This window comes from Sorghum bicolor, chromosome 6 (assembly GCF_000003195.3).
Source record: "Sorghum bicolor cultivar BTx623 chromosome 6, Sorghum_bicolor_NCBIv3, whole genome shotgun sequence".
Classification (NCBI taxonomy): Eukaryota; Viridiplantae; Streptophyta; class Magnoliopsida; order Poales; family Poaceae; genus Sorghum; species Sorghum bicolor.
The window spans coordinates 53,337,503-53,453,041 of NC_012875.2; the positions used below are offsets into that span (position 1 = coordinate 53,337,503).

General features: G+C 42.6%; 12 protein-coding genes and 1 non-coding gene across 18 annotated transcripts; 4 read left to right on the top strand and 9 right to left on the bottom strand.

The window, feature by feature from the left end:
* On the bottom strand, positions 4,840 to 9,792 carry LOC8057579 (protein LAZ1). Of its 2 annotated transcripts, XM_002448290.2 has the most exons (9): positions 9,586 to 9,792; positions 8,919 to 9,213; positions 8,748 to 8,804; positions 8,563 to 8,671; positions 7,678 to 7,862; positions 7,488 to 7,576; positions 6,164 to 6,425; positions 5,782 to 6,030; positions 4,840 to 5,550 (listed from the first exon to the last, which is right to left on the bottom strand). In XM_002448290.2, the coding sequence occupies exons 2-9, from the start codon at positions 9,069 to 9,071 to the stop codon at positions 5,233 to 5,235; spliced, it is 1,422 nt and encodes a 473-aa protein (XP_002448335.1). In that variant the 5' UTR covers positions 9,072 to 9,213; positions 9,586 to 9,792; the 3' UTR covers positions 4,840 to 5,232. The 2 variants fall into 2 exon arrangements, with proteins under 2 accessions (XP_002448335.1, XP_021319796.1); XM_021464121.1 differs by lacking the exon at positions 4,840 to 5,550 and having other exon boundaries at positions 5,831 to 6,035.
* LOC8057580 (cyclin-B2-1) lies at positions 11,387 to 15,219 on the bottom strand. The gene is made up of 11 exons (XM_002448291.2): positions 14,843 to 15,219; positions 14,655 to 14,739; positions 14,471 to 14,561; positions 14,323 to 14,382; positions 14,049 to 14,238; positions 13,824 to 13,952; positions 13,098 to 13,187; positions 12,798 to 13,019; positions 12,215 to 12,313; positions 11,924 to 12,102; positions 11,387 to 11,839 (listed from the first exon to the last, which is right to left on the bottom strand). The coding sequence occupies exons 2-11, from the start codon at positions 14,722 to 14,724 to the stop codon at positions 11,671 to 11,673; spliced, it is 1,299 nt and encodes a 432-aa protein (XP_002448336.1). The 5' UTR covers positions 14,725 to 14,739; positions 14,843 to 15,219; the 3' UTR covers positions 11,387 to 11,670.
* LOC8057581 (F-box/FBD/LRR-repeat protein At5g22660) lies at positions 22,936 to 26,700 on the top strand. Its single transcript, XM_002446893.2, has 6 exons — positions 22,936 to 23,271; positions 23,396 to 23,576; positions 23,763 to 24,096; positions 24,405 to 25,268; positions 25,361 to 25,513; positions 26,131 to 26,700. The coding sequence occupies exons 3-6, from the start codon at positions 24,001 to 24,003 to the stop codon at positions 26,500 to 26,502; spliced, it is 1,485 nt and encodes a 494-aa protein (XP_002446938.1). The 5' UTR covers positions 22,936 to 23,271; positions 23,396 to 23,576; positions 23,763 to 24,000; the 3' UTR covers positions 26,503 to 26,700.
* On the bottom strand, positions 29,346 to 49,513 carry LOC8056603 (Niemann-Pick C1 protein). Its single transcript, XM_021462915.1, has 39 exons — positions 49,313 to 49,513; positions 47,841 to 47,890; positions 47,565 to 47,664; positions 47,331 to 47,438; positions 46,490 to 46,606; positions 46,151 to 46,301; positions 45,685 to 45,932; positions 45,064 to 45,246; positions 44,737 to 44,813; positions 44,534 to 44,651; positions 43,536 to 43,619; positions 43,216 to 43,308; positions 43,037 to 43,138; positions 42,821 to 42,886; positions 42,449 to 42,544; positions 42,254 to 42,361; positions 41,176 to 41,289; positions 41,002 to 41,088; positions 40,194 to 40,322; positions 38,639 to 38,837; positions 38,420 to 38,560; positions 38,258 to 38,301; positions 38,059 to 38,142; positions 36,427 to 36,495; positions 36,277 to 36,353; positions 35,154 to 35,223; positions 34,789 to 34,938; positions 34,336 to 34,407; positions 34,002 to 34,146; positions 33,806 to 33,870; positions 33,647 to 33,712; positions 32,890 to 32,983; positions 31,892 to 31,928; positions 31,731 to 31,788; positions 30,968 to 31,078; positions 30,493 to 30,560; positions 30,156 to 30,222; positions 30,000 to 30,068; positions 29,346 to 29,909 (listed from the first exon to the last, which is right to left on the bottom strand). The coding sequence occupies exons 1-39, from the start codon at positions 49,376 to 49,378 to the stop codon at positions 29,820 to 29,822; spliced, it is 3,873 nt and encodes a 1,290-aa protein (XP_021318590.1). The 5' UTR covers positions 49,379 to 49,513; the 3' UTR covers positions 29,346 to 29,819.
* LOC8057582 (probable serine/threonine-protein kinase PIX13) lies at positions 61,578 to 64,991 on the bottom strand. The gene is made up of 6 exons (XM_021463170.1): positions 64,558 to 64,991; positions 63,874 to 64,319; positions 63,235 to 63,370; positions 62,786 to 62,928; positions 62,556 to 62,679; positions 61,578 to 62,454 (listed from the first exon to the last, which is right to left on the bottom strand). Exons 1-6 carry the CDS (start codon positions 64,634 to 64,636, stop codon positions 61,997 to 61,999), a joined length of 1,386 nt encoding a protein of 461 aa, XP_021318845.1. The 5' UTR covers positions 64,637 to 64,991; the 3' UTR covers positions 61,578 to 61,996.
* LOC8056604 (protein RKD5) lies at positions 69,427 to 74,200 on the bottom strand. The gene is made up of 5 exons (XM_002448294.2): positions 73,923 to 74,200; positions 73,545 to 73,836; positions 73,189 to 73,382; positions 69,933 to 70,156; positions 69,427 to 69,815 (listed from the first exon to the last, which is right to left on the bottom strand). Exons 1-5 carry the CDS (start codon positions 73,981 to 73,983, stop codon positions 69,573 to 69,575), a joined length of 1,014 nt encoding a protein of 337 aa, XP_002448339.1. The 5' UTR covers positions 73,984 to 74,200; the 3' UTR covers positions 69,427 to 69,572.
* On the top strand, positions 78,296 to 80,901 carry LOC8057584 (transport and Golgi organization 2 homolog). Its single transcript, XM_021462496.1, has 5 exons — positions 78,296 to 78,550; positions 78,657 to 78,852; positions 79,264 to 79,467; positions 80,261 to 80,455; positions 80,541 to 80,901. Exons 1-5 carry the CDS (start codon positions 78,468 to 78,470, stop codon positions 80,673 to 80,675), a joined length of 813 nt encoding a protein of 270 aa, XP_021318171.1. The 5' UTR covers positions 78,296 to 78,467; the 3' UTR covers positions 80,676 to 80,901.
* LOC110436389 (HMG1/2-like protein) lies at positions 82,926 to 85,668 on the top strand. Of its 2 annotated transcripts, none has more exons than XM_021463420.1 (7): positions 82,926 to 83,099; positions 83,206 to 83,280; positions 83,392 to 83,449; positions 83,548 to 83,592; positions 83,708 to 83,761; positions 85,185 to 85,280; positions 85,370 to 85,668. In XM_021463420.1, exons 1-7 carry the CDS (start codon positions 83,086 to 83,088, stop codon positions 85,382 to 85,384), a joined length of 357 nt encoding a protein of 118 aa, XP_021319095.1. In that variant the 5' UTR covers positions 82,926 to 83,085; the 3' UTR covers positions 85,385 to 85,668. The 2 variants fall into 2 exon arrangements, with proteins under 2 accessions (XP_021319095.1, XP_021319094.1); XM_021463419.1 differs by having other exon boundaries at positions 82,927 to 83,099; positions 85,182 to 85,280.
* On the bottom strand, positions 86,403 to 97,252 carry LOC8056605. Of its 3 annotated transcripts, XM_021463417.1 has the most exons (25): positions 97,114 to 97,252; positions 96,775 to 97,024; positions 93,930 to 94,063; positions 93,772 to 93,856; positions 93,613 to 93,666; positions 93,434 to 93,525; positions 93,241 to 93,344; positions 92,940 to 93,012; positions 92,402 to 92,783; positions 91,630 to 91,950; positions 91,364 to 91,552; positions 91,183 to 91,275; positions 91,048 to 91,105; positions 89,980 to 90,092; positions 89,034 to 89,280; positions 88,824 to 88,945; positions 88,618 to 88,742; positions 88,413 to 88,527; positions 88,226 to 88,281; positions 87,923 to 88,016; positions 87,666 to 87,849; positions 87,492 to 87,590; positions 87,240 to 87,364; positions 87,056 to 87,118; positions 86,403 to 86,736 (listed from the first exon to the last, which is right to left on the bottom strand). In XM_021463417.1, exons 2-25 carry the CDS (start codon positions 96,964 to 96,966, stop codon positions 86,632 to 86,634), a joined length of 3,225 nt encoding a protein of 1,074 aa, XP_021319092.1. In that variant the 5' UTR covers positions 96,967 to 97,024; positions 97,114 to 97,252; the 3' UTR covers positions 86,403 to 86,631. The 3 variants fall into 3 exon arrangements, with proteins under 3 accessions (XP_021319092.1, XP_021319093.1, XP_021319091.1); XM_021463418.1 differs by having other exon boundaries at positions 93,930 to 94,060; positions 96,775 to 97,163; XM_021463416.1 differs by having other exon boundaries at positions 96,775 to 97,163.
* On the top strand, positions 94,113 to 94,184 carry TRNAT-CGU. The gene has a single exon. It is a non-coding gene; the product is annotated as a tRNA-Thr (tRNA).
* On the bottom strand, positions 98,255 to 102,505 carry LOC8057585 (syntaxin-81). Of its 2 annotated transcripts, XR_002453766.1 has the most exons (8): positions 101,877 to 102,505; positions 101,676 to 101,759; positions 101,482 to 101,586; positions 100,596 to 100,745; positions 99,676 to 99,933; positions 99,446 to 99,577; positions 98,480 to 99,036; positions 98,255 to 98,389 (listed from the first exon to the last, which is right to left on the bottom strand). XR_002453766.1 is itself a non-coding variant. In XM_002448296.2 (7 exons), exons 1-7 carry the CDS (start codon positions 101,952 to 101,954, stop codon positions 98,890 to 98,892), a joined length of 954 nt encoding a protein of 317 aa, XP_002448341.2. In that variant the 5' UTR covers positions 101,955 to 102,505; the 3' UTR covers positions 98,255 to 98,889. The 2 variants fall into 2 exon arrangements, 1 of the variants encoding a protein (XP_002448341.2); XM_002448296.2 differs by having other exon boundaries at positions 98,255 to 99,036.
* Positions 104,426 to 105,978, bottom strand: LOC8057586 (amino acid transporter ANTL2). Its single transcript, XM_002448297.2, has one exon. The coding sequence runs from the start codon at positions 105,819 to 105,821 to the stop codon at positions 104,532 to 104,534; it is 1,290 nt and encodes a 429-aa protein (XP_002448342.1). The 5' UTR covers positions 105,822 to 105,978; the 3' UTR covers positions 104,426 to 104,531.
* LOC8057587 (amino acid transporter ANTL1) lies at positions 111,270 to 113,631 on the bottom strand. Its single transcript, XM_002448298.2, has one exon. It carries the CDS (start codon positions 113,378 to 113,380, stop codon positions 111,890 to 111,892), a length of 1,491 nt encoding a protein of 496 aa, XP_002448343.1. The 5' UTR covers positions 113,381 to 113,631; the 3' UTR covers positions 111,270 to 111,889.

The window sequence follows — 115,539 nt, forward strand, 5'->3', positions numbered from 1 at the left end:
TAAATGGCTAAAGTATAATTTGGAAACCATGACATATTAAATTGTCTTATAAAAGAGAATGGATTGAGTAGCTACGTAGTTATCAGTTGAAACTTGTTTAGATCCATTAGCTAATAAGTGGCAAGATTGATTGACTACCTATAATGTCTCTCCCCTCTCTCTATTACTCCTCTAAGCCTTGCCCATCTTTCTTTTATTTTCTTTCTCGCCTAGCCAAATCCACCTCTACAGCTATACCTCCCCTTCTCCATCTGCATAGGACATCGACCTCAAGCTCGGTGCAAGCCCGATGAAGATCCACAGTTGACGCCCTTCGTCCTCCGCTCGCACAGAGCAGCGAGCAAAAGAGATCGACCTTCATGCCCTCAACTACAACCAGACATATAACCAATGTAATATATTTGTGAGGGTTTGTTCTAGCTAGATGATTTTAACTGTTGGATTATGAGCTGTACATAAATGGTTATTGTATACGTACATAATTTGTGAGTTTGCATAGTCGGCGACGTGTAACGACCTAGTCGCCACTCAACTTTTTTTTTGGCACCAGAACAAAGGGGATATTTGGCAAGCGATATTTATAAAAAGGCATATCTGTGCACGTCCACATCGGCATTAACTCAAATAAGCGTAGGTGTGCCAAGGAGGAAAAAATAACCCTACTAGTACAGGTTGCTGCCTCTTTCTGAAACGCCACCGACTGCTCTCTGCTAGTAGAAAATTAGCTAGCAGTATCTCTTTTTTCCCCCTCAAATTAAAGAAAAGAAACAAAACACTTTTGTTTTCTTTTGGATATGAGTGGAAAACGCATCATTGTTTTGCCACTACTACACCGTACCACACAGCTGGTCTCCCAATAACAGAGAGAAATGGGCGAAGAATCAATCTGCCTCCACGGCAGCACGACCAAGGAACAAGCGTATCTTCGCTCAGCAGCCAAATCGGCCGACCACCAGGACCGTGTCAGTCAGGCATCCGGCGGTTACGTGCAACTGGGACAAAGTTGCCACGCAGAGCAGAGGCTGCCAGCCTGCAGGCTGCAGCAGTGCAACACCGATGCAGAACAGCACAAGCACAAGTCCCTGCTCCCATCGCCGCCATTTTCTAAAGACGCCCACGGCGACGGCGATCCCTCCCGCAGCTGACCGACACCTTGGCCGGTTATACTATGGAGTAGCTTTCAGATAGTTTAATCTTTGGGCGATAACTGCTTCCTGCACGTCTCTCCAGAAAACGAACCCACGCATGGCAATTGGCACTTTGGCAGTGCACCAGCGAACTCCATGTCCTCGACCAATCTGCCAAGCTCCATCCCGCTGACACCTAGCAGTGGCGCAAGCATCGTCACCTAATCGATCCAATAATCTAACCCTTGAACTTGAAGATATTATAGCAGTGTCACAAGCAGGGGGCCCAACACACAGGCACAACATGCTACAAGCAGTAAACAAGGCCAGAGAAAGCAGCATGGATATATAGTATATATGGTTAATAACTGACTAAACAAAGAAACGGGATCAGATGCTTTAGGCTAGCTAGCTAGCTAAGCCAACCCTGCATCGATCTTTATTAGTAGAACGTGACGGCCGGACTCGCCCCCCTTTGCATGCCTTTTTCTTTCATCGTGCCCACCATCGCTTTCGTTCATCCACCGGCTGTGTGGGCCAAACGCTGCCTACCGACTCCCATTTAGGCCTTGTTTACTTCCCGAAATGAAAATTTTCGTGACACTGTAGCACTTTCGTTTATTTGTGGTAATTATTGTCCAACCATAGACTAACTAGGCTCAAAAGATTCGTCTCGTCAATTTCGACCAAACTGTGCAATTAGTTTTTATTTTCATTTATATTTAATACTCTATGCATGTGTCTAAAGATTCGATGTGACGGGGAATTTTGAAAAATTTTGCGTTTCTGGGTGGAAGTAAACAAGGCCTTATATATCTTTTTTGGGGGACAAAAAATAAAATGACTGTCTGTCAGTGTATATATATTATTGGAGTAGTATTAGGAAAGCAATTAGGTGTGATCCGATCAAAGAGTCAGGTCAGGTCAGGCTCCGCCCCATAATAATTGAACCGGCTCCGATCGACTGGAAGCAAAGCTAGTACGTGTATTAGTCGCACCCCTTTAGTTGTTGGAGCAGATAAGAAGGGTCGAGAGCTAGCGTCGCAATCAGGCACGTACTGATGGCATCCCTGAAGAGCTGGATTTGCCGGTACCTAGCTATCAGTAAGCGCCGGGCCGGCTCCAATAATTCAGTACGTCCAGCACCGGGAGGGACAAGATGTTTCAGTTTATTTGTCAAATTTATCAGCTATTCAGTGGTATTTTTCTTACTGCGTGAGCTGCTTAATTGCGTGCTGCCGTGCTCTGCTACACTACCCATAATTCCCATTTGTCGCTTTGACAGTTTGGTGATTTGATCGCGGGAGGAGCGGGTGACCTGGGAGCACATGGCAAGACGAGAGAGGAGAGCTAGGGTCAGAAGGGATTTCAGACACTGATCGCGACGGGGTTAGTTTACGTCGGAGACGATTAGGAGCACATGCTGGGGCAGTCGCATGGGCCATTAGAAAAAGCCCTGTTGGGATCTGCGTTGGGTTTAGGGATCCACGGTTGCTGGTGCCTGGTGGAGCACTGGGGAGTGGGAGACTGCGCGCACAGTGTAAGTGTAACGGCCTGCCCGTCACTTTCACTGCGTGATGTGAAATTTTTTTGCATTTCGCTACCGTACCACTTTCGTTTGTTTGTGGCAAATATTGTCCAATCAAAAACTAAATAGAATCAAAAGATTCGTCTCGTGATTTACAGGCAAACTGTGTAACTAATTTTTGTTTTCGTCTATATTTAGTGCTTCATACATGTGCCGCAAGATTCGATGTGACGTGAAATCTTGAAAACTTTTTGGATTTTGATGCGAAAAGGCCTTGGGTTGGGATAGATGGCGCCAACAAACCGCAAGGTGGCCTTCTATGATTGTGTTTGGAAGGATCACGTACGTAGTCACGCACCATGCGTGGGAAACAGATGGCGAGTGCAGACGAAATCAGCTCTTGGTGGGTGGTGGTGAAGTGGTGGTGGCGGTCCGGTGTACCTGGAGCCTGCAGCCCCGGCCTGGTCGGTCCCTGGATGATTATAGTCCAAGGTCTCTACTGCTTTTTTTTCTCATAAAAAGGAAAAGAAAACAAAAAAGGTGGCGCAAAGAGCTGAGTCTTCTCTACATTTGAATCCACAGTGATTTTGTCTGGATCGATCCGGTTAGCGTCGCCCGGCGCGCGCCACCTGTTAGTGACAAAGTCACTGTAACTTCGTTCGTAGAGGAATCGAGATGTCGGCGCCAAGCAGTGTGGCAAACCACGGAATACACATCAGAAGGGTACAACGCATCTAAGCACGGTTACATATGCAGCTGAGACACATGACCGAACACAAGTGGGGAAAAAAAATACACAACCCACGAATGGCACGCATGATTTCACACAAACAATAATGCTAGTTGGGTACAGTGTCTTTAACAAAGCCCTGTGAGGTCAAACCTCCACAAATTGGGCCTTGTTTAGTCCCGAAAAGATTTCGGATTTTGGTACTGTAGCATTTTCGTTTGTTTGTGGTAAATATTGTCCAATCATAAACTAACTAGGCTCAAAAGATCAATCTCATAAATTACAGATAAACTGTGCTATTAGTTTTTATTTTCTTCTATATTTAGTACTTCATACATGTGCCAAAAGATTTGATGTGATAAGGAATCTTAAAAAGTTTTTGAATTTCGGGGTGAACTAAACAAGCCCTTGGTAGTTAAGAGCGTGTAAGTTGGCTAACGAAACTGATTGCTTTGCTGTCCGATCCGAGTACTACAGGGAGTACTAATAAACAACTTCAGATTCCCCGGAATGGAATCACTAGTGGCTCGCTCGTTCTTCGTCCCTACCTCGGTTAACACGACAGGTTTAGCTGACCCTGAAGAGTAGACAGCGAGCCAGCAGCGCAGATCATCAGATCGTGCGCCCATGGAGCATGGACAGGAGGGCCCGGAGCCGCACGCGCAGGCATGGAGTAGTAGACCACGCCAGTGTGGGACCTTGTGTCAGGGGGAGAGAATGTGGCGAGCAGCCGATTGGAGGGTGGAGGGGGGGGGGGGGGGGGGGGTCCCTCTCATCACGTCATCATCTTAGTTGGAGCAGGTCTCTGTGCTGGCTTTGGATGGCTGGTCCATTTGAGGGTCTGTCGAGCGTTCGATACGAGTTCAGAGTTCTATGCTTCTTGGATCCACTGAGCGACTGAGCAGTTTGAGGTTGGTTGATGCAATAATAACTTCCTCTGCATGAGTTCAAATTCTAGCTGCATACAATACACGTTTTGAAAAGTCATTCGTCATACAATACTTTTCGATACGCCTGCGACGACTGAAGACTGCGAGATGAACTTGTGTGGAATTGTAACCCTCTCTCCTTTCAACTTCAAAATAAGGCATTGTTTGGATGTAGTCGCATCAATCCACATGTATTGGGGTGGTTTAGATCCATTCCAACACATGTGGATTGAGGTGAATACGACAACATCCAAACAATGCCTAAAGGGTGTATACAAATTTTGATTTAGGCATTATCGGCCCATGCCATGAGCAGCAGTCAGACAGGCCCGTTACCGGTTAAAGTTTCTTTCTTTCTTTCCTTCCCTTCCTTCTTTTCTTTCTTTCTTTCTTTCTTTTTTTTGGCAGAAATTCACTTCTACACATGGAGGAAGACAGATATACACAACACATTATTCCTCGAGGAGAAAAAAAAATAATATCAGGGTCCTTCCCTCGAGAGATTATACGATTCTGGCACTTCAGTTATGCAGTGTATGAGTGTATCGTTATTCAGATCAATAATCCATGTGTGTAACAACACTATACAAATCTGTCCAAATGGACACAATTACGCAAGAACAGGCATTTGCATTTCCAAAGAATGAAAAAACTACTGTACTTCTAAATTTTTGCAATACCAAATATCAGCACGACTCTGACCACAAAAAAGAAAAAAAGAACAATCTATGCACAGAGGTCATCTATCATTATCAGCTACCTAAGTACCTATACAAAGACAGTCTGAACTTGCGAAGGCTCCAAAATGGCCAGGATCGCAGAAACAGTTGCCATCGAGTTTACCAGCAAATGAAAACCTACCAGTCTTTTTTTAACACGTCATATGGTTTGAATTTACCATCTCGCAAAGTAGAATCGTTAGCTTTTTACAGCCCAGCGGCGACCCCTGATCTCGTATCCATCAGAAGCTTGATCACCACCTCCCCAGCTGTCCACAGCAGCAGCTGTGCTCACAATTCTGCGATGTTTCTTGCCCTTTGTGACACCACTGTCACTTGAGCTTCCGCTTAACAATGGATCATCAATCCCACGAACAGGTCTCTCTGGTGTTGCTGCACTCACCCAGTTGTCATCCTGGCTTTTCTTACGCTTATCATTCTTTTTCATCAATTTATCAAAGCGCTTCTCCACTGGCCGCACTGCTTGGTTAACAGTGAACTTGAAATCCTTGATCACCTAAGTTAAAGGAGGGAAGAAAACAAGCCAAAACATGGAAATTATGCTCATAAACATATTCCGTAAACCCACACAACCCATATAAAGTAATAATAGAAGAGAACATATTTGACTGTCAAGGCAAGATTTATTCTACTGGTTCACATAATTCAAAGCCCAATCTATAATAACGTATAAAGACAGGAAATTTGTCAGTAATGCTCAGAAAGAAGATTTGGTCCCAGCACTCACATATTCTCCACTGCCAACAACAAAGTCCCGAACACTTTCTTTTATGTTTGTCACGCTTCTCTCATCTGGTTCGAATTGAGGAAGCTTCATTTTGGTAGGCCGGTTGCTTTCCTTAATTTCAAAAGGGTCCACAGGGTCAGATGATACGTAGTCCCCAAGTACAGAAATGTTTCCAGGTGACTGATTAGTTAAGAGTGCATAGGGCTTGGCTGGGAACACATAGAGGTGAACAACTGAAGCAATGCCCATCTGTCCTGGAGAAAGACATGGTGCTATCAGGTATATCTATAACTAGCCACATAAACATGAAAGAAATGGACTATTTTAAGCAAAGGCAAAGATAGATAACAAAAAGTTAAAAACACCCTGGAAGGATGAATACCTCTATGCAAATAATGAAATCTTGAATGCTTGATTTTAACTCCAAGCTCTGGGCTAAAGGACTTCTAAGAAGGCCCAAAGCATACATTATTGCAATCACCACACCTTGCCACCAAGTCAAGAATACAATAGATTTGAAAGAAAGAAACTTAGCCAGAGGCTTTATAGGTGCCAATTCGTCCTTAGTAGCTGTATACCATGCTACTAGACAGTACAGGGCCCAATATTGACTAAAGTTGAGAACTGCGGCAAAGTAAGGGTACCTGCATCACAAATATATGCGTTGCGGTATCAGAACAAGATGTAAAAATAGGAGATGAAATAACTGCTATCTCAACATTGGTTCATTCATATTCATCATAATGGAAAACAAGCAAAGAAGATGTGAATTTTTTCCCAATGAAAGCATGACATAGTACAGTGGAGAAACAACTCGGGCCCTCATTGTCCGCATCGGGCAGCACCCATATCCCCCTGCAAGCACTCCTCCCTCAACCCTATCTCTGCCTCTGCCACCACCAGAGCTGCCTGCCAAAGGCCTGGCGAGCAGTGAGGAGGGCGCGGCGAGGCCCTCTCAGCCCTCCCCCATGCCTTATCCCCTCCCTTCCCTTTCCTTCCTCCTCCCTCCTCTCTTTGCTCCTGTGGCATTTGATGGTTTGGCATCCGGTGCTACATCAGCGTCGGCCAGATCCACTTAGGGGACATCGATAGCCTGGAGGGCAGATCTGGTGTTCCCCAGCATCATTACCTTCTTGAAGGCTTCGCTAAGCTATTTGAGCTCTGTGGCTTGGTGCTTCCATCTGGTTTGATGCCTCCCTTCCTTGTTAGTTTTTGGTTTTGTGCAGACAGCTTTGAGTAGTTGCCCTGACATTTGGACCAGCATAGTTGTCCCAGCGTGCTTGGCGGTGAATTTGTGTAGAGATAGTTGTAAGTCGTGCTCAGTGATAATCTTCTAGGTTAGTTGTGGTGCCAAGCAATTGGATTGTCGGCTTTTGGTCTTTGGGCCGGAGATGTCAGGTGTGTACCCCTAGTTGTATGATTGGAGGACCAAAGTTGTGTGAGGATGAATTGTATACCCCTAGTTGTAAGATTTCTGGGCTCCGATTCCCTTATAAACTAGGCCAATTGTCTTCTTCTAATAATATTTGCAGCAAAGCAAATTCCTTTGCTGTATTTTGGAAAAAAAGGAGCAGGACGTGTATCAAGAGGATGGCGCTGCGATTCCATTCAACAAACATAGCTTGTGCATAAACAAAAAACAAAATAGCGAAGATGCAATTTTCAGATTTGAAGTCAAAGAACCAGAAAGAAAATGGTTGTCTTACCCACATCGTAAATTGAATTCTCCATCACAATAAACACCAAAAGGTTCTAGAAGAAGAGATAAGGTAGCTGTGAGGGTCTTTATAATCACCTGCAGGTGCAAAAAGAACATAACTAAGTCAAAAAGGACATAACTAAATCTTATTTTTGACTTCTCAGATAAAAAGAATTTGCAAGGGCTTGTGGAAATACATATTGGAAGATTCCAAATTTGATAATCAGGTAGAACCGTGTCCCCAATCTCCAGGGCTTCAATACAAAATTTACAGGAAAATGATGGTGTATGATTCCCTTCTCAGATGCATGATGCAGTAGAGGCTGCCCAGAACCAGAGCCACCTTCCCTCTTTAAAAAAGCTATAGTTTTATCTTCCCCACCTACATTTGACCAGACACAATAAACACACACAAAGGAGAGAACAAAATATGAAAACTGCAAGTGCACCAAACAATATATATCATGAAGTGTATCAGAAAGACAAAATGTAAGGGTTTGATTGTTTTAGCTGCAGATTGTGAAAAGCACCTAGTAGATTGTAGATTTTAAATGCTGGTGAAAACTAGATTGTAGATTGTTGTAATCAGGTATTGAAATCTATAAGCCTTGGATTGTACAATTACAATCTAGCAATTGCAAGCTGAAACAGTCTCTGGACCACAAAGAGAAATAATATAAATAGCCTGGCTGCCACTGAACAATATACAGTATCTACCAAGCTGTCACAAATATTTTTTACTCTGAAACAGTGCCTCCATTTTGCTAATGCTACAGTAGTCTTATGATGAACTACCTGATATTCTTAGCATTGGTGTGAAAGATATGATAACAAGATTGCATCAATCCCCTCCCCCCGGAAATACAACACATTGATGCGACTCTGGGATGCACGATGGGCAGGCCAGCAGAGATACATACAAGAAGGTAATTTAGGACAAAAAATATTGCACCGTTCAAAATGATGTGACATTCCTGTTCTTTCAAATAAAACACCATATGCAAAATACAGTGACAGCTAAGAAGTAAGACCACAACACTACATGTATTCTCAAGAAAGCAATGTCTATAGGCATAACTTACCTAAACATGCAGTAATATATCTTCCAAAGCAGTACATTGCAAGGGCTTCATAACCATCACGTAGGATGCCACAGTAAACACTTGTATTTGGATTTATCAAAGAAATATACTGTTCCAAAAGAAGAAGATCATTAGACATGTTGATGGAGTAATGTAGTACATACATAGTGTTTTAGAAGCCTTACCGACTCAATTGCATAGCAAGGGACCATGAGAATAACACCCAGTACAAATTTTTGTTCCTGTACAAGTAGAACAGAACCTAAAACAGTGAAAATTATGCTTTGCCATAGTTCTGATAAACAAAATTATGTAAAAACAAATGAAGGTAGGATGCAAAAGTAGAAACTAGAAACCTCTGGATTGTTGTATGCTGAGAGATGCTCAAATATCAGGTACATGGAGAGTGAAAGCGCAAGCAGCATGAAGAACCCAGCAACTAAAGTAGCCCACATGGGTGTGGAGTATTGTGCCATCAAGGGCACTAGGAGCCCAATATTGACCCTCATGGTGACAGACAACACTTCTTTGAACCGGTATGCTTTCAAAGTCCGTCAGCGTCATCCAGCATCACCTTCCTCACCGAAAGCTGGCACTTCAGTCCAAATTAACGGGATCAAACGTCCTGGATCCACACGCCCAGTCTATTATCTGCAATGAGCTCAAAAGTGTGAAATCCTGAACCTGTTAAATTCATCCCCACGGACTGGTCGACGATCCATGGATGAAGCACAAAACATCCAAACGCAAACAATCTAACTAGTCCCGTAGCGTTGATATGAACAGAATACAGTACAACTACATTGAAACCACCAACACGACCAACCCCACCAAAAAACCTAGGCAACGAAAAGGGGTTGCAACCGACCAAAATTAAACACGAAACCGCATCAGATCGCTCAATCTCCTCCGAGAAGAACCGGAAGGAACGCGCAGCTACGGGACGGGCAAGAGAACCTCCCGTGGGCATGGCCGCATGAAATTGAAGCAATTTTGAAAGGAATAGAGAAGCTCGAAGGGAACCTGAGCCGACGACTCGCCCAACCGGCTGCAGGAATATGGGTCAGAGAGGCTGCCCCGTGCCGATTCCCCTGTTGGATCGAGGTGATTCCAGCGTCGCCGCGCGTGATTTCCCGCGAGACGAACGGGGAGGTGGAGAAGGGGGAGCAAATCGCGAGCGCGAATCGTGACGGCGTCTCCTCTTCCCTTTCCACGCAACGTGACGCCAATTGGCTTTTGAGCTGGTGCCTGGCGGGGGGCCGCGTAGTTGGGGAACGGGGAGTCCGGGTCCGGGCCGAACTGACTCTGGAGTCTGGACAGGACAGCTTCATGGGCCGTAGCCCACATTTTGACAGTCAAAACTTTCCTCTTTTTCTCAAAAAAAAAAAAACTTTTCTCTACAAACTTTAAAGCCAAGGCCTTGTTTAGTTCACCCCGAAATCCAAAAACTTTTCAAAATTTTCCATCACATCAAATCTTGTGGCACATGCATGAAGCACTAAATATAGAAGAAAACAAAAACTACGAGACAAATTTTTTGAGCCTAGTTAGTTTATGATTGGACAATATTTGCCACAAACAAACGAAAATGCTACAGTACCAAAATTCGAAATCTTTTTGAAACTAAACAAGGCCCAACGTTGACAGCCAAAATATGATCATGAGAGTTTTTTTTTTGCGAGAAAATATGATCATGAGAGTCTTTATTTTGCGAGAAAATATGATCATGAGAGTTAAAGAACAACCACATGTACATAACAGTGATCAAATTTGAACTAAATTGGTCAGATTTGCAAAAAATGAAAATTACAGAAATAAACACCCTCAAGCTAGTTTCTCTAGAAATATGAACACTGTTTAAACCGGTTTTGGTAGTCCAAGGTCAAATGGAGATTTTCCTTCGGATACTCATCCAATCTCAAAACTTATAAATTATGTGTGTGTTTGCAACTGAGATAATTATTACCATCCTTTATTTATATGGCAAGATCATAGATATTGAGCCATCCATTTATTAGTGTTCTAGCAGCCTTGATTCTAGGGCACCCCGCGGTATTCCTCACAAGCTGATTTTCCTAGGAAGTGTCTGTAGATGTTTTGGGTAAAGAACAAGTGTCAAAGTCGATCTCGTCGTTTAGCTCTTGCTAGTGCGTTGATCGGATTTAGCGTCAACAACCAGACATAAGTTACTCTTTCCGTACTCAAAAAGGAAGTCGTTTTAGACAAGGTTTGAATTAAACATTGAAAATATAAATCATAAATAACTTTTAAGTTATTGAGTTTGAAAATATGAAAATTATATGAATATATTTGTCTTGAAAAATACTTTCATATCTATATCACTTTTTGTAAATATTTTATGAGAACAAGAAGTCAAAACGACTTTTTTTTAGTGTGGAGGGAGTATATCTCTTTCGTTAAAGTCATCAAGGCAAGTTTTTCTTTTTTAGTTAATTGATTTGTAAATACTTGACAAGAATTTTAAATCATAAAAAGCATCTCTAAACTTTTTAAAATTCCAAAAAAAGAATTAAATATAGATTGTGATATGAAAATTTTGAATAAAATATTTAGATTCACGAAAAACATCTTTGAAAACAAATGTATGTTATGTTTTAAAAACTTTGCATGACAAGACTCTCAAACCGAAGATAATGTCTGGCTGCGCGTCTGCGCCACATTTGAGTTCACATGGCACCACTCTACCAAGATCGGCGAGGGGCGGCATCAGTCACGTGCCTGCCCACGTTCAAATGTCAAATGAGAGAACAAGGTTCCACCAACAACATCGACACCATCAAGTGAACATCGAAATGGGAGAACATTTTGGACAAAAGCTATTGATCCATTTGATTCAGAAATTGTTTTCTTTACAAGGTTCCAACAGCATTCCTGAACAGGACAGTTCGTTATTAGCCGCAGTATAACTGCACGACCTGACCGACCGTCACTCCTCATTCAGGACATAGATAAAAAAAACAGTTAATCATAACTCTCCAAGGAAATTCGATGCACTTTTGGGCAACATCAACACGATGTTTTCTGCATCTTGTTCACGGAGTATGCTAAAAACTTTAAAAATCCACCTAGTTGAATAGGGCGATTCAACTAGATTGCACCTGAAGGAGGCGGTGTCCCTCCTGACTCCAGCAGGAACTGCGCAGGCAAGGTCTTGGCCGCGCACCCGAACTTGTAGGTACTGTATTTCCTGTGCACGCCAGTGAGCTTGCCGGTTCCAGCCTTCTGGTGAAAGTCTACCATCATCCTCGAGCACTCCCTGAGAGAACAGCAAAAGGCACACAGAAAGTCAGGATACAGATGCTTGTAAACGCAGTGAGGAAGTTATTTGAAATGGACTTACAGGAGTTGGTCGCTAGTGTATCTGCTATGTGACTCGCAAACCTTTGTCCAGTGCGGGCATCGATTGATAGCGCATTGTGCAGTATAAACCGCAGCAGCAGCCAGATGTGAAGGCTGATAATTCAGCATTTGATATTCTACCAAGCAGAGCTCCAGCATGAAAAATGACACTAGCTCAAGCTGCGAGATACAATAGTGGGCAGTGTCAGTCGTAAAACCAAAAGTTCACTACTACTGGTGTTTTGTTTATCCAAGTAGACAAAAAGAAGAACAGAGTTTAGTGATATTTCACCTGTTTATCTGCATCTGCAGCTTTAAGAAACCTCTTCATGAAGACATAAGGTGTTGGAACAGACATGTTGAATTGCAGCGTGTTCAGAATCAACTTTTCCTGTTCAATCAGAAGATTTTCAACTCTTAGCCAAAAATAACAAATAATCACTATAAAATAAAAGAAGACAGAATGCATGTAAGCAAAACATGGAGAAATCATCCGAAAGATTAATTGACATGGTGTCTGATGTAGAAAGGATAGAGTTGCATTTTTGCAGTAATAATCTTTGTCTGCTTTAAATAAATGTTATTTACTCACTAAGGTATTACATATGGATATCATCATGATCAGGTGTACACCATCTTCTAAAAAAAGAAGACTGTGCAAGGATTGGACCAACTCTGCCATGTTCCACTTATGTAGAAAGGATATAATTGCAATTTTGCAGTAAAAGATCCATGTCTGCTGTAAGGAAATGTTACTTATTTGCTGATGTAGCATATATGGATCCTAATCTATGATCATTGTACGTTTAGATAATGCAGTATAAAAGAACCAAGCATGAATTCAGTGTGAGTGCAAATTGTATTTAGTGGATTACCATTTCTAGAATTTGCCCTTTTGTGTAGGCACGGTCAGAAATGAGCACAAGGTCCTCAACAACTGGAACTGAGACCTCCTCATATTTGCAAGCAAGAAGCATAGCTGTGACTCCAACCAGTTGTAGCTTCTTCCTTGGAACCACTTCCTTATCCAAGAATCTATCTATTATGTTTACCGTAAGAAAGAGCGTCTCATCCATCAGGTCAAACTTGTAGTGAACCTGGCAAAAGGACCAGCAAAAATATTAAAACATGCAGTTTCAGATCAGAACAATTTGTGAGGTCCGTGCTTTTTGTACCTCAATCAGCCAGTCAATCAGAATTGCTCTCATCTTTGAGTTTATATCTTGTTGACTGGACATGTAATCAGGCCTTACACAACTCTTAGCCTGCATAAAGCACCACATTGGTAATACTGAAAAGATAATAAAAGCTGCAATAGAAATTCCAAGATAGTAGAAGCCTGCATAAGTCTTTGTCAATGTAAGGATACTGTCGGCAATAAGTTTCATTCTGATGACCATGGTTTGCTTCAAAAATACTGAAGGAACCAATTTTAGTAGTACAAAGACATTATGAACTGTTGTAGCTTTCACAGTTGTATAACAGATGAAGTGGTTCCAATAGTACAAGTAGTAGTGATGATTTTAGCGCAGCATAACTTTCCAATGTGTTGCACATGACAGCTAGCACAATAGTTACCTACTCCTGGCTGTGAGGTGGACCAATGTGCTATATCAGTAAACATACTGATATTTTTTTTACCTAGTTGCTTAAAGTGCATAATGATACTAATCAACGTTAGACATGCATTTCCACATTATACCATACTGGATTAAGATTCTTGTCTGAAGTAGAATGATCCTTACAGGCTCCCGGTCTAATTTAATCAGTTTCTCAAGGAACTTGTTCATTCTTATAAGGGCATCTGCGCATTGATGATATTCATCCAAAAGTTCAGAATTTATGATTTGAGATTATCTACCAAAAAGGAACAAGATAAGCATCATCTGACAATAAACCACCTCATTTTCTCTGTAGAACTTGTAAAGCTCTTCAACATATTCTGTTGCTGCAAGCGGGTTCCCCGAGTCTGCTCTGTCAATATCCATGAGCGGTTCATCTTGGTTCATCTCCTTGTTCTCTGTCTCTCCCTGCATCGCCAAACAAAACAGTAAGCCAGAGCCATGGCAAAGATGCCCAAAACCCATCCCTTTCTGAGCAAGAGCACAAATCAGAAGTGTGAATACCATGTCGATGTCACTATCACTATCGTCGACCAGCTCGTGGATTTCCACGTCGATATCAACGGTGCCATCACCGATTGATTCCTTCTGTTGATCAACTCCGGGTTCTGGATCAGTTAGGATCGGCTGACATTCAGTTAGGATCGGCTGACATTCAGGTTGCCCTTTGCTCGCCAAGGAGGCGGCGAATTTCCTGAACAACCAAAGCAATACCCAGATCAAATCAAAGCCTGCAAGAAACGTCAGAGGCGCAAGAACAGCTAGCACGCGTCCTAACCTTGTCATGGGCCGGCTGCTTGGCAGCAACGTTGTCTTCTTTTCGTCCCTTCTGCTCTTCCTGAAGAGAAGAAAGGAACGCCACGGTTAAACAAGATTTGGACCCCAAGAAGCACGAAAAAGACACGATCTTTGGGGCAGGAGATTACTGCAGCGTGGGCTTCTTGGCGACGGCGCAGGGGTACGGGGCAACCCCGACGAGGTTCTTGATCTCCGTGAGCGCGCGCCGGCTCCCCATCTCTGCACAAATCAGGAGATCAGAAACCATGTGCTCGCGACGCAGCAAACAACCCAAGAAGAGATCAGGCCGGGCCGTCCGCCGCCCGCACCCACCTCGGACGCCTGGCGCGGGCTTTCCCCCCGCCGCCGGCCTCCTGTTCTCATCAGCCGCCCTCGCCGCCATCGTCCCGAAGCCGACCTGCACACAGCACACGGCGGCGGCGGCGGCTCAGGATTCGATTCAAGAAACGCCCACCCGATCCCCGTGGAGAGAGCGCAGCGCAGCGATCCGTGAAGCGCACCCGCAGGAGAAGGAGGAGGAGGAGGAGGAGGAGGAGACGGATCGGCCGGCCTGTCGATCCAGCCGAGACGCCGCGGCGATGCCTTTCGGTCGCAGGAGCCCCGGAGCGACGCGGACCATACGAATGCGGGGGGAGGGGCGGCGGCGGCGTTAATAATACCACAACCAGAGCAACGGCTCTCTAGTCCTACTCTCTCTCTCTCTCTCTCTCTCCTCTCTGGCCGCCGCCTCCTTGGGATTCGAAGGAGGAGAGAGATAGAGAGGAAGGATTGGAAAGATTTTGGAGCGGGTTTTATTTTGTTTTTTGGATTTTGTTCTTGGAGGAGAAATCGGAAGAGAGCGTTTCCGCTGGCGTAAGAGGAAGGGGGGGCTGGGCTGCGTGAGAGGGAAGGGGGGAGAATTTGAAAGGGGGAAAAGCAGGCCAACGGCTAGTGGGCCGCTGGACCGGACAGCTCGAGAAGGGCCGGCCGTCTGCCCGTCTGTAACGGTCGCCTCCTCCCCGAACGGGCATGCACGGTGCACGTGTGTGTTTCAAACAGACGCGAGGCGGTGGCGCTCTGCGCGGCTACGCCGGTGCCGTCCGACTGACCGGTGGGCCGTGGTCCCAGTCGACCCCGCTCGCCGCTCCAGGGGTGCTCCTCTGACCTAGGTGCGATCGGACGGACGGGATCGTTGTGGTCCAGTGAGAAGCCGCGAGACAGGAGAAAGGAGAAGGAGATGATGGGCCTGCGCTGGGAGCCGCTTGGCAGAGACTAGCGAGGGCTCATCTACGCTGGGTAGTACATGTTCTAGTTGCATATACGAGAGAAAAGTTTGTTCTTAATTTTTTTTAAAGATTTCTCATCACCTTAGATCTTTATATGTATATATAAAGTATTAAATATAGATAAAAATAATTAATTATACAGTTTATATGTAATTTATAAAACGAATCTTTTAAATCTACTTAGTTTATAATTAAACAATAATTATTAAATATAAACAAAAGTGCTACAATAGCTTAAAAAAATTCCTAACTAAAACCTGATTCTACGGAGAAACTGCTGGACGCTACCAAAGGGAAACGGTCAAACGGTCCTAAGACTATCTCCAACAATCGTCACCCAAAATATAAGATCTATTTGTCCTTTGGGTAGCGCTACAGGTAAATTTCATACCTATTTTTAGTCTTCTCCAACAACAAGACCTAAAAGACAACGCTCTCTGCAAATGGGTCTCGAGGAGAGAGGATACCCAAATTTGGGTTATGCCTCCCCTGATACCCAAAATAAGTTTTCTGTATGGGTACTCTGTTGGAGGCTATAGGTACTGTGTTGGAAACCTATTTTGGGTTTGGGCTCGTAGAATCTAAGATCGCATGACTTTCAGATTTGTCATTAAATTATTTGGCAGGCATAGCGCATATACGATGTCACGCTGCTCCACTGTCACTGTCCTTTTTGCTTGCCGTTGCGTATGAAGCCTCTGGTTGATTTGAAACCTAGCTTAGACTGGCCACAACGTTAGCTTTTTGTGGTGCTGAAAGAAGAGAGGAGATTTGTGCATCGATTTTTACCATTGTGTCTACAAGTGTCAAGTTTGGATTTTTGCTGAGCAGTGGCATGTTGCTGCCTGAATGACTAAAATAATATATTCTAGGAGGATATTGGTCCTTATGATTAAAATATTATATTTTATATTTTACGAAGAAAAAGAATCATTTTGTGATCCAGGTCCACATATAGAGAGAAACATCAACGCCGATGCTGTAGAAACAGAGGAGTTGAGGCATCGGTGCCCAATCACAGAGTTAAAATTTTTTGAGCAACGTAAACGTTGTGGTTGGTCTTAGTGGCTGAGCTTAGACGTAAGAGAGCGGGTAAAAGGTCGAGATAGCGGATTAGAGGAGGTAAATAATTTTTTCTAAAACAAATCACGTGGGCTAAATGTGGAATTAAAATTAGGGAAAATTGGCTACCGGACATGCAAAGTGGTGACCATTGCAGATCTTGTTGCTGTTAAAATTTCATAGCCATTGGCCTTATGGTTTATAAATGGCAACTGTTTTGGTGGTGAGTGTTACATGAAAAAGTGTCTTACAGCAAATGCACGCCACTTTGCATGTCCGGTAGCCAATTGTCCCTTAAAATTATCGGTCTAGCTAAGACTATACCCCTGTATCTAAAATCTCTAGTACCTTGTAAAAGATTCTAAACAAAGCAAATAAAGTGCTTTCTTAGCAAGAACTCACCTAACTAATTCTAGATGCAAGGTCACACAAACCTATGCTAGTAGTACTTTACAAATCGAGAAAGCTCATATATAACCAGTAAGCAAAAGTACAAAGCTATTAAGCTCGCTAGCCAAGACAACTAATGCAGAGAGCGCAAAATACTTAGTTACACAAATTAAGGAATGTGACTAACAAGGTTACACAAACCAAATTAATCATTCAAGGGAACTACTTCTAACTATACAAGCAAGAAGGTAAATAGCAAACTACATAAGCTAACTAATTACAAGAGCAACTACACAAGCACAAGTATATGAATGTAAAATATAAGCTTGTGTTAGGGACTTACAAACCAACGGGAATAATGTTGACACGATGATTTTCTCCCGAGGTTCACTTAATTGTCACCAAGCTATGTTCCTGTTGAGACAAGCTCTAAGGTTGCCGTCGGTCCTCTTGCTAGTGGTGACCCGCAAGTCACTCTTCCACGTGAAGTACTTACCACAAGCTCTAGCACTTGACCCGCTTAGACTACTTGTCGCCCTTCACGTCTCGCTCTATTAGAGTTGCTTTTCGCAATCCCCGTAGGATAAGCATCGTACCTCTCACAATCTCTTCTTCGGAGCACCGTACAATCTCCTTGTATGTTATAAGCCACCGTCTAGGAGGTGACAACTACCAAGAGTAACAAGCACCACTGGGCACTGGCTTGCAACACAAACATCTAGTGCCACTCGTTGCAATCTTGTTTATTCTCAACAAATTTTATAAAACTTTGCATATTTTCCGTCACATCAAATCTTACGGCACATACGTGAAATATTAAATATAGATTAAAAAATATCTAATTATACAATTTGCCTGTAATTTGCGAGATGAATCTTTTAAACCTAATTAGTTCATAATTAGATAATATTTATCAAATACAAATAAAAGTGCTACAATATCATTTTAAAAAAAAATTGCAACTAAAACAAGGCCCTTGTACATGTCGACGATGCAGGTTGACAAATTTGTCACGCCTTTTCAGACGGGAAAAGGTAAAGGCAGGCGCGGCTGGCCTTTTTTCAATGGCTCGCAAAAACCTCATTTTAGTATTTCCTGTCGTGTGAAAATCGTATGTCCAGGACTTGGCATAAAAATCAATAACACATGAGAAATTGCAAAAAAATATACTATTGGAGGGTCGTTCCATTGTTTTGGCCAGAACTGTTTTGCTTCAAGGAGCAAGCCATTACGATCCTTCACTACTAGGGCCTGTGTTTCCCCTTACTAAACTAGTACAGTGCATGTGGTAACACGGTGGCATTTGAGAGATGCTTTTAAAAACAGCCAAACAAAGACACAAGAGATGAAGGGGCACATGTAATTAATAAGGAATTAAAAATAACCGATAAGGAATCAAACATGAGCAGATTATGTCATTTTTTTACTAAAGGATAGCCGACTGTTAAGGAATAGAGTACCAATGCATAACTGTGCATTTGTAGGGGATAAAAAAAAGTATCCATCACATCTACGGTGGAGAGATGCAGCTCTATTAAATAAATCCCATAGCCAAACCAAAATAGAATCAAAGCAATTCAAACATATGTAAACAAGTACTAATGAGGATTCCACGTACAGATTCTTTAAACAAGTAGTAATGAGGATTCCGGGTACAGATTCTTTGTTTGGTTTGACCAAAAGTCCAGGACTGTGAAGTATGATCAGTAACTCAGATATGCTTCCATCTTTGATTATGAAAACGTACGACACAAAACACTTTCTAAGGAAAAAACAGATCATGTGTTCCCCGCCAGGATGTTGTTCCGGCTGAAAATGCTATTAATTTCCTTGCTAGGAAGCTCACAATATAAGGACCAACAGGCAGCAACAACCGAAGTGCTGCAAAAATGCTAAATCATAATTAACCTAGGGGACTTAGAACTGATACATTGCTAATTGTGTGATTGCAAGACCATGGGAAATCATCGAGTGTCCTAGAAAGATTGTTATGAACAGAGAGAGGCTAAGAGTGCCGAGTTGATGAAGCCATAGCAAACAATCCTGTCTTCCTTGCCCTGAAGCAGACTGAAAGTGTAAGGAGATCTCTCACCCGATTTTTTTCTAGATTTTTTTTTATAAAATTGCACCATGTTGGAAGATTGAAACTTCTTAATGGCATTTTTGTTATAAAATTGCACCATGTCTCTGCAATAACCATATAGCAGTTTAATATGAATTTTTGAGTAGCCACAAAGCAAGAACTCGTGACGACAACATCCTAAAGCCCAGTGCCATGGATTGAACTTATGTATCTTCTGCCAGGCTGCTCTCGGCCTCTCCCTTACGAGGACAGCAGCTCGATCGAGGCCAGCTTGATGTGTCCTGCACCAAGAGATCGCAAAGCAAATGTTTCGGATAAACCTAGAAGGACGATTTATCACCAATATTAGATCCATGATTTCTAATTCTGCTCTGGGAAATCGCTAGGGCCGTTCTTAATTCAATCTCATCTCAAGATGTCCAAAAATGAACCTCAAATACGGATCCACTATTATAGTAAAAACAACTGTTTGTATGAAGATCGATCAAAGATGAGAACACTATGTCTTGGGATCAAAAAGCGAGAGAGCAGGAGCCAGGAGGCTTGCTTGCTGTGTGGCCAGCTGACCTGCGTGGTGCACCCGACTCTGAACTCAAAGTCTGAAAAACATAGCAGTAGTTCAAAAACAGCAATGTGAACTCCCCAAAGCTTTACCAAAAATCAACCAAATTAAGTCCCATTGGTCTGAGATTTTAACCATAATTTTATCATATAATAAGCAGTTCGTTCCATCATCAAACACCCTAAAAAGACTGATCCTTCAATTAACCCTAGGTGAAGAACCAAATTGGGGAAAGTTTAAATTCGTGGTGTTCGAGTGGTATATTTATTAGGAGATCATTCTAAGTATATCTCATACATGTCCTGGCACCATTTTGCCCTAAGAAAATCTACAAAATTGCAACTAAAATTCATAAAAATAGAGTATAGACAAACATGTCTATCTTACGGTCAAAAGCTAGAGACGATGATAGTGCGAATAGAAAGCTTTCGATGGAGAGAGGAGTGTTGTTGAGGTTCTCCTGCAAGGGAGATGTAGGATACAAGTTGACTTGCCCTTCTCCATGTCCATGAGGGCCTCCCTATGCGTGCAGCACGATCGACATTCGTGCTCCTCCATCTCGACTGCAGGCTCGACCTACTTCGCCTAGCGCGTGCTCCGCAACATGCAAGGATTAGCTTTCTTGGCGAGGCGATCATGCAGCGCCAGTCGGTAACCCAAGAAGATGTGGTGCTACGATTACGAGGTTCAAAATGTATTGTTTAGAAACTGGATCGAATCGTGACCCGACTCCAGCAAATCGATAGTTACTAGAACATCTGGAAGATCGGGAATCTTAGTTCACATCAAGTGGCATTAGAGCTTCAGGTTGCACTATCACGTTTGCCCTTACCATAGTTTAGTTGATTTTCACCATTGTCCTAGAATCCGCTGAAAAGCCAAAAAAATTAGTGTTAGGTTTTCCCTATCCTAGAACCACGTTTAGCCTTTACATAATTCTATTTCAGATTCCATCGTGTTGAGTTTGCACCCATATCAAGGTCTTGTTACTAGTTAGTTTGTGTTAGAGTCCGATTCATACGTTTTTCCCCATCGTTTCCATCAAACCCTAGTCACAACAATTCTTTTTGTGCACATTGTTCTTGTTTTGTCCTCTAATTTGGAGTCCATTCCTAAATCAGCCATAGATTTCACATTTGAACTCTAATTAAGACAACCCATATATCAAAATCGATCAGAAAAAATGGATCCGTCCGTCCTTGGCTATACTGGGTTGCCAATTTAGATTCCTCAAAATCAGTCCGGAAGATTGACTTTTCGGGCCCGAAAGCTTTTTGGTAATTTTTAGCACGTCTTCTTATTTTTCTACGGGCCATGTCTTTCACTTGTTTCAGCTCATATTTTCTATGTTTACTTCTTGTGTGCTCCTAATTCAAGAAAAAAAACTATAAAAATAAAAAGTAATTTTTTTCAAAAAAACAACGACGGCCTAAAAAAAGAAAAAATCAAGGAGGCAAAAGAGCAATAATATCTAAAGAAGCACATATAGGTTCTAATCGAGCTATTAAGCATGTGTTGTCTTCTGCTTTGTTCTTGTTTCTCTTGTCATTCATCATACTTGTTTCTGCATTCTAGTTGTCACACATCTAGTGCTTAGAATATGTTAAACCAATAACGAGAACAAGTAATTGGGACTATATAAACTATTAAAGCATTCCCTTATCTAGGAGATACCAGAAGTTATACTAGAATTCTTGGTCGCAACATTTGTTATGTTAGATACCTCTTATTTGTGGTCTCTTTTACTATTTTTTTGCCGAATGAATTATATCCACATAATCTGTTTACCATGTTAAATTATTTGGTTTCAGTCTTATATGCCCGTAGTTTGTCATGTTGGATACCTCTTTATTTGTGGTTGATCTTTTTTTTTTGCTGAATAAATTGGAGCCACATAATCTGTTTATCATGTTAAATTATTTGGTTTGAATTTTATGTGCCCATAGCAACGCACCGACCAATAACTATTATGAAACTAAACACATAGTTGAGTCTATTTTGCGAGATGAAAGTTTTAGGTCTAATTAGTCTGTGATTTGATAATATGATGCTAAAATAAATATTTGCTAATGACAGATTAATTTGGCTTATTTTTCAATACCCTATATAACATGAGTTAAACTTTAGTCATTAGATCGAAACAAACCCTCCCCCCACCAACACAAACACCGAGGATGACAACGGGTGGTTTCAATTCCAATTTCGTGTCTGGATATCCAAAAGTTATCAGACTCGATTTTTAGTTGAAAAAAGTCTATTTTTTCTTCTCCAACTTTGACAAAAGTCCGTTTTTCCTTCCTCAACTCCAAAACCAGCCAAACCATCTTTCTCAACTTTTTAAATCATACATTTACCTCTCTAAAACAGTTTTGAAGGCGGTTTTGCTATAGTGAATGGTTGTTTTTGCTACAGTAACAACGATTTTGTTTTCTTATTTTTATATTTATTTCAGCTGAATATTTAAAAAATTATAGTAAATCACAGAAAAATTATACAATAAAAAAATCAATTTTTTTGGACTCCACATGAGTAGATATACACAGTGAACATATAATATAATATATGTTTTTAGAACTAAACAAGGCCTAAGGTTTATGTCAGCGTCTCCGCCGCGCCATCATGCATAGCGCTATAGTATTAAAATACCATGTCATATATTTTAGCACGGTCAAAGGGGTCAGTTATAAAAAATAAAAAAATTCGTGTCAAAATTAAGGCCTTGTTTAGTTCCAAAAAATTTTGCAAAATTTTTCAGATTCCTCGTCACATCGAATCTTTAGACGTATGCATGAAGTATTAAATATAGACGAAAATAAAAACTAATTTCACAATTTGGTCGGAATTAACGAGACGAATCTTTTGAGCCTAGTTAGTCTATAATTAGACAATGTTTGTCAAATACAAACGAAAATGCTACAATGTCGATTTCCTAAATTTTTTGGAACTAAACAAAGCCTGAGACCTTATTTAGTTCCATTTTTTGTAATGTACCATTTTCGTTTTTATATGATAATAATTGTTCTCACGATTTTACAGATAAACTGTGCAATTAATTTTTATTTTCGTCTATACTTAATACTGTATGCATGTGCCGCAAAATTCGATACGACGAAAAATCTTAAAAATCTTTTGGTTTTTGAGGTGAACTAATAAACAAGACCTGAAAATAGTTTAAAAAAAGGGTTAAAAATAAAAATTAATCGACCTGCTCACCCACCCTACCCGACGGCGCCGGCAGTGCTCGCACCTCGCAGAGCAGGACGCCCTCGACCTTTCTCTCTCGCACTCACGCCCCCACCTCAGTACCCCGCGTCCGGCCTCCAGCATCCCCACCCGACGCCGACGGCCACCTCTCAGCGATTCGTCCTCTGCGCGTTGGCCCTGGTTGCCGCCCGCGTCTAGCATGGGGCCGTCGCCCGGCGCGCCCTGCAGCAGCTCCTGGCAGCCGGCGCCGCCACCACCCGCTGCCTCGCGCCCTCGCCACCATCCGCTGCTGCAGCGCGTGAGCGCCCAGAAGGGGCCGGCGGCCGTCCGCCGGCGCACCCATCCGGGGGCAGAGACGAGCAGGTACGGCGCACGGGGCGGACCGGAGGCGAACCCAGTACTAATGGATCTCGAAATTTGATACATCATCAGTTTAGTCAGAGACTCATCCCATGTATGTGTTTGCCTTTTTGCATTTCTCTTGAAGTGAGCAATATCGGCTCCTGCTGCATCTAGTCGATCTCAAGCTGCTGCTGCTGCATCTCGTGCACGTCTCGCAGCCGATTAAGCAACACCTCCATCCGACTTAGCAACACTCCTGCCCCGTTGCCATCCTTCGCTAATACTCCTCGCTGGCGAATCTCAAGCACGCCGTCCCACATCTTCAGGTACTGCCTCCGTCCCACGCGGCCGCGGTTGCCGGTTGGTCCCTCGTGGCCCCGTTCTGCACCGGCGTCCAGCGTCCTCTCCTACTCTTCGTCTCCGCTCGCTGAAGCCGGCGGTGGGGAGTGGTGAGCCACCAGGTTTGTTTGTAGCTAGCGACATTATTTTTCACCCTTTTTCTCTCCCCCCAGATCGGTTTGGATTCTACATCAGCCGACTCCGAGTTCCCTGTGAAGACGCCCTTAACCGTGTCGGACGCTAAGTCCGACTTCGAAGAGGAAAGGGGACATCTTGTGCGGCCTTTACAGGGAAACGTGCCGCCGCCGTCTACGTCCGCGTCGGAGGAACCCAGATCTGATTTCGCCGCGGCCCTCTCCCCTTTAACAAGACGACGACGTGCTCTCCCTTTTGAAAAAAGAAACCAGGAACATGCCGAGACAACTCGGCCAAAAGGTTTTCACCCGCTCGGGGTCGGGGGCGGAGCAGATGACCGCCGCCATGCAGGCCACACAGATGCAGGGCCAGGTATGCCTTGTCCTTTATTGAACCATTATATGCTTCGTTGGACCTGTTATCCTATTCGAAAATTTGTGCTTGTAATGCTTAGATCTGTACTGAGGTATGCTTTGTCCTTTATTGAACCCTTATATGCTTCGTTGGACCTGTTATCCTGTGCTTGTAATGCTTAGATCTGTACTGAGGTGGTTGCTATTGACTATTGAGTATATTATATATATTTGTATTATATGTTCTGTCTTGTGTCTTTGCATAACATTTGTTTTAAGACCTGTTCTTTCTTCCTCTCCTGTTAACTCATTTGAACATCAATGTAGGAACGTGAGCAGGAAGATAGAATTAGCGAACTTCCAGACCACATTCTCATGAATATTTTAGATAGGTTTGAAGAAGAACCACGCAATGCTGTGAGGACCTGTGTACTTTCAAAGCGGTGGAGGCATATTCCGGGATTGCTTTCAATTATTGTTTTAGACGTGGCGTACTATGAGGCCAATTCTGATTATACAGATGATGAGGTGGCACAGGCCAATGTCTCGTTGGTTGAAGCTACAAAGAGTATCTTGGCACATAAGAGTCAGCATACCATCAACTATTTGAGCATAAAGTTCTATTTGAGGGATGAATCAATTGACATTATTCGTTCTGTGGATAATGCCATGGCAAACCGGGAGGTTATTAAAGCAGATTTCACAATCATACCAGAGGAACCAGAGACATCGTGCATATCTGGAAGACGTTTCATGACATTCTTGGATGGTTATACCCGGGCATTTGGTGGTCTCACAGGCTTGTGCCTTTGTTGTCTTAGATTCAGCAAATTTGACATGCCCAATGTCCTTTGTGCATGTAAGAAGCTAGAACACCTTATCCTAAATAGGTGTGATGCCGGGATTGGATCTGTCCTACAAATAGAGCACCCGCAACTTTCTCATCTGAGTATTATCTATTGTGCATGTGATAGGATTGAGCTCAATCAGCTTCCAAGGCTTACTCATTTGACATGTCAATCTTGGCGCCCTTCACATGATACATATCCATTGACCTTCGGCTATGTTCCAAAGCTTTCGGTGCTAATCCTTAGTTCTATGAGTTCTGTTTACCACAGAAATATTAGGCTAAGTGAATTCCTTCGTAATGTGACCATAGTAAATCTAGATTTGAATTTTCAAAGTCGAAAGGTGAGTTCACAATAAAATATTTTGTGATTAAGATTTTATGTCCGTAGTAATGTTTTCTAAAATATTTTTTTTTTATTTTGTTTATCTGGCAGATTTGGATTCAACCTGAAGCAACAAGGCCATTAGCTCCTCTTTTGCGTAATCTTCAAATGCTTAGATTACGTTTCATTCATGAAAAGTGTGACCTCTCTTGGACAATGTTTATCTTAGAAGCTGCGCCCCTCTTGAAGGAAATTAACATACAGGTACACTTGTTTTTTCTAATTGCTCCAAACATTTTTTGTTGATTTTTTCAATCAACATACATGTAATTAGGATATCATCTTGCACTATTCTAATTAACTCAACTGAGGAAGGCTAATAAAAGTTGATGTCATTCCTTTTTATCTCCTTTATGTTCCGATCTCCACCCTTGGAAACAAGACTTTTAAGAAATATACTATTTGTAGCACATGAAGAATGCTATTTTGTTTTTTATGACTTAGCTATTTTGGTTGTTTTCAGTCCAAATGATAAGTGTTTAGTCAGCAAATGACATCATGGGAATTACTCCCTCTGAACTTAATTACATATGTCAATTTAGCTATATATACCAAGTCATCATTTCAATTTTGACCATTGCTGAGTAAAAATTACATATTGGTCAAAATGGCTGCACTGCAGCTGCACACAGTAACCTATTTGAGTACATCTACAGTAGCAGTAGAAGCGAACAAGCCCGTTACTCTTTTTGCATATAATTGTTTCTCTTTAAGATAATATAATAAAATATGTTTTAAGATATTATTGATCAAAAGTAGGAGACAGTTTCTATGTCCAAATGAGATCAAAGGAGAAGTATAAACCTGGTCTCTTTTTGCAGGTGTGGGACCATGTGTGTAATGCAAACGAAGAGGATATGTCCAGGGAGGAATTGCAGATGCAGCAAGAATTTTTTAAAATAGAAAGTGATCACTTGAGTTGGGAAGCACATGATTTCAAGCATTATAATTTGAGCAAGCTTACGATAGAAGGTTTCCAAGTAGAAGAGAAACTCAAGAGTTATATAAGACAAGTTCTGAAGACAGCAGTGAATTTAGAACTTGTAGCACTTCGTAAAAGGCGCCTCTGTGGAAAGTGCCGTATTCGTCCTTCATCAATGGCATATCCACAAAATGAAGAGCAGAAGGACCTGATATGGACACAAATTTCGGACCAGATATCCTCGAATGCTAGAATTAGATTTTTCCCTTGATCATATCTTGGCATTTCGTGTCCCTTAAGCATCATAGCTCTCGCATCTTGTTCTAACATGTATGGACGTCTTTATTGGTACCTGGTTATGTATGATTGGGAAAACGGTGTTTGTGCCGTCAATAAGTCTGATTTTGTCTTTGTTTTTTAACCTTGTGATTTTGCCCTTATTATTTTGAAACGAACACTCTGTTTACCCTGGTTCGGATGTCTGTTGGATAAGGTTAGAATAGATGAATTAAAGAAAATGTAAAAGTGAAGGGGAAGTGACTAGATTGCCCCTTATATCTTCATCATCTACCAGTCGTTTCCACATCAGACCAGACAGCAGTCACGGACTGGTTCGCCGGCGGCGGTTGCTCGTGCGGGGCCGCTTGCGGAGGCGGGTGTCGGCATCGGCGTCGTGTCTGGAGGCAGGGACCAGCAACATTGGCGCATCTGGGGGAGGGTCTCCTGACCGCCGGCGCCACCGAGCAGGTGACGGGCCTCCGACGCCCCCCGATGCGACTGGCAGCCACGCTTCCGAGCGGGGCGCTGGTTCGAGCACGTGCAGCTCCGGAAGGCCGCGCGAGACTCGGGGCTCCTGAGTCTCGTGAAGGAGACCTCGTAAAAGAGCCAGCAAGGGGAGCGCGTTCCCACTCGACGGTAAGGCCAAGGGCGGCGCAATCCCGTCTTCAAGCTGTGGCACTCTGTGGAGGACGGAGGCGTAGCGTAGAGCTCTACAGCCAACCGGTTCTTCGTCCTCCTTAAGGCTCGTTCGGTTAAATCGTTTTCACGCCAGAAATCAATCCAGCCAGTAGATTAAAGTAATGATTCCGTCCAGAATTCTTGCTAGGCTTCATTCCCAGTGAAACAAGCATAGCAAGCCGGCGCAACATGGATGGTGAGTAGCAGCGGCTCACGACTATGGCGCATGAAGCGTTGTGGAACATGTCGTCGTCGAGGTTGATGGCTAACATGTGGCTGAAGCTGATGCACAACCCGGACGTGAAGATTCCCCAAAAGTAGTAGCTTGAGAAATCTTGTTCCTACAGGTTACAGCTCGTGATTGTAAATTATTTCATTCATGCACAGGGATTGTCTAGTGGCTAAGGCACGAGGTACATGTATCCTTCATTCTGCTTCCATTTTGTTTGAGAAAATTGTACCATACGTGCTTCGTATTGTTGCCATAGTGTTATTAAAATATTCCTAAGTTGGTGCCAAAATGTTACCAAAATTGTATTTTTTTCAATAATAAATCGGGTTTGAAATAATTGCAAACTATGCCAAATATATATAACCATTTTTGTCAAAATATACAATATAAATGTCCTATTCCAAATGAGGGGTAAAATCACAAATATCCCTAAAAACCAAAGGCAAAATCACATCGGTATATTTGTCCATTTGTACAAAAGCTAACACCGTTAGGGGCGGATGATGAAATAGGGCAAATTGATGCTTTGTTTGGAAAACGCAAGGATAAATTCACAAAGTTAAAAAACAAGGGTAAAATCAAAATTACTATACAAAACAGGGGTATAGATACATGAGCCCTAATTTAATACAACTTCATAATTTTTCATTCAACGTTGAAGAGTCCCAACTTCAATGACAAGAGAAACTGCAAACAATAAGTGTAGGGCATAGACCTATATACCCTTAGGGCTCCACATGGGCCACGACGGAGGTGACCCAACTCACCAAAACAGGTCATGTGGACCACCCAGCTGGCCGGCATGACTTGCAATTATGTAAGACCAACTTGATGATCAAGGAAACTTGGTCGGTTATATAGTAGATTTTGTATCTTATGCGGAATATGGAAGTTATAACTGATTAGATCTAGATTTCCTTAGGTGTAACCTTGTCCCCCGTACTATATAAGGCGAGCAAAGACCCCCTCAATTCAACTCATAAACAGTTAATACAATTACAAAAACGTAGGACATAGGGTGTTATGCTACTCTCGCGGCCCGAACTTAGATAAATTCTTTGTGTTCGCTGATCTGAAAAGTCAAGGCTGAAATTACTGTTGGCTAATTTATTGTGAGAGAAAAACACTGCTGGTTGGCAGAATAAGTACGGCTTAAAAGAAAAGAGAACAGGATTGTCTCAAGCACATCCACCGATTAATCTACTGCCGTGGTTATACCTCTCTTTAGATTGCCGACCAACTTTCGTCGACAATAAGTTCAACCACAACAAAAGTCGCTATGGCATGGCCTCTACATAAGCAGAGCAAAGAGGCCACAAACTAAACCTAACATGCCTCAAGAATTTAACCAAACGCGACCACAGAACATAACCAAGAAATGACTAATATAGGTTACTCCTAATAGTGTTCCCACATAGCAAATTGAGCTAAACCTTCTCCGCCGTATCCTTCCATTGCACTCCCACTATCCCAAATTATTAAGATATTATAAGATGTTTGACTTTTCTAACTCCAAGTTTGATCACTCATCTTCTTTAAAAAAATTATACAAACATAGTTAAATTTAAGTTATCATTGAAAAACTTTTATTAATAAACTAAGGCATGATGAAAGAAGTGATATTTTACATAATTTTTTGAATAAGACAAGTGGTTAAACTTAGTATAAAAAAAATCAAACATCTTATAATTTATAATGGATTAAGTAGGTAGCAGTAGCGACGGTGGAGGCAGACCCTTCTTGTGATAAGGGCACCTACAATATAGATCCTCAGTGCAGTGTGGCTCCTCTGCACCGGGACCATCGCTGTTTGTCATCCTCCTAAGAAAATCTTACCAAATCTCTACTAAACAAGACCGTCGCCAGAGAGAGGAATGGTTACCATGGATTTGACTGTGCGGTCTCCAGCTACAGCATGACGCAAAGCAAGAAACATCATACTTTCCATGTGATCCGTTGTGCATGCTAGGCTAGAACGGGGCACGGATGCCTATAAAAACAAGCTTTACAAGCATACGGAATGAATCCAGATCAAACGAAGACAGCAGCACTACTCTCGAGTCTCGACTCTTGGGTGACACAGAACAACGAGCGGACTGCAACCAACTAGAGTTACATCGAACCCCAATTCGCCTCTTAGTTTCCTTCCCCACCATGTGTAGCACTAGCACCAACTAACCTAGTTATGCTAACATGGATATGTACAATATTTTTCTACGGATCTGTAAGACTGCTTTCACCTTCAGCAAATGCTGTACACCTCACTGTTGCTCCTCCAATGCGACACAGATGGTGAGATGGATATACATGTACATGGACGCACAGAGGAAGCACTCCCCAACCAGCCTATTTCAATTTTTGAGTATGTAATGTAACTGTCGAACTCAAATAAAATCCTGTCAAGTCCGCTCGGTTGAAGCTGAAGGTGGTTGGCTTTGTTCTATTGGCTTCGCCGATTTTGGAGGAGGGCCGCATAAACTCAAAACGACCTGAAAGATTTAGTAATTTATGAGTCAAGTTCTTTTACGGGATTCTGTGGAAACAATAAGAGATGCCAGACAAATTATCTAGATCCTAACCGGTAGGAAGATAAGCCCATGCAGGAATCCAATGATGACAAGAGCCAAATACATTTGGAAGTAATAGACCTGTAGTCATATTGACATGATAAATGTGCAATTCAAGCTAATATGTAACTGGAATTTTAGGTTCAATGTGGATTCATAAGTCGGTACCACAAAAACTTCAGATTTCGCAAAACGGAGGACAATAACTCCCACAAGTTTGGTCAAGGTGATTCCACTGAAAAGCCAAAAAGTGTGTCAGACAATGATAATAATTATTGAAGTGTAGATATAGCAAGCAAATCCAGTTGACGCCAGTTTTAACTCTTTGTTAAGAGCAGTCAAATTTTAACATCTAAGAGTTGTTGTAAAAACACTTACCCATGCACATGAATGCATAAATTCAATCAACCAAGGATAAGTTGTAAAATCAATTAAAGTGTTGCAGTGATTAAAGCTTAAATCTTCCTCCTGTTTCTTATTTCCTTAGGAGAATGCAATCTCTAACCTGAATACAGACGCACCCATCGTGGATAGAGCCTGCCTTGCACGAGTTTCTCTGTCCCCAGCGCCAATCTATAAAACAATAAGAGAAACCAAGTGTTAAGTCACGGTGTGTGCTGTGGAAAAGAACAGCTAACAAACACTTAAGCTAAATATATTTGTTTAGAAGAGTTCTGTTTTAATGGGTTGTGTGGCATTAGAATTATCATGTTCCTTGCTATGAGAACTTATGTAGATTGTACACAAAGTATATATATAATTAAAATGCTTCCACACCGAAGTCCAAACTGAATCACTAGATAAGTGCAATTGTGTGAAACAAAGTTCAGCAGAAACGGCCTGAAAAATGTGGCATCTTCATGCCAAACCTTTTAGATTCTTCAAATGTAGTATAAAGATGCAAGGGTTAGAACTTTCCAGTGATTACATAAATCAGCAAAGTTCAAAGAGTTGGGACTGATAATTCACAATGCACCTACCATAAAGGCATGTGTGATATGAACACAGAACTCGACAGCGATTCCTATCGACATAACAAGGTTTACAACAGCAATTGCATTAAGCTGAATACCAAGGATGGCCATCACCCCCTGCAAAACATCAGGGCAAAAAGGAAAATATAAATTAGAGTAAACGGTAGTTTAGCACTGCAAGATGATAGAATGAATATCATTACTAGGGGTGTAAAATTGTACTGTGATTCCCTAACATCATATAGACTAGGGTTATATTATATATATACAAATACTCAGGAGTGCAGTACATGCCAATAATGGCAGGTGATGTAAAGGGGACACCTTTTCAGACTCATGTATAAAGGTTTCCAGTTTTATATTTTAGCATGATTATTACATGTTGTAGCATAGCGGTAACATATCCACAGGCTTCACCAATGGTTGCAAATCCTATAATTTACTTAGTTGCCTCTAACAAAAAACGGCCAACCTTAGGGGGGAAATAGGTGGTTTCTTAATTAAGAACAAACAAATAGGCACCCAAATTCGCCTTGACAAGGACGTGAATCTAGGTGGCCCTTGACCAATTGAGCTACCCTCAGTTCTTCATTAGTTCAGGTATCAAACAAATCATACCATGACCCGATAAGCCCACTTGATTTTAATAGCGTACTTCAAATCTGGTATGTGCTTTATATACTCATTAGGAATAAATAATTAAGCTAAACAATTCTCAAACGTATTCAAACTCCAAGAGTATGCATTCTTAAAAGAGGGTCTAACATACCATCAGATCCAAGACTATCATCGCTAGCACAATTAAAATGATTGCTGAAGCCCATAAACTGAAACCAGGAGAAGATAATGAATATAAGGATCTAATAAATAGAGTACAAATTGGAAATAGCTGGCAGTAGGATTATCAATGGACTCAGTCACTCAGCTGACCTGCCGGTAACTATGAAGCAAACAACAAATATGGTACCTGCAATTTTTTTTGCACAATGATGATCAGATTAAATGTGACAGATATCTTACTACTCGGTGGTTTTTGGGCCCAGTTTCCACTCAAAAAACTGGGCCGTCATCTTTTTTTGTTCTTCTAATAAAAATTGTTGCAAAGCTTTTGCCGTCCTTTCCAAAAAAAAAAGATATCTTACTACTTCATTACATGATTGTGTCTAGCAGCTAATTCAAAATTAAGAAAATCTATGGAGTAAAAAAACATGTGGGATAAAACATTCCCCCCCCACCCCCACCCCCTTTTTGTATAGTGGTGATGTATTACTTTCGTTTTCATCTAGGATATAAATGGAGTGGAAATATAGTTTCATGAAGAAAATATATAGTATTCATTTGTTAAAAAAAACTAATACTCTGTAACGAAAGATTCAGCTAGAAGCCTAGCTGGATGGGACCACTTCAGCCAGAACATTGTGCAACTGTTCATAACCTGACTGGGACCTCTCCAGGTCTAGGCGGGGTCCTCTCCCCTCGGTGGTTTGCTCTCAAAAAAAAAAAAGCTGCGAAGGAACTCACCAGTTTCAAGCAAAATACCCAGAAATTTCATGATATACTGTCTGAATGACTAACATGTAGCAATCAATTCACTGGAAACTCACTCTAGTACTCTACCAGTACCAGTTCAATGAATCATAAGTAGTTCATATCAATTGGCACTCAACAACCGTTGTTTCTTCTGTGCAATCTGATGAACTAATTCGAGGAGTAAACAATCATATGACAGTCTAGCAAGAATGCTCTATGCTGCGTATTTATATTAAGATACTAATTGAATATATTAGTTCTTGCGTTAAGAAAATAGGAGTTCTCTTTTATATCAAGAGTTATACTGGGTGAAAATTTCGTGAATCAGGGTACGTTAAATAAAATATGTCATAAGACAACATTAAATAAAATAACAAATAGAGGATTTAGTTGCTAACCAAGGCAAACACATATGTTCATGATAGCTGTCTTCCACACGCTTAGGTATTGCTCAAAGAATATATAGAACACCGAATATGGGAAAATATTCATCTGCATGAATAAGATATACCAGAGGGTCGTTAGAAAGTACAACTTGGAAAACTCTCAAAAGCAACCCTTGCGAAATACTCCCCCAGGTCCAAATTACAGATCACTTTAGTTTTGCCCTAACGACAACTTCTCTAACTGTGCCCAAAAATTTAGAAAAAATATTAACATCTACAAGTTCAAATAAATGCACTACCATATTTCATGGAGAATTTAATTAAACTTATTTGATGTTGTAGATGTCGGTGCATTTTCTATGAGCTTGGTCAAATGCAGAGAAGTTTGACATAGGACAAAGCTAAAGTGAACTATAATTTGAACAAAGGGAGTATCAAACTATCATTTCATGCAGCTCAGCTGAAAAGATAAAGCTAGCACAATGAGATTTCTCCAAATAAGCAGTAGCTTGGTTAGTTGGTGCTATCAGTAAATTTCTTAGCCAGCTAGGAGGTCTCTCCCTATGATAGAGAAAAAAAAGAGCATAATCTATTTTATTCTTGAGTTTGCAGCTGGAGAAAGTAGATCAAGAGAACGGACAGGTCTTTGTTACGCTATATAGTCAGTATCCACTGTCCAATTATCCATACTTGTTATATTTGAAGGCTGTGCTTTTTATAATTTTCACTAATATTGTCCTGGTCTAAAAATGTGTTGCAGCCAAGGTACCTGTAAATCTTTGGACATTTTAGAACTGAAGTCCCGGGCAGCTCTCATTGAGTTAACATAGTCACTCTAGGAAAAATAAAAATAAAATACTGATTAGTTCTGGCAATGTTGAAAGGAAATACAGGCATAATCATAATGTGTTGCATGCTAGTTTACTACCTGCTTGTTAAGGGGAGTATGGTATGTTCGGAATGCCGACGCTTGTATAATGCCACTTTCATAACCTGAAAAAGAAAGATTCATCAAAAACACTAGTTCACTACCTGCTTAGTGGAAGTCTATATGTTACACACGATTTCAGATCCTAAAAGGCCGTGTAATGATAAGGTACACAATCATAAAACACTACACACACCACTGAGGTCTAAACTTGTTGAATAAGCTCCTTTCCCCCCTTTAGAACAATCACTCGATGGAAGTGCATCAAGAAACCATGGAAGTTTATCTCTGAATTGGGTTGTGGATGGACGCCCATTATCCAAGTCTGAGTGTAGGAAGCACTGAGACAAAAGCATCAAGTAGATCAGAAACATTTCATTTCTACTCATGATATTTAGTAGTGTGTGGATTATGGTTGAACCATACAATTTAAGCATTTCTGCATTGCATATAATAGGACACAGTAATACAGAAAACAATCATCTGGAATTGATCAATAAAGTAAAAGGCACAGATATTACAGGTATTACCGTGGTACAGTTACTGCAGGTGCTGCTTGTGACGCAAGAGCCTGAAACCTGATTGTGTTGGCAGCATGGAGGCTGTAGAGTACAGGTTTGAATGTTACTTGCTATATTATGAGATGACACTCAAAAAGTTAATTTCTTAGTATAGCAACTGTTGCTACTTCAGTATGTGCAGCAATTTATTCTTATGCAGTGATCCACAGGTTTCCTGCAGTGATGAGGCAAGGAAGATGCCTTTTTCTTCTTGATGTGCTTGCCTACGGTTTGCTCCTCCATATGTCTACAACATTGGACAAAAGATATTCCATGGAGTGACCAGCTACCGTTTTCTTGGTTAGTACTAGTCATCCTTTTTATTTCTCTCAGTGAGGGAGGTTTCCAGTGATTCAGATAAGAGTTCTGTTTTGGTTAAATCCAAACAAATACGGTAAGCCAAGCAAGGAAATAGTGTATAACCTGATCATCTGGAGGGCAGTAATTTCCATTCACAAATTTCCTACAGCATCCAAATGCTTCAGGGGACATCCAAACTAGGAAGTCATCAAGCCATGAAGCAGCAGGTTTAGCAATGTAACTGGTCTCAGGGGATAATGATTGTCTTGATATCTGCATGGTTGAAACAATCATGTTGTGCAATCTTCACAACAAAATGAACTGGTACACCAGATGCTCATTTTGCAGTGTGCACTCTGCACTGGGTAGCCTTATACTAAACAAGCACACATCTGATATATATTGCACTACTAAATTGAGCTACGAATAATTTACCACTGAATATATTCTACAACAGAACTTTGTTAAAACACAGGAAAATAACATACCTCATTTAAAAGAGAATTCGAATTACACTGGTTGATTGAACATATTTGATTCGTATGCACCGATGCAGAGCTGGAAAACAATATAAAAGAAACCATAAATCAAGCTTGGCTATCTCTGTTAAGCACATTAGAGCTTCAGGGTGCAATTCGGTGACCTTTGTTAGAGTGGACTGCACTAACCACATGAACCCAAAAGCTTAAGCCATTAGGAGAAGGTAGGCAATCCACTTATACACTTCAACACCCCCACTCACGTGCAGCTAGAGACGAAGGCACAAACGTGGAAACAAAGGGGGCAGAGGCAGAAATGAAGCCTCTACCAGGACTCGAACTCGAGACCTCTAGCTTTGATTAGGGATGAAAACGGTACGGATATTTTCCGACCGTATTCGAGACCGAATTCGTTTAGAGGGGTCCAGATCTGTCCGTATCCGAGTCCGAATATTCAACATCCGATACCGTATCCGTATCCGAATACTTAAATCATATATTTATGATGTCGACATCCAATTGTATCTTATCCGACATGATTGATATTATCCGTATTCGAATCCGAATCCGACTAGAAATATGAAAACAAATATGATATGTGTGATATCCGTCCGTATCCGATCCGTTTTCATCCCTAGCTTTGATAGAGTGGACTGCACTAACCATATGAACCCAAAAGCTTAATTCATTGGGAGAAGGTCGGCAATCCACTTATACACTTCAACAACCTTAAAGATCTCCACTGTCCCTATTTAGTCCAACAATTTGTACTTGTTTTCCAAAAAGAGCAACTAAATTGTCTCATGTTAAGCAACATAAGAAACTAGGTTTGTCTTTTAAAACCTTTTTGCATATCAGGAACAAAAGGATTTGCTATTGCCGTTATTATGCCCATATCAAGAATGAACGAAACCTGAAAGTTTAGTTATTCAGGACATTATTTTTTCCCATAAGAAAGAAAGCATATATCATATGCAACATTTGTCACAGGAACCACACATGACAGCGAGTTGACCATATTTGAAGAACTAAGGAAGATGGAAGAGTCAATATTACATTTGTTATATTTGCATGTAACATGTGACTCATTTCTTTGAGATACTTTAGGAGCACTATTTTTACACATGAATACCTGTAATTGAAGTCCTTCACAACAAAGTATAATGGTGGACCGACTTTCATGTACTTTGCAAGGTCGTCAAAATAATCCTGAAAATACAATGATCAGAGTGAGCTAAAGGAAGGTGACTCAAGAAGCGCTCAAAACTCTTTAGTAGGAAACCTGTAAATAGGAATTTCGTGGCAGAACAATTTGCTGCTCCAGTCCTGGTTGCAGTCTAGTAGACAATGCCTAATTAGAACAGAGGAAACACTACAAGTGAGTGATAACTCAACAACTGATTCTTTTGGAGAAAATGCAGAAGTGCATAAGGAGAAATGGTCAGGATGCTCAATCACAATGAATAAGGCCTAGATCAAAGATGCGGTTAGGAAATGCATGAAACCATAAAACATCAGTGCCAGGTGTGTCCCCATAATGTGATTGTAAGAAAATTTTAAAGATAAAAAATGATCCATGCTCTTAGAAGCAGGATAATCTTTGCAACGATAGTTAGCATGATGCTAGTATTGAGATATATTTTCTAAAAATTGGAAACTAGGTAACAAACAAAAGCAAAACTTGACATGCCTGCCACCATCTTACTTCAGGGTAGGTACAGCTGTTTTATGAATGACAGGGAAAAGGGTGGTGGCCACTGACTCCCTCAGTAATACTCCACACATAACTTTTTTTTCTCGAACACGCAGGAGAGCTGCGTATCATTGTATTAATAGAAGAAAAAATAAATAGAGTCATACATAGACCCCAGGTCCAACCACACACACGCAGGCCCAACACTAGAACACTGGATCACCGGTTAAAACAACAACTACTAGAGACGACCCTACAGCTGCCATTAGACAGATCCTTCAGCAGCGAGGAGGGACATTCCCTTGGCTCCTGCTAGGCTCCACCAATGCGCCTCCTCTCTAGTCAGAGCCAAAGCCAAACTGACATTTGGAGTTGCCCCATTGAAAACACATTCATTACTATGTCGCCAGATACTCCAGGCTCCCAAAATAACAAAGGAATTCAGGCCCCGCCTCAAATCTCCAGAGGCAGCACCATCAACTTTTCTCCACCAATTATCAAAAGATTGGTCAGAAGGTAGAGGGCCAAGTGCTGCGAAACCCAAGCGCGACAGGAGGGATGCAACAGTTCTTTTTTTCTCGAACACGCAGGAGAGCAGCATAATCTTTAGGGGGGGGGGGGGGCATGTTCTTTAGGACCTAAGATTTCCTAGTACAGAACCAGAGTTTGAGAATATAAGACAATACCCCTGATTTCTGCTCTAATTTCTTAGATCTGCCTGTGTCTCCAGCATGCATTCCCTTGCCATTCCAAAGCGTCTTTTGTAATGTTTTCACATACAATAGTATTTGCAGTAGTGTCCTAACCATGTAAATATACTTGAGAACTCTTAGGATGCTGTTGGCAAGGACTGATATCTAGATTAAACAAAGCTCCTATTTTGACAATGCTCAAAACCAATGGATAAATCATAAGTGCCCGGATCCCCATCACAGCCTTTTGATTCTCTACCTTAAGAGAAAGTATCACTGTGAAAGCACCTATGATAAGCCCATGAAAATATCATCTCATGCTAATGGATTCCACTTGCATCACTTAGTGTAGGTGCCATGAAGTGCCATTAGCCACTTGGTCAAAAGTTATATTAGTGAAAGACCACCTTGTAACATGAAACTAGATAAAAACATGCATAATATATTATTGATGGTCAAAAGGATTTCTAAGTACAGATGGATTTCTTAACAACCATGATGCATGCAATGTAAATCGAAGAAAACTTACTATGCTTGCAAATGTCAATCCTAAAAATACAGTGACTACAACGAACTTCACCGCCCGGTAGCTGAGAATTGGTCCATGAATGTCCTACCAAAAAAAAGGGCAACTATAAGTCTGCCAAAAGAAGAGGGGAGATCTGGAAACCTAAACATGGCTGAAACTGAAGTAGAAAAAACGGGAAAAAGAAGACTTAAATGTTTACCCTCATATATCTAGCAAGCAAGTGGAGCCTCTGCTCATCGCCACCTTAAGTTTGCAAGGAAGTAAGAAAAGAAGACAGTTAGTAAAGAACTGAAATTACTTCACATTTAATACAGCAGAATCTAGCAAAGCAAATGCAAGATCCTGGTTTACTACTACTTACCATCACCAGCACCTGTACTTGGCATGATTCTCGCACAAGGGACACAATCAATTCTGCCATCCTGTGCCCTCCTAAAGTCAAATACAATAAGGGCTACAAAGGCTGTCACTTGGAGAAGGAAATCCATAAAGACCGCCAGTGCTGCACAAGATAAAGTAGGTTGGAAAATCCCAAAAGCGACAAGTAGGGATACAAACAAGCCAATGTAGAGAAACCAACCAGCAAACATGGAAAACACTCTGGTTGCAGGCGTTGGATTGATTGCACTCACAGCAAAAGCTAGTACTTCAGCAAAACTGGCTAAAGTAATAGATGGTCCAACTTCCACCAGTGCATTACTTATCCGTTCTTCCAAGTTTGATTGATCTGGTTGGCGTTTGACAGCATGCACAAGGATACACATGTTATCGACACCGACCTAACCACAATTGCAACTGTCAGTTTCTTCATAGTAAATGAAAATCTAGCATCTTCAGATTATCCATACTGCAAACTTTGTAATCCTTTCTGCTTATCTATTTGTAGCACGATCACCTACTTCTCGAACAAATTAGAAAAACCAATTAAAGACATCAATCAACTACCAAACCTTTCCAGTAAAATAGGCATAATGTAGTCACAACAGCAATGTGGATAAAATATGATGGTGATATGGCTGTGGAATTGGCTTTATTAATCTGCTAAGAAGAGCAACAGTGGCAGTGAATGAAGCCTGCTCGCACTTCCTCGGAGGCTCTGAACGGATGACTCAATTCCTGCTTATTCCCAAAGGTTTAGCCAGCCAATAGTTATAAGGCCGGCAGAGCACACTAACAAACTCCACTTGACTGAGCACACTAACAAACTCCCTAACTTGACTAACAGAAGCTAACTTTAGTAACAAACCCAAACACTCAACAGACTTACACTAAACTAATAAACCTCAACCACTAGTGGATGCCGTCGAATCATTGCTATTCGACTCGGACCTGTTCTGAAAAGTCGAGGTATTCCGAATTGTTTGTTGACATGGACAAAGTAAGGGAAAACCTCTGAAAGAATTTCCATATTGACCTTCGATACATAAATAGTTCCGAATCGAATCTCTTTAGAAAGAAGATCTTTTGTCTCATGGTAGCCTGCTCCAGTCCCCTTGCGAAACTTTTGTTATTGGGTTAGCCATACACTTCACATGTTTCTAGAAATTCACATGGCATCATCAAATGATACAAGTCTTGGATAAGAATCTACAATGCACTAGAGCACCAAGATAACTAATCAACCTCAGCCACTAGTGGGCGAAGACTTCTTCTCTTCTTGCATGCAAGATAACTAATCAACCTCAGCCACTAGCGGATGCAGATTTCTTCTTGCGGCGTGCATAGGCTTTGCCGACAAATGCATCACAACAGTGGGCAATACTCTTTGCCATGGTTACATGAGCAAGGGGAGGATTACAAACATAGAGATCTACAGGGCTAACATAAGAGGTAAAATCAGACACAAACATTGTTCTGGCTCAGAAACAATTCTTGGAGACACGTTCCTTGAGCATACAGTATCAACCAATATCTTACATAGTTCATACTTCATGGGATTCCAATTTTAAGCAGAGGTAGCTCATGGTGAACAAACATTTTAGCAAAAACAATTCAACATTGTACATAAAGGTGCTATAATGTAACTCAGGTGAAAGAAAATAGTTTTTAGTTAACAGAAAATCAAAGAAACATAAGGAAAGAACATCATATACGTCAAGGAAAAAAAATCAGTAAGTACTGTACAGAAGACTTACAGCCAGCACAAGAAAAGGAATCACTTCCATAATAATAAGGGTGGACTTCACTCCAATAGCACTAAAGAATCCCATTGATCCTAAAACTGAAAGCATCACCAGAACAACACCAGACAAACCAAGCAGTACCTGAAATAAATCGTCAAAATGTTTGTCATGACCAAATGTACCAAGTGAAAGACATGTTTTGCATTGTTAAGTAAATCAGTATCTGACAAACAAATCGGCTCTGAGTTTCTTTTTGAAGAGCCGATTTGTTTTCGTCAGATACTCAGATATTGAACTATTATTTAAGAAATTTAAAAGCAGATTGCCTCCTTTGTTAAAAAAAAAGCAGATTGCCTCCTGACAGAAAATTTCGATTGTCTTTTTTGTGAAATTAAAAGGAAACTGTTCGCCATGGTTACATGCAGTTTTACAGAGTAGCAAAGGTGGTTGTTTGTTGTTTGAGGAAAATATGTTGTTTGTAAAATGTATTGTATTTCTGGTAAATTTGCAAAATAGTCTACTCAATCTAAAGCACAAAATTGTACGGGTGCACATATGATACTTTTCACTTATATACAATTATTTCAAATCGAGCACAAAAACACATAAAGTATGTTCTGTTCATTTGTATTAGGCACATAAATAAAATATAAGCACTGTATCAAGAAGAAGATACTAGCTGTCAGGTCAACAGCACATCTAAATGATAATAGATCTCCATTGTGTGCAGTTCTATATTACTGTTACAAGGACAAGCATAAGGAAACGTATACCCAAAAGCATGGCAAAGAGCTGAGCGGTCATTTTATTTCACTCATACCTTCGATGAAACAAATAGTAACAGCCAACGAGAAGGACGGTCTCCAAGTGTGAATGATATATATGCAAACATCACAATATAGCTAATCTGATTTCAATTAAAGGAAACAAATAAGAATACATTTATTCATCAATATTAAGGAGTTTAGGAGTTTTGCATATAAAAGATATTTACCACTATTGTAATTGCATCAGCTGTACTTTCTCTGTTTAATTCATCTTGGATAGAGCTCTCGGACGAAAAGGACAATGTCAGGTTCTGCGCTAATACCATCGGACGTATTTCCTCCTGAAAAAAATATTTGCCTTCTGGCTCATTGTACGCAATATTTAAAGCAAAATATAAAAAACAAAGAATAAGTAACTTCACTGGATAAATCAGAAGATCTAAAGGTTATAGATGCTTTGAGCTAAAATCATTGTGCATACAAATGACATTAGTAGTCAAGTATTTACTACTGAAATTTGAGGATATGACACGTTAGTAGAATTTCAGGAAATGTTACCCGATATCTCAACGACACGTGGACCGGGTGTTGGAATATAAGTGAATTGCCCACCTCTCTCCATCAGCTTAAGCTTTTGGGTTGAATTGGTTGGTGCATGCAACTCAATATGGTATCAGAGCCAGAGGTCTCGAGTTTGAATCCTGGTTAGCGCAATTAAATAAAATAATTGCTGCTTGCTCTTATTCCACGTCTGAGGCCTGAGGGAGCCTCCACGTGAGGGGTAGTGTTGGAATATAAGTGAATTGCCCACCTCTCCCCATCAACTTAAGCTTTTGGGTTGAATTGGTTGGTGCATACAACTCAATACCAGGAACCACATGTAAGTAAGGCAAGGAATGACATACCCTAATTCTTGAGGGATGGCATATCCTCAAATAGCCCAGCTGGAATATGAGAGCTGGGTTGGCAAGCTATAACAAGATATAAAGTTGAATACACTTAGATTGCCTTATCCAAGCTTTTCACACTGTTGTATCTTATGAGAACATAATAGGACCACGTCTACTAAAATGTTCTTTATGGTGTGTTTGAAAGGAACACGAACTTTCAATAGTTGACTAGCCCACAAACAATGTTTATTCTTTACGTGAGTGCAATGGGAGGTACTGAAAGGAACTGCTTCAAGAATAGATACAGAAGCATTGACTTGTATAGAACAGGTATCAATTAGAGTAGACTTATCAAAGGTAGAGCCACTTGCTGAGCACATGCAACGACAACAGAAACTGAATTAGCATGGCCAACCTTAACAAGATTAATAAATGCTCTTTCCCAAGCCACGGCCTTCCCGTTCTCTTTTCCTGTTGTTTCAACCTTGTTGTTCACAGGATAAGTTATTACAAATGCCGAAGCCTGCCCAGCAACATCAAGTTGATAAGGAGTGGGCTATCAGAAGATGTAATATGTTTATATTAGTACAAAGGTGTGAGCAGATATTACCTCGGTAAAATTGCTTCCTAGAAAACCACCTAAAATTGTACTTGGATCAATGGGTGACTGAAAAGTGCTCAAACATGTCTCTTCAGAAGTGTAATGCTGCAAAATACAAGATAAGTAGTTAGGCACCACCATTACAACCAGCTGGAAAACCTAATAAGTATCCTGATAGTTAGTATCGGATGTGATGTACCCCACATGCCTTTGCCAATACAACAACTTAAGCACCAGGCAAAATGATGACAAAAATTACAGAATCCATGTTCCAATAAGTAGAACAATCAAATTATAATTCAATCTCTAATGTTGTTGAAGTTGCTACTCGAACTGCCATAAAAACATGTACTGATGAGATACTTTGTAGCAGAGATTTACCTGAAAACAGAACTTAGCATGGTCTATTCCAGAATCATCAAACTTTTTAGGATCCAGCTGGAAATACTGCAGCATTGAGCATTGAAACTATCACTTTTATAGTGTTTTGAAGAAACCATATTAAACACAAAACAGGGGTATAAAATTTGTATATTCTTGAGAAACCAAGTTGGTTTCAACACAGAAACTAGACAGTAGACACTATAGGATCATCACCTGCAAGACACTTTGAGTAGCACAGTCTGTACTGAGTGGCTTTAAGCAAATGTCAGCAAGGGCTACTGTAGACCCAGAATAATTTACACGTAGATCATCAACCTTTACAATTAGAAGAAACATGAGAACCATATGGCAAATGCAGTCCCAAAATTCAAGTTACTATGTGAGTTTCCTACCTTTTTCTGAACGTCAAAAAGTAATTTCATATTGTTGTCATTTACTATTGAAGGAGCTTCGGACCCACCAGATGCAGAAGTGGCCAACACAAGCTGCAGTAACAACAATTAATGACAGAATTCACTGTTTAGAACATTCATTTCCAATGGAAAACAGGAAAAATAAATCCACAGATAGGATGTCAAAATATTCAGACCCAATAAATTCGGTTAAAACCGAACGCCCGCCCCTAATCACAGGAAAAGAAGAACTATTCTATAGACACGAATTCAGCTAATACAATTTGTAACATAAATGAGGTTACAAGAGTTGAAAAGACCTGCTCGATCCTATAAAATGGTGCGAGATGGCTGTCAAAATAATTCTTCTCATCAGCAGCTTGACTTCCAGGGCTAACCCAAAGCTGACAAAAGAGAAGGAATTAAAATTACAAGTTTTTCGAAAATAAAATGTATTCATAACTGCTTGATCAAATAAATTCGAAGTATTGTAGATGTAGTTACAATTGATTGATAATTTGCATATGAAGTCTTCGGTTCTGAATTATGCCAATTCATTTTGCGGGTCATGGATATAGTTAATAAAATTATATTTATTTCTGTGTATGCTTACACATTAGATCAACATTAGAGTTATGGTATTAAGAACAAGGGCAAGGAGGAAGGAAATGCCTCTAGCCCCTGCCCAACTCCAGTCATAGAGCTCCTCCCTAGCAAGTAATAATACTCCAGAAAGGCTAGAAGAGATCCCATCAAAAACACACCGTTTACAGTGTTTCCAAATACACCAGGCTCCAAGAAATGGAAAAGTGATAATTATAGAGAATGTGAAACGTTATTGAAGTTTCAGTATATGCAAAAAGGATCATAGCCATTTAGAGAACATATCTAACATAAGGATACAATGGTATCAGAAAAAGATTCACTGTTGCATAGAAAGAAGAAATGTGGTTTCCTTTTTATTTTTAAAAATGTACATCTTTTTTTTTATTAACTAAAAAAATGTACATCTGGTCTTATAAATAACAGAGTGAAGCGATCATTCTAAACATACATAGAAAATTATAAATCACTTGTGATGTCTGTTACTTTCATTTTTCATGCTCCAAAGTTACAGGATGCTAATTTATGAGTAGTAACCATCAGAAGAAATGTGTAGTACTTGCACCAAATGGACCAAGTAATAATAAATATCAATTACTAAAACACAAATTTAATTACAGATCTCAACTTTGGATTCTGAGTATTTTACCAAAGGTAGGTCTTACTATGAGAAGACAACAATGTCGAAAATTAATGATTGCGATAAATTAAGTACCTTTTCTGGTCGGGTTTCCACCTTGAAGCGAAAGAGACCAATGCATAAGAGGACAGGGACAAGCAATGACACACATAACACAAGGAGAGGGTGTCTAGCAACAAAAATTCCATGCTTCCTGCAATAAAATTTTAAAAAATTAAGATAGTGCTTAAGCACTTGAAATATTAATTGTATGGATACATTTGAAGAAGGAAACTAACCTAAAGAAAATTGACATGTAAGCTTGAACAATAGAAGGATTGGATGGTTTGACAGTAGAGGATGCAGCTTCGGGCACCTGATACCAAGATAAATTCACCAAAAAGAAAACAATGAACTTGGGAGAAGTAAGAACCAAAGTGCTATGTAATAAAATAAGCTATTATAATCATGCCAGCATTTTTCTAAGAAAAAGACTAGAGAAACATGCTAGAAGGAACTAAAAAATACATAAATCTCAAGACAATCGTATAAATACTCAACTGACAAATAAATATTCTACTTAGCAGCAAGCTCTGGACATGAAAAATGATTTGGCAGAAAAGGACCTGAACCGAGTTATGAGGGCTCTTGCCATTTTTGTTCGAGTCTGACTTATTATCTGAATTCCTCAACGGTCTTGTTTGCCCGAAAGCAGTTCTTCCTCGTGTTCTGTGTAACAAACCCCATAGCAGAAAAGCGCATAGTAACGCAAGGTAAATAACCACTAGTGAGAAGTCCAAGCATTTGGCCTGTAGATATAGAAAGGAATATAAGTTAAGGGGCACACCACACAGTTAAGAAAACATCCAAAAGAGTTCTAAATAATGGACAAAATTTTGAACCCATAGAATCTCAACAGAAGTTGATGTTTTAATTTAGATGCTGGGAAAGTTTTTTAGCACCTTATGTGATACATTTAATGAAGACATTTGTTTTTCACAGTTAAATTTAGTTGTATATCCAATAAGTACATGATCCAAGCATATGAGCACATGCATGGAGAATAGTTCATCCCAATCTAATATGATGTTTGCCTGTGACAACACATGATCTGTGCCATTTTCTAATGCATTTAATATTACGGCATCTCTAAAGATGTTAGGATAAATATAGAGCTTAGTATACTAGACCTAATCCTTCTATAATTTCATCATACATATATATTCAAGTAACAAGATATCGCCTACCTTTAAAGATCCCATTTTAACTGAACAGGAGGTTTCTGTATTCAGCTGAGGTAGCAAGGATCCCGTGCATTCAGAAGAAGAAGGGCAATCACCACATGAACAACCCAGAGAAGGGTCGCCACAAGAATAAATTGTAGAATTTAGAGGCTTCACACCAGAAGAATCACTAAAATCCGATCGAAATGTTATCAAATAAGGTGACCCTGGCTCATTAGAGTTTGCTTGTCGCCCAATAAATGCCAGCCAATCTTTAGATGCCAAGAATTATACAAGTCAGTCAAATGTATTAGAATGAGAAAAGGTAACCAATGCATTCAAAATTACAGTCTATTATCCAATCTCGCACTAAAAGGCTTGATAACGTCAGCTGGAAACATGAATTTGGATGCACATCAAGATGGGGTGCAGCTAGCATAGTTGCCATTTAAACTTGATACCCAGCAGCAGAAAAGGGTTTCAATTTTACCTTTGTAAGTTTTAGCACCAGCACCAATAAAATCCATTGCACGGGTGTTCAGAGTGCCAAACTTAACATCCTTGCATGAGTCATATAGCTCTTCACCATAGTTAGTAGTTACATAGTAATCTAAGCCATCGACAGTCATAGTGCTATTAATCTGCGAAAAAAAGAGACAAAAGTGCACCTGTAAAGGTTGAACATACAAAGTATTTACAAATTCCTTTTCATAGTGAGCTAGCAGTTTAAGCAAATAAATGGTTGCACAAAACCATATGAAATAGGGCTGGTAGAATCTCATAGGAAAATTTTATGGTGGCGAAGTAGCTGAATCAAGAAAAGAAAGACCTGCTTTACTGAAGTCACATTAATGAAGAGGCTTTGGTTTGGAGAACAAGACATCTCACAGAAGAGATTCAAGAAATTCCTCAAGCATGCTGGGCATCCAACAAGAAATGGAACAGCCTGCAAAATGTTAACATTTAAAGACCATGGAGTGAAGTTTTGTATTGAACATAGATCTAGTAGAAACCACCAAGGAGCCACTAGATCACTTGGTGTGCAAAAAATAATCAAGACATTTGGCTAAGAGAAACTCCTTATGACTGTATTCAAATTTCAAAATAGAACCTGTAGAGAATAAGGCTTGTGAGTGTACAGAGAATAGTCACCAATTCACATTTAATTTAATAGATAATAATGTACTGAAAATGCAACCAATTGGCTGCAGCACTGCCTATTAAGAAATACAGTAAAAATGTAATGACAAAGACCAGCAACAAACAAATAATCAACAATTAGGCAAGTGTATTTGTTGACAGTGGCTTTACATGCTGGTAGATAGAAGTATGCGTTAGCACGAAAGGAGTGGAGGGATGACGTATGAAGCAAACATGAACCTCATGTAAAACAAAGGTAACTTGTCACTAACAAAATATTCAGCAGTTCAGGTTAGCTGGTCACAAATTCACCAAACATTTCTTCTTGAAAAAAAACAAAAAAAAATATTCATACGCTGCGAAGACAATTTTACTGAAGATTAACTGCGATTGGTGTACGTTAAGCACTCATTAACATGACTTTCCTGATTGATCATTTGATCTATATCAAACAGAAATGATATCGCCACATTGATTTTCTTATTAAAGTGCATGGTCCATGTACTTTCTTCAGCAATCAGCACATTTACCTGTTGGACTTGTTGGTGTAATGTGTCAAACTGATCTACAGTACAACAGACATCGCCAGTGATTGTTGGGCACAAACTTTGGATCCTTGAAGAAAACAAAGTGTCTGGCTGGAAAAGCAATAACAACACTTGATAAACAGGCCACATTTGAATAATCTTTTTTTTTTTTGCAAAGATATAGGGTTTCTCCAACTATGTTATATTCAAATCAAGGTCCAAGGATCATATTGTCACCTTAACAGCTTTGGTTGCATTCGCACAGTTTAAGACCTTCCCATCACTTCGTTGCGCACAGATGCCATACATGGAACAGTAACCTTCTGCTGGTACAACTCTACAAAAACAAAATGGTAAGATAGATAATCACCAAGGGCTCCAGCCTCCAGGAATATGAAATACCATGTTTAAATGTAAAATAGTAAATTACAGTAGCATATTCTAGAAGCAATCGAGCATATCTTAGACTTTCTAGCTACACTCAGTAAAACACAGGTCACTTTGACAAATTACCTTGAGCCACTGAATTGCTGTGCGCTGATCGGGAACAGTAGAGAACTGATCTGGGCCATAGTAAAAAAAAGAGTTGCATGTTATTAAGAACATCCGAATCGCAGTGAAGTACGGCCATATCAACATGCTTGTACAATGTACTTTTATCTATATGATAGCCTACTATACATGATCCAGATTAAATATTGCTTTCGCTCCATATAAAAACATAACAGAAAAGGTAAAGAAGTGATATCTTAGCTATCAACATAGTTTACCCCTATTAACTGCATATCTATGTCACCCCTGTAGCGTGTTTGCAGGAAAATACATGGGAGGTGATTGGGTGATACTGTTATGGTTTCAAATCCTCGGGGGGCAGTATGGCCATAATTTAATCCACAGACTTCAGATATAGTCTAGAAATCACTTTTATAGCTAAAATTAAAAGGTTATGCAGACATGACCGAGTCAGCAGAAACTATAACCTAGCAACTCCTGAATAGATTGAAATTGAAATACAGTTGTTGGCTTATCGGGCACATGAATGCAATCAATTCTCCAGGTCGAAATGCAGAAAAACATGTGGAAACAGATTAATTATACAATGGAAGTTCCATGTGAAGCCTGCAAAAGAGAGTTCAACTAAGGAACATCACGACATGTGCAAATAGAGTCGTGTCGAAGTTCCACTCCTGTACAAGGACTATTGCAGCAACAAATTACACTACATCTTATAACAAGAATCAAAGTTGGCCATCCAACTTTAGAGGAGCAGATTCCCTTCAAATAAAAAATGTGATAAATAAAAGGGGAAAAATCAGAAAACATTACAAAAAAACCCGTAAGGTATATCGTGATAGCATGCATTTCCAAGCAAAATTATAAAAATGGAAAGTTATGACCAAAGAGGCAAAACATAGTTTACAGTACAGTATAACCCAACAGTGAAAAAAAACTAAACTATGCCGAACTAAACTCCCTCGGTTTCAACTAGAATCGAACTAAGTTGGTGACCCAACCGAGGAAAAAAAACCAACACCAATGAGGCAAAACCACACGATATCGATCCCCGAATTACTGGTAGTAAAAATTGGTCAGACTAAAACGTGTACAAGGCATTCCAATCTCAGATATTCTTCGAAGTCCGGATGCCTCAACCCTATATGGGAACTCAGAAAAGCCACAATGCAATGCTAAAATCCAAAACCGGGTACCCAACTAACTAACTATGCGCCAATTACTAAAATTGCAGCTACGAACCGCTCCAACCAAAATTGCATCTACCTCATGCAACCAAGCAAAAAATAGTAGCAACCCAAGTCCCAGGAGACGGTTATGCAGGCTCGAGACCCCAGGCTGCCAGGTATGACCAAAACCTCATCCCAAAACCCCCCCAACCCTTCGGAACGGCAGCGGCCCCGGCGGCGGAACCCAACGACACCCACGCCAGTACAGTACCCGTCGAGAATCATGAGCTTGGGACTACTAACCTGCATCAGAGCGATCGCCGCAGCGGCGAAGGTGGCAATCCCGCGCCGGCGCCCGCCGGGGGCCATCCTGTCTCCGGTTCGTCCTCGATCTCTCGCGGGAGCGCTAAATGCCGAAGCGGAGGGGAGACGACGGGGGCGGGGGACGGGGTGGGGGCACCCGCACCGCACAGACTGGCGTGGGGGAGGTGTGGACTTTTGGAATGAACCTCCCGGCCAACCTTATATAACGGCGGGCGAAGGCCGAACAGCGGAACAAGGAACAAGAGCAGCCCACGAGTTCGCGATGGCGCGCCACCTCATTCACGCCGGATGAGACAGCAGAAGAAAAAGGGAATTTTCTGGCCAGTTTTCTGCGTCTGTTTCCAATAAACTCATCTCATTTTCTGCGTCTGTTTCCAAAATTCGCTGAATCATAGCTTCAGGCCCGGGTGTCAGTCTCAGTCAGCGGCTAGCGATAGGCTGGCATCCGTCAGGGAGAGGAGAATGTGGTGGGACCAGACCAGCCGCTTGCTGATTTTGCTCCTGGTGTGGACTGGTGGGTGGCGGGCGAACAGCCAGTATCCAGCTAGTACTGCTACTACTGATACGTGATGATTTCCGATGGATTGGTCCCTCGTTGAAGTTAGTAGTATATAATATTATATATGATGTCTCTGTCCAGAAAATGACGAATTATAGCTTACTCCAGTATCAAAATTTTTAATGTTTGACTAGATTTAGGCCTGCTAGGCTGTGATTTTTGTGTAACGATCTGGACTGCTGTGGATTGGCTGCAGTAGATTTGGCACCTTGTACAACAACAGCTACAGCTCTGCCGATTCTAAAAAAAAAATACGTATGTTTTATTATAAAAAAATATATCTTATTATAAATTTTAATTATACTTATTTGATATCACAATTTCAATTTTTTATAAATTTGTTCAGATTTTAAAATGATTTGACTTGGTACTATAATAAAATTGGTTCTGCTCGTTGTATAGATTTTTAAGTTGCAGCTGCAGTCTACGACGGCAAACAAAAAATTGTCATCTACTGTAGCAACTACCACTAACCGTGTGTTTGGTTGCAAGATGGGTGGGTTGGGTTGGATCCAACCCTCATTTTAGGGACGGAGCCAGCTCATCCATTATTTGGTTACAACTATGATCTTGAGGACGGATTGAATCCATGTCTTGTTTGGTTGAAGAAATTGAGAAAAACAGGTTGGGTGGCAAGATAACAGCGTTAGTGAGGACACTTTTCGTTAAAGACCCTGAGTTTTTCAGAAATTAGACAAGGCCGGATCTGTAAAACCTATGAGCCATGGCACTTTTGCATAAAGGTCCGGAAAGTGAAACTAAATTGCGCCGGTGACCTTTATCTTCTACCTCCGTTCGGGGGCAGAGCAGAGGCGGCCGCGCGGGCGAGCTCTGCCGCGGACCAACTCCGCCTCACGTGCAAGCCTTGCCTAGGGTCCTCGCCAAGGGTGTGGGTCTGTCACGGCGCTCTCGACGGAGAAACGGGGGTTCGCTCCGTCCGCCAGATTTCAGCGGACGGAACCAACCCGCATCTCACGCGAATATTCCTTCTGGAGCCAACTCAACTCACCTCGGATTCCATCCAAACAGCCGTAGGGACGGGTCCAACCCAACCCAGCTCGCTCCAACCCCCAACCAAACACACGGTAAATGTTGACAGCTTAGCCAGTTGTAAAACACTATATATGGTCTCCACTTGCCGGTCAAGACCAATAAAAACATTAATTCAACAGTTGAACATTACCATAAGACCAAATATGTTTTGCTTAAATATGTAGTTGTTTAATACTATTCATCTTCACATATCATACCCTTAAACTCAAGCTCATCCAATATGATATTGGCAACTTGAAGCATCGGAAAATCAAAACTCTTGTTTACAGTCATATCTTTTGATACTATCAGATATGGGTATATGTCATCATCTTGAGATATCGGTGATCTATAGGTTATGAGTGGCTACCAAATTATATAAGGTATGTTTGGTTGTAAGCCATAACTCGTCACACAACGGCTAATGGCGGCCATGAAAATCGAAGGTGTTGTTTGGTAGTAGTGGCAGCCATAACACACGGAGTTTGGGGGTGTTTGGATGCGGGCCACGGCCAGCCACGCTATAGGTTCGGCAGCGCCGCATCTGTGTGGCGAGAAGAATGACCGCGACACGCCACGCCTTCACCACAGACAAAACGACAAGCTAAGGAGGAAAATGACAGTTGTGGCAGCCAAAGTTTATACGGGAACCAAGCAGCCGCCGAAGTTGCCGAGCTTTTGGTGTGGCGAGTTGCGGCGTGCAACCAAACACGCCCTTTATTTCCCTGCCGAACCTTAGACATAGGATTTCTTGGCTATAAACTTTGACGGCGCGGCACCATAGCTTGGCGTGGCTGTGAACCGTTGAGAACCAATAGTTCGACTTAAGTGTGGAAGAGGAAGAAATAAACATGAGATAAAACAATGAGTTGCGCCAGTGCTGTTTGAGGAGAAACGAAACGTGTAAAACGACCGTGGAAGGCAGATCGAAGTTCTGTCGCTGCTTGCGCCTACGTACTGCTTACCCAAACAGACGTCAACCAGGTCCAGGCTCGTGAATCATCATGCAGGCCACTAATGATTGTTCGCCCCACCAAGGCTGTGCGGGGCGGCGGCATCGCTTTCGTATCAACCAGATCCATCATCCATCCATCCACCTCCTCCCCGGTGGTGGAGGACCCAAAACCCAAGTGCCGGGGGCGCCTGTCTTGCTCCGTGTTTTCTAGAAGGCCATTTGTGCCACGCCAACGCTTGACGATAACCTCGCATCTCTATCACAACAACATCACAGGCCAGGGCGCCAGGCAGTGCTCCGAAAAGGCGAGGAGAGAATGCTCCACTCCTCACGATTGGTGGCATTTTTGGCGGAAAGTGCAGGGAGACTGGACCAACGCTCTTTTTCTCCCCTGGTGCTGGTGCGGCACTCTAGCGTAAGCGTGGAATGTGGACCTGGAGGGCACGCCAACGCCAGAGCGGCTGATGAAAGAATTGGGTCCAACAATTTATTGACGGGTTGTTGGAAGGACTGCTGAATGGTGTACAGCAGGTGACACCTGATCCAGCATCCCGCCGGCTGTTAGGAAAGATTAATTGTTGGTGCGAGCTATGGCGTGTCCTATGTATGCGAAATTACAGCTGAGAGGTTTCAGTTAGGCCTTATTTAGATGCTAAAAGTTTTTAAAATTAGACATGTACTACTAACTAGATTTAAAAATTTTGTCTCTGGTCCTGCTCTTTACTATGGCCTTGTTTAGTTTCCAAATAATTTCAAGATTTATCATCACATTGAATCTTGTGGTATATGCATTAAACATTAAATATAGATAAAAATAAAAACTAATTATACAGATGGATCTTTTGAGCTCAATTAATCCATGATTGGATAATATTTATAAAATAAAAAACAAAAATGCTAACGCACGTTTTTGAAAAAAAAAAACTGTACTGTACAGCGCCGCACAGTGTCGTATCCAGCGATTCAATGCTGACACTGACAGTGGTCGAAACCGAATCGTTGGCTGTTGGAGCTAACAAAGCAACCAATGTCGAGTTGCTTTCAGGGATGGTCCGATAAGGACAGTTTTAGGATAAAACATCTATTCTCAATGAAAAGTTTCATTTCAGAGTTTTAAACATCCATTCTCAATATTTCATAGTTTTATGGACATTTAATTCCAAGACTCATAGAGAGGTGATAATCATGTCAAAAGAAACTCATTTCTTCTCTCTTTTTAAATACACAGTCATGTCATAAAAAACGTCTATGTGCCAACCTATTTAATGTAAATGAAACTCACATGAAACTCTCATTGAGACCGGCTTAAACAAAACTGCACAATCGCTTCAAGTGTTCCCCAATACGAGTATGGTAAAAGTTTAATTTCCGTCGTATCGAATATTTAGATATACGAATAGAGTATTGAATATAAACTATTTGTGAAACTAAAAACACAAAAGATTAATTTACGAGATAAATCTTTTAAAACTAATTAGTTTATGATTAAACACTAATTGTTAAATAAGACGAAAATACTATAATATTTATTAAACTTTAACACAATCAACCAAACCGACTAATGGGTATCGGATGACACCGAATGCAGAGCGGTAACGAGTTTCTGGTCTGTGACCGATGGCGTTGTCAACAATTGCAGTCCAGCTCAACCAAACAACAACCAACGGGAATATGGGTGGACGGGGGTTGAGCGTTTAGCAGGAGTAATTGTAGCTAAGTTAAGGCTTTGTTTAGTTCATCCAAAAACCAAAAACTTTTCAAAATTTAATGTCACATCAAATCTTGCGACATATGCATGGAGTATTAGATATAGACGAAAACAAAAACTAATTGCATAATTTGCCTGTAAATTGCGAGACGAATCTTTTAAGCCTAGTTATTTTATGATTGGACAATATTTGTCAAATAAAAGCGAAAGTGTCACAGTGTCTTAAACCAATTTTTTTGGGAATTAAACAAGGCCTAAGTGAGTTGCTGAAAGCCCAAGTTTGGTTTTGGTAATTAATGACACCAAGTTGCTAATGCCTTTTGTTTAAGTGACTTGAGTTAGGCATAGCAACACATGTGATGAAGGAGCATGGTGGCATGGAAATGTGGCCACATGATTACAAAGAGTTGAAGCATGAAGTGGAGATCATGGTGATAGACGAGGAGCAAAATTATCAAGGCAAAGGTATAAACATAGGGTTGTACTTTTGCCGGTCTAAGATGAGTAGAGAAGTGATTGACCGGGTTTAGGATAGATAGCCGACTATCAAGAGGGGAAATCACGGTCATCTCTCGAATCAAGTGCTACTAGGTCCATATCTTGAGCATATGCATTAGGATCAAGTAAAGTGCTAACTTAACTCCTTTGGTGAAAATGTTTGTGAAAAGCTAACACACTTGCACTTTGGTGGTGGACACTTGTTGGTGTTAGCACATTTACAAAGGAGGTGGAGTTCCTAGGGTTGAGAGGGGTGTGGGTTCCTCTCTCCCTCCCGCCGAGCTTGCGAGGCGGGATTCGGCGCTTTTGAGAAAAATAAGTGTATATTTTCTATTGCGCCGGTGGGAAATTTAGAGAAGTCGCGGGAGTGTTTTCTCACTGAGAAACACTCACCGGACGCTGAGTGCGGAGGCACCGGACGCTGGCCTCAGCGTCCGGTGAGATTGACCCTGCTAGGGTTAAGCACCGGACGCACTCTAAGAGCGTCCGGTGGTAAGCGTCCGGTGTGAGGGGTTTTTGCAACCCTCTCTGCGCACGAGTCCGGTGAGCACCGGACCGTCCGGTGCCCAGCGTCCGGTGAGGTCGCGAGTTTGACACCCTCTCTGCGCACGAGTCCGGTGAGCACCGGACCGTCCGGTGTGGACTTGCAGAGCGTCCGGTGTGTTGCAGGTAGCCGTTAGGATCTGACACGCGAGATTCAAAGAGGACACGTGGCCAACTCCAGTGCACTGGACGCAGGGAGTCGAGCGTCCGGTGCTCACTTAGTAGCGTGCGGTGCCTCCGTTTACAGCCCAGTGAAAACAGCCAACGGCTAGTTCTCTTGAGGGGCTTATAAATAGTTGGTGGCCGGCTTTGGGAGGTCAACTCTTGCACATTTGATTACTTGAGACATACATTGAGCTAGAGAACACTCCCTCCACTCATCTCCTTGCTTGATTGCTCATCCTAGTGAGATTGAGTGAGATTCAAGTGCATTGCTTTGAGAGTTGCATTTAGTGGCACTTGATTCTTGAGTTTGCTGCGGATTTCTTGTTACTCTTGGGTGTTTCCCGACGCCCTAGACGGCTTGGAGCAGCGGTGGTGTTGAGCTCGTGATTGGAGATTGTTTCGAGCCTCACCAAGTGATTTGTGAGGGGTTCTTGAGCCTTCCCCGCGGGAGATCGCAATTGGCTACTCTAGTGGATTGCTCGTGGCTTGGAGGATCCCCATCTTGTGAGTGGATGTGCGGCACCCGCTGAGGGTTTGGCTTTGGATTGCCAATTAGCTCGTGATCCATCAAGTGGGTGTATCGCCACAACGAGGAGTAGCTTGCCGGGAAGCAAGTGAACCTCGGTAAAAAATCTTGTGTCATCTCTTGCCGAGGATTCTCTTGTGATTGTGATTGATTGATTGGCTATATTTCTACTCTACAACGTCGGTATAACAATCACTCACCTCTCCTTTACTTTTGTGCATACCTTGCTAGTTGTGTAGCTTGTTTAGCTTAGTTCTCTTGTTGTTGTGCTTTAGTGTTTAGCCTTGTACTAGTTTGTATAGGTGGCTTGCATAGCTTAGTTGTGCTAGTGCTAGAATAGCTTCGCTTTTTGTTTTACTAATCAACTTGTCTGGTTGAAGTTTATAGAAAATTTAAATAGGCTATTCACCCCCCTCTAGCCATTTGGACCTTTCAGTTGCAGATTGTAAAAGGTACAGTAGTACAATATTCCTGTATCCTCAGTTAATATTCCACATATACTTAGCATAATTGACTTTTGTATGTTGTCCACGTATATAATTTTATTTGAAGTCAGTAATATCTGTAGTACTCTCTCTCTCTCTCTGCCCAAAATTGAATATAATTCAGTGATAGTATCAAGTTAATGTATCTCAGTTTGACCAACTATATAAAAATATCAATAATTATTAATTATGATATGCTATTAAATAAAAATCATAGGATTTATCTGAGATATTTTTTATATATACCTATTTGGTATGATATGCGTTAAAATTTCTACATATATACATATTTGACAAACTTTAGGCAGTTTAACAAAAAAATTGCATCTAAAATCACAACCTTTTTTTAAGATGGAGATAGTATTTGTAATATTTTCCAATATAAATCTATAGGCATATCATACGTGTTTTCAAACTGAACGATTTTAAAATTATTGTATTTGAGTTTCAAAAAATAGCTAATTTTTATTAAAAAAATATATACCCTTTTATGACCCAAGGAATCGATGGATGATAGCCGATTTGGACGTTCTTTGCCTCTCCAGCATTCTTTTGCTTCACTATGGGCATAATTGGTTACATGCCTCTTAGAAAAATTTATTTAGTAAGAAGGAGAGAGAATAATAATAAATCCGCGCTTCATGAAGAGTTATATATATTGCGTACATTTTTGTATACCAGCGTGTTAGGTTACTCTTTTTTTTTAAGTTCATATGAACTAGGAAGTCAATTATTTATACTGTCGAGGGTACCCTAACTAGACTAAATGTTTGTGTCGACTGACTTCGACTATCTAGATTCTAAAATCTGAATAGATGGAAGTTGAAGCTACCGCATTAAACCATCCATGAGTTGTTATCGTTTGAACATTAGATCAGTCTCAATGCATGTTTTATGAGAGTGTCATGCACATTAAATAGAGTGCTACATAAACAAAATTACTGATTTGGCAGGGTCATTAAATGAATGAGTTTCATCCCCATGAAACTCATACGGTTCCTAGTTTATAAGTAGCTCCAATAGTGTTAAAACAATTACTTCCTCCGTCACAAAAAGTATCATTCTCACCTTTTTGAGAGATCAACCATCCATTTTTAACTTTGAACAAATATTTATATAAAATTAATATTCTTAGTACATAATGTACTCCCTCCGCCCCAAATTAATTAATTGTTGTTTTTTGTTTTCATACCACAAGTTTGACTTGATTTGTAAAAAGTACGTGCAATATTTATGTCCTTAAATAAATTTGTTATAAAAACTAGTCTCAAAGATATTTCCAATGATACTAATTATGTACCGTAAACATTAATTATTTTTAATATATATTTAGTCAAAGTTGTTTATTAGGAAGCGCAAAAGGGAGTAATTAGTAACTTAGATACTTCCTCCATCCATTTATCGGAGTCATCTTACCGAAAAAATCTCCAAAAATATGAGTCATCCAAGCTGGGGATCAGATCACTATTTTTATCTTTTTCCAAGCACATACGGCTCTTCTCACTTAAGGATGGCAACCAGGTAGATTTGGATCGAGTGAAGTCTCTGTGCACATGAACCCGAAACCACACCGAACACCGATTCGAGTGATAATCCATCCCAAAACCAAATCTGCGAATACCCAAAACCCGAATGATACTCGAAACCCGTTTTCTATGGCAACATAGTAATAGCAATAAGGACGTTCTATAAACATATACATGATATATATACACACATATTTATATGTATAAACAAGAGGCAATAAAAAATAAATACTTTTGTGAGTTAGCTTAGAGTAAATTTAATAATCTAAGTAAACAAGTTATTATTAGCATATTATAAAATATGAAATTTAATTCTAATGTTTTATTTTGGATATCCATTTGATATCCACAGGTGGAAAACCAAACCCGAAACCAAATCTGATAGGTTTTGAGGCCCCGAACCCAAAAACCGTGGGTGAAAAATAATCTCCAAATCCGAATCGGCGAGAACCAAAACCTGCGGATATCCAACTCGAAACCGCTCCGCTGCCATCCTTACTTTTATTGGTCTAACTAATTCAACCGTCTACATACAACTCCTTTTATTGGCCGAATTATTTTTTCTTTAGTCACTGCACAACCCTAAAATGACTGATAAATGAACGAAAGGAGTAGATCATTGTATATGTTTTATAACAAACTTCTTAGAGACGCAAATGTTGCTAATACTTTTTACAACTTTGGTCAACTTAAGAAAGTTTGACCACCAATTCTATTGTTTTTATAGGACGGAGGGAGTAGCTTATAGAATATTTTATTCAACAACAATAAGAGAGAATAGCAAGATATCTTTTCATAAGAGTTTAAGCACACTATGTTCACACGTTTTTTTATAGTACTATAATTCATTATTTTTTTTATTTTTTAAAATTTATATGAGCTAGTAAGTTATAACTTTAATGTTGAGGATGTACTTTACTCGTAGACGTAACGTATGCTTGCAAGTTGACTAGACGAGTGAGTACCTACAGTCCTCCCAAATTTATGAGTCCCCCGTCGCACTCGCACATGGTTTGCTCCGACTGAAAAGAGCCGTTGAGGTCGCAAATCTGCCGAGTTAACTGCAGGGGTAGTTGCTGAACGGCGGCAGCAGTCGACAATCAATTAAACTTACCAGTCGACAATTAAACTTGCGAACAAGGCGGTAACAGTGACGGCTGGTTGGTCGTGAGCAGGAGACACTGCCAACCGTGACAGCGCGCATCCTTTATTAGCTGACCGGTGACCCTGCAGCATTGCCCCGCACATCAGTGATCAGACCGTGTTGGACGGTTGCTGTTGTGTTTCCACCGTATGCATCTGGTTTTTCACGGCCCGTACGCGACTACAGTACGGTACTCCGCCCGTAGTACAGCGGCACGCACGTACGCAAGGCTGAGAGAGCAACGCCGTAGGCGTAGGCCCTGCGCCCTGCGGTGACCGCGCGCATCACGCGTCTCGTCGACCTCGGGGCGAGCAAGCGAGGTGGCGAAGGGAGCCCGCGCCGGCGGCGGGCGTTCAGGTCAGCCCGATCGAGGAGAACGGGACGATCTCTATCCATCCGGGGACATTTGTTGGTTGAGGACCTGACCTGGACAAGTGTTGCCCCGCGCTACCCAAAGCAGCGCCTAGCGACCTACCGATGAGCTATCGGACTGTACTACGCCGGTGCAGGTGGGGCCTTTTCGGTGCCCTTGTCGTCTTGACATCTCCCGGCGTCGCTGTTTGCAGCGTGCGGCGCACCGTGGCGGCTCCATACACCATAGTATGCGTGCATTGCATTGGAGTACGTTTCCCTGGGCACCACCACACCACACCAACGATGTGAACTTGGTGACGTGATGCGTTGTTGTTGCAATAGTTTTTGGGACTGAAACCCGTGGTGTCCACTTCCAATCAAACACGCAGGCTAATAATAACAACTAAGAAGCTGGTCCAGCATCGCTGACAATGTTTTTAGCGAGATTATTATTCATCCCCAGTTCCCCACTTGCCTTGGTCAGGAATGTTCGTCTGCGTCGACGCGTTCCCTCTTTTCTTTATTGACGACTGAAGAGATCTGCAGTGTGTGCAGCCGTGCAGAGGGCGGGCCAGGCAGATCGTAGTCGTATCCGGTTTCGTTCACGACATTACGTGATGGGTGTGAGACCAAGCTGAATGGGCCCGGCATGTGCCAAGTTGAGTTTATACGTACGATTAATGAACGTTCAGGGAATCGGAGCTGCAAAACGAGCAATGCCCGTCGACTGAAGACACGGGGAGAGAATAGTCGGTGTCCTGTAGTACTCTTTAACTCGTGATGACACGATGCGCTATGCGCATGTGTGGGCCCGGTGGTCGGAACAACATAATGTGTCGTGGTCCTGTTCTGATCAGTTATTATCGCTGCTCAAAAAAAAAATCAGTTATTATCGGTTACAGTAGACATTCCTGCGCCGAAGTGGAACTAAAAAAACCCTCAGGAGACGAGAGCGCCGGGCCGGCAAAAACTGTGGGCCGACCTCAGGTTCACTGGCTGCTCTACCTCTAGTTTCATTAAAGGATTCTTTAGCCTTCTTTAGCCCATTTGGGAGGGCCCTTTTCTCTCCGAATTGATGGATTCTTTGGCCTCGTTTACAAAGGATCTCCTCAGCTTCGATTCTTACGACACACCGCCAGAGCTATGCAGCAGGAGCCCCCCTCTCCTCCCAAATAAATTAGGGTCTGCTTGGATGGGCCAGGATTAACAACTTGTCCTATTAACTTCTATAAATGGATCAGTGAACTAACAACTACTCCCTCCGTACCTAGAATACATAACGTCCTAGACCCAAGGCCAGTTTTCGTAAAACTTGACGTCGGCCAGCCGCATGCTCTGTTTAGGACGTGATTGCCCCTGCCGTCAGGCCTGTTGCGCTCGGCCGCTCGCCAACAGCTCGCTCGCAATTAATCGTGTCTCCTCAGTTGGCTTCGTCGCTGCCCCGTCGGCTCTCGCGTCGAGGCAGACCGCAGGCCACAACACGCTTGCCTACAGGTTGCCTCCTTCATCTCCTCAGCACGCTCGCTCGCCGCTCGGCACAGTCTAGGATTAGTTCACCATCGTTCCTCGCCGCCTGTTCCTTCGCTTTGTTGCTCGCGCGCGCCATGGAGTCCGACTCCATGAAGGTTGGAAGCACCATGGAGTCCAGTGCTATGAAGGTCACTTGCGCCATGGAGGAGGTGCTGGACGATGCAGAGTTTGCAACGGACTCGAGATGACGATGGCCTCCATCACTGCACACTCGTCTCCATCTCCTCACGCTCGCTCGCCTGCAAGGTCGTCCGGACACTCGCCGCTAGAGATGGCTCGCTCGCCTCCACGCTTGCCGCTAGCTCACTGCGCGGCGAGCTCGCCGCACGCTCGTGGATGGGTTGGACTCAGAGGCGCACGATCGACTCTATCTCCGTCGATGTACTGGACTTGGAGGCGCAGGACTCCGTCGATGTGCTGAACTTGGAGGCGCAGGACTCCGTCGTGGAGAATAGGCAGCTCAAACAACGCTCTTCTTGTTCTAAACGAGTGAGCAGGCAACAAACACGCGAATGCAAAACTGCCAAATGAAAATGCATGCGCTAATGCAAAACTGTCAAGCGAAAATGCAGGCACCAAAAACGCAAAACTTTCATCCTTGCCGTGCAAAATAAAAAAGTGAGCCTATTAGGATTCGAACCTACGTCGCAGCATTGAATCCTCCGCGCACTATCCAACTGGGATGGTTAACTTTATTAAACAGAGAGCAGCCGTAACTCCATTTATTAGGGGCAAAGAAGGAAAACTAACCCCTAATTAGTTACTCCTTGGTTACCACAATCATGTCCTAAACGTCATATTTTTTGGGTATGGAGGGAGTAGTCTATAATTAGCGGACTAATAGTCCGCCTGTTTAAAAGTTTAAGAACTAAAAATTAGTACTATCGATCCAAACAGGACCTTAGAACTATAAGCCATTTGTTTGCATCATTAGCTCTGACTTTTTTGGTTAACATCAGGAAGCTCTCTCAAGCGAACAAATTATAACACTAGTTAGAAGAACCTTCACATTTGTATTCGTTCCACAACACACCTTCGCATTCACAATGCTCCCCTACCCCTATATGTTCTCCCTGTTTACTTTAGGACTGTCCTTGGCAATTGGGATTTTGGACGGTGCGCCAGGTATATGACCGAGTCCAGACACAAGCTGAAGATCGGGCTGACTACCAGAGTTAGTCCAGGTAATTTTTTGTTCCGGTTTTACTCGATTGAATAATTGTGATTGACTGATTATACATGGAACTAGTATATATTCCTGAAAGGCTGAAACTATCAATCTTCCTTAATAGCGATTGACTTATTTTACATTGGACTAGTAGATTCCTGAAAGGCTGAAACTACATAGCCTATGCACACAACAAAATCTGGCAAATGGAGATGATTGAGAGGAAAGATATCCTCCAGAATCATGCGCCTGTGTACAAGAGCCAACATTTGGGCCATCTACGATCGAACAGACATACATGGCCCTTCTGGCCTCATCAATCTGCAATTCTGCATGCAGCAGCAGAAGCAACAGCGACCAAAGCACCTCGCAAACATGCTCCATCTACCATCTTCCACTCGCCGGGAGATGCCCTCCAAAAAATTTGCCGGTCAGATCGATCAGTGCGGGGCCGGCGGCAGCCGTGCTAGCTACCTCATGCTCGGAGACTGGTGGTGGTGGCTGCTGCTCCCCGCCCGGCCGGACCCGGACCCGGACCTCGGGCGCGACGACCGCCCGTGGCCGTGGCTGCTCCGCGCTGCTTCGTCCCGGTGGTCCCGCGGCGCGCCCTTGGGCCGCACCTTGAGCTGCTCGATCTCCTCGAGTGCCAGCACGACCTCCGCCATGGAGGGCCGGCTCCTGGGGTCCCCCTCGAGGCAGCGCAGCGTGAGCTGGGCCGCCTGCAGCGCCGCCTTGGACGGGTACTGGCCCTCGAGCCGCGGGTCGACGAGGCGCGCCAGCTTCCGCCGGTCCGCCAGGTACGGCTTGGCCCACTCCACCAGGTTGTGCTGCTGCGCGGGGCGGCCCGTGTCCAGCGCCCGCAGGCCCGTCAGCATCTCCAGCAGCACCACGCCGAAGCCGTACACGTCGCTCTTCACGTACAGGTGCCCTGGAGACCCAGAAAGTTTGGTGGACTTGATTGCGAGCCAAGAAGGTGGGTGGACTGGTGGGACGGTGTGTTAAGTACATAATATGTGCGCGTGTGTGTACCTGTGGCGACGTACTCCGGCGCAGCGTAGCCGTACGTGCCCATGACCCGGGTGGTGACGTGGCTGTCGCCGCCGGTCGGGCCATTCTTGGCGAGACCGAAGTCGGATAGCTTGGCGTTGTAATTCTGCGGGAGCGGGAGGGCAGGGAAGAGCATGGGTTTGATTGTTGTGTCCTTTTTATTGGATGGGAGGAGGGAGAGACATGAGGCGATCGAAGAACCGCGAACGTACCGTGTCGAGGAGGATGTTTGAGGCCTTGAAGTCTCGGTAGATCACCTGCTTCTCCGACGAGTGGAGGAAGGCGAGGCCACGCGCGGCGCCAATGGCGATGCGCAGCCGAAGGTTCCACGACATTGGTTCGAAGGAGCCGCCCTCTGTTTAATCGCAACATATCCTTGTTATTCTACCTTCTAGTACACTTGTTTTCATGATAAAAGAAAAAAAACAAGTCACTAAAGCGGAGCTATAGCCTGCGATGGCTGATGGCGACGACATGCATCTTGTGATCTCGATAAAAGAAAGGGACCACACACAAAAAAAAAAGAGCTAAACAGCATATACCGTAGCTTTCAACAAAGTCCACCCAGTCTTTATCAAAACACAATCAGTGTGTACTTGCGAGGAAGTAGACAAAGAAGATAGACATTCCAAAGACCAAAAAAAAAAAAAAGAGGACTCACTTCTGAAGAGATGATTGTCCAGGCTGCCTTTGGGCATGTACTCGTACACGAGGAGGAGATCCCTGTCCTCCACGCAGTAGCCCAGCAGCCTCACCAGGTTCGGATGCGACAGCCTCCCCAGAAAGTTCACCTCAGACTGCAAAACTCCCACAGAAACGTCAACGGGTTAGAATTTAAGCAGGGTGGATAGATCAGAATCAGTCGGCGAACGCGGCGTCGCCCATCGCCCTCGCCACGCGCATTCCCCCCCGGCCCGGCCGGCCCGCGGGGACGCCGGCAAGGCAACTGAAGCGATCAGGCCGGAGGCTTGCCCGCCAGGTCGGCGCCAGCTCCTACGCAGCTTATTGTATGCCGTTCCCACGCAAAGACACAACAAAGCGGCGCGGCATTCGCGTGTGTATATATGAACATTTGAAAACGATGGATTGGGGCACCGGCCGCCGGCCACGTGAACACGCGGTATGGATGGGATTGGAATCTGCTACCGCCTACGGTCCTCAGCTCGTAGAGCTAGTCCAAATCTAAAATAGAAGCAAACTCCGGTTGGTAAACTAGCGAGCTGATTGTTGCCAGTAGAAGAGTAGCACAGTAGCTTGGAGAAAATCGCGGCGGCGTGTTCATACGATGAACGAGACGCACCTGCCACTCCTGCACGCCCTGCACGCTCTCCGGGTTGAGCTTCTTGACGGCGACCACCATGCCGATGCCGGAGCGCGTCGGGTTCATGGTCTTCTCGTCGACCCAGCCCTTGTACACCCGCCCGAACCCGCCCTCGCCCAGAACCGTGTCCGGCCTGAAGTTGCGCGTCGCGGCCCGGAGCTCCGCGAAGGTGAAGATGCGGAGGTCGGGCGTCTCCAGGATCCTCCCCTCCTCCCGCTCCTCCTGGTGGTACGCGTCGGCGGCGGCGGCGGACGCGAGGGGCCTCGAGCCGCTGCTGGTGCTGGTGCTGCCGCTTCGGCCCGTCGTGGTGGCGCTGCTGTTCATGGACGAGCCAGGAGACCTGCTGCTGCTGGGGCGCCCTGATGAGCTCATGGAACCCTCGGATTTGGGTGCCGCCACCATGGCTGGAGCTGCCGTCGTAGCTGCTGTTGAGAAACAAAGAGATCGGTCATGACTCATGAGCAATAGGGATTTGGATGGAGGTAGCAGACCTGAACCTCGAGCTGTTCCAGCTCAATGAATCGTGTCAAAAACCAAGAGAATCAGCCGAGTTAAACCGATGCAGGAATCAAAGCAATAAAACGATCATGTCGCACCGTCTACGTAAGGCTGCTAGCAGAAAGTAAGCAGGAAATGCAATCCAGACATGCGTTGGTACAGTACCTCGGGGCTGTCCATGGTGGCCCGAGTTCTTCACGACCTCCACCAGTTCGGCCTCCTCCGAGCCGAGGCAGTTCCCCATGGAAGCAGCAGCGGGGAGCTCGGTCGGTCGACGCTTCACTGTCTGGTGGGGTCTGCCGCTGCCGCCTCCTCTCTTCTCCTGGGTTCCTCTGTTTCGGTTTCTTGTGCTCTTGCTGTGATATATAAAAAGGAGGGGGCGCGGCCGGCGGCCCGTACCCCGTAGTACCTGTGCGATCGCCGAGGCTTACGCGTTATGGAAGACCTTTACCTTTCGATGGCTTGGTTGGTGCTGCTGCTGTCGTCGTGGGGGCAAGGCAATGGGCAATGGGCATGCATGCATCAGTATCTGTCTTCCCGAGACGGCAGTATGTGTGTGTGTGTCAACACACTTGACATCATGTTTCGCCTAATAAAGCGAAGCGCAGTGCAGGAGTTTGGAAAGGAAGCCCGTGCGTTTACTTCGGCGAGGTCAAACGCCGTTTGGCAACTTGCGAGTCTCTCTGCTTTCCCTCTGGACTGTGGGCATCGTTCATATCGCATCATTTTAGGGCCTGGTTTAGTTCCGAAAAATGAAAACTTTTCGGAACTGTAGCACTTTCGTTTGTTTGTGACAAATATTATTCAATCATGGACTAACTAGGATCAAAAGATTTATCTCGTGATTTCCAGCTAAACTGTGTAATTAGTTTTTGTTTTCGTCTATATTTAATGTTTCATGCATGTGCCACAAGATTCGATGTGACGGGGAATTTTGAAAACTTTTTGGTTTTTAGATTGAACTAAACAAGGCCGTGGTGGATTTCGAGGCAACTTGTCACGGTTATAGGGCACGTGTTGGACTTGTCTAGCTCCGGCCAGGCCACACGTACACTGCCGATGGAGGAATTTTGGTGGTCCGGCTCCGGCGGGCAAATCAATAGGCCACGACGGGCTATGTTCTGCTGCAGGTTCGATCGTTCGTTCTAGATTGATGGGATGGACAGAGCCTGGCTGAACCCGAAAGCTGTGTCTGAAACGGACAGGTTTACAAGTCCACAAGCGCTGAACTGCTACCGTTCTTTAGGCCTTGTTTAGATTTTTTTTAATTTTGATACTATATCACTTTTGTTTTTTATTTGATAAACATTGTCCAATCATAAAATAACTAGGCTTAAAAGATTTGTCTTACGATTTACAGACAAACTATACAATTAGTTTTTGTTTTTCATTTATATTTAATGCTCCATGTATGTACTGTAAGATTTGATGTGAAGGAGAATCTTGAAAAGTTTTTGGTTTTGAGAGTGAACTAAACAAGACCTTAATTTAGCCCCATTTGGTGAAGTGAAAAATCTTTGTTCTCGCTTGGGAGTTCGCGTGCCGAGGAAAAACCAGCGCCTGAACGAGGCTTGAGCGAACCCAAGTTAATTTGGCTGCTGGAGCGAGGACATCACACCTTTTTCCCCAACAATTAGGCCTTGTTTAGTTCCAAAATTTTTTGCAAAATAGGTACTGTAGCACTTTCGTTTGTTTGTGACAAATATTGTCCAATCGTAGACTAACTAGGCTCAAAAGATTCATCTCATCAATTCCGACCAAACTATGCAATTAGTTTTTATTTTCGTTTATATTTAATACTTCATGCATGCGTCTAAAGATTCGATGTGACGGGAAATCTAAAAAATTTTGCAAAATTTTTTGGGAACTAAACAAGGCCTTAGTTGGATACGGTATCTCTTGCTTTTGGCCTTGGGCCTCATATGAACAAAATCTTTCCAATCTAGTCTAGGAGTATAGTATATGGTTCGTTTTGAACTGATTGATGATCTTGGAAAGGTCAGAGTCAGAGCTCAAAGGCACACAGCTCAGACTTTTTTTTGGAACCCACACTATCTCCGGGACGCAAAGCCTACCACCACTAGTAAACAAAAGCAACCAGGTCATCCTCCTTTTGTATGCGAGCGGGGCCCAGCCTTGAACATTAACCTCGATCCCATTGGATCTCATGTAAAGTTCATGGCTTCGGCAACGATTTAGATAAAAAGCACCAGTGTGATAGTATAAGTTATGATATCAATTAGTAGCAAGCACAGCAAAGCAAAGTTGACTTGTGTTTAGTAAAAAGGTCTCAAGATTTTATGGGGCCAATCGATCCGTGTCCTACCCTAGCTGTTGCATGCACCAGCAGCAGCAGCAACATATCGAGATCGTATCGATCTGAGAATTTCATATGCATTGACTGGAGATACTTTTTTAGTTTTTTTTTTAAAAAGCAGTCCTTAACTGCGGTGATGGTTGACTTGCTCCTAGTTGATTAGTACTGTACTAGCGACCTCACGTAAAGAAAGGCTCCTAGTAATTTATTGTGACCACGATGACCGTATCTGACTGCAGCGTCGTAATAGCTGATAGGATCATGATAAGATACTACGATGACGCGATTTCCACGCGGCTCAGTTGATTGTGCACAACATGCCGGCTGGCCTGCCACGCCACACGTTTCCGCCAGAAGAGAACAAATGCACAGCACCTAAACACGTACTCAACCACTCGTGCTTCTTCAGTTACGCTAACGTTCCTTAGCTTCAAGCTGAGCTCTATCTGCTACTTAGTGTAAAATGATTACTAACATTTACTGTTGAGCTTGTGTTTGTGGGTGCATCTCTGATGCTACCCTTCCAAAGCACTCCCAGGGGCGACTGGGAGACCTCGTCAGCGCCCCTAGAGCCTCCTCTTCGGCCGTCGCCGGCATCCTCCAACGTGTGGTGGCAGCAGCCAACATCGTAGTATCTTTCTCTCCATCTTCTTCCTCCCACCCCTCCACCACCATGCCTATTCCTTAGGCTTCTCCGGCGAGCTCGTTGGCCGGAGAGCTAGATCGGGATCCCTAGGGGCCGGATATGTCATCCTCGTCACCGGATCTACGGCTTGGAGAGGTGATGCCCCAGGCAGTTGGTAGTTTCGCTTGTGGCGCACCATGGTGGTCGGCTTCGCCCGAAGTGGCGCAATGGCAGATGGCGCCGCTCCCCAAGGTCGCAGTTTGTGGCATTGGAAGCTTTAGAGTGGCCGGCGAGGCAGGGCCCACTCTCTTCTCCTTCGGTGGTGGGTGGCATGCAGAGCCAGGCCTTGCGCTGGGCACGCTCATGGCACTTCCGCTCGCGAGCGCGTGCGCCGTGGGGTGGGGCTCCATCGCGCTCACCTTCGCCCACATACTCGACTTTAAGTCCCTTCGTGCCTTGGGACACGGCTACGATGAGGTCATCCCTAGTTCACCCTTCCATGGAGTCCCGGTCCTCAGATCCGGCTGGATCTGGACATAACTCGCCCTAGGGTGTTCGGACACAGGGGCGGTCTTCCGCCTGGGTTTGGTTACTGGACAAACTCCAATAGCCGGCTAGCGACGGGATGTGCTGTCGTGGCCAGAGTGCATGCAGGCGGCTGCGTCTGCACTACCATGGTGTTCTGGGTGAATGCTCAACCCGACTTTGGTCAGGTAGACGACGGTGAAAGCTCAACCATACCTCTGCTCCGACAATGCGGATTCTAGGCATAGGCCCTGCCTTAGATGCCTCTAAGGCCAGCGACAATGGCGTCCATGGTGGTTGCCGTAAGCGTCACCCCCTTTCTAAAGGTGTTGTTGAAGAATCACTAATGCCTACTCGCTTGTCCCCCATGTCATCATCGATGTCCATGGTTCCTACCATGTTGTCGGCTCTATGTGCCTAGTGTGACTGTCAGACAGTGTGTGTCTATGATCCACCGCAATGATTTGTCCTGTAACACTTGACCTCATCGCCAGCGTCGTTACTAGCGGATGCTTTGCCGTTGTCGCTTTCTCCTTTAGTGGATGCTTTGTCGTCATTGTCATTGGGCTCCTCTTTGGCAGATGCTTTACTGCTGAGAGTGTCATAGTTGCTTCCTTTTGCGGATGCTTTGTCATTGGGGGGGGGGGGTCTTCTTCCCCGACTGATGCTTAACCGTCTATGGATCCCTGGTGAATGATTTGCTGCCATTGGCTCTTTGGCGTCCTCTAGTAGATGATTTGCTACCGAGAGTGTGTTGGCCCACTTTTTGGTGGATACTTTGCCGCGCGTGGTCCCTTGGTCTTCATTGGCTGATGCTTTGTCGTCGTTGTTGCTGGATGCTCATTCTCTGGGTAGATGCTTTGCCATCATGGCTTTGTCTATTGTGTAGTAAACCATTGCGTTGTTGTATCTTTTTTCTTGCAGGCTCATTTGGTAGTGGTGGACGTTGTCACTCTCAATTTTTTCTTGACTTTGTGTTTATTCTAGGACACTCACTAACCAATACCTTTATGGTTAGTGATCTGTGCTACGAGGACTCTCTTGTAGCTGTGTCATTTACTCTCCTTAATGAAAACGAGCTATATTCCTCCACCGCAAAAAAAAGTTATTTGATGACATTATTTAGTCCACGGAACAAAAAAAATCGTCCCTTTTCTTTTTCTCCTAGCCATTCGCCTTAAGCGCTAGTGATTGTCCAGATTCCTGAAAGCGACATGAGAGTTTTTTTGCGAAAATCTGGTTCGTATATCAACTTTTGGAGTTTGGACAAAAGCGGAAATCAACTTTTGCAGTTTGGACACACGTCGTGGAACGACGTTGTGCCGCCGCGTGAATTTTCTGTCAATTTTCCTGCAGCATGGCGTCTGTCAAAATGACGTGATAAACTGCCCAACTTCTGTGGTTCGAGGACTTTAGGTCTTTCCCATCAGCATCAGGCATCGGCGATATTCTCGCACGGATGCGCTTAAATTGTATGGTTAACTCGTAACACCAGCACCCAACCATGCTACGTTCAGTTCTCCAGTCAGTTCAGTTTGCCCCAGTAGAGCAAAATTAACAGGCACCATCAGAACAAAGCAAAGTTTATGAAGAGAGCAGCAACCAGCTACTATCATATAAACTGGCGATACACATGGAGAGATTATCTCTTTACAACCAGGTTCAGCCAGCCCATATCTTTTTACACCAGCTATTATCAGCTAAATAGAAATGCTAAACCATACCGAAATCCATATCATCCATGACTGAACTTTTGGCCCTATATCTCCTCTTGAAAACATCTTCCCTGAACAGCTTGGTTTCAGCCATCAAGTCCATGGTCGGTTTCTGCTGTATGGTTTCCTTCTCGCTTTCCAGCATGCTCTTCCGCTTTGCGAGGGCCGTTATCGCAGCAGCCAGCCTCTCCTTCTGCAGCTGCTTCTCCTCCTCCTCGTCGTCCTCTCTTGCCAGCACGTACTGTTCCACAAAACATGAGTTGTGTTGGCATCAACAAGTTACAGCTGCATCAAATTGTGAAAGTCGTTCCTTGCAAAATTCACAAGTAAAGTGAAACATAAATACAATCAGGTTTACCTCAAGGTCATGAATGAGGGAGTCAAGTGACTTGATTTTCCGGTGCGGCCAACGAGCTATCCCATATTGTCGGCATTTCCTCTTCAGTATGCTGACCCCGATCTTGAGTGTCTTTGATGCATCTCGGAGTGGAAGATGGAAGTACTGAGCTATATCAACTAAAGTAATGCTATCTATATGCTTCCTGTTGGCTCTTATATGCTTCTGAACTGGTGGTGCAAGTTCTGCATATTATACCACACATATTATTAAACATTCAAGTAGCAAAAGAGGAGACATGAGTAATAAATATAAATCAAACATAATGACAACTCAAACTTCCAAAGGCACTATACTTTTTTATATTATTAATTTGTTCTCGAAGTTTTATACTTTTATTTACCAGCAGACTATGAAAGAAGTAAATTGTAGAAAACCACCAGTAATATCTATAAGAATGGGCTTACAATATAAGTTGGGGGTAAAAACAACTTTTCCACAAAACAAGAGTAAACAGGTAAGTTCTATGAATAGCAACAACAAAACATTACATATTAAATTACTATTATATAGATCTCATGAGCCCATAAAAATACATAATACTAACAGAAGTAAGTGCCACAACTAACCAATTTCAGAGATTGAGAACCAAAAAAGGTTTGCTGAATTTTAGCTTATCTTCATGTTAACCTTTTATTTTATTAACACAAGGACATCTTAAAGTAAATTGCCAAGAAGATACAGTTGTATGATATCCATGATCCATCTACTGAGTTCTCTTTGCGCTCTTTCTTAGTCTAAATGAAGAAAAGGCACCAAACAAGATGTGTGGTTGTGCCAATTTCGAATCATATACCATCTGCTTCAACTTAGTTCCTCATACGAGCAGGGGTGGTCAGAACACAGTATTTTTTTAGGGAAACTTACAGGTGGATTGCCTTCTCATTCAAGCTCAGTAAGAATATTTACAGGCTGTAATGGTGAGAGGAGACAAGACATAGAAAACAAAAAGGTAAAGAGAAACAAGGAAAAAACTGAAATCCAGTATAACACTATGTTAACCAGCCAAAGCTGCCTATCAAGATTTCTGTTTCTATTTATCCACAGGTAGCTACAATAAAGTGATGTTTTGCTGAATTATCAAAATAACTATTTCTGTGTTAATTCTTTTTTTAGCAACATGGCATGGGCACTACCTATTAATTAAAAGAAAAGAGTTGTATATCAGAGATTCAGAGCCCCCTGCCCTAATGGCCTAACCAGCAGGTAAGGAGCGTTACATCAAAATATATTCATAACATCAAAGATCTGTGCACAATTCTTGCTGATAAAAAATCCTGATGGTTAAGCTCTTTACATGTGTTCCACCTAGTATTCGTGTCAATCTGAACTGTTGTCCATCCTGTGCCCAGAGAAACTGTGGATTGTGATTATTCAAGTATTGCAAATGCATCCATTGTACTCATTTGCAACTTGCCATACCTCTGGCGGACAGGTTACCAATTAGGTTCACCCTCACATTTTTATTAATCTAATATTTCCTTTAATTAACTGTAGTGTTGATGGCCAATCAACATAACAGGAATAATTGTGAATCCTTTGCCACGAGACTTCAACATGTCATGCAAATAGTGTACCAATATTAGGAAGACAACAATATAGCCATGCTGTTGGCTGGTCATGGGTCCTCATACATGTTGGCCTTCAGGGCGTCTTCTCAACCCTGTGGAAGGTTGAGTCTCCTTCTTAATACCCTTGGGGCCTTCGGGGAGGTCGTCCCCTAGGGGTAGAGTTTTTTTTGGAGGACGACGATATATTGGACTCACAAATTTATATTGCTGACACCCTCTACCAGTCTAGCTCCATGTTTTCCCTGCTGCACACCTAAACCCATGATGGAAGTATTCCCTGCACATTCAGTAGTCTAGTGTCGAGCCTGCTAAGAGTCAGTCTTTGAGTTTTCAGTTCAGGTGTGTTAGCAGTTGCCTGGTCTCTAGGAAGTTAGTGAGCCAGTTGCTTAGAGAAGTTGTGAGCTAGAATCTAGGGCCACTTTGGCCAGCTTTCATTGTAATCCTCCCATTGTAAATAAGAGGCAACATAAACAGAAAAGGCTGCAATCTTGCAGGGCCAATCATATTTGTGACAGCGACAGTGGTGAATTGAGAGAGGCTTAGGCCATGTACAACCAGTGACGGAAACAGGAGACAGAGGGGGTCAGATTAGCATTTTGTAAGCACTTAAAGCAATTAAACTAGGTGCTCTTGTCAATGAGCGCGTGCACGGGGGAGGGGGGATGGCCCTAAGTAATCTCCGCCACGTGTACAACCCATCACTTGGTGGGATGCTTGCAGGAAGCTGCTGTTTTTACATGCCATGGTGGAAGTCACCAGGAGAGCTTGCTGCGGAGCTGCTGCCTGCTTAAGCTGCCTAAGGCTCGTTTAGTGTGGAAAGTGACAATTTCAACCTAAACAACTGAATATTAGCATGGGAAATTAGTTAATCCCATTGAATGATTGAATATAAAGACTTTAGGCAATATAGTTGTATTATTCACTCCCTTTGAGGCTTTAAGCATCCTTCCATTGTACATGCCCTCACAAACACACCTCAAATGCGGTTTGGAGTTAGACAAGTTTCAGAATTTGACATATGCCAAATAAGATCTTGAACCCAGAAAAGGTGTCATAATCTAGCCCGAGAAATTTCTAAAATTGACATCCAATTCGTGAGCCTTTCAAGACTTGGCAGCCTGACGCACATGTCAATAACTCAGATTGACCCCACATCCACATGTCATTGCTATATGAGTGCCAGATCTTGAAAGGCTCGCGAATTGGACGTCAAATATCCACTTGAATCCTCAAAGGCGCAATAATCTGAGGTGCGGTTGTTTAACTCAGCAAACAAAAAATGGAACTTGTATACAGGTAACAGCGGTTACAAGTAGAGAAACTGCAGGGTCTTTGGCGGTTGGCGCCAACCCATCCTCGGCCAGGGGAGTGGTAATGGCGATCATCAAGGAAGGGGAGCAATGGGCGCTCGCTGGGTACGCGCCCATGGCAGCCGTTCACCTCGTTTGGTCGCAAAGTTTGGTTAGTTTGTAATAGAACAACAACTCTGTATCCAGTAGCTAGGTTAGTTCTTCTGAGGGCGATCGAGGCTTCTCGCTAAGATCGTTGTGTTCGTTTGTGGTTGAAAACTCTTTTCCTCTTAATGAAAAACGGGTGATGTACCCGGTCGTGAAAAAAAAAAAGATTTCCAAAGAGAAAACAATCACCTTTGTCAGATTGAGAATCCCCTTCCGAATCAGACTCCGACGCATCAGCCAGATCAGAAGTTTTCCCCTGCTCACCAGAACGGATGGGTTGCTTTTTTGAATTAACGAGCTGTGAGACCTTTTTCTCTTCCTGAAACTGAAACACCTTCAGCAGGTCGTTGTACAGATTAGGCAGATACTGCAGCTGCGGGTTCCTGGAAGGACAAGATCGAAGGTTTCAGAACCAATCATCAGTTCTACTTCCCCGAAGACAGAAAAAAATTGGAACTGAGAAGGCAAATCTTTCGGCCATCAAAGCATTTTGAGAAAGCAACGCAGCATCTGGTTTCGAGCTTATGTGATCTGATTGTCCATACACGAGGGGGGAGAGCACGGGCGGCGGCGGGGAGGACGGTGCGACGGCGGCGACGGAGTCGAATGCCACAATGCAACGCCAGGTGTCCTCCACGGTCTGTCCCTCGCGGAACACCGGCCGGGTCCGCCACCCCGCTGGCAGTATCCGCGGCGCGGCGGCGGGCAGGGCGACCTCGAGGCACGGTGGGAAGGAGAGGGAGAGGACGAACTGCCGCTCCACCCACCTCTCCCACCGAACCCACCCGCCGCGTTTCCTCCCGACCACCCTGTACCCGTGCACGCTCCTGTAGGCGGCTGCAGGGACAAGAAAAGAAAAACACCCCGCCGCGTCAGAGACATACTTAACGATCGAGAGAGTGTGGCGGAGGCCCGGCACCGACCGTGCTCGACGGTGCTCGCGAAGATGGCGAGAGCGGTGAGGGTGGAGACGGCGGTGTCCATGGGAGCCTTGGGAGGAAAGTGGATGGTGGGGAAAGGATGTGGAGATTTGACTGGCTAATTGAGGAATCGCTAAATAGCTACTGCTGCTCTGAAAATTGGCTGCCGTGCAATTGCACTGGCTGTGGCTGTGGCTGCTGGCGCCGCCTGGCAGCAATTCAAGAAGGCAGGGGATTTCGATCGCGTTGGGTCCTTTCTCAAAAGGCCGGTGGGGAGAGGACAAAGAGGAAGGCGGGCTTTTGACGTGGACTATGAAATGCCATCACACTAGAGTTGTCATTTGGAAAGGGTGCGATGCTGCTGCTGTGCTGTGCAGTGAACTGGTTATTACTGGTGTGACGTCCCTTCGACAAACGTGCATCAGAAGCAGCCATAACTGAAATTTTGGGTCCTTGTGATGCGTACGTGTATCCTGCAGGGCAGTTCACACCGCCGAGGCGCCGAGCACCAAGCAGCCGAGCGCACGACATAACAAATCCAGATCAGAGGTGCGCAACAATCACGCGGCAATCCCTCCCAAAAAAAACAATCACGCGGCACCCGGGGGCTTTTCTCGGGTTTTCACGCCGCGTTCACACACTAGCCCGCGATAATAATCATAGGCGTTGTTTGGATCAAAAACTTTTTGGATTTTGACACCGTAGTACTTTCGTTTTTATTTGACAAATATTATCCAATCAGGGAGCAACTAGGCTTAAAAGATTCGTCTCGTGATTTACAGGTAAACTGTGCAATTAGTTATCTTTTTATCTATATTTAATGCTTCTGTCGCAAGATTCGATGTGATAGGGAATCTTATAAAGTTTTAGGTTTTTAGGTGTATCTAAACAAGACCATAGTATATGACGGCACACAAACCCAGAAGCCACATGCACAGATAAAGAGAGTCGAGTCCTCTGGGATATTTTATAAAATTTAAACATAGCTAAAAAGTAATATGTGAAACGAATTTTTAAGTATAATTAATCTATAATTGAACATTATTTATCAAATAAAACAAAAATGTTATATTATCTATTAAACTTTAACATCTCTAACCAACACTCTCTTATCGTGTACGCATGCGCATCGCCAAAACTGAAGAAGAAGGGGCCGAGGGTGGGCGGAACGGCTAGCGTGGCCACAATACCGATGGCGGTTAAGATTTCAATATTTACGAGGCCGCGGTTAATATTTCGATGTTTGTGAGACGACGGTTAAGGTTTCAATATTTACAACCATCCATGGTTGACGGCCTTAGAAGGAGAGGCCTGGGGCAGTGGCTGACCAGGCTACGGTGGTGGGTTAAGGGGTAGTGAGCGAGGTGGTGGCGGTGCCGCTGAGTGGACGGAGGGAGACGACGGTGCTGGCGGCGAGGGTAAGGAGTCGCTGGGAAACTCCTGGATTGGGATTAGTGAAGGCTGGGTTTGTCGGGTGGGTTAAGGTGGGCATTGAGGTCACCAGCAATAAAGTTGCTGACAACCTAGGTGGTGGTTGAGGCGGCGGGCAGGAGGAGGAAGATGGGTGCAGAGGGAGGGAGAGAGGGAGGAAGACAAGAGGAAGAAGATGTGTGCGCCACTATCCTTATTAGCGCACATTTGTCAAGGATGAGGGTTGCTTTTTGCTTGGTGTATACCCATATAACACAGGATGTATGTCACACATAACAACGTGAACTCCTTTGATATCAATGGAGAATGCATCGTATTAGGGTAAATTTGGTGCACCATAAAAGCCATTGATTGCTACTTTATGGATTCCAAGTTATTGGGTTAAACATGCCTAAAATAGTTAATTTCCTCATATATTTTAGATTTACCCGTGAAAATAGGGTGCAATATTCTTTGAGCAAATGGGACAGCATCACGTTAGTTATAGCTAATATAATATGCTATACCTTCATGATTAATGTTAAAGATTTCAAGAAAATATAATGACTCACAATTAGATATTCAGCCAAAACCTGTAGCAATAAATAATTTCAACGATACATGTATACAAATACGAACAACGTCCTAAGAAATTGGACATTGTATACGTATAGTTGTATACTACTTAATAGGGGTAAAATCAATTGAGGAAACTACAGCAGACAACAGTGCAGATGTTGATCTAGCGTAGGCTGATAAAGATATTTTCATGAGGATAACTTACCAAATGTAGCTTGTTTTCCTTGACAACTTTAGGAGTTTGAACCATATTTTTGGGAGCTTTCTGAAATCTACATGGTTTTGTTCAGATAGAGCCATATAGGTTCCAGCTGTACCAGGCTGCAGACCCATGTGTAGAGCCTATATGATCTTCGCCACATCGCCGAGGAGCCCGGAAACAAACAACCTGGTCAAGTTCAAAGAATCGCTTCATCCCCCCAAAGCAAAACAGGAAAGAAGGTATGAGAGACAGCTTTGCTCATCTCCTCATCTTCAGCTCACATTTTCCACAACATTAAACGAGAAAACAAACCACCACTACCAGTCACTTCTGTCAAGTGAGTTCTTTTGATATAGTGGAAGGAAAGGCAAATTAAGGTCTTGTTTAGTTCCCATAAAATGCAAAATATTAACTATTTTAGAATGATGAAATGTAAAATACCAAAATTTTTAGAATTATGTTTAGTTTCATCCAAAATACCAAATTTTCAGAGTTAGATGGGAGTAGTGAAGGTTCTTTTGGGTTTTTTTTTGGCCTTTTGAGACTAAAATCCAAAATAAAAAATGGCAACCATTTTGACAAAAAATATTGGATGGTATTTGGTTCCATTTTATAAAATGGTGAGCCAAAACTCAAAATTTTTTGGCTCAACTCGGAACTAAACAGCTGAGGGGAAATTCATATATCTATTCAGGATTCAGTTATTATAGCTTACTGTGACTTATATCGCTTAGGAACTGCTTGCATGTTGGCATTGGCTCCATTTGCATTAGAGGAACGAGGAATCTGACCCAGCAGTTCAGTATAATCATCAAATTGAATGCTTCTTTGAATTTATTCAGTGTTCTACATCGTGTGACACCAATATTCAGCCTCCACTAAGGGGGTGTTTAGTTCCAAAAAATGCAAAATGCCAAATATTTTGGAATGGTGGAATGCAAAATGCTAAAACTTTCAGGGTCATGTTTAGTTCTGTCCAAAATGCCGAATTTATTGTCTCATGAGAGCCTCTTGAGGATCATTTTGGGTTTTTTAGCCTCTTGAGGCCAAAATCCAAAATGGAGAATAACCACTTTTTTGCCAAAATTTTTGCATTGTGTTTAGTTCCATTTTAAAAAATGATGTATGAAACCCTAAATTTTTTAGAAAAAAAGAGAACTAAACACCCCCTAAACCATCATTGCCCTCCAAAGTCCCTATGGAATCCAGTCTCCAGCAGTTACTTATGTAGTATCAGCTTTTAACTCAACAATATAAAAAACAATACTCCTCCATCCATAAAAGAATTATTTTTCTAAAATTCGTGTCAGTCAAACTTTTTAAAAGTTAACTAATTTAAAACGATATCTGTGACATAAAATGCGCATCATATGAAAATATATTTTATAATAAATCTAATGATACTAATTTGAAAATCTTAACATTTTTTCTAAAAATTTAGTCAAAATTTAAAAAGTTTGACTTAAAATAACTTTAAAAATTTACACTTTCATGGAAGGATGGAGTATTGGTGTAGTACCTTTTGTTACCTTCTATCTCGAGGCGCCAAGAAGCTGAGAACTTCGGAGCACGGCTGCCCTCTGCGTCATTCTGTCGAACAGCTTGCGCGCGCCTCCTTTGCCTGCTCCAGACCGACCACGAACAACCAGGGCATAGCTGTTCTTAAAAATTTTACAAAACTTTTTAGTCCTTATCGCATCGAATATTACAGCACATGTATAAAACACTAAATATAAATAAAAAAATAACTAATTATACAGTTTATCTATAATTTGTGAGATGAATTTGTAAACTTAATTAGTTTATAACTGCATAATATTTATTAAATATAAATAAAAGTGCTACAATATCTATTTTATAAAAAAATTAGAACTACGAGGCCCAGCTCGCCTGTCGAACTAGGTGTTGTTTACCTCCACTCCAAAATCCAAAATTTTTTAAGATTTCTCGTCACATCAAATGTTTTAGACGGATGCATGCAATATTGAATATAAACAAAATTGAAAACTAATTACATAGTTTGGTCGAAATTTATGAGACGAATTTTTTAAGCCTAGTTAGTTTATGGTTAGACAATAATTACCACAAACAAACGAAAGTGTTACAGTGTCGCGAAATTTTTCCCTACACCTACAAAACACAGCCCTAGTAGAGCCAGAGATATATTCGAAATTACAAACTTTTTTCAGGGACCTTTCTGCAAATACAGTAGCTGACCATCGCAGCGTCGCCGTTGCTGCCCTCGGCCTCCTCTTCTCAACCACCGGCGGGCGCCACCCGCCACCGTGCGCATAAAGAGCTCCGACGATATTTTGGTCCTCTTCGGACTTCTCCACCGCCCTGACCGCCGGTCCGCTATGTGCATCGCGGCATGGGCGTGGCAGTGCCACCCGACGCACCGCCTGCTTCTGCTCTTCAATCGCGACGAGTATCACTCCAGGTGCGCGCCCGACCCCTCCCATCCAGCTTCGCGCCTTCACCTCCGCTTATTATGTCCCGATGCATCTATTTCTCTAATAAGCCGAGGCACCCGCAAATTGGCCCAGGCCGACGCAGCCGGCGCAGTGGTGGGCGGCGGGGGAGGACGGCAAGGAGATCCTCGGAGGTAGGGACGAGCTCGGCGGAGGAACGTGGATGGGGTGCACGAGGGACGGTAAGCTCGCCTTCCTTACCAACGTGCGCGAACCCAGCTCGCTGATCGGGGCCAAGACCAGAGGACAGCTCCCGGTCAGGTTTCTACAGGTTTGACCCTGTTAGCTTTCTGATCAATTATTTTATATGATGGCATGACTATAGAGGGATAGGCCTAAATTACTGTACGATCATGCTCTGCATATGTTGCAAGAACACGAACGCTGCTTAAATCTGTGCCAGTAGCCAGTAGGCAACCTTTGGTGCCAATCTGTATGTGTAGACAATATCATTTGAAAAGAAAAATGCAGAGGCATGGCTGTGTTTAATGTTAGATCGGTTCGCAGTCAAGTTCCAACATTTGTCTTTGGTAATCAAAGAAACTAGTCTTTGCCTTTGTAAAACCTTTTACATACTGAGTAGCCCATTTTGCTGCCTTCTATTTCAGCTCATGTCCCCACCACCATAGCTTCCTTGTCTGTCTCAACTCTTAAGAAAACCTTTACTTTATTTTGATTGTAGGGCAGTCATGGCCCATTGGAGTATGCCACAGAAATTGCAAAGGAAGCAGATCAGTACAATGGATTTAATCTTATATTGGCTGATGTGAACTCAGGAACCATGGTTTACATCTCTAATAGACCTGGAGGTGATCCTGTGATTCAAACAGTTGCTCCTGGGCTTCATGTGCTTTCGAATGCTGCAATTGATTCCCCTTGGCCAAAGGTAAGAGTGTAAGACATGCAAGGATTTTATAAAGATATTGTGAATGCTAGGAATGTTATTATTTTTGGAAGTTGTAATGCACTTCAAAATTGAGATTCAGGCTCTTTAAAGAAGCTAATGCCACAATACTTGTCTAGGCATGGCTGTAGTCTCAACAGCCCAGGTCTATTTGATGCTCCATCAGTCTATTATGGAAAATTCTCATCAATTTTGCAGGTTTCACTTTTCAGTGAAACACCAGAATGCTCATGTATCTTGCAATTTGCTGTGACATGCTAGCTCTGCCTTCTTATGCCATTCTTCTATGATTTCTGTTGCTGATTGTTAAGATTATTTCATCACTAAATGCTCTTATGCTATTCATTGATGTTACAAGTCCATGATTGTCTGCAGTTCATATATGGGGAAGTACTACTTCATAATGGAACTTGTACAGTTATGTTCTACCCTATAATAATGCCTGAAATATCTATTGCAGCCAAATGACGGGTCTGTGTGTATTATCTTCACTTTCTCTGAAACTGAGCAGATAATTTGGTCAATTTAGTTGCATAGGTTTATTTGCTGCATTGGCTTAGTAATATGTAACACTATGGGCAATATTCTAGTTTCATCAAGTGATAACCTGGTTTTGTTTGTTTTATATGTGCTCCCTACTATTAAGTATTAATGTACAAATACCATTATTTTCTGCTCTTTTAAGTAATTTTTGGACTAAGTTTCTTCCAATAATTTAAAGTCAAACAATTTTTTGGACAAGTTTTACTTGTTGCATTCATTTCTCTCCCTGCAGGCAATGCGCTTAGGACAGAGTTTCGAAGGATATCTGGCAACACATGATGATGCAGAAGCTTCTTTAAAACATATGGTAGAAGAGTTGATGATGGATACTGCCAGGCCAGATAGATCTATGGTGCCTGACACCGGAGTCGACCCTGAGTGGGAGTACAAGCTAAGTTCAATATTCATTGACACTACAAAGGAACAGGCAAAAACCATGGCATTCAATATTTCAGTAATTATTGTTATTCCTTTGGGAAATGAACTATATCCGTCTTTCTTCTTGATTTCAGGCACAATATGGAACACGAAGCATGGCGGCGCTAGCAGCGAAATTGAAAGGTGAGGTAGCATTCTATGAAAGGTACTTGGAGAACAGCTTGTGGAAGGAGAATCTCATACAGTTCCAGATGGATACGGCACAGTAGGATTTGAGAGAAACTTCGGAACACTGGCAAAGAGCCAAAGACTAATCGATTGCTTATTATTTTGCTGTCACTTTATCCTTGAAGTGTATATCAAGGCATATACAAGAGCAGTGTCTACTGTTTTTTTTAGAATCGTATAATATATGGCCACTATTGATGACCCTTTTGTGCAGATGTACAGCAATGTTTATCCAAATACAACAATAAGAATTGATTGCCTATGCTATTCCCCCCTTGCCGCTGTATAGTTTTGAAGGACATCAATTCTTTGCTGGCACAAAATTGCTGAAATTACAATGTCACCCTATGATTCTTTATACGCTGTATGCCTGTATCGGAGTACATCACGAGTGTTTCAACTGAGGCCTTGTTTCCATCCAAAAACTTTTCACCATCATATCAAATCTTTGACACATGCATGGAACATTAAATGTTGACGAAAAAAATTAATTGCACAGTTTGGTTGAAAATTGCGAGACGAATCTTTTAAGCCTAATTAATTTATAATTCGATACTAATTGCTAAATAAAATAAAAAAATGTTACAATAACTAAATTCAAAAAAATTTCGAAACTAAACAAGGCTTGAGATAGCCCTTGGAAACTGGCTAGTGGCAACGGTAGGAACTAAGCATGTCTTATGATCTTCTAGTTTTGTTGATCGTTAGGAATGATGGTATTATGTGCATACTGCACCTTTTGGCCTTTTCTACTTTTCATTGAGATACAGTGACTTCGAGTGATTATATTCTCTATTTTTCTATATAAAAGTACAGTTTGCGGTGGTGATTAGTTTTGCATATGAATCTTTTGCCTAATGTTTCTGTTTTTCCTTTTGACGATTCTGTGTAACGATTCGTACATGTAAAAGAGGCAACCGTTGATGCTGGAGCCTCTTTAAAACTGATGGTAGAAGAGATTGAATTATATGAAAAATCTTTTAAATAGTATATAAAAATCTATCTAAATAGATTGTTAGTGTAGAAAAAATTAAACATTTTTTTATTACAGCTTGCTAGTGTTTTAAAAATAGACCAGCATAAGTACATTCTTCAATCTAGGGTCATCGGTATCTCATCGTGTGTGCATTTTCGAGTTGTTTTTGTTGTACAAAACTATTAGACATGAATGTAAATAAACAAGATTAATCTCTTGGATATATGTAAATGTGAATGAGTGTGTCGAAGGGATACAACTATTTCCAAAGGGCATCCTTTGAAAACTAACTGTCTAATCCTATCCATGAATACTGTACTTAAATGGATGAGATCACTTCATGAAGAGACACTTATTCGTATGTAGATGACTGTTTGTGTATAGGTGTCATTTCACAACAATTCTCCTTGATTGAATCTTCTTTGATATCAATGCAACTATTAGCTGATATTCCCTAGAAAATAAGAAGAAAATAGCATATTTATTTGTGATTTAAATAAACAACTATGTCATTGGTAGTATCCGAATAAAATCCCTAGCGAGGAAAAAATATTGGAGATATGACATAAAGATAAGGGTACATTTCTCCCAAAGAAACCTTTCGGAAAAATATGAGGAGCAATATAAAGTGATATACCACTAAAACTTCTATAAAAACCTAGTGGAAAAATTAGGAGCAAATATGACAACATATTATTGGTATTGCCTCTTGGATAACTCACATGGAAACCTTTTCAGGGAAAAGCCATGGATGAGTTGTGAGAGCAATATGTATCTTTGATATTTCCCATAAAAACCTTGATATGGAAATAGAAAATAGGACACATATTTATTTTAATATTAACTCATCAGAAACTTTAACAAGAAACATTATGAGTAAAACTTGTGAAAGAAAAGAGTATACTGGTGATTCTTGCAAATTTCGAAGTTGTCGCATATCACGTGTTGATAACGTGTTCAAAGTGAAAGTAAATGAATCTATAGGATACATGTGAAGGGGTGTGTCGAAGAGATACAATTATTCCCAAAAGGACATGCTATTTGGGACTAAAGCTAACTATCTAATTCTATACTCAGATGGATGAGATAGATGTCTGTTCGTCTGTAAACACCTGTTCGTGTGTAAGTGTCGTTTGACAGCATTTTTTTTTGACAAAAAAAAGTCATGGAAAAAACAAAATATTAATGTATTCTTTTATAAATAAACAAAAACATTGATGCAAATATGAGAGTATTCGCAGAAGTGGGCCGCATGACGGCCCTTTGGTGACCCACTTTGCCTAACACGAGCCCAAGTTCCCATCCGTTACGCCCAGCCTCACTGCCCTCACACCACCTCAGCACCTCTCTTCATCGGGATCGCCCTCGCTCGCACACACCGCATTTCCCAAGGGAACCAGACCGGAGCATTCCCCTCCGCTCCACAATCCCTGCGTCGCACCCTAGCCCTCAGCAAACCCTAACAGCTCGTCGCCATGAAGGACACCTCGTAAGTTGCCCCTCTCCACCCCTCTCTCGTCTTGTGTGCGATTCGTATGTGGCTTGCAGGGGGTAGCGACTGATCTCTCTGAGTGTTTTTTTTTTCTCCGATGAAGGTTCAAGGCCAGCGGCGCCAAGCGCAAGAAGGCCGGCGGTGCCAAGCGCGGGATCACCCCCTTCTTCGCGTTTCTGTAAGCCCTACCGTCCCTCCTCTTCCCATCCTTTCGCGTCTCCAGATCTACGCCTATCGTCTTTCAATTTTCTAGGGTTTTGTTGAATTTTCTGTGGTTGTGTGTTGGTAGGGCTGAGTTCAGGCCGCAGTTCTTGGAGAAGCACCCTGAGCTCAAGGGCGTAAAGGAGGTAAGCTGCCTCTCCTCACCCTAGTCATGTAGCTGGATTCTAGGGTTTCGCTTAGGTGGCTCATATATGCCTTTGCTTGTCGGTGACTTTGCTTATAGGTGAGCAAGGCGGCTGGGGAGAAGTGGCGCTCTATGTCGGATGAGGTATACGGATGCGTGCAATGCTTATATAGTCAGTTAATTAGTTAGTATGTATCTGTCCCGTAAAAGGGAAGGCAAATTTTTTTGTCTCAAACTGTTTAATGTTTGCTTTGTTTAGGAGAAGGCAAAGTATGGCTCTACCAAGAAGCAGGGCGACAAAGCAAGCAAGAAGGTAACGTTACTAGTATTTGGCTATTTAACGGTCATCTGTTGTATCTCGAAAGTGGTTGCCTCCTGTAACATCAGATCCTTCCATGATGGAATCTGGTAGTTAGATGAAGCAAGACCTTGTGCACGTGCTGTCTGCTGCGGCTACCATGTCCAGCGTGATGTTTTGATAGGCATTTAGGCTATCACCTTGCCACAGGAAGTTTATAGGCCATGGTTGCATGCTCCTTTCACCTTTCATTGCTACTGCACCGTGATTTGGCACCAATACCATGTGAATTAATTAAGGTCCATTTGTCGTTTATCTTGTTAGTGGTTACACTCATGCATGGCCTCATCCTCCCATGATGGAATCTTAGTAGTTGGAGCCAAGACCTCACACGTACTATCTGTTGCTTGTCACCCTGTCCGTTGTAATACGACATGATTTGTGGTGCTACTTTCCCCTTCCAATGCCATTGCACCTGGACGGGCTCCAATAGCATGGGAAATTAATGTGCATCTGTCGTTTTCCTGTCCACGGCACGGGTGAAATTAATGTACCATTATCCCTCCTCTCCAAAGTGGAATTCGTATAGTTGGATAAAGCGATTACTGCACGTGCTTTAAGCTTTATGCACATTTCCACCTGTCCATTTTGTGGTTGTACGTTACAATTAGGGTAGTCACTTTTTCCTTCCATTTCGGTTCTCACATTCCAGTATTCCAAATCACTGTCTCGGATCTATAGCCATCACTGCACGCTTCATTCAGTGCTTCTGCACCTGGGTTGGCTCTGATATTATCGGTCCTAACTAATGTGCATTAGTTATTTTTCTTGTTGAGTAGGTACCGCCCTGCACCGTTGTATCCATGTGCTTTTTAGTTTTACTACTTTCCATTTATAGTTATGATAGTAAGAGTCACTTCTTCATTTCTTTCCATTTGGGCTCTCCTCTCAAACTTGCGAATCCTTTGTTTGGAGATTAATAGCCATTCTTCACCTTGATCTGGCTCTAATAGCATGGGAACCTGGTGCTGACTACTTAACCCTAGCTTCTCATGTTCACACCTGCAAGACACCACCATGGCAAAAAAAATGTCTATTTGAAAGCTCAATGTTAGAATCTGAAATGTTTCTTCGATGGAATCTTGGGTTTAGATGACAAATTTCCATTTCGTTTGGAACTTCTCCAGCCTAGTTGAAAGACATCTTTCAATTACGTTGGAAGTTGCCTACTCCACATGTAGTTGAAAAGTGAGCATTAGGAGAAGACGGATAGAAATTGCTTCTGATGTTCGAATTGAAGCGCTGCTTTTTTCTTTTATAGCTGAGTAACTTAAGACACCCCATGTTATCAGCACTACATTACCCATATTTACTGCTGTCCCATGAAATTGGTCTTGTAATTCCTGAGCTTTATGTTTCTGTTTTATGTAATAAGGAGAGCACTAGCTCCAAGAAGGCCAAAACTGATGGTCGGGAGGGAGAGGAAGCAGTGAAGTCTGAGGTTGAGGATGATGATGAGCAGGATGGCAATGAGGTATGTAAAACCCATGCGTCAAAATAGGTGGTACAGTGCAGATGGAATTTGCCAATTGTTGCTAACATCTGCATAATTTTTCTTTGCAGGATGAAAATGAGTAAATAGTAGGATGGGGAACAGCAGCTTTGCAATTGGGTGTTTGCTTCTTGTTTAGCCTCCAATGTGCTGTTCCTTTTGCTGTTATATATGCTGTATGCTGTAAGAAAAATCTGTACATGATGGAACCTTAGGGCTATGGCATGCTGGAGTGCCCGTTTAACTAGAGGAGCTGGATACTCTTGCCAGCCTTGTCAGCATGTGTAAACTGTTGTTTTTCTTGTTTTATCGACTAATTGGGTGACTACCCTTGCAGTTAACAGCATCTGCTTGTCCCACCTGTGTTTTAGTTGGTGCTTGGATGCTTGGTGTTATTTTGTGCTCGATGCTCTTATTGGCTCAATGCACCCTTTTTTATGTGTGAAGATCATTCTTGAGGTGCTACTACAATGACAAACTATTCTAACTTTGACAAATTTATAGAAAATAATACCAAAATTTATGACTCCACATAGATGTACTATGAAATGCCCTGATCGTCTGTGCTAGATTCAGGAGTGCTGTTGGTGTTAGTTGGGTGGTGCTGCAATCTCAGTTGATCAGACTAAAAGTATATGTATATTGCATGAATCTAATGATTCTAACGATGTTTATCTGGCATCATAAATATTCGTAGTTTATATGAATTTGTTAAACTTGAAAGATATTTTTACATAGTAATGTGGTAGAGTTTTTTTTTCAGGAACGGAGTGATATTTGTAACCGTGTTTTTTCTTATCACTCCCAAAGTTCAAGTTCGTTTTTGGCTCCGACTGCTTTTAGGTCAAAACCAATTTCTTTTTGGGCGTTTGTAACTGTCTCAGGCTTCAGGGCATGTTCGGTTTCTCTCAAAACCATGAGAATTGGGAGGGGGATCGAGGAGACTAATAAATCTCCAACAAGTCCAAATCTTCTTCAATCTCCTCCAATCCCCATGGTTTAGGGATGAAACGAACAAGGCCTCAGCAAGGTGAAGTCAGAACCAGAGCCTTCAAAGGGCCCAAGCTTCTTCCGCGTTACCTTTGAGAGCTGCTCTCATAGTCATAGTATAAGTGTAGAGTCAAAATTGCCGCGGCAGAAAATAACTTGCAATGTATAGACCTCATAGTTGCACCTACACTCGATTCACTATTTACAAGTAACCTGCATGTATAGTTGTATGTAGTGGAAGAGAGTTTGACAACGGCAGATCCAGATCACCAGATCGACAATAGGGGGACGAGAAATGGAAATGAAGAACTTCACAACAGGAGGGGGGAAATTGGTGTAGGTATTATGAGGTCCCCTTCTCGTTCTTTGTTGTCCGGAGTAGCTCTTTTGCCATTGCAGAGAATGACTGGGCGCCGTTGGCCATATCAGCAGCCCGAAGGTTAATGCCCTGCAGAAAGCACATTGGTGCACATTAACTGTCTGTCTGTTGTTTATTTTTTATTTTATCAGGCAACAATAGCAAGCATTCTATGTTTCTGCGGTTTTTTATGGACTTTTGGTTGATAAAATAAAATACAGAACTAGTAAGGAATGAGTAGCAATAACAAGAGTTTAGAGACTGAACTGTGGTAGATCTTGTTCAGAACGTCATGTGAACAGGAACCGTGGAACAATATTAATCCTTAGGGTATATCTAATTAAGTTAAGCACCTTGAAGCCTAGTTTCCTAACTGCATGATCTGGTTAGAGAAGCATAAGCATCTTACCTCCAACTTTTTCATATTCTCCTGCAGCTTGTTTCCAATCATTTTTGGAACACTGGTTGAGTCCTGTTCATATAAACATGAAAAGGGATTGGCAAATGGTAATTGAAATGTGGATGTTAATTATATTGTGAATTATTCTATGTGTAATTCATATGATTTGCATAGATGAGCTTAATGCACTCACATCATTTGTTGTATTTGCATATCCATACTTCATCTTTATCTGATCGACTTGACTCACTGATGTTTCATCTTCAGTTTTCTTGTTTCCTGAGCTTATCTTTTCTTCAGTCTTGGGCTTCAACTTTCCTGCATGTGCATAATTGACTTGATCACATGACACATTTTTTTTTAAAAAAATATAGTTGAATCAGAACCCAATTTTACAAAGCCACACAGTGGATTGCAAATTTATGAACATCTTATATTTACTGACCTCTAAGGGTATGGAGTCCCTTGCTGATTTTCTCTTTGCTTAGACCAGGGAAATGTGGTCCTTTTGGCTTCTGTGGGTTGTCATCAATGTCGATATCATCTTCAGACAAAAAACACATAATATAAACATAAGTATATATTGCTACACAAGTAAAAGCAAAATGATAGCATATACCTATGTCCAGCTCGACATTTTCATCATCTCGTAGTGAACTGTTCCTTCCCTCAGATGGCGGAGTAAAGTTAGTTGATGAAAATATTGAAGCCAGCTCTTCAGAAGTCGTTGCAACGCTGCCATTTGCAGCACTTTCATTTGATTTGCTTCCTTTGTTATCTTTCATAATCATTCCAAACAGACCCTGTTGAGTTCCATACTTCCGTTGTAAGAAAGTTATGTAGATGGCTTCCAGCTCTCAAAGATCAATTAATTACCTTTTTCTTTTCTTTAGGAGATTTCACTACAAAAGAAGAGTCTTCCCTGGTTGAGTTCTCTTTTCTGTATACTGTACTAATGCTGTCCACGTGCCTGTGTACAAACCATAGTACTCAGATAGCATAAGCCAATCTTCAAAATAACTAAAAGGAACTGCATCTAGGTGTTCAGTTCTAGAATCAAAATTCCTTCTTGAAATTATTAGATTATACATTGGTAATTATGGCAGTAGCTTAATATGAACCCCTGGGTCTCAAAGGCACAAAAGTGCAAAACTACTATAAAATTACATAATAACATACCGGTATATCTCATCCTGGCAGAGCGTAGAGAAAAAATAGGTCTCTTCTCCATTAAACTGTAAAATCAATTCAATTACTTTGTAAGACAATACATTATTTTACAACTGAAAATTTACATGCTATTTAGTAGATAAAGGCTTTAAACAATGAAGAGTATGAGAAAAGGATGGGCAGGCGCAGAGCATACCAAGATGGTTTCTCCATCAGATGAACATGCTATGGAACTAGTTGAATTCAAGTTTCTTGAGAACACAAAACCTCGTAAAAATGCATCCTTCAACAACGATAAGTCTGCCAGGGATCTGCAGTCACATACACAAAAAAGGAAGAACATTGACTTCACTTTAGTATCCACAGGCACATCGAAGTCTTTAAGTAAATTGTTGCCTCACCTTATTTCAATTTTCCCATTGGAGAAGACAAGTATAAGTCCAATGTCATTAGAAGAACTATGAATAAGAGAGGCGAAACAACAACTACTGTTCAATTTCTTCTTATTGATTATCTTCTTTGTGCCCTGAATGGAGTATAAAACCATAAGAACAATGACAACTCGTGGTAAAGAAAGAAAATGATATATAATTATAGATACAAATACCTGAATTGCGTGGCTCAAGGAAAATAAGCGGATCGCATTTTCAGTGCAAAGTAACAGCAATGATTCCTTGGATACTGTATCGTGGTTATCTGAAACTCCTGGTGTGTCATTGGGCAATAACTCTGTCACACAATTTTGTACAGGGAATTAGAATGCCAATAGTTAATTTATCAACAAAAACTGATAAGTATGCAATGCAATGAAGTGCACCTAACATCTGCAGAAGAAGGGCTTTAGTGGGTTTGTCAGTCTGAACTGGGTTGGGGTTCAAAAGTTTCCCATTTTCTTCCTCGATAATAAAAATAGATGAATCTTCCATAGCTGCTATCAAAATGTCCTTGTCATATCCATTATGACTATAGATTTCAAATTGCAAAGAGGCGACTCCACCAGATAGTCGACACTCAAACTGTTTTTGATATAAGATTGTAGCATCTTCTACATTGATAACTGATACCTGAAACATGGATTTTGTGACATTATAGGATTTTGTTGGCTTAGACCACTGGGACTAGATAGAGCTTAACAAATCTGAGCCACATATAAATGAAGTAAAATCCATGGGATACATGCTTAAATTTATCATTTTATCTCTATGGAATAACCAGGGACATATCGATACCCATGATACTGATCATTGCAAGCCATGAATGTTAAAAAATTTCGTGGCCATCATGAGATTCCATGGTTGCTATTTTTTAAAAAATAAATAAATAAGAAATACGAACAATAATTTGCTAATCTTGCTTGTAACCATTTAGTTTCGCTTCCCACATGTAGCATAGCAACCACATACCGATATTTGATAGTTCTGACTTGTAGATGAACAAATGTCGTTTTCTGAAACTAGGACACAAAGTCACAAACATGTTGGTGAGACCAAGGAGGCTGCCTTATATATTTACATGAAACAACATGTGGGGCTCAAGGCACTGTAAAAATCTTTAATATACGAAAATTTATTATTAATCAAGAGAAAATAATTTTCTGTCATCAATGCTAGAATATACAAGGATGAACTCTACGTTCAAGCCTAGTTCTGATATTCTGTGGGCTACTGGTTTATCCAGCTTGTTGACTAAACAGCGCCTAGGAATTACAGCCATGAAAAAAAACTGAGAATGTTTTGTACAAACTACACACAAAGATCACTTACAATTCCTTTTTCTGTCCCAGCAGCAAAATGCTTTGATTTTGAGATAGAAGACATTGTGGTTACAGCTCCTTTAAGCTTTATACTTCTGACATTGCAGTTATCTCCTTGCTTTGCTGTCAAATTATTTGATCATGTCAAGATATAGAATATATAAATTTGAAAACTCATGTATTTAAATGTGTCATGAAGAAAAATACGTCATTCTTCCAAATGATAAGACCAAGAATACCAATACTTACAGAGTCTCTTACATCTGCATCTATGAATACACTTGTAGACTATGTATCGTCCAACCAACCAAAGATACACCTTCTTAAGCAACAACATATCATATTTCTTTTCTTTTGAGGAATAGATCTGCAGGAAAGCCCCACACATCTCTTCTATACTAATATCACATTATTCTTTATCTTCAACACAAGGCATGAGATATTGCCACCTACTCACTGTCTCACCCTAGAATAAAATTGATGATGATGATAATTGTCTAGAACTCTACTTTTTTTTCTCGAACAGGAAGGAAAGCTGTGTAGCATTGCATTAATAGAAGAAGGGAGTGTTACAACACCCATCCACCCACACTCGTCTTAACAATTAATTACATTTATGCCCGTTAGAAAAACTAATAAATGACCCGACCTAGAAGCTTAACGACCTGAGTTAGGGGCAGAGTGGAAAGACAGCCCCTTAGCTCATGCCATACACCAAAGCTGGGACTCCTCCCTCAGAGATGCTAGGGTGGGCACCATTGAACACACAGTCATTCCTATGTTTCCACATGGTACATTCTCCCAAGATGATGACTAGAACCCTACTATTACAAGTTGAAAATCATGTCACAAAGAAAAAGAACATGCGGATATTAGTCTCCGAAATTACACCTACTATCCTTTAGCCTCATGTTCCACAATTATTATTGAGCAAGTACACATTGAACTGGTAAAGGTCAACATTTTGAATAACAGTATAGATGCTGTTGTAGTGTAATTTTCCATGCAAACAACATATAAGCATACCAAGATAGAAGCACCAACTGTTGGGTTAGGAACAGTGTGAGGATAACAGTACCATTTAAAAAGGAGAATATGTTGTCGCTGGAGTCCTTTTTGAATGTGACAATACGGACCTAGAAATAAGAGAAAAGAAGCTTTATTGCACTGCAAGTGCATCAGACATGGAAGCTAGAAGTCATGTCAAGTTTACCATTCCACTCCTTTCTCCAGACAACAAAATGCTAGAGGACATATCAAACTGTAATGATGTGATAGGGCTGCTAGTTGATGTATTGTCTTCATTCTGCACAATTATCAAAGTAACCAACATATTAATTGGTATGCAAATGCATAACTATGAATGCTCAAAAGTTATTGTAATTTGAAGGAACCTGCTGCTTTATCATAAAAATCTGCAGCAAATGAGGGCATGATGCATCCCAAAAGCTTATGGTTCCATCTACATGTCCAGTTATACAGAGGTTCCGGGTCTTATGAATGTTGGTAAAACTTGTTAAAGTCTGACCTTTATCCTTCATTGAAAACAGCCATGGATATTTGGTGGCTGATGAAAAATAATCCTGCACACCATTAGAAGAAGGAACAACTTGATCAAAGAGTTCAAAGTTTTTGAAAGAAATAACAAGTATATACATGCCTCATCCGAAGAAGCAAAGGCTGCAGGGTTACATGTATAGAACTTTGCAACACTGATGCCTGAATCACCATAAGGAAGCTTCACATATGAACAGTTTGGAAGTGTTGGAGGTGATCTAGATTGGGAGTGGAGATAGCGCTCAATTTCTGAATCATCATATAAACAGATCTGACCAGATTTCAACAAGAGAACAAGGGCACTTTGTCTGTGCTTATTTGGGTCACTAAGCCCTGTAACAAGTTCCATTCCTTGGCAAGATTCAGCGATAGGCAGGACCATCTTTACAATTCGCGATTCACTCTCTTCATTCAGAATCAGGACCTATTCATAAACACCAAATGGAAGGTTGAACAAAGATGCAGTTCTTACTGAACAGAAACAATCAAGATACATTATCCATGTAAGTCATCAAACTAATTTTGTCAGGAAGAAAATACAGGCTCCAACAATGTACAGAAAGGGGCAACTTTCAAATGATTCTGGGAAATAAAAACACTTTTTTGGTCAGTCATAGCTTGCCATTTAAAGTGTGATATTTCAATTTGTAGAGCAGTCAATTATAAAACCATCGATTCTAAATTTGATATTATGAAGCAAAATCTTACAGGTGATAAGGCACATTGCTATTTTATAACAGAACTCCACATGATAAGAAACAAGGTACAAGGGCAGATATAGCATGGCACTTGAAATTTATGGTAGTGGACAGTCTACAAACTATTACTTGAGCAACAGTTTAATTACTTGTTTTGTTAAAGGTCAGTGTTTCCACCTGAAATAGGTGTCCATGATCATTGAAACCATTGATATACAAACGACCTGCCTTTCCATCGCTAGAGATCCATTGCAAAGAGACTATTGGCAACTTGTCTAGCTTGTATCCTAGGTTAAGCCTCTGAATAGGTAGATTCTGGCTGCCCATAGATGAGGAATTTTGTGTACTTGTAACCTCAGGAATGGCCCAAATGTATAAATCACCATTGTCGTATCCAATAGCAATTTTGCTTCCCTTGGCACAAACCCAGCATGCTGATGTTACATTTTTAGCCTCCTTCTGTGACTGCTGCTGCATAGTTTTACCGGATATGGATACTGCTTTGCTAGCTTTAATATCCCACAAACTCATAACCCCATCTCTGAAGATAATGAGCACCCTGAGAAAAGAGTGTACCCTAATGAGACTTTCCTATACGTCTACAAATAGTGGAATGTAAGATCAAACAGGGACACTAGATTTTTTCTCGAACACGCAGGATTAACCTGTTAATTCTAGATTAGGATATATGGCTGAGCACTAGGAAGAGATTGACCTGTTCAATTCAGCCAAAGGCTGGGGAGAAACAAATATTACTTCGACATCATTACCAGCACTAGCAGTGGAACCTTCAGCAAAGAAAAAAACAAACAAACAAAATGAGTCAAATTTTAGTGTTCCACTTCAATTTACAGCTGCTCGTATTGCAAGAATTATCTAAAAACAAAACCAATATCTGAAGGGTGCCCCCCTTTTGAATGTGATCACATACTGAAAAATATGACAAATGAGATACTGATTGACAAAGTTGATTATGAGCACGGTAGACAGATATTTCTAGTTTAGCAATATCATACCATAAGATTCAGTAAAAGGAATCCAGTACGGCATGTCAGCTAGGCATCTCTGAGCCAAATCAAGCTTCAATAGAGACACATTTCCAGAACTATCTCCAACATATCTGCCAGGCACAGAATTCCCATTAGAGCACTAAACCCTTTGGAGTTCATCGACTCAGTAGTCAGCAACAGCTCTAAGTCTACAACTCACATGTAGAAGCTCTTCTGCAGCACAGAGAATGCAGTGACCGCCTTCTCAGTCGGGTGCAGATAACAGAGTTTTTTAGCATCAATGTCCCAAACCTGCACACAAGGTGCCTTCCAGATTAACAATACATGGAAGCGACAGCATCAATCAAATATATTTATCAGTTTAAAAAAAAAAATCACCTCGATCTGGTTCTGGGTGTTGACATTCAGCAGAACTCCTTGGCCCTCGGCAAACTGAAACGGAGCAGCTTAGAAAGAGACGCATCCAAGTCTCGCCACGCGACATTGGACACGCAGATTAAGCAGTGGGATTGGCGAGCGACGGGAGGGCGGTGGTACCTGCAAGAACCTGGAAGGGAGTGGGGAGGGCGACTGGAGCAACGCCTGCGTGTTGTCGCGGCCGAACAGCTTGATCTGCCCATTCCTGAAAGCAATCGCAGAGAAATGGGGAGTGAGCCGGAAGCGGAAGGTAGCGAGGCTGCGGCCGTGTTTGTTACCTGGTGGCGACGGCGAGGACGTGTAGGACGGGGTCGTAGGCGAGGAGGGTGGCGTCGGCCGGGACGCCATAGTGGAAGGCTAGCCGCGGGCTGACGTCCTCGGCGCGCAGGGAGCTGATGGTGCCGATATGCTGCTGTTGAAATAAACGAATAAAAATTTTGATTTCAAAGCCAGCATCACCTGCTTCCGTAGCATAGTGGTAGTGCGTTCGCTTCGTAAGCGAAAGGTCGCGAGTTCGATCCTCGCCGGGAGCTGTTGTTATTGTTTTTGTATTTTTGACATATTTCCTATTATTGTAATTTTCTTTCTTTTCTTTGGTCCGAGTGAGGAAATGCACTATGAAGAAGTACCCACTTTTCTTATCTTTTCCGCATGTAATCATGCTGTGCAAAATTATAGCTTGTTTGTTTGTTTATTAAATTAACAAATATATTAACATCTAGGAGTTCAAATTAATGCTTTATCGAAACACCCATAGACAATTCAGTGGAACTAATTTAACATTATAATTGGTTGATTTATTTTCATACGAACTTAACCAATGTTAAAGAAATTTGATTCAGAGTAAAAAAAAGAACGGTGATTGCTAAACGATCTTCGAGATGAACTCTACCCCCACCAAGCTGGTAAAAAATCCAGCCTAGAGTGAGGCCTTGTTTAGTTTTCAAAAAAATTTAAGATTCTTCGTGACATTAAGCATAAACAAAAACTAATGATTAAATAATATTTGTCAAATAAAAACAAAAGTGCTATAGTGGCTAAAAATCCAAAATTCTGGAAACTAAACAAGGCCTGAATTTTGTGCAATGATTAGCGAGGGGCCCAAAAAACCAAAAGATAGGTTACGTGGCACAAATCGCGGGTCTCCTGGACCAGCCGCACCGGCCTTGCACTGCTGCACATGGCCGGTCACGTCAACCTAGCATGCACCCCTCCGGATTATTTTTGCATCATGAAGGGGTGTTTAGATATCTTTAAAATTCTAAAGATTTATAAAATTTTTTGTCACATTAAATCTTTAGATGTGTATATTATATAAAGCATTAAATATAGATAAAAAATAACTAATTGCATGATTTGTCTATAATTTACACGAATTTTTTTTAAAACTTAGCAAGTCTATAGTTGGACAATAATTATCAAATAAAAACAAAAATACTATATCCAAACAAAAAAAAATGATCTAAACAGGCCGAGCTGCCAGACGTCTCGGATCTAGCCAATTGAATACCATACACGTACTACTCCCGATTCCAGACTCCAGTTGGACAAAAACATACTATATGCTACCAACGTACGATGACGGATTATCTCTGCCGCCCTCCGTGTCACTGTCAGTACATGACCTGCTCTCTCCCTTATCTCGCTAACTACTCCCGTACTCCGTAGCACTGTGAAATTGATTACTACTCCTTTTTTTTTTCTTTTAACAATGCAATCCACGCATCATTCCTTGAACTCTGCAACAGTCACCGTCTCCAATTCCCCTCCTTGGCACAGCACAAGTGCCCTGCCGCCTGCCAGACATGGACCGTGCCAGGTAACACAAACGAACAAGGCAGCATTTGAAGCCACAGCCAAAAAGAAAAAAAAAAAAGAGCGACTCGATGCAAAGCCGGCGTTCGATACGTTGAACCCAGCATTGGAAGAAACGTATCTCGTTGATCTCGAAGAACCGGCCAGACGTTTTTAATGTAACTAGATGCCATGTTTTATATCCACGTACTGCTGCTGCTATCTGAACTGGTCAATGCAAACTCTTATGTCTTATCCATCTCGATCGCCTTTAACAAAAATCATGCTTCCACGTAAGCTCTGGCCTTGTTTAGTTCGTAAAAATTTTCAAGATTCTCTGTCACATCGAATCTTTGGTCGCATGCATAAAGCATTAACGAAAATAAAACAAACTGTACAGTTTACCTGTAATTTGTGAGATGAATCTTTTGAGTCTAGTTACTCCGTGATTGGACAATGTTTGTTAAATAAAAACGAAATGCTACAGTAGCCAAAAACAAAAGTTTTTGCGAACTGAACAAGGCCTCTATGTATCTTTGTGCGAGCCTCTATGTTTCTGTGCATAATAAAGAATAACTATATGTATTAGTCGATGTAAAAGGTAAGATATCAAGCCTCTGTGCCTGCGGACCAGCTACGGCTTACTTTTCACTTTCACCACTGATAGGGATAATTTCTGCTGGGAATAAACTACGGCTTGCCTCCGAAAAAACAATATGCTAGTGGCTCGACATTTATGGGATCACATGGTCTCTACGCGTGCCGTATTGATTTCCTGGGGTGTCCTACATTTTTGAAAATTTGAAACAGAGCTTCGATTGAAACCCATGTCTCTGTCAGACTGTAGTAACGAGCCATACGGCACGGCCGGCACGGCACGGTGTCTGCGAGGACATTCTTTTCCCAGTTTCCGAAAGGAAAACAATGCATGAAAACGGAAAACAGGGTAGTGACATTTTTCGAGTGGCAATATCTTGGACTGAAAAAAAATCGAGAGAAACATACGCAAATTCAATTAACCAGCGTCGTGCAGTAGGCGAACAAAAGAACGAACGATTCCTGTCCTGAGACTGAGAGCGGCATGGAAGTTCGTCGATGGATTCGCCCGCAGGCGGCCGCAGCCCCAAATTTCATCAGCGTCGTCAAGAGATACGTAGTTTCCATCTAATCTACAGCATCTAATGCTTCATTTCCATGGTGCGTATCTATCTTCAACCAGGAGCCAAAGCCCGAAGAAAAGAGACGGCGGAAACGGAAACTGGGAGAGCACAGATGTAGGAGGAGGGGGGGGGGGGGGGGGGGGGGGTGTGTAAGGGAGAGAAGCCGTACCTTCTTGGAGGCCTTCTCCACGAGCTTCTTGACGAACATGGCCGGATCAAAGCAGGCCGAGATCGGCGACTCCTTTCTAGTATCTTCACCGGAAGGAAGCAGCGGACCCCCACTTGCCAACTTCCTGTTCAGGAGCGGGATCGAACGCCGGCACTTGGCGGCGTCGCATCTGTTGCCTCCAGCAGCCTCCATGTCATGTCAGCTCGCAGAGGGTAACGTGCCACCGAAGCAAATTCCGCGATGCTGCTGCCTGCTGGGGTAAAGGGTAATTAGAGAGGCACGGTGTACGGAAGGGTAATAATAAGCACTAAACATGACGACGTCGGGAAGAAAAGCTACGATCTTTGTTTTGGCAGGCCGCAGGCGTCTTCAGTGGTTGCTGGTTTTGGAGCGAGCGCCTGATGCGGCATTGTTTCAAGGCCATTTGGTGTTGTGCATATCTACCAGCGCCAAATTTGTCAGGCACCAACGGCATGCCATTCTGCTACAGTACAGTACGGGTGCGTCGGCAGTTTAAGCCGTGAATGAATGGAGATCGGAGGAAACACGGATGCAAGACTTTCGATGACAACGACGGTGTGTGTCTCCCTCTCTGTCGTGCCATTCTGCTACAGTACAGTACGATCGTGTGCTCGGCAAGAAGTACGACGTGTCGTGCGCGGGCGCGTGGAGGACCTGGATGTGGTCCACGAACGAGTTCTTTTTTTTTGACATGTCACTGGATTATTAGTTAGTGTTCAGAATATTTAAATATATTGCTAAAAAAAAAAGCTTCATTTAAATATTCAGGGGACGAAAGGCTCTTTGTTTGGAAAAAAATCAAAAAAATGACATGTGAAATTAGTCAGTGCTTACTGAAGGTCATATTCAGGTGGGGATTGGGGAACGCATTGACTTAGTTTTAGGCTCAGTTCCAGCAATGTAACCATGTAAAGAGCATTATAAGGAGTTAGTGTTGGAGGCATACAAGTTACTATTCGTTTTTCTTCACATCCATTAGGTGATCTTTTATTTCAAGAATTAAGTTATGAGTCGATTTTATTTTATAAGATCGTTCTAGTCGTCCCAGTTATATAGTTAGTGTTCTTCCCTATTGTTAGTTTATACTAGTCATGAAGTGCTTGCTGATAAAGACGTGATTTACATTTTACTGTTAATTTACTTGTATATAATCCCCCCTTTTAATTTTTGCATCTTCATGAAGTTTTGGGCAAATTAGTGGCTTAACGGAAAATGATTTCTTTCAGCCAGCTACCTCTCAGAAAATTGATATTGATCAACCAAGCATCACTGCATCAGGCAGCATTAACTGATGGCTCATGCAGATAGGATTGATACTTCAGACCATCTATAAATTGTAATTGTCACTGATGTTAATCCTTTTTTAAAATTATTGATCATCAACCAGTCAATGTGTGCTGATAGCATATTGATACCTGAAAAGGGAGTCTGAGGATGTCCACATTTTGCACTAGTGCAGTTCATCTGCAGCACAATTTCCACTGATCTATCACAGAAAATACAAAACCCTAACTGATTTGGGAATATGAAGTGTGTGCAGACCGGTGGGAAAATTGTAACGTTGCCCCCTGGTAAAAAGTGCTGCACAGATCAACTGAAACAAATAGAAATTGCAGCACCTCAACACGTACTGAAATATTGTTTCTACAGAGGAACAAAACCAAAATATCAGTAGTACACCCACCATTGTTTCAGTAGCACACCCACCATAGTTTCTTCATATAGTGATTTGCTCAGCAAGTTTCAGATTGTCAGTTGTTTCTTCGGATGGTTAGAGGAACAAGTTTCAGATCAAAAGAAGCAAAAGCCACATAGATTGTTTCTTCAGAGCAATTGCAGCTTTTGGTTTTGCTCACTGATCGATGTTCTTCTCACTTGGGCATCATGGTACAGTGCCCATCGCTTCTCTAGCTTGCATGCCAGAAAAGAAATGACAAATCCCAGCATATTCAGATGAACAGCACATTGAACAGTATGCTTGGGAAGTAACGAAGTACCTAAAAGATCAGGACTTCAAATAGACAGACAGCTTTCATAATTTGATCATTTTGTATGAGCAAAACAGTACAATGTCTTCGTACACGGTATACTAATTCAGTTGTTGTACCAATCAAGAAAAAGAACAGAGAAAGTGAGAACAAAGAAGAAGAGGAGGAGAAAGGTTCTACTGCTGTTGTTGCGCTGGATTGCCTGGGATAGCTCCTTGTTCCCACGCTCCACATTATTTGTTGCCTCAACAGCCTGCGCATGAGGACATAACAATCGAATTTCATTTAGTGAATATCCAAATCATGCATTCAGGAAAAAAAAATTCTGACCACGCACCAATACCCCCCCCCCCCCCCACCCCCACCCCCACATGAAGAAACTAGAAACCCGAATTCCCCTCGACAAGGACTTAAAACCTGGGTTGCCTATGCCACAGATTATCACTAAACTGTTTTCACCAGTCATCAAGTATATGTGAGCAATTATACCTTAGGGATGGAGACAATGATTTAATTCTATACGGTGTTACAAAGCTCTTTCATGGACATAACCTTCATGTGACCATTATACTTTCTTTGGTAGATTCTGACATGCTATATGTTTATGTTCACATAAAACACAACATATAAACTGGCCAAATAGGATTAAATGAATCTTATACCTGGTCATATAAATACTGAATTTGTTGAGCTTGTTGTAGAACATGTGTTGACATAAGATGATTAAGTGCTGACATTTCTATCATCTTTGTCTCCGTTTCTTGGACAGCATCAAGAAGACTTGTCAACTCCACCTGAGAAGTGTTTCAGGACACACATGTTGCATGGTAGTTAAGTAAAATAGCCAAGTTTTTTTCACTAAAGAATGATTTATATGCCATCCACATACTACCTGGAGGGCTTTTGTTTCATCATCCAATAGTTGTTCTTGAACTCTCATAGGTGCTGTAGATACTTCCTGTTCTACAATCTTTGATACATCAGATTGTAGAACAAGATTGGACTTGGATGATTCAGCAGGTTTGATTTCTGGTCTCTTCTGAATCTTCTTCCTTGGCATTCTTCTGTTAATAGCATCTTGAAAACGCATGGACCGAAGACGATCAAATTGTGCAGTTACCGAGTGGAGACGCTCACTCAAAATTAGAACCTGGTCAAGTTGGACACAAAACAGACAGCTTACTAGAGCTGGCCACAAAAGCATAATTTTTTATCCTACCAAATGAAATCAACCAATCGAGGTCAGATATCCTACAAATATACACCCAACTTAAAAAATTGGAAAGGAAATGTTGAAAACATCAATCCTCAACAGGATCACATGTTCAGTTGGCTCTAATGAAAGGAAATCTTTGCTCATAATACATCATACATGTAGCATCGTAGCAGGTACCTAAGAGGATCCCCAGCAGTCTTTCTTAAACCTACTCTCTAAATCCTCGTTCAGAGAGTCATTCTAATAAAAATCGTTCTCTATATCTCTCCACCCTCTAACAACTTCCCTATATCTTGTTCAGCACTCTGGAAAGCTACATTCACTCTCTATCTTTGGAGAGCGAGAAATCAGGAATAAAGGATGGCAATATTTGGAGATCTAGTTCAAGAAGCTGTTGGGTGGGATTTTTTCACCAAAATCTCTATTCCTATCATTACAGAAGGATATAAAGAGATTTTTGGAGTTGCTCTAAGGAAATGGAACACATTCAGGTCAGTTCTACTGCTTATTTATGTATCATGTACTCCTTCAAAAAATAATTAATCCAACAGAAAATTTTAAACTTATAACAGTAATGGCAAGGAGAATAACCATACCACGCCATGCTGATGGGCTATCAAGTCCAACCGTGAACTCTCATCCCTAGTGCCAAGCCATGTCTTTCCACTTCCATTCTTCTCTTCTTCATGGATCCTGTTCTTTAAGATATCAATCTGTTCCTTGCATGCTTTTACAAAAACTCCAACCTATGCATTCAGTAGTTACAAATAAGTACTAAATTGAGAATAGAAAGCAGGTTATGCGAATCAGCGCGTGGTGTGCCAGTATGAATATAGGTTGCCAATTCAATGGTCTACACAAAAAGAACACCCAATCACTATGACCAAACATAGATTAATAGTATCAACAGAGAGAAGCACTCTTCTTAATGAAATGACACACAGCTCTCCTGCGTTGTTCGGAAAAAAAAAACAGAGAGAAGCACTCTTAATGAAATCTGCGTTGTTCGAGAAAAAAAAACAGAGAGAAGCACAACCTACATTAATTGAATGTCTGAGCATCAAGGAGGATACATGATTGTGCATATATACATGCTCTTGAACAATTTTTTTAGGGCTACAGTCTTCGAAGGCTAGATTTGTACAGTTGTGAAAAAAAAACTTGACAGCCAAGTATATTTTTTTTTAAAAAAAATGGACATGACATGGTACAACAATAGATATCTTTTGTGCCACTGAGCTTCAGGAATAAAAGCTTCTATTGAAGTTTTCAAACATTGAAGGCTCCAAGCAACATTACAATCATAGAGAACTGTAATGCAATGCAATGCCAAACAGACAAACAACCCGCTAGAGAATTTTGATGAGCATTAAACATATAGGTTGCCAATTAACACACACATTTAAGATCTCACTGATGCATCATCACAGGAAAAGTGATAAAAAAATGAAAACAAACAACGACATACAGTATGTAACTTACTTCATGCTCAATGCTATCCCTCTCTTGCTCGGTAGTGCGATGCAGGTCCACATAATCCCTCCTATGCTTCACTATGAAGCTCTCAAGTTCCCTGATGCTCTCAAGCTATAAATCGACAAAACCCATCAAAACAATTACACTGGCAACCTGTCTCACCACATGCAAAACAGAAACAGAATCCACCAGACTCCTACCGTCTTGATCGCAGCATTAGTGAACGCCGACTTGGGTGACGGCTTCCGGATGATGAAAGACGACATGAGCGCGGCCAGTTGGGCCTAGATAGCATACACAATCCAAAGTCAATGAGCGTGATGAATTGAGGACCATTCGTGAGGCTCCCATCACTACGCTGAGGACGGGGTGCAGATGGAGAGGCTAGGGGCACAACACACCTCCGTGTATCCATGGGAGAGCGCGGCGACTCGGACGGCCTCTTTGAAGTCCTCCGTCCTGTCCCGAACCCTCGCCATCGCCGAGGGAGCAGCGTCGACGGCGGCCTCCTCCGGTCAGATCCACGATGCTCTTGAGCCGGCGAGATGCGTGCTATTATGGGCCCCAAGCGCAGGGGAACGGCAGGAAGAGCAGACTGCTGCACGTCGGATCGACAGCGGCCGGCCGCCGGCGATCCAGCGCGTCCGATCGGGCGGCGACTGGCGAGGTGGGAGCGTGGGAGACGGGTTGGGAAGACGGGAGATGATTCACGGATCAGCACATCAGACAATTGCTAAGCTGCGGACCCTCGACAGTGCCGCCGATGAGGTGGTCCGGTGCCTTGGGGAGCCGGGGAGGAGAGAGACGGCGGCTTCGCGAGCGGGCCAAGCCTGGACCTGGAGTCGATGCGCCTGGGCCCTGGGCCAAACCTGGATCGGAAGCAGGCATGCACAGGAGCGGGTTTGTACACCGACTCGACACCATCGGTCGGTAATTTGCAAGACAGAGACAGGTGAATCAATAGACTCGTACGATAATCCTTTGTTCTGAACTTTGTGATAGATTTAAACCCCCCCAAAAAAAGTTCGTGATAGATTATCTCTACACAAATTGCGAGCTGAAGACAAATATAAAGCCATGGAAACAAGTGAATTCACCCAAGAATCTGGACCACATAAAAACACACCGTGACATCACCCCAAAATGGATAAAAATGATCTCCGAGAAATTGAGCACCGTAAATTAAGGAAGCTGGTCATACTCATACATCCTCGTCGCGAGACCCAGTCACCGAGCAACTCCAGCCCAAATCCCTAAATTAAGCCCTTAAATTTTTATTTACATAAATATGAGTTCAAATTAAGATCCAACTCCAACTCACCTCCTAAACAAGTAGGATAGGGGGTTCTAGATGTGAGTGGTTGAAACTATAATTTAGGAGGGCATGGAAAATGGGAGCCCAAGTAAGAGGTGGGTTGGAGTTGATTTTTTTGAATCAAGTCCCTAGATTTAGAATACGGACTTGTTTAGAAGGTGGGTTGGAGTTGCTCTAAGCTCCAGGAAACAACTGTCCAGTGGTCAGTCGGGACTTGCTCCGTTGTTGGGATGTTGTAAGGCGAGTTTCAATTGAAGTTCAAAGGAGTTTCATTCTTATTTAGGGACCTGTTTGGATGACCTAGAGCTAGTTACTGTTTTAATTAAAAATTAGCCAAGGTTGGCTAATTAGTTGGCTAACAAGTATTTGAAGACTTGTCTAAAAATTAGCTCGCCTATTAGTCCTCTTGTTTATAGATGCACCAGAGCTAATTTGAGCTAATTTTTAGTTATCTACTTGCACATGTCATGTATCAAGAAGTCAAACTTTGCTAAGTTTGACTGGATATAAAAAAATACTAGTTCTTGTAATGTGTAATAAGTATAATTAGTTGAACTTAAAAAGAGTTTGACTCCTTGGTATGTATGATGTGTACTTATTTTAGAATGGAGGGAGTACTCTTAGTTCATGTATCCAAACATGGTTTTAATGTTGTGACATATCAGCAAATTTGCTAGTTTTGCATGTTTAATTATATAAACAGAAAGAGAGATTTTCATCTAGACAAAACATGTTGTTGCAGTTACCAATAAAAAAACTGGCGCGGTAATTTTAGTAACCATGGCATAAAATTCTTTATTCAAACTGACCTAACATGGCATTATCTTCTTGCCGAGATGGAAGTTTTTTTTTTTAAAAAAAAAAGGGGGGGGGGGGGGGGGGGAGATGTTAGCCCAGGCCCCAGGGTTGGACGTAGGAGACCGCCTGGAACCTGCTCTCGTTACGAAGGCTGCTCTTCTCCAAGTACTAGTAAGCATGACAAACGGGTGAGAAACGATCAAACGAATCAGTTTTCAGTTTGTCAGCTGATGGAACAAAGGAAAGAAGGAGAGCCTTTGGTTTTCCTCCTTCAATGAAGTGAAGTTTCGTTTGATCTTTTTCCTTATTGTATGGCAAATTCTCCAAGCTTTCAACCTCTATGAAGTGCACGGCAATATTTCGATGAAGGTTAAGCCACTTGCCAACCTATATCATTCAAAACTGGTATGACCAACAAAGCTAAACCGTGCACAAACTTTGGATCAACATGACCCCTACGGCGAGGACATGAGACAATAGAGACCCAGAAACATGCTACAAACTCCTTGAACAAAAGAATCGTACACAAAATACATACTCTTGCATTGTACACATTCGCATGGATTCAGTTCCTGTTCCCTTCTCTCTCTCTCTCTCTCTCTCTCTCTCTCTCTCTGTTTGAGGAAACTGTTCCCTTGTCTTATACATACACATGGATCTGCTGCCTGGTACAGCTGGGACCTATATGGTGAACAAAACCATATAGATTTCAGAAAGCTCCCAACAATTGTGTATGTTGTCCCATACTTTTAAGCGATGCAAAGCATGCCCAAATCAACATGGCAACTGAATTGGGTTAATTGGGTCTAAAATTCTCAATCTACTGGAACCAAAATGTACAACCATTTGAGCGCTCCCATTGCATTAGCATGGAATGATCCACATCACGATGTTGATGCTTACCAATGCATTAGCAACATGATGCATATCAGACTGTCGACATTTACACGTTAGAAGAACTGAAGATTTGTACAAGGGACGTCCATGTCCCGAACACCGCGAGCGCAATCCCGATAACGATGACGGTCACGTCGCCGACGAGCCCGGTCCACCCGATCTCAGCGCCGAAGACCTTGATGTGGAAGGCGGCGGGCAGCACGAACAAGAGCACGACGCAGACGCTGCTGCCGACGAGCGAGATGAAGTCAGCGAAGTTGGGCACGAGCATCGCCAGGAGCCCGACGACCACGACGAGGATCCAGCGCAGCCACCAGGCGTAGCGCCTGCCGCAGATCAGGCGCTCGGCGACCTCGTAGACCGGGTTCATCGACACCGGCATCGCGAAGAAGAGGCTGATGCATAGGCCGAGCTGCACGAGGACCGAGAACCAGCCGGTACCGAGGTTGGTGGTGATGATGTCCCGCGTGGCGGAGCCGAAGGCGAGGTAGCCCATGGCGCCGAACAGAACGTACATGACGGCGATGAACGCCATGGACAGCGCGAGCGTGGCGCCGAACCTGCGCTTGTCCGCAGCCTCCGCCTCCAGCGGCAGGACCATTCCGATCGCCTCGAAGGCGTAGACGGCGACGCCAAGGCCGTAGAGGAGCTCGGCAGGGCCAGCGAAGGCGAACACGGGAGGCTTGTTGGCGAGCCAGATGGAGGCGTCCTGGCTCAGTACGACGCCCATGGCGCCGAGGTCAACGACGTCGGCGAAGATGCTGAGCGGCGCGAGGAGCGTGAGCGTCTTGATGGAGTTGAGTCCCAGCTGGAACGGCAGCATGGCCCAGATGAAGAGCGCCTTGGCCGTGAGGAGCGGGGACGCCGGGGAGTCGGCCACGATCGGGTATAGGTGCGCCATGGTGTTGGAGATGAAGATTACGTAGCCGACGCAGAAGCTGACCTGGCTGAGAACGAGCATGGCGTCGACCGCGTGGCGGCCCGGGGCGCCGTAGATGCCGTGGCCCAGGTCCCCGAAGGAGGCGATCTTGGTGTGCTCGTCGGCGATCCGGCGGCGCGTGGCGACGAGGAGCATCATGCAGTGGAAGGTGAGCGCGGCGACGGCGAGGAGGAGCAGCGTCCCCGCCGCCCAGCCCGTGCGGGAGAAGGTGTAGGGGAGGCCCAGCACGCCCGTGCCGACGACGGCGATGAAGACGTTGGCGAACGTCTTGGGCTGCGACGACAGGTGCCCGCCCGCGCCGGCCCCGGCGCCGCCGCAGTGCAGCCCGTACTGCGGGAGTAGCGGCGCCGCGTCGAGCCGCGAGGACGAGGAGCTCGCCTCTTTGTCGAATTCCATGGCCTGCTGATTGAGCCGCTGGATTAGACGAATCGAGCAGGGAAGCAGCTGCGGCGATTGGGAGCGTGGCGTGGCTAGCTGGTGCCGGAGAAAATGGGGAACTAGCCGCGCATTGCTGCGGTAAAGAATTGATTTCTCGCGCCTTGCTGCGGGTGCAGGACTTAAAAATTGATTTCTCGTAAACAAAAGATGATGAATATAGATATATTGATGTGTCAGCGGATTTAGGGAGTCTTCTTCACGAATGTGTTCAGTTTGACATCAACATCGTCATTATGCAAAGAATTTTCGAAGTCCCAAGAGGCGTACTAGAAAAAATAGATTGCTTCAGATCACGTTTTTACTAGCAAAACGATCGACACAAACGGAAATATAGATTAGTTAAATAGGAGATATTGTGTCAACCTAATTTAGGTATATAGAATCTGGATATACAAAATAAGTGTTTACTAAGTAAATGGCTCTTTAAGTTATTGAATGAAGATGGTGTTAGATGTTTTGGGCCTTGGGGCAAACAATTCCAAATAAATCTCAAAGCCCCACTCATACATGCATGTATATATGGAAAGGTGGGGGACTTTAGTCTCACCTTGCTACTTCAAGTGGAGTGAGGCCAACTTAAAAAGTTGAGCTATCTCCATCTTGTTGAAGCAATTGGGGAGAGAAAAAGGAAGAACCACACGTGCGCGCGCTCTCGCTCGCCTGGCGGGGCGGGGCGAGGCCAATGGGCGCACATGCACGACATGCGCGTGAATGGTACGGCGCACTTCAACCCTTGCGGGTGCGCGGCTTCATTTTGCTACTTGGAAGTTTTGCATGCATGGAGGAGATTGCGCTGGCCTATTTGGTAAGCAATTATTTTTGTATTATGGCAAGTGCGTAAACAGCAGGTAAAGTTTCCATAATACGGTGATTGATTGCTTGCCTATTTGCTGCGTGCGACGCGTGTATAAATATGGGGCGAGACGTCGTCCTTTGTACCAGAGATTCATCTCTTCCTCGCCACACTACTGCGCTGCCGCCGTCTTCCCCATCCCGTCGCCGACGTGCCATCGGTGTCGGGAGAGCAGGCTCCGAAGCCTACGTCTCCTCGCGTCCCTGCACGGGGTAGGGGGCGTATCAGGTTTTTGGGAAGCACCGTCGCGACTGCTCGCTGGATGTCTTCTTCCCACTACGCCCGGTGTTCGCCGATCTCCATCGACGGTCTTCTTCTTCTTCTTCCTTCGCGCCGACAACCCCACTGTAAGGATGTCTATCCTGTCCGTGTTATTCGGTTTCATATCATTTCTGTTGCTAGCACTAGATTCTGTGAACTTGATTCAAATCGTAGTGCTAGTTTCGATTCATATACCTGTGATACATGTTGTTAGCCTTTTCCTTGTTGTCGGAATTAATTTATGCATCGCTAAATTGCTTTTATTTCCAACAGATGGCATGTGGCAGGAACTTTTGAGAAATAAATAGGAGTTGCCTAAAAAAACCAACGAACTCTCATTTCTGGAAAAGTTTAATGAATGTCTTTTATGGGCTATGGTTTGTTTATGGTGAAAGATGGATCGTAAACCAGGTTTTGGATTGACAATTGGTTGGGAAATAAATCTTTTAAAAATAGATTTTCTGCATTGTTTAACATAGTAAGAAGAAAACAAGACTCTGTGCAACAAGTTCTTAGTTCATCTCCATTTAATGTTTCTTTTCGCAGAAACTTAGTGGGTGTGAACTTAAAGGACTGGCATAGAATTGTCACTTCTTTGCATGATGTTAATTTACTGGAGGAAAGATATGTTTTTGTTTGAGGGTTGAATGCATCACGATGTTTTATGGTGAATTTCATGTATGCTGCGTTAATTAACAATGGGGTTAGAGTGTCACAAGATATATGACAAATTAAAATTCCTATGAAAATTAAAGTTTTCTGTGATATTTAAAAAAAAGTGTGATTCTAACTAAGGATAATCTGGTTCGACGAAACTGGAATGGTGATAGGACGTGTTGCTTTTGTTACTTTCAGAAACCATTAAACATCTTTTTTTAGATTGTTTTTATGTCAAATTCTTGTGGCGCGCTGTACATTTACTTTTTGGAATTTCACCTCCAAGAGATATTTTTAACCTTTTTAATAGGTAGTCAAAAACAACGAACAAAAAGTATAATTCATTGTTATTATCTGCAGCCTCTGCGCTTTGTTGGACAGTTTGAATAACAAGAAATGAGGTAGTTTTTTACAAATGTAGACCAAAATCATTTTTGCAGGTTCTTTTCAGGGAAACACACTGGCTTCGGCAATGGGCAAGATTGCAGCGGCATGATGATCTATGGAATCAGCTGACCCTTGTTGGACAGCATCTAGAGTCGTCAGTTTTGCAATTCTTTGGTTCCAATGGATGGTTGTCTTCTAACCATATTGGTAATGCTTAGTCAAAACTTTATCATCGTTTCGGTTATTCTTTTGTTCGGCTGTAAACTTGCTGTGTTACAGCCTGCGTGTGTGCCTTCAGGCAGTACTTTGTAATAATTGGTTTGATTCAGATGAAGCTGGATATAACATATCCTTTATTAAAAAAAATGCAAAGAAAAATTGTAGTCGTAAATTTGGTATATTTTACTGGAGGACTTCCGAGTGATAAGCCAATCCGTTAATAGACTTGTAAACAAATTAAAGCTACCAATAATAAGAAATCTAGTTAATCTAAAGAAGAAATACATGTGATGGTGATCTAAATGATCCGCATACTTGCCTTGGGATGACTCTCTTTTAGTGGATGGGCACATACGTGGTGACACAATATATAATGACCATGATCTTTTTTTTTTGACAAAATGACCATGATCAACACCATGGTCAATGTATAACATACTAACAACACACCTTAAAGTTGATGCAGCCATAATCATGAAGGAAGATTAACCCATCACGTACTGAGGCCATGCGTAGAGTTGCAAATCAGATATTGGTGATGATCCGCCCACCCTATGGTCTCCGTGGTGAAGTATGGCGCCGTGCAGAGATGCATGGTGATCGGTGAGAACAGTGGGCCTTTCAAGCAATTCGAAATGAGTATACATGGCCAGGTCCTGCTAATAGGATCGATCGATGATCGATGAAGGATCTGTAGAGGAAGTGCGTTGGTTGCGTCACTTATAGTTTCACATTGGGTCTGTTCGTTTGAGTTTATAATCTGTCAGATATTCAGCGGTGTTTTTCTCTTATAATAAATCAGCGAACAATATTTTAACGTGGCAACGTTGGTAGTGTGCAAGTTTCACTTTATGAAATCCAAAATCCGCGTTTAGACGCTACTCCCTCCGTCCCTGTCGTTTGCGAGAGATATATATAAAGATCTTTGAATTTATTTTTTTTATCTATATTTAATGCCTAGTGTCCAAGGTTCGATGTGATGGAGAATTTTTTTTAAAAAATTGGCACCTAAATAAGGCCTTGAAGTTGATGACGTCTGACGCCAAAAACCAGTAGCTGCTGGACCCTCTCTCCTTCAAAGTTGTTATTACCGTCCTCTTTGGTTTCTCTCTATCTGCTGCGGAAGAAGTTGAGCATGTGTAATTCTAAGTGTGATGGTTTGTACTGGTTAGAGGCTAATTAACTGCACTTGTTGTCCCTGTAATGGTTTGAGTTAAAATTGATTGAATAGCAGATGTTAAACTGTTCATATTCCTTCTTGGGAATGGCTGGGTATTGTGGCCGGCAAACATGTTTGTCCAGGCAAACAAACAATATCTCTTTGTGGTTGTTACTAGTTAGTTGGTTAATTCTGAGGCAAACTTGGTTGAAAGCATTGTTCACTGTTTTGTTGTGAGAGAAAAACACTACTGAATAGTTGACAGATTCATCAGATAACCAAATAGGTTCTGTGGCCGGCCAAACATAGTATATCACCCAAGGCTCGGGTTCCTCCTGACCTCTAGTTGTACTGTTTACAACTATAGCGAGGAGGTGAAAATAAACTATAGAACAAGAGTCCTTTTTTGCGACCAACAAGAGAAAATAGTGAAACCACATTTTGATGTGCTACTGGCTCTGTGCTCACTGTAATTCAAATCAGATAGGAGTCATGGTAGATATCAATCACAGAACACTAGAGTACAAAGTACTAGACTCATCATGCACAATTTGCAAGCTAGAGATAGGTGAATCCAATAGACCCGTAGGATAATGCTCTGTTCTAAACTTTGGGAAAGACTATCTCTAAAAATTGTAAGCTAAAGATAGATATGAGGCCATAGAAACAGGTGAATCCACCTAAGAATCTAGACGACATAATAACATACCGTGACATCACCTGGAACGGATAATGATGTTTCCAGAGAAATGCAACACTCGAGTAAATTAAAAGGTGTGTCTTGTGGTTAGGTGACTGACGCTTTGCTTAAGCGCTAGTCACCTTCTACTTCAGCCGCACCCATCTTTCCGCAGCACGCCCGCTTCCCCTGTCTTCTTCTCCCTTGACAGCAGCCCTCCTCCCCCACCCTCGTATCCTCCCTCGGCACCGCCGACCACCGACTACCTCACTGTCGGCCGCACCTACCTCACCGCCGCCATTGCCTGTCGACTCGCCGCGGCGCGCTAGGGTGGTCGCGGAGTTCCGACGAAACTCTTGTGCACCCGAGGTGGCCACCTTCTTCCCTCTCCCTCCTTCTGCAGTGAGATGTGCCCATGGAGCTCCCCCACCCCGACCTGGTCCGACCGCCTCCACCGCCGCCGCCAGGGCTCCTAAACTACCCTGTCGTAGTCTCCACCGCCTAGACGATCTTCCTCCCCCGAACCCATTCTATGCCCACTGGAGATGGAGAAGAAGAGAGAGAGAGAGAGAGAGAGAGAGAGAGAGAGAGAGAGAGAGAGAGAGAGAGATCGTCGTCTAGGGCGCGGTCAGGCGCCATCTTCTTCTTCATCTCTGGTGCGGTCGGGTGCGGGCGCGGTGCGTGGGGAGGTGGGTGACTAATGCGGATGCAACTTATCAGATAACTACAAAGAAATACTTGTGCACCGAGGCCAACAAGCTTTACTAGAGAAACAATCATCCAGTGGTCTATAGAAAACTCGCTCCATTATTGTTGAGAGGGGAGTTTTTTTTCTTTAATAGGGAGGGGGGAGATGTTAGTCCATTCCCTACGGCTAGGACGTAGGAGACTACCTAGGATTTTCTGTCGTTTAGTCTTTTCAAGTATTTCCTCCATCTTAAATGATAATTCATTTTAGCTTTCTTGGGCACAAGTATCATTAGATTTTTTATTCTTCATTAATTATATTTTTATAGTACATCTATTTGACGTCATAAATCTTTGTAATCCTCTTTGTATTTTTTTTAAACTTGAGATGGTTTAACTTTCAAAAAGAATAATTTATAATTAGGGGCGGAGGAAGTACATACTTAAGCATGGAAAACGGACGAGAAACAATCAAACGAACCATTTTTTTAGTTTGACAGCTGATGGAACAAAGGAAATAATGGAGCATTTGGTTTTCCTTCGTCAATGAAGTAGAGATTTTCCACCTCTATGAAGTGCACGGCAACATTTCCATGAAGGTTAAGCCACTTGCCATTTGCCAACCTATGCGAATCATTCAAAACTAGTATGACCAACAAACCTAAACCGTGCACATACTTTAGATCAATAAAGACACCTATGGCGAGGACATGAGACAATATAGACCCAGAAACATGCTACAAACTCCTCGAACAAAAGAATCTTACATAAAGTAGGTACTCTTATATTGTACATATTCGCATGGATTCAATTCCTCGTTCTGGGCTTTACACATGGATCTGCTGCCTGGTACAGCTGGAACCTACATGGCTCTATCTGACCAAAACCATGTAAGATTTCAGAAAGCTCCCAACAATTTGTGTATGTTATCCCATACTTTTAAGAGATGCAAAGCATGCCCAAATCAACACGGCAGCTGAATTGGGTCTCAAGCTCTCAATCCACAAGAACCAATGTGCAACCATTTGAGCGCTCCCATTGCATCAGCAAGGCATGATCCATATCAGAATGTCGATGCTTACCAATGCATTAGCAAGACATGGTGCTAATCAAACTGTCGACTCTTACAGGTTGGAAGAACTGAAGATTTGTACAAGTGACGTCCATGTCCCGGACACCGCGAGCACAGTCCCGATTACGATAACGGCCACGTCGGCGACGAGCCCAGTCCACCCGATCTCTGCGCCGAAAACCTTGAGGTGGAACGTAGCGGGCAGCACGAATCCGAGCACGACGCAGACGCTGCTGCCAACGAGCGAGAGGAAGTCGGCGAAGTTGGGCACGAGCATCGCCAGGAGCCCGACGACCACGACAAGTATCCAGCGCAGCCACCAGGCGTAGCGCTTGCCACAGAGCAGGCGCTCGGCGACCTCGTACACCGGGTTCATCATCACCGGCATGGTGAAGAAGAGGTTGATGCAGAGGCCGAGCTGTACAAGGACCGAGAGCCAGCCGGTGCCGAGGTTGGTGGTGATGATGTCCCGCGTGGCGGCGCCAAAGGCGAGGTAGCCCATGGCGCCGAACAGCCCGTACATGACGGCGATGAACGCCATGGACAGCGCGAGCGTGGCGCCGAACCTTCGCTTGTCCGCGGCCTCCGCCTCCAGCGGCAGCACCATGCCGATCCCCTCGAAGGCGTAGACGGCGACGCCGAGGCCGTAGAGGAGCTCGGCGGGGCCAGCGAAGGCGAACACGGGGGGCTTGTTGGCGAGCCAGATTGAGGCGTCCTGGCCAAGGACGACGCCCATGGCTCCGAGGTCAACGACGTCGGCAAAGATGCTGAGCGGCGCGAGGAGCGTGAGCGTCTTGATGGAGTTGAGTCCCAGCTGGAACGGCAGCATGGCCCAGATGAAGAGCGCCTTGGCCGTGAGGAGCGGGGACGCCGGGGACTCGGCCCCGATGGGGTAAAGGTGCGCCATGGTGTTGGAGATGAAGATCAGGTAGCCGACGCAGAAGCTGGCCTGGCTGAGCACGAGCATGGCGTCCACCGCGTGGCGCCCGGGCGCGCCGTAGACGGCGTGGCCCAGGTCCCCGAAGGAGGCGATCTTGGGGTGCTCGTCGGCGATCCGGCGGCGTGTGGCGACGAGGAGCATCATGCAGTGGAAGGTGAGCGCGGCGACGGCGAGGAGGAGCAGCGTCCCCGCCGCCCAGCCCGTGCGGGAGAAGGTGTAGGGGAGGCCCAGCACGCCCGAGCCGACGACGGCGATGAAGACGTTGGCGAACGTCTTGGGCTGCGACGACAGGTGCCCGCCGCCGCCGCCGCCGCCGTGCAGCCCGTGCTGCGGGAGCAGCGGCGCCGCGTCGAGCCGCGAGGACGAGGAGCTCGCCTCCTTGTCGAATCCCATGGTGGTCTGCGGATTCAGCCGCTGGATCAGACGAACGGAGCAGGGAACCAGCTGCGGCGGGGATTGGGAGTGTGGCGTGGCTAGCTGGTGTCCGCAAAAATGGGGGATTTTGGGAATCTCGTGCCGTGCGCTTTCTCGTTTTGTAGAGGCAGATGCAGTCGGAGGAGGAGGCAGCGCCGTGGACCTTTCTTTGAGCAGCGTCGTGGACATGGTTCACGGCCGCACAGTTAGCAATCAATCAGTAGTACACGCCGCGTGTGTGGTGCACGGGAGGCGAGGGTGTTGGACTGTCGGCGCACGGGCATGCCCCCACTGTGCTGTGGACTACTCATCTACTCTGTATTCTGTAATCTGTAGTGGCGGCGATGAGCTTGCTCGCCGGCACTCCGGCCGGCGGCGAGGCCGCGGATGGAATGGTGAACTGATCGGTTGTCCTGTTGCTAACCATACTACTAGCTGATCGCTGAATGGAATGCTCGCCGGCATCGAATTGTTAAATTTTAACCCCACGCAGCCACGCTACTGGGTTCTGGCCAAACTTCTTCAACTTGTTCGCGGCAGTGCAGATTGCAAAGCCGGCGCGCGGGTAGGCACTAGGCAACCAAGACGCCAGTGAGCAAATCTTCACGAAAATGTTTCTCGGCCAAATCTGTCAGATGCCGTCCGTGACGAGCACGATACGGCCGCGAGATTGAGAGCGAAGGAGCACTGGATCCGGGCGGATCAAACTTGTCTTTCCCTTCTGCTAATAGAACTAACGCGTGTTTCATCATGCGTCCGTGCCAACTGCTACGAGTATACTACGAGAGAACCTGACAGAGAAAGTGACGTTGTTGTTTCCTCTCGTCTTCTTTTCTTAATGTGGGAAAAAAAGGATTTTTCGGTGACGTTGATCGATGTAGCCAGGGCTGCCGATGCATGCACTTGCTAGATGCGGTTAACCTGTTGTGAAGATTTTTTTGGATTTCCGTTTTTATTTGATAAATATTGTCTAATTAATTATGGAGTAACTAGGCTTAAAAGATTTGTTTTGTGATTTACAGACAAACTGTGTAATTAGTTTTATTTTTATCTATATTTAATGCTTCATGCATGTACCATAAAATTCAATGTCATTGAAAAAATTTTGGTTTTTGGTGGAACTAAACAAGGCTCGACACTTGTGGTGGTTTCACGCGAAGATACTGACATCCTTCACTCTGACTTAGGCCTTGTTTAGTTTCATTTTTTTTAAAATAAACGCGGTAGCATTTTTGTTTATATTTGATAAATACTATATAATCATTGATTAACTAGAATCAAAAGATTCATCTTGCAAATTACAGATAAACTGTGTAATTAGTTTTTTTTAATTATATTTAGTGCTCCATGTATTTAACATAAGATTCGATGTTACGAATAATCCTGAAAACTTTTGCAAAAAAATTTAAGGAACTAAAAACAAGGCCTTGTACTCCGTCATTAATTTTGACTCGGTCTTAGAAAAAAAAAGCTATAATTAATTTTGATTTTTCCAAGGACATGTTCTGTATTTCACGTCCCATTGTTATTCTCACGCAATTACCAAATGCCACGTGACTTTGTTTTGGGAGAAAAAAAGGCACGTATCTATGCAAACATATAGGAAGACCGGCCGCGATCTACATCTGAATAAAGCTCGATTATCACACTGCCATGTTTTAGAAGACGGGAATGCGGGTCTGCATTATTGGAGCCGAATGATGTGAAAGCTACCGCAGCATATCGCCACGTGGGATTTGACTATTTCTTACGTTTTATAATTATCACATCGCATAGCAGCTTCCCCAGATGTTAAACAGTTTTAACTTCTATATAAAACATACAAACATTTTGTATATTATGCAAAGTATATCCTTATAGCAAATCTATTTGGAGAAACATAGATGCTGGTAGTTTTTTTTCTGTTATATATGTTATACTTAAAATATATAACTAGTATTAAATCTAGGATCTTATTTGACGGATTCCACTTCTGAAAAGCATAAACTGGTACAGCAAATATGTGTGCCACTACAGGAAACAGCTGCTTTGACTATTGCACTATTGTCGAGTGGGTATCCGGAATTACGAAGTAGGTGGTGCGATTTTCATAAGATGTCTAATTTGTGCACAAATCCCATAGAAAACGTCACAAAGGCCGCCAGAATTTCAGAAATGAGCAAATAGATAAAATTGTACTCTAATTACAGTGGTATGGATTTAGTGTGCAAACAACATCCCACTAGACATTTCTTTTTGGGAGAAGCGAGCCTGATGCTAGCAAGAATTTAGCCCAACCTAGGATTTGGAATCTACTGTATATACAACATGGTCCATGGGCTCCTACTCTTACACAACTCTAACCAATG

Coding starts and splice junctions, on each gene's coding strand:
- LOC8057579 (XM_002448290.2), bottom strand. CDS start 9,071: ATGAGGGTCAATATTGGGCTCCTAGTGCCCTTGATGGCACAATACTCC. Junction 8,805..8,918: donor CAGCATACAACAATCCAGAG/GTTTCTAGTTTC, acceptor CTACTTGTACAG/GAACAAAAATTTGTACTGGG. Junction 5,551..5,781: donor TTGTTGGCAGTGGAGAATAT/GTGAGTGCTGGG, acceptor CCTTTAACTTAG/GTGATCAAGGATTTCAAGTT.
- LOC8057580 (XM_002448291.2), bottom strand. CDS start 14,724: ATGGCGGCGAGGGCGGCTGATGAGAACAGGAGGCCGGCGGCGGGGGGA. Junction 14,383..14,470: donor GCCAAGAAGCCCACGCTGCA/GTAATCTCCTGC, acceptor TCTTCTCTTCAG/GAAGAGCAGAAGGGACGAAA. Junction 11,840..11,923: donor TACACTAGCGACCAACTCCT/GTAAGTCCATTT, acceptor CTGTTCTCTCAG/GGAGTGCTCGAGGATGATGG.
- LOC8057581 (XM_002446893.2), top strand. CDS start 24,001: ATGCCGAGACAACTCGGCCAAAAGGTTTTCACCCGCTCGGGGTCGGGG. Junction 24,097..24,404: donor CCACACAGATGCAGGGCCAG/GTATGCCTTGTC, acceptor ACATCAATGTAG/GAACGTGAGCAGGAAGATAG. Junction 25,514..26,130: donor TGAAGGAAATTAACATACAG/GTACACTTGTTT, acceptor CTCTTTTTGCAG/GTGTGGGACCATGTGTGTAA.
- LOC8056603 (XM_021462915.1), bottom strand. CDS start 49,378: ATGGCCCCCGGCGGGCGCCGGCGCGGGATTGCCACCTTCGCCGCTGCG. Junction 42,362..42,448: donor TAGGAAGCAATTTTACCGAG/GTAATATCTGCT, acceptor GTTGCTGGGCAG/GCTTCGGCATTTGTAATAAC. Junction 31,929..32,889: donor GAACATATGTGTTTGCCTTG/GTTAGCAACTAA, acceptor AAAAAATTGCAG/GTACCATATTTGTTGTTTGC.
- LOC8057582 (XM_021463170.1), bottom strand. CDS start 64,636: ATGGGGAACTGCCTCGGCTCGGAGGAGGCCGAACTGGTGGAGGTCGTG. Junction 63,371..63,873: donor AGGGCGTGCAGGAGTGGCAG/GTGCGTCTCGTT, acceptor GGAGTTTTGCAG/TCTGAGGTGAACTTTCTGGG. Junction 62,455..62,555: donor GCCGGAGTACGTCGCCACAG/GTACACACACGC, acceptor CTGGGTCTCCAG/GGCACCTGTACGTGAAGAGC.
- LOC8056604 (XM_002448294.2), bottom strand. CDS start 73,983: ATGGACACCGCCGTCTCCACCCTCACCGCTCTCGCCATCTTCGCGAGC. Junction 73,383..73,544: donor CCCGTGCTCTCCCCCCTCGT/GTATGGACAATC, acceptor TTGTCCTTCCAG/GAACCCGCAGCTGCAGTATC. Junction 69,816..69,932: donor CCCTCATTCATGACCTTGAG/GTAAACCTGATT, acceptor TTTGTGGAACAG/TACGTGCTGGCAAGAGAGGA.
- LOC8057584 (XM_021462496.1), top strand. CDS start 78,468: ATGTGCATCGCGGCATGGGCGTGGCAGTGCCACCCGACGCACCGCCTG. Junction 78,853..79,263: donor TCCCGGTCAGGTTTCTACAG/GTTTGACCCTGT, acceptor TTTTGATTGTAG/GGCAGTCATGGCCCATTGGA. Junction 80,456..80,540: donor TTGACACTACAAAGGAACAG/GCAAAAACCATG, acceptor TCTTGATTTCAG/GCACAATATGGAACACGAAG.
- LOC110436389 (XM_021463419.1), top strand. Junction 83,450..83,547: donor AGCTCAAGGGCGTAAAGGAG/GTAAGCTGCCTC, acceptor CTTTGCTTATAG/GTGAGCAAGGCGGCTGGGGA. Junction 83,762..85,181: donor GCGACAAAGCAAGCAAGAAG/GTAACGTTACTA, acceptor TTATGTAATAAG/GAGAGCACTAGCTCCAAGAA.
- LOC8056605 (XM_021463417.1), bottom strand. CDS start 96,966: ATGGAGGCTGCTGGAGGCAACAGATGCGACGCCGCCAAGTGCCGGCGT. Junction 88,946..89,033: donor CCTTCTTCTGCAGATGTTAG/GTGCACTTCATT, acceptor ATTGTGTGACAG/AGTTATTGCCCAATGACACA. Junction 87,365..87,491: donor GGGACTCCATACCCTTAGAG/GTCAGTAAATAT, acceptor ATGCACATGCAG/GAAAGTTGAAGCCCAAGACT.
- LOC8057585 (XM_002448296.2), bottom strand. CDS start 101,954: ATGGCGAGGGTTCGGGACAGGACGGAGGACTTCAAAGAGGCCGTCCGA. Junction 101,760..101,876: donor TCTCCCATGGATACACGGAG/GTGTGTTGTGCC, acceptor TATGCTATCTAG/GCCCAACTGGCCGCGCTCAT. Junction 101,587..101,675: donor CTAATGCTGCGATCAAGACG/GTAGGAGTCTGG, acceptor GTCGATTTATAG/CTTGAGAGCATCAGGGAACT.
- LOC8057586 (XM_002448297.2), bottom strand. CDS start 105,821: ATGGAATTCGACAAAGAGGCGAGCTCCTCGTCCTCGCGGCTCGACGCG.
- LOC8057587 (XM_002448298.2), bottom strand. CDS start 113,380: ATGTCCACGACGCTGCTCAAAGAAAGGTCCACGGCGCTGCCTCCTCCT.